We start from the raw sequence: 144,179 nt of genomic DNA on the forward strand, positions 1-144,179 counted from the left end.
TGAAAGGCAGGAAATGGGGAAAAAGAAAAGCATAAAACGAAAAGATAAATGAATGCCAAACGAAGACGAGAGACAGTCGTTTTCCATTACTGTGTGTGAGAAAGTGATTTCTGGAGCATCATTTGCTTCCGAGTGGAAAGGAGCGAGAGTAAAAGCAAAGGGTGAGACTGCGGTTATGTTTTATTTATCATCTTCCTCTCCTCATCGCCCTTATTCATTCGTTGCCCCACCCAGACAGCTGTCCCCTCACAGCAAATGACCAAACCTCTCTGACTGCCATCCTCAGCAGAACACGCCCGCACGCCCGGTCACCTTGTAGTGTCAATCGCAGTCTCAACATGACTCAACAGAGGACCCAATGGCAAATCAAAGCCTTAAGGGCTGTATCCCAGATACAGGATTACGTTCCAAAAATGTATAGTTAACCCAAAACGAAAGATAGCATTTATTGCCCCTTCATCCCGGCTAACACACACCATTGTAAGAACTTTAATAAATGTTCGCTCAAAGTTATCTAAACATTTTTGCAGTGACGTTAAAAAAGCATTTTATCAACTTTATATGTTCTGAAAGCATTACTGTTAAAACGTTATCTTACATTGTTAGTGGAATATAAAAACATTCTTAAAACATTTTTTTTTAAAAACAAATCCACATTTTACTATAAAAATAAATTTGATTTAAAATAGAATTAATTAAAAAAATTATATATTTAAAAAATTATAATAATAAAAAAAGCCTTTACAAATCATGTTTTATTAACATTATATGTTCTGGAATCATTGTAAAACATTTTTTAGTGAACATTAGAGGAACATTTTAAATTCAGGAATATCATGTTTGTGAGTAAGAAAGCAAAGCGTTCTTAAAATATATATATATTTTTTAGATATGTTAAAAAAATCCACATATTCCTTTTTAATTTAAAAGCTGCTTAAAATTAATATAAATCAATTTGCCTTACAAGTCACATGAGTTTAAATTATATTGTAATGACTCAAACAATAGCATTTCGTAGAAGTTGATATTGGTTAAATTATTTTATTGAGTTAATGGAATTTTTCCCCATTGCGTTTTAATGTGTGCTTTTGGATTCTCAAACATGGTTGAGGACAAGATGATAATAAACCATCACCATAACCTACAATGATAAACTGCGTTCACATCAAAGCATTTAAACCCATGTGCAGATCATAATTTTAATAATAATTTTAATCTGGTGCTGTTACTTTTTTATAATACGAAACATCAAAGCACAGTATTTAAAATTAAGTGATTTTAATGTACTCATTGACAGTTACAGGGGACATCCGGGGTCATACCAAAATGTATAATTATTATGTGTTAAATGGGATACCTAAAAACGCAAACGATAGAAAACCAGATAGATACATGCGCTCAACACCTCATTTTTTTAATAGATATTGAGGGCGTGAATAAGAGTCTCTGATAGCACTCTCTATAAATGATATGAGAAGTGCTCACACACTGACCCGAAACCTGTGTGAGAGTGACCGACAGCGACTACAGTGTGTTAGCGGCATTTCACACCTGTCATCCTTTATTATGGCAGGTAAAGGTTGACTGAATCTCTCGGAAGAGCCGGAGCACAAACCAAACAGCCAGTAATACTAAAATATCACAACTAATAGATTGACTGGCACAGCACAGAGAACTTAACACAGTCTTCAAAGTAGATGAGTATATTAGTGGTATGTTCAAAGAAAATATTATGGATTATTTACAAATAATATTGAATTATTATTTCTTTACGTACAGTTTTTTTATCTATCTGATGGCTAAACTGAAATATCAGATGTTATGAAATATCGATGTAATGAAAAGGGAAGTTTGGTGCATTTATCTCTCTTAGTACCTGGTCCACAGACGGTGGATTTGATCCCAGTTTGTTCCAGAGCAGGTACTCTGTTAATGGCGCCCTCAATGTGCTGCATGAAGACGTCCCAGTCCAGATCAAACAAGCTGAAGGCAAACTTATCAGACACCTGTGGGGACAGAACAAAAAAAAGGTGTCTGTACATTACTATAGTATTTGTTTACTTGCTTTCTACTGCAGCTTCTGTAACACGCATTGATGAAGATCCACTCACAAACATGTAACTCATCTGAAGAAAGCGTCATATACAGGTTTTGACCCACATTAGAGTGAATAAACGATGACAGATTTTTTGGGGGGTGAACTATCCCTTGAAAAGCTATTTGGGTAAGAAGACTTGTGCATGATGTCACTACCAGTGGGCAGGGCCTCTTCTCATGGGCAAGATTTGAGGAACACCACCAATCCCTTGTTTAATGTTAGTGAGTGTAGTCGGAGCCGATGGTCAAGTGGTTCATGCTCTGACATATGGCGCCGGTGCGTCCCGGGTGACCAGAGTTCGAATCCCGGCTCGTGGTCCTTTCCCCGACCCCAGCCCCTCTTTCTCTCATCCACTTCACTTCCTGTTCTCTCCAAAAATTTCTGTCTGTCAAATAAAAGGCAAAAACGCCAAAAATAGATCGTAAAAAAAAATATATTACTGATTTTAGCTTATGTTATCTACTGCTGGGCGGAAATCCTGTGATATTCAACCAATCAGATTACGATTTACAGCGTGCTGACGTGTTTCCAAAAAAGTGTGCCTTAGGCAATGTTCACACTTCTTTTATGAATCTTCTAGCATCTGTTTTACATGATAATAGAGTAAACAGAAGTTTAAAAAAAAAAAGTCCTAAGCGCTTTTTTAAACGCAAACGTCTTTTTCTGTGTATTTTGAGATTTAAAAAAGTCAAGCTTTTTCACAGCTAACCAATGACAGAGACCTGTAGTTTCCATGACAACATGATAGGATCATGATTGGTCGAGAAGGCTCGAGGTCGAAAAAAGGCGGCTGAGACGCCCATTGAAGCATAGTTTTGTATAAATGTAAGTTTAATTTTCACTTTCAATCACTTCTTATTGCATTTCTAGCGAGAAAATTTTATTTTTTAATATGTGATTGGTCATTGCAAAGACGATCTCTGTTTATAATTCAAATAGACTTGTTTCTCTAAGTTGCCTTCGTGCACATATGCTATCTCTGAACATTGCCAGCTGCTCTTTGTAACCATAACGCCGCAAGGGTTTTTTTGTACTGAAAAAGCGCCATTGTCAACTTTTTCTTGTAAAAAAAAGAAGTTAAGTGTGAAATCGGGCCTATTGCATCAGACGTTTAGCCAACGGTCGTGGGCTGAGACTAAGGCTGAGATGTCTGACAGATCTGAACAGACACTGTAGTATCGTCAGAGTGCTAGATTTGTAATTGTGTTGGACTAAAGACCACTCGGCATGTCACAGTCCACACACGTCGCCACAGGGGACCGTGAATGAATGAGGGTGGGCTGGAAAGAAGCAGCAGACGGTGTGAGCAATCTGACAGCTGATCACATGATTATCACAGAATGCGAGAGAATATGTGGCCGGCGCGGACTAGATCGCAGTTAAAAATAAAAAGCGTAGAGGCCGGACAGGCGAACAGTCACGCGGTCTCATTAAGAGCTTGAGAACGGAGCTATTTCTAAAAACACATTCCTCAAAAAGTTCACACGTTCCTAAGTTATTGATTGGCTGTTTCCTAGCATGACTACTCCTTTGTGTACTGAATCCCAGAGCTGACAGAGAGTAAAATTTAATGAGATAAAGTTTTGTTCGGCTCTGGAGAGTCTGCAGGACACACACACACAGACAGACAGCACTGCTGGCTACAGATAATTGTAAGGAAGGTTCAGAATGTAAATTTGGTCATATGGGAGGGAGGAAAGGTAAGCTCATTCCATTCGGGTGCACAAAGTGCAGAGATGGCAAAGACAAAACTGCTGGCGATGTGAACATACACCCACTGGAATTTAACTATGTCGAGTTTTTCACAGTTGAACATGGGAATTATGGAAAATAATTCCACTTTTATTGTGTTTATTGTAGTGGTGGGCATAGATTAATTTTTTTAATCTAGATTAATCTAGATTAATTCCAAGATTAATCTAGATTAAAATGGCTCATTTGAATTCTGCCGAAGGCATTCAGAATATGTGTGCTACCCAAATAATGACTAAAAGTAAGTCTTTGAGAACGGGTTTCTCAAGCCAGGTGGCGCATTAGACCAGGGGCTCATCTCCTGTTTCCAAAATGCATCACAAACTGCTTGAGAAAGCTGTTCTACTATGATAATTTGTGATGAAAATTAAATTATGTTCAATAAGATGTACTTCCGCAATAGCTAAGGGATGCTTTGCGTTTAGGTGGTACTTGAGACTGGAAGAGCTCCTACAGTACATTTACATTTAGTCATTTAGCAGACGCTTTTATCCAAAGCAACTTACAAAGAGTGAGGGAGCAACAAGCGATATGTCATACAGGAGCCATAATACATTAGATCTCAATACAAAGTTACTGGTTTCAACTAAACCTAGACCACTACCTGTTAAGAGAAAGTGTTTTTTTAAACCAATTCCGCATTGCACAAGGTGCAAACAACCTTAGTCTTGTCGATGTTTCTATTGGGAAGCTTCTTAAAAATTAATATTCCCTGAAGCAAACCCGGCGGCTTCATAGCTGCATCCATGTTAGCACGTCACGTTTGATGCGGTATTTCACAGTAACGTTATGTTGTTTTCAGACCAAACGCGAATGGCGTGTCAAGCGCGAGTGATTTATATGTTAATGCAAAGAGCCAACAGACCTACTTGCTGCGCGAATCGCGCGAATGAAGCCCTGGTTATGAGATGATGAGGCGGCTTCTGCTTCCGCGAATGACGCAAATCACGCGAGTTGAAAAATCTCGTTCTCGCCCCGTACAGTGCAGTTAAGCTGGTATACATCCGCGCTAAAATATCAAGGTGAAAGTCATCATAGCTTGCGTAGTATAGACCCAGCTGCCAACCCAACTTTGAGAATAGATTAAAGGCGACATATTTTTTTTCGCGCGATAATAGTCTCACTGCGTTAACGGCCCACCACTAGTTTATTGTTAGGCGTATATAGAAAGATTGACCCAAGCAAGAAATGCCTTGAATATCACAGAGGGGGAGTTTAAATTGATTTAAGACCTAAAGCATTATCATATCGCATATGGTCAATTCCACATTTACATTTATGCATTTGGCAGACGCTTTTATCCAAAGCGACTTACATTGCGTTATCCTCTACATTTATACATAGGTATTTGCAATCCCCTGGGTTCGAACCCAAAACCTTGCGTTGTTAATGCTCTTACCACTGAGCCTTATGGATGTTACATTTTCAGTCAAAACATGAAAGTAAATTCTCAGAGAAATTATTTAAAGGAGTAGTTCACTATAAATTAAAAAGCTGTCCGTGTGTTTTTTCTTTTGTTGAAAATAAATTGAAGCGTTTCATGAAAGCTTTCCAGGGTTCTTCTCCGTATAATGTTCTTAAACAGGGGGCTGTTGTTTAAGGTCAAAATTTCAGTATGAGTGAATTATCATGAAATTCATTTTTTATAGTGAAATACTCCTATAACACCGATATATTGAATCATCTGTTGATATTTTACTAAACCTCTGATGACCGAGTCCAAATGTTAGAAAAACATTCATTTATGAAGAAGTTTTCTGTTTTAAAGTGGGGATGTGACCAAAAATACATACTTTGTAGGATTTCTGTGAATTTAAAATACCCAAAAACGGAGACAGATGCTTCATCACAGACCATAAAATAGTTACATTTATTTTCATGTCTCCATTGATGATGAATGTGAGAGTTTTGTTATGGATGTGACAATTCCATGCTTAGAAACAGCTCCACGCATTACTTGTAACATCCAGAAACTACTGAGAGCCCCCATGAACCGCGATTGCTGTGCAAAACTGTTCCATTGGAGTCAACGGAGCTGACAAAACTCTCTCTCTCAAACTGCTCTGGAAACCACACGGCTAAGCCCTAGCAGCCACTCATCACCCAAGTATCATACCCGTGGATGTTAAAATCTAGTTGCTGTGAAACTTTCAGTAATTATCATGAGACTGATGACCAATGAGCACATTACGCAAGACCAACTGCATTTCTACCGCAACCTTATCGCCCTGATAAGCACCAGGGTGACATACGGTATTTTCCACACACCAGTAACACAAAGATAAATTGAATACACTGCAAAAAATGACTTTTTTTCTTGTTTTCAAGTAAAAATGTCTAAAAATTCTTGAATCAAGAAGCATTTTCTTGATGAGCATAATAATAAATCTTGTTTTTAGTAAAAATATATGAAATTTCATAGAATTTTTGTTAAAAACAAGCAAAAAAATCTGCCAATGGGGTAAGAAAAATAATCTTGAATTGAGCGACTAAGAAAAAGGCCAACCTTAATTCAAGATTATTTTTCTTACCCCATTGGCAGAATATTTTGCTTGTTTAAAGCACTAATTCACTCAAATTTCATATTTTTCCCCAAAAACAAGACTTATTTTCTTAGGTCATTTACTCATCGAGAAAATGTATCTTGATTTAAGAATTTGTAGACATTTAGAAAGTCATTTTTTGCAGTGTATGCACAAGCAAAAAAATTAGTTTAAAGAAAGGGTAGAAACTGGTATCCAGGGCACAAACTTACAAACTAAACATGAAAAACACACAAATATTCATACACAAATACTAAGAAACATTATTAAGGGACTCGCACACACTTTAACTTTGTATTAAAACAGAACACACACACACATACACACACACACGGACCATGACAGTTAATTAAGAGACTTGTGAAACTGACACTCTTGGTGTAAGACACGCACCGCAAAACACATATCAAGAGCTCCCATGAACAACTGAAACTAAAGGGATCTAACGACAACACAAACACAAACACACACATGAACACAAGGACTGAATTTCAAAGAAACATGCACCACACAAACAACTTTCGTAATACTTTTAAAACACAGAACTATAATTTATCTGTCAAACACTCAATCTGTCATCACTTACATCATCCCAGAAAATTGGGTTGTGTTCATAGCCTCCCACAGAAAGAGCGTCACCTTGGAGACGGAGGTAGACAGATGCATCATGGTCCCTGACGTTGGGCATATTCTAGCGGGGGAAAAAACACGATTGATTCATATTCTCATCTCTCATTATGTTAATGTATGATATGAACAGATAAACGGGCCGCTTTTAGGTTGTACTGTTTGTTGATTTAATAACTGAGTGTAGTGATATGTGTAGTTTAACTCTTGTTTGTGGGCTTAAAATGTGGTCTTCTCAGTGCATCGGGCTGTAACAATCCCCTCAGGTATGAATCAGTTCATCAGTTTCACTGCCCAAGTAATATTTCATCATTTCAGTTTAAATGATGACACATTGGTCTCTGTGAGGAGTAAGAAGTCTTCCATCAACCCAAAGCTTACACACATGCACACCGTTGCGTAACCCACAAGTGAAGTTATTTCACAACGTGTTGTGTTTTGCTACTGCAGTATAAAAACTCTCTGGGTGATTGAATAAAACAAGTGCCCTTTCCAGCTTCATAGCATGATCTTTAAGCACAGTCTTCCTGAAAATGAAATTCTGTCATCATTTACTCACCTTCCAGTTGCTTCAAAACTGTATACAATTTTTGGTACACAGAAAAGATATTTGGAAGAATGCTTATAACCAAAAAGAGCTTCCCCCCCATTGACTACAATAGTAGGAAAAATAACTTTATATTTTCTTTATTCTGTTGAACACAAAAGATTATTTTTCACTGAGATTTGATTGGATGTATAATAACAGTCGATGCATTTTGAAATGAAACTGGGAGCAGACTGACAGTTAAAGGGAAGGACTAAAAAGATGCTGCATCTTACATCATTTAAGATGGATAGTCACTGAAGGACGGAAGTGCATTTTTAGATTTTAATTTAAGATTATGAGGGCACACGAATTTTGAGAAGAAAATTACACACGTTGGTTAACTATTTACAATAAACGCTGCAATATTTAGTGAAAAAATTGAAATATATATTTTTAATTTCACTTGCACTTTAAACTGTTCAAATACAGACCAAACCAAGAACAGACAGACAAAATCTTAAAGAACGGCAAACACAACGCTTCAAGAATTTATTAAGAGTACGACAGGATTATGCAAAACACAAATGCAGTCACAAAATTAGCACTTAATGCGATAAGCAAGGCACAGTTTCACAGCTTGCATGTGGGTTTTGAGTAGTGATGCAGCGAAATTAAAATTATGGGCCGATACCGAAAAGTTAGGGTGCACTCGGCCAAAAAACGATTTCGAAAATTACCAACATATTTTTTAAATCGTTTTTATTTAATTGTTTTAATTAAACACACTTAACCTACAAAATCATGCAAAAATCATGCATAACATAGAGCTTGTGTTTCATTTTCTATCTGTTGGTTTTGAAATGTTTTAGTTATATTTATTAGTTTCAACCTTTGTTAATCGCGTGCTTACATGATAACAGCAACAGTGAGCGCGAGCGCTGAAGGGAGAGGCACAGGATATGTCGGCTTTCTCACTGCCTACCTTTTTATTTTGGCTGAAATCGATAATGCCATTTTCAGGAGAAAATTTCGGTGCTTCACTAGTTTTGAGTGCTACGTGAAGGAGAATATCATTAAAATATTTTTTTGTTCTAAAAAGCTTTCAAACGTTGTCTTTAATATTAAGGAGGAGTGTGATGAAAACACAGACAGTAACTACATTTTAATACAACACAGTAGCCTAGAATTTGAGAGCATAAGAGCCTGGTTAAAGTAGATGTCTATGGTTTGTGAATAAAACAGGTTTTGTCAGTAAACCTGAACTCTGGTGCACAAAGTGCAACACTGGTGAATGATTTAAAAGCAGAGAGCATTTCTGATTGGCTCAAAACGAGGGCATTTCTCCCCTTGCTCTATATTTTCTGTTTACTATGATTGCAGAGGGGCACAGGTGTGATTTCTCACAACACCTATTTTAGTAATGTCTGTCATATAATAGGGACAATTTAAGTGAATTATTTTACACAGTAAAAGATGCCTTAAAGAGCTTATGAATGCATGTGGTTTTGTGCCATTTTGAAATGAATGGTTACCTGAATCCCCTCGATTCTTTCCGTGACAACGTAAGCGTGGTGCATTGCAACCAAGGGAACATTGACTCCTGCCATTTTACCCAGTTTAGTCGCCCAAACACCTACAAAAACAAACAAACACAGATTTCAAGATCATTTCATGTAGTTCTTTACATTAACACAGACTCAGTGATGGTCTCTGCAACAGTCAAACTGTTTTGACTTTAATTTAAAGATACATCAAATATCAAATGATATCACCATCTCTGTAAAGGTCTATGAGGTGTATGATTAATAAGCAATATTACCTAACCTTGTGTGTCTGACATTTTAATTCGCTAAGAAGCACATTTTTTATTTTATTTGTCTCTTGAGGAACAGTAACCAAACAACATTGACCACCCATTGCCTTCCATGGAATGGGCACAAAACCACTGAGACATTTCCACAGAAGGTCATACAGGTTGACATGATAATAAATATACAATGACATAAGTTTTATGTTGCCTGTAGAGCAGCATATATGTTAATAGAGCATTAAAGGGACAGTTCACCCAAAAATAAATGATGACAGAATTTTCCTTTTTGGGTGAACTGTGCCTTTAACCATTGGAATTTTCCAATCATTGACTGCCCCCTTCTGGTGAAAACAGCTCAGTTTCTCACCTGCACAATTGACCACACATGGGGTTTGAATGGTCCCGTGAGCAGTTTCTACAGCCTTTACTCTCTTAACATCCATATGATCAGTTCTTACTTGAATACCAGTCACTGGACAGTTTTCAATCACCTGTAAATTAAAGAGTTATGCATAGATATTACTTAATAAAATTGGAATTTATACAAGTCACCAACCTCCTGTAATTCAAAGCAACAGTATGAAATTTTACCCCAAATGGATTTTAAAGTAATGGATTCAAAAATATACTCAGAACAGTTGCAATGAAAACTGTCAAAAGGGGCTACACAGCATTTTAAAGCATTGTGTGTGAGACGCACAATAAAAGCTATTGCAAGTAACACTGTGCATGTACCGGATGGAGATTGTTACCCGTTTATATACAGATCTTTCTCTTCGTGTTTTAGGTAATCAAATACTTTGCCTAAATTTAATTAAAGAAATAAACTGTAAATGGTAAAATGTTTATAACAACTCCTATTAAATTTATAATCCATGTCAGAGCCGATGGTTAGTGGTTTGACATATGGCGACCAGAGTTCGAGTCCCGGCTCGTGGTCCATTCCCGAACCCACCTCCTCTCTCACCCACTTTGCTTCCTGTCCTTTCTCTCCTACTGCATTGATAAATCCAAAAAGGCCAAAAATAAATAGTTTAAAAAAACTATAATCCGTAACCTTTGCCTCTTGTCATATTTGTTTGAAACATAAAATTGCAAGTTACTTTGCGTACTTCTCTTTAAATGTTGAGTGACAGCTGACGTTTCCACAAAAACAGCTCAATTTAAAAATCACTGTCATGCTTAGCATTGCGATTTCATTCTTATACAAAAGAAGTTACTTTATTCATTGAGAGCTACAGCAAGCAAATAGATTCGATTTTGCAGAATAATTCAATAATCAGTGATTAAAAAGAGAGAAATGTAGACGTACAGTGGCCCCCCGTGCGGTTGACGCTCTGGAGAGGGTTGTGCAGGTGCCCGCTGGGTCCATGGTGCCATCTTTAGGTACATAGAGTGTGCCATAAAGATCCTTGACATTCATCAGTGGGTACAGATCTTTGGTCTCGGCTGGTGACAGAACATATGACTCGATGCCATATGCCTTACCAAGCTGAAACACAAACATTACGAGTAAACACCAGACAGAAATATAGATGACCTAACATCAGACTGAATTCAAGACTTGTTTTTATTGTTCATATTGATTTTAAGGGAGTAATCTTTAAAACAGATTTAAACAGAAGGAATTTCCTTCAATTAATCTCTCTACATGTTATATAACATCCTAAATATTTGTTGAGCAATGGGTGCTCTGTGAATTCTACAAAAATCTGCTGGGTTTTCTGGTGAGTGACCGATTCAGTCACATTTCATTTGTTAAAACAAAGCCCTTTGGAATACTTCTTTCTGATTGGTCGACTCTAAATTCGGCAGTCAAGTATTTACTGTATAAAGACCACTAAACTGTATGAATCAGCAGTTGTCAGAGGCAACCAATTGTTGCTACTTCATGGTTATTTTCGTCTCACAAAATAACATTTAAATCAATATTTACTTATTTTGAATATGTACGATAATAAGCAGGATAATGTACAGTCACCCAGACATTATTTCAATGTAACCCCCTCTGTTTGTGTTCTGGTCCTGATTCCATGACTTTCAAGATTTAATAAGTGATAAATGTACAGCCAGACTGTTATCAGTTATCATCACAGCATAAACCCAGACGGGACTTATTTTGCGATAACAACCGGCTGGATGTACATTATCCCGCTTATAACACGGCTTGATCTGAAATATTTTATAAACTCAAAAATCTTCCATGAGGAAAAACATGACTTAAATTCAACCAAGAACTCAACTTGGTTTATTATATAATACAATCTCATTTATGTTGTTAATTTATATCTAATCTTATTGTAAGTAAATTATTTGTAAGGTGATGCATGTTACCTGTTTTTGTCAGTTCTGATAATCTGATAATAACATTCTTTGTAATTTTGCGACTATTCAATCAGAATAAAGTATACCAGAGCGCCGGGCAATACATTTTGTTCATTTCTAACGAAGCCAATGCAACGGCCAAGCTTTTGTAGTTTGGTTTTGCACTTGCTGCCTTTCCATCATACACTGAAGCCGCATCAAACGCAACAATGCATGTCATAAACATGGCATGTCCTTTTTCTAGAAGCACTTTGTAGGTAGAAAACAAAAACAATTCGTTATATTTATTGTGTGTTTCTTGAGGGTGTGTGTCATACCGACATGAGCCGCTTGTATTCATCCAAACGCTGCTTGTTGGAAGCAATGAACAGGCCTCCATTTTGGATCCAGCCAGTCTCGAGGCCCGTCTCCAGCTCCAGCTCTGAGCTAACCACGTTGCGAGTGTGAGCCAACAGCTCGACTTCAGTATCGCTTGGTCTTAACTGCCACAAAAGTCCTGTGAAAGGGTTATAGAGTATCTTATTCAAAAGAACGAAATGCAGGTTGGGTCACATGCCAAACACATACGAGCTAAGACTAGTTGAAGCTCATTTGTGTTTCTGCTAAGCCCAAAGGACTTTGACTCAAGACCTCACAATCTGCTCTGAAAGTATTTTGTCAATAAACTTTCAACTAAGGTTGCAAGTATTGTAGGATATAAATCCTGATTCAGAGTTTCTCTGTGCCTTCAGAGCACAAAGCTGTTTTTGTCTTGCCTTGACACAAAAAACTAAAACAAATTGAGCGCAGGAAGAATATTAACTCTTGCCACAAAGTAAACAGACCAACTCTACTTTCAAAATCACTTTCGTCTTTTCGGAATACCTGCCGTGTGCCAGGTGGTTCCAGCGGTCAATCTGTCTCTCTCCAGCAGAACCACATTGGTCAAGCCCATTTTACACAGGTGGTAAAGGGTCTGGCAACCCAGGCTTCCGCCTCCGATCACCACAACATCTGCAGACTTTGGCAGGGGTTTGGTTGGCCCACTTAGGTGGTCCTCTTGTTTCAGGGTCTTCTCATAAGGGACGCTCTTCTCCGTGGTGTGTGTGGACTGGGAGCTATAGCAACGGGCAGTGACACGGCAGAGGGGTGAGAGGGGCCGCCGGCATGCCATCGCCCACCTCGCTGCAGTTCCCATAAAGGACATGGCCCCTAAAAAACAGCATTAAAAAAAAACATAACAAAAATGTACTTTCCTTTTAGATAGAATGCAGATTTTGACGATAACGCTGAAACTAAAGTTGTTTATTGTTTAGCTTTACAATAAGATTCACTTCAACAATATTAAATAACGCACAAGGAAACTACAATTGACAATTGGTTTAGCAGCATCTGCCAGCTTATAAATATACAGTTATTGTTAGTTCTCAGTTAACCAATATATAGAATTTGGCATTTTAATATGTAGACAATAACATTTATCAAGATAAAATCACTAATGTATTGTTATTTAACATTAAGCTACTTTTAACCTAGAACATTATGCTGTCTATCTTTGCTAAGGGTGTGTATATGCATTCAATGCAAAAATACATCAACCACTTTAAACCACGTGCAGAACAGCAAACCAAGCAATATTACAATATTGTGCATTTTCTTGCAACAGCTGGCAACACTTAAAAAACATAACATAACATCAGACAAACATAAACAAGCGGTGTGAAGTAGGTCAGGAGTCCAGTAATACACTTTCACGTTATAGTACAGGTAAGTTAGACTACTTACCGAGAGAGAAAGTTTGTGCACGTCCGATATGTTTACAAAATGCTTCCTCGAGAGTGTGACGTGATTATAAATGAAGCTTTCGTGCACAAATATGGCTGTTTGCTGCTGAGCATGTGGACGAACAGCTGCGGTGAACTTCAGAACTGCAGACGCGTCGCGTGCACACGCTCAATGGACACGGACGAGCGCTGCAACGTAACTTTTGAGGAATATAACAAAACAAGTGCTTTCACGTGTTGTATTGCCAACGTGTGTTACTTTTACGATATAATCTTGTAACGATATAAAGTTACATTATTATTTTATGCATAAAAATGTATAGACACAGGTAAAACGTTCATCGTTTCAGTAGACTATACTGCATGTTATGTCTACGACATTTTCGCCACGCAATCGCTATGCTTGTCTGGTTGTTGTTGTTATTATGCTTTTAGTTTTATAAAACGTATTAGATTACAATGAAACTTCCAAAAAGTTTAGATTTTAGATTTACATGTATGCATTTGGTGCGTAAGTGCAATAAACATATGCGTTTTTGTCTAGACAGCATTTCAAACACAATCAACGCATGCATATTGCTTACCTTTAAAATGAATAAATCCACCTCGTAAACAAATACACGCGAAACTGTTTTTCAAGACCATGTGTGCAGTGTAGTGCACACTGCAGAGTCAGTGCTTGTAAGATGACAAACTCTTGTGTAAATTCTCCACCCACTAAGAGCACAGATCAGATTAAGGGTGGACCCATTCTATGCTGTGAAAATAAAATACACATTAATGTTTTTTATTTAATTACATGCAAATACAAAATCGATTTCCTACTGTAAGTTAAAGTGATTGTTCACCCAGAAGTCTTTCTTTCATCCGCAGAACACAAAAGAAGAAATGTAATACAATGTTAGTCACCAAGACAGCACTGGACCCCATTCACTTCTATTGTACGGACACAAAACCAATGCAAATGAATGGGGTCCAGTTTTATTTTTCAAAATATCTTCTTTTGTGTTCTGTGGAAGAAGGAAAATGACGAGAGTGCGAGTAAATGATGACAGAATTTGTATTTTGGGGTGAACTATCACTTCACATATGTAACTGATAGCACATAAAGGTTGTCAAGCTCCACCAATGCTGAGAATAACTGGAGCAGAAAAAATCATCTGCTCTCGGTTTAACATGGCTATGCGTGGGCTTATTTGCCTCAAGATTATATTGAAAACATGGAATATAAAGATTAAATGCACAAGGTTCTAGTTACCATAACAATAAAAAATGCAATGTCATATATTGAAGCTAACACAGCTTTTATCAATCCTTATCGTTTAATAGAGTCTAGATTTCAGGTTTTCTTTTTAACAGACAATTATCTGTTCTTGTATAATATCAGCTTTTGAAAGAAACAACTCTGTACTTTGACCATTATTGGTTAGATTGTTTTTCCCTGATACAAAAATAACACAAACACTTGCTCCCAGCCCCACACAAACATGAAGTCACTGACCTCACAGGACCTTTCCTAACTGCAACAGCCAATCAGAAAAGGACTTGAGTGCCTCACCCCCCAGAATGAGAAATGTAACAACACACTGAATGGACAGCTACAATATTTGCTTACATATATATATATATATATATATATATATATATTCACAATAAATATGAATGTAAAAATCTATGTGAATGCAAAGTGGTTGCACAACAAGACAACAGTGACATCAGATACACACAGTCCAAAAACCAAATACATTCGATTAGGTGCTGAAAAGTGCTGTTTGCTTGCAATAATCACAGCCATTGATTCTGTGTAATTTAGGAGTTGATTCCTCACATGCATGTCTAGGCTTAATAGTGTTTTCAGCAGTAGAAACAGGGGTCAAAGGTGTCATACTTGCATGAATAAACCTTCAGGCAGGACGAGATGCTTTTTTAGGAATGGACAGAGACCAAACCCTTTTCCTTAGAGTAAAGGTTGATAAATAAAGATAATACCTGACCTGCATTTACATTCTTTTATATATCATTACAGTAGGTTATCTTTCATTTTTGTCTTGCAAATTCATATTTAACCAATAGAAAGTATTGAAAGAGCAGCCAACTTTGTCAACACGGTGTTTAGTTACTGAAAAAATGCATTTGCTATAAAGTGGCAGTATTGGAGATTCAAGCTTTCAGTCCAACACCGACAAAACACAACTTGAAATCTTGAAAATTGTTTTACATGTGTACGTGTATTTTGTAAATGTTTGATTTATTAAATTCATATATAGCACTTTCTGTAATTTTGCATTGTTGCAACTAAAGCAAGGTTACATACATATTGATGTTAACAGAAGCAAAGAGATGAAATTATTGAAAATATAGAAAACATTAATACATGATATCAGAACCAAAGGTATATGGACCATTTCTCAAGATGTTAAACACTGGTCCAGCAACACCTTTCTTTCATTTTTATTTATTATTTTATTTTAAAACTGACGTATATAAATAAATTGATTCTGTTATAATGTTCTGTTGGTTGTATTTTGTTAAAACACTTTTGTAGTATTATAAAACTGAAACCTTCCAGCTTTGTTTACGTTTTGCGAAGTGGTCTACATTGTAGAAACTGAAATTGTCTATATATAACGTTTATTGTCAGACTGTTCGATTCATAGTGCTAAATTCTTCTAAATATTTATCATGTCAATGCAAAAACTTATCATGTACATTTATAAACGTATTATGTATTAATTTTATTCATATATATCATTTGAAACTTGACCAGCCGATCTTAGGTCTATTGTGTTTGTACTTTAACCAATAGAGGGAGTTAGAGATCCATCAGAATTATCAGCTTGTATCTGAAATTGCCCTTCAAAGAGTATTAAGGAAGGCTTCTCACATGACATCATTAACATTTACATATAGTCATTTAGCAGACACTTATTTTCGCGATTTATTGTAGATAAATACAACTGTGCCAAAATGTAGAATAAATATGAAATGATTAAAAAGGAGATTTGAGAAACAATTACAGTGAAACTGACATAAAGACTATTTGTGTAACATTTAATGATGTAATGTTATAATATAATCCAAAAGAAATAAAACATATTTTCTGTATAAAGCATCCCTAAATGATGATGATAAAAAATATAAAACAAGCTAAACATTGTATACTAAGAAATACAAGATTCAAACATTTCCTTTTATTTTCAAAAAACACATTCGGTTGCTATACACACTCATATGATGCCACATCATTTGGTCTTGCTGTTCACTTTAGAGGGGCAAAAAACGAATGAGACAGACAAATAAATAACAAATAAAATAATCATAAAAAAATTAACATGATAAGCAAGACTGCCCCAAAATACACCTGCAACACACACATCATTGCAAATATCCAGAAATCTGTTTGATTGTCTGAGCATGATCAGATAGTAAAACACTAGAATAAGGAAAATCCTAGAATAAAAAATCCCAATGCACCATCATTGACCGAAGTGTAAAATATATTTTTTCATAGTAAAAAGAGAAAAATAATAATGTTTACTGTGCAAATATCTCTAATAAAAAAGAAAACGGAGATTTGAATGGGGCTCAATAGTGCAATGGGCTTTCTAGAGGAAGAATCATACTTTTTCTTAAATAAGAACTTTTTAGCTAATAAAAAAAAATGGTAACACTTAGAAAAAGGCTGTATACATTAACACTAGTTAAACACAACAACCAGTACAATAACAACTTTTGTTTACTAATCTTAGTTAAAGTTTATCATCTCGTGGTATAATTTATTACTAAAATACTCAAATTAATAACGCTGTAAAAAACATTATTGACACCCGATCCATAAATGTAAAAGTATAAAACCTTATTTTAAAGTGTTGCCAAAAATGTAGAATCTCTATTTAAATGTCCATTTCCAAGATTGTTAATTTCCAGGACTTTTCCGGACTGCAGATCCCAACTCTAAAATCCCTTGATATTTTCCAGGCTGTCCATGACTGTGGGAATTCTGCAAGTTGAGTCAAATACGCCCCGAATAAGAGCCGCTCAGTCAGTCTGACTCCAAGCCTGTGCCTCACAACTCATCCTTGTAGGTGGCGCTCTGCAGACCTGCAGGTGTCTGGGAACCCTTCAGAGTTTTATGCGACCCCCTCCAATCCGTACGTACGTTGTCATCATCCCACAGTGTGGACGTTTCAGTGTCGCTCACCCACTCTTTGTCCCCGGCGTAATGGCAGGGTTGCACCAGAAGGGGTTGTGTGGAGTACGCCAACAGATTCCGATTGTCAAAATGGGATTTGTAGTCTTCACTGGTGAATGAGAAGAAAAAACATTGGCTATGGTGAGCACAGGAAAAGGTCACCTTCACTTATCTATTTCATGGCTCTTTTGGATTTAAATCTGATGCTGTATCACTTTAGTATTTGTGCTGTGCGATCACGGCCCAATAAATGAATAAAATATAAATGACTCTCAGTAAAGAGCGGTAGAGGTACTTCAAGAAATCAGTGTAAGTGTGTCTAGTGTGCCAGCTGGCAGTGAGCCGTTGGCTGTGTCAGACATGGAAGGAAAGTAAAGCAGCAAATACATGCACACATAGCTACTAATTTCGCAGGAATGCAGAACGGGCAGAGCAGGGCAGAGCGTTTAAAGGGTTCCCCAAGAGTGAGGCGAGAGCAGCACGCCGGTTTCTGTCAGAGAGCCGGGGATTGCTGGAAGTGAATAAGGTGCAGAGAATACAGCTCTGATCTGTCTCTGTGGGAATGAAGAGCTTCGGGCTGGATGTGCCAAGCAAAATGAACAAAAACCAGAGATGAAGTGGAAATTGAAGGGAGGTTGGCATCGAGCCAGCCTGAAGTGCACACACACTGTTTCTTTCTTTGGCTTGTGCCTCTATAAAAGAACTGTCTCATACAATTACACAGAAGAAACTACACATTTAGATAATATGTAGTTCCGAAACAAAACAGACCTAAAACAAGTATTAACTAAATTTATGATTAGCATAAAAACAAATGCCAAATGGAAGTAGGCCTATATAAGAAGGACATTTTTATTTGTGTTGCTATATTCACGAGTAGGCAATGATTTGGGGTTATTTTGCCCCCACAAATGTTTTAATACATGATACATTTCAAATACATTTAAACTGTTATTTGCTTTTTGCTCTTTACCAAACAATATTTTATAAATAAAACATTAATTTAATTTGAACATTTGTTCGCAGAATTAAGTTCCCGCAGAAACCACAAGAAAATGTTGATTCTTCAATAAACAAAAGCAAAACAAAAAAAAACATATAAGCCCTAGTTCCATAATGCATGGGGAATGAATATGCATAGTTGACAAATATAATGTAAATGTGTCCTTTGGTGTGAAAGCAAAAATGTAAAAAACAATATATCCTTTTACACTATTCTTATTTGTATTTATAATAAAAATACAATAAGAGAGATTTATCTTCACTGTTTTTTCATCTTCAACATTTTTGCTGTCACATAGGACACATCTATGGTTTTATTGATGCCCGTATATAAAAATAACTATTATTTCCACATATTATTATAATAATAAATGTAGTTTAAATGTATCTTTCTCCTCAAGTCTAAAGGTTTAAAAAAAATCAAAATAATTAACCTAACATCATCATCTTTACTGTCTTCCTTTTTTTAACAATTTGCTCTTTTGGTATCTGACTTTGGTATCTGACTTCTGACTTTCGAAAATAAGTAGCAGCTATGAATGCCAGGAATGAACTCAGATTTGTCCGTTAACGTGGACTAACAGATTGGATTCTTGTCAAATCAAGACATAAACAGCCACATTAACCCATTTCACATCTTGCACTTTTCCCTTCAGTATGTCAATACCCTGACAAGAACATTTGAAAACATGAGTGTAATACTCACTTGGGATGCTTGTCATACATGATGGGAAGAAACTCGTCCACTGGAAGCATCTTGGATAGTGGTTCAGCATTGAGAAGCTTCTGAGCTCCCTGCAGGCTGATGGCATAAGACAAGGTCCAGTAAGAGTAGCCGGCGTGCACCAGGTTCCTCACGTTCTCAACTGCAACTTCCTCTTCAGGGTTCACCTGCTTCCTGCCCAGGTATCTGTGAAGAAGAAATATTATACACAACACATTAAACTGGGCTAATTGAGGAGCTGCATGTGTGATGCAAACTTGAAATGATATGCGTTTTTACAATTTGCAGAATCATTTCCTAGATTTGAAGGCGCTATGAATTCAGATAATCCCGTGAAGATTCACTCTACAACACCTCATTGACTACGTTTACATGTGCAACAATAATGTGATTATTTCCAATAATAAGAGTTAGAACTTAATCGCAGTAACATGTTTACATGACACGAGTTAACCTCTCACTCAATGCCGTCCTCCGGATGTGTTTCGTTATTCGGCCCTGTGATAAATACATTAAAATGATGAAAATGACTCCGTGGCGTTTGTGTACACTGTCACCGCGTTCGTGCTGTTTCTATATGATGATAAGAAGCAGATACTGCTAACAGTGAGTTGTGTTATTGGTTAAACTGAAATGAATTTGCACTTAAGGTGCGTGACAGAAGCACATGCGCACTTTGGTCAGAGCAGCACAAATGCGATTAAGGTGTTTACTTCATGTTACTTCGATCACGCTTACTGCGATTATGAGCTTAATCGCATTATTTAGATCGAATGATTACGTTTACATGAGGTAAAGTTTAATCGCAGTATTGCACAAATCCTACATGTAATTGTAATTGCATGTAAACGTAGTCATTGTTAAAAAGTAGGTGACATATCATGTGTAAGTACTGGGAAAACTTATATAGACCAAACTAACTTCTATCTCTTTTCTAAAAAAAATTATAAAATAAAAATAAAAACCTTAGCTTTGTATACTGTGGTAGACTATATGAGACCAGTTTTACTGCGCTCGTGCTTTTTGTTGTTCTTACGTTGCTCCAATTGCTTCCATTGTCTACCTCAAGTCGTGTTGGATAGAAGAGTCTGCTAAATGACTAAATGTAAATGTAAGTCATCTGATTCACCGTGTGATAGACAGGTGTGTAACTCACATGATGTCCCAGTCCAGCTCCGCCTGCTCCACCTCCTCCATCAGTCTCATCAGACGTCGCTTGAAGTTAGCTTGGAAACGCACGTCATCCTCAAAAATCAGCGCCTTGTCTAGCTGCATGTCTACCATCTGTTGGTAATATAGGACAAACTACATTTGAATTATTATTTAAACTACCATTACACCAAAAATCTTACTTTTTTAAACTACTGAAAGTTTAAGCAGGACAAGGCTCTACCTATTTTTGTTTTCCACTTTTACTTATAATTTATTTAATTAAATGAATGTGTATATTATAGGTTGTATGCGTTTGGTTTTTAGTTACATCACAGACATAAATCATGATTTGCAACTTGCTATTTGGTTGCAGTATTAAGGGGAGGCATTTGATTGGAGAAAAATCTATCAAGTGCAGCATGAGTCATTCATATTTTTACTCTGTTTTCTATTTAACAAAGGATAAAACTACAAAAGTGTGTTATTTATTAATAGTGAATTATGTCATCGCAGTTTATCCCAGTCTGGGTTTAACCTATAGAAGCTGAAAAGTTATGGTTCATAAAAATTAACTTTGTAGAATATTGTTCTACTAATGTTTGACAACCAGAATATTGTTTTCATTACTTCTTGACAGCAAGTGAAATGTTTTGCTTTATTACATGACTTGTTGGAATGCTTCATTCTGATTGGCCAGTTGCGACATTTGCAGGTTCGTTATTCCCAGATAACAACCGCTCAATACTAATAACGCATGGTAACCCATACGTAGCATATCATTTTTAAATGTTTTTTATTTGATCTTTTAATAAAATATTTGACATTACATTTACAAATGATTAAACCAAAATGCCTGTTCGCGACATTTGAAAGTCGTTTCATATGTCGTTCAAAAATGTAAGTTTCTTAAATATTTAAATTTTTGTGTAAGAAAATGTAAGTGTTTTTTGTATAGATTTGAATTATGAACATGGCACAGCATTGTGATATTACTTTGTATCGAGATACTTCAGCTGGTATAGTATCGTAAGACATGTTCATGGTACCGTGACAACCCTAGTGGCAAGTAGCCTTGTAATAAGTGGGAAAATGTATAAGCAGCTGGCTGTTATCGCAGATAAAAACCCCGACAGTGTGATCAGGACCCGACGCGATAATGTGCCGGCTGTCTGTACATTATCATTTACCTAAAGGTGTGCTTGCGCATCTCATGTTTTAAACGAATGTTTCTTAGTTTTACAATACATTTTTAGTTTTTTCTCAAGTTTCCCAACTGTGTGTCTCTGTTTGTTGTGTATATGTCTGTGTGTGTGTGTTCGTGTGTGTGTCACTGACCTCTTTCCAGATGTAGTAGTGACTAAGGAAACAGCCCACCTCTCCCTTCGTCAGTGTTCGACCAGAGAAGGGGTCATAATAACCAGGTAAGAGATCAACACCTAGAATCTTAATTTCGCTGCTGTTCAGAGCTCTGCACAATTAAAAACATAACGTTACTGACCTCACTTTAACATCACTAGTACAAAAACTAAGATCACAGAGCAAGATTTCTTTAAAGAACAACCATTGCAACCGCCTCACACAAAAAGCAACCTCGCTTCTGGGCTCTTCAAGTAAAAAGATCTTATTTCTTCACCCCACATACTGCTTTGAAACCCAGATTACACACACATCACCTTTTCAGCAGTTTTTTATCCATATATGAACATTTCTTTAGTGCACTAACTAAACATAACTTACGCCCCATCTACAGCATCCACTACTTTAGCATCGATCTCAAGCTCATACAGCGACCACAACGTCCTCTCCCTTCGGTCTGTACGCCTGCGCAGGTTTATCAAGTAAATCTAAAGAGCACAAAATCAAAAAGTAATGATCATTGTAGCCTAAACAGTTATATAATTTGATTATGGAATTAACGAGTGAGATATCAGAAACGGCTTGTCTTTACCTCATCAAAGCCCATGAACTCTAACTGTTTGGGTGGAACATGGACATAGCGGGAGACGTACATGGGGGGCCCGAAGACTGTAGGAGAGATTCGTTCATTTAAGACAACACAACGATTAACAATGATTCAATGATTTAATGATGGTTTGCCAGTGTTACTTACTCAATGATTCCAGGTACACATGGATAAAATTGATCTGATCGTCCTCCACTGTCTGATGAGGCTTTGCAGGTATGTTTGTATACCCATAGCGCTCCTTGTTGCACAGATACATCTGAACATCTGTTAAAGCAATGAAAATGTTTATGTATTTGTTCAGCTCCAAAGCATTCCGATTTATAATTTTACAAACTTTACAGTCAACAGGTGCAAGTTTATCTTGCATAATTTACAGAGATAGTTTGGAGCCATCCAGAAGGGGGCGCCGTACCAGACACTCTGCACGAAAAGGCAAAAACGATGATGTCGTCAAAGGGCCATGAGTAGTCTTTGTGAGGAGGATGGAAAGCTAGTTTCCTGGTGCCTTCTTTACGCAGATCCAGTAGAATGGTGGAGTGGACCATCGGCACAGGGTAGCAGCCCAGTCTCTGACGCTGCTTTGTGGGAAAATATTCAGCGGTGCGACGGTAGTAGCCCTGCAATAGACAAAAATCTGACACTTAAGAGAAAAGTTTCAGAGAATAACATCCTATATTTTGGTCCATTGCACAGCTGTAAAGGTCCTGTTTATGAAATTTAGCTGCATCTAGTGGTGAGGTTGTGAATTGCAACCAATGGCTCCTTACACCCACCATTTTGAAGCACTACGGTGAGTGACACAGCACTAAGATGCATTCTCTCAATAGATCCTCCAAAAAATGACACACTGGACCTTTAAAAGACTTGGAGCATAGTGGATGTACTGTAGAGTACTTTACTGTAAAGGTGTTCATTTGTCAGGCAGCAACAAAATACACTGCATACATGCTTTTGTGTTACACTTAAAAAACAAAGTAACACATGTTTGGAACAAAATAAGTTTGTGATCATTCACTTTTGGATAGGAAACCTCCCTTTAGACAAATCTAACACCTTCAAACTTTTGAGTTTTACCTGTGGAGTGATACCGCACCAATAGTTGGAATACGCTGACTGAGAGTCCAGCATGGGGGCAATAACAGACTTATTCTCTGCCATCAGGAGATGAAGTGTGCTTGGGTTGGTCAGGATGTTATCTGTGTCTGAATACTGCATGAGAATAAGAAAATAAGTCAACAGCAACACATAAAGAAACAAATACATATTAGTTTGGTGTTTCTGTGATTTGTCTGTCAGTGTAAATTTGCGTAAAATATCTGTTAACTTTATGCAACATCACACATTTGAGTATTTTTGTAAGATGTAAATGTGTGATGTGTTTATGTTGAATCTGGGTCCTACCAGAATATAGTCGGCCCAGTGCTTCTTGGCAAAGTTAAGCGCTGCCTGTTTGAGCTTCATAACATAATCATAGCGCCCATTAGTCCAGTGCTTGGGTCCCAGCTCACCCGCATAAGACCTGTGGAGATACAAAAATGGAACCAAGCTTCACTAAACTGACTGACACCTTGGATGGGACTGGGTCTGGCCTGTTAGTTTTTACAATTGATCTGTAATTACTGTAATTCAAACTTGTGAGAGGGAGTTTCCTCACCCTACACAGAAAATCATATTATATTGTATATATAAGATATATACTGTAGGCCTTGCATTGTATAATCCAATGCATTGTCATAACCACGACTATTTCATACACTTCCTTATATAATGCCAATTAAATCATTTTAAATGAAGCAATTATAAGGCATTTAAATTGAACAGTACAGTAGCAGTATGTATCTGCGGTGTGCATGTTTTGTAATGGCCATCTCACGTTGGTTTATCCATTGGTCTCCATTCCACATGGTGATACTGTGTCTGCATGACTGTAAGCCATTCTCGAAGGACTGCAGTAGTGTTGTCAACGTTGTGATCTGTCGCAGCCCTATGAATGTAAAGATCATATTAATAAGCAAAATAATAAATACATCAACAAAAAGAAATGCTTTTTGAACATTTACACTACACTCTTCTATATTATGTGAATTAATGTCGTTTTATATGCTATATTAAAGTACAGTATACTGTATATGTATAATGCTTTATAAAGATATAAAGGATAAAATGCATTATAATTCTTCATAATGTGTGTTGTAATGCATTATATGTAGTTGTAAAGAATTTTAACCAATTTAAAATGTGTAGTGTAACAATGAATTGCTAAGAGTTAGAATGTATTAACTATAATAACAATTATTTATAAGACATTCCAATGCATTAAAAGGTGCATTGCAATGCTTTAAAACTTCTTTTATAATGCAACATGCTTCAAGAAAAGTGTTACCAAAAGTTTCACTCCCGTTCACTTTTGATGGTGGAAACACATTTCTTTGTATAACAGTTGAATCATGCATTCAGTACAGAATATTTTAGCCTATACTAATATCTGCAGAAGCGATCAAACCATCAATAATGTGCATTAAAACGACAGCAACCCAGGAAACGAGTAGTTGGGGGAAGGGGATCTGTTGCTTTTAGGAGAAAGTCTTAAGAAGTCAATGGGAGGAGTTGATGGATACAAATAAGATTGACCCTCTGACATTGACAAATAATAAGATTTGTCGATCATCAAGTTTAAAGCGCAGGGATGAAGTCACCTACCAAATAGATATGCGCTCTTTGGGATAGTTTAATCTCTCGAGAGCTCCGAGGTAGTACGGTAAAGAATGAGCGGCGTTTCGGGCGATTATAGCTATAACAACCGTGGGCGGCTGCATATTTGACTCCTCGGTGTAATTCTCCTCTGAAAAGTAACATTGTGCCACCGAAAGAATGGTCCAGATAGATATAATCCAAGAAAACATGGCTGGATTTCGACGGTCAGCGGCGTCGTTGCACGAACGGTCCCATCCGCGTCAGCAGCTGAAGGAAAGAGGGTCCTTCCCTAAACTTTACTTCACACACTCCCCCCAAACTCTCCGTTCTCCCTGAAGAAGTCAACGTGTTCTGTTCTCAAACTACTTCCGTATGCGGAGATCTTTCCTCCGAACTGGAACATTTTGAAATGTGAAGTGAAACAATGTAACATGACGTTTAGAAAAGTTACAATGTTTCAAGAAAGCATCTCGGGGAATTTGTACATTTCTTGAACGTAAAGCATTTGAGAAGGAATGTTGGATGAGGGCATTTGACGCTCTTTTGGGGGTCTTTCGTCGCCACCGAAAGAAGGGATGAAATGTTGTCTTTTTTGCTATAAACTGTCTGATGATACTATAATGAACGCGCATTTTTGGGCACCTCTGCATGTTAACTCCGAATTCCTAATCTTTTCTTGTGACTTAAAGAAAAATCGGAAATGATTTATTTAATTGCAATGATGCTTTATTTGACATTGTTTTAGCCAACATTCTGTGATTATTTTACAACACGTCGTATTCTGCTTTATTTATGCGTCGGTTCAAATAACAGCCACGGGAGGGATGTGTTGAGCTTGATTCACAAACAACACCCATAAGAGTTTTAAAGAGACAGTCCACCCAAGAATGAAAAGTATGTCATGAGTTACTCAAGACTAAGTAGTTCCTAACCTATATACATTTCTTTGTTTTGTTGAACACAAAGAAAGATATTAAGAAAATGTTGGCAACTGAGATTTCTGGGGTATTTAACAAATATGTTTGGTCAAACGTGTCCCGGAACTGTTTGTATTCCCAGATTCTTCAAAATATCTTCTTTTGTGCTTAACAGAGCAAAGAAAAATATGCTATATTCGTTCCTTCTATGGTAGTCAATGGTGCCCCAGAAAACTAAGTTCTTAACATTCTTACAAATATCTTTCTTTGTGATCAACCAAACAAAGAAATACAGGTTTGGAACAACTTGAGGGTGAGTAATTCATGACAGAATTTTCAATTTGGTTTGAATTATCCCTTTAATATGTGTATATTTACTGTTGTCTTACATATATTAAATAGAAAGTTTAAAATAATTGCAGCCTCTAGTGGACAACCTGATACTACAGTAGAATACACTCAAATGGTAAAATATTGCTTTGTGATGAAGTGTTATCTCTATACTTTCTTTTAGTGTCTCATGTTTCTGTGAATTAAATTTAACCAAAGCTCCATAAAACCACATTAATTCCATCTTAGATCTTGTACTGGTTGCTTCCTTACAAAGGAAAGTAAAATTGATCACAGGCTGTCCACTCTATTGAGTTCTTGCCTTTATGAATGCAGACACACTCATCGCAAGTGGGCAAACTTTAGACGGTGTAATCGGTAAAGAAAACAGCGTGGCCTGCAAGACACAAAACAAAGAGATGAAGGTGAAAACTACATTTAGAGGCTTTCAAGTGGCCCTCTGTCATTGGACAGTGCCGTTTTCTGTAACAATTAAATGAGCAGTATTCTCTGGCCTGGTCCGGAGACTTGGGTCAAAGGGAGTGTCGTTTCATGGTACTCACACCTACCCCTCCAACCCCTGGCCCTCCGAGGGCAAGTTCCCAGCGCCTTCAGCGCAGCCGACCCTGAGAGAGTTCACCAACGCCTAAACTAACTTTTCACTGCTAGGTCAAAGGTCTGAAGAGCAGGGCAGCAGGGTGTGGCGAAGGGTCGAGGGCACACAAGACATCTAACTGGTCCAAATATTTATACCAAGACGGTGGGGGCCATTTCCCCCCTGTCAACTTTGATTAAGCCACTTTATTCTATGCCTAGTGGGGGGTCTGCCATAAGCTTATGGATATATGAAGCCATGTGGCATACAAAGTGAATGGGGGCCGACATGTCCATTGGTCCCAGCACCACCGCAGACTCTTTACCGGGTCAGTTAAAATCCCTCAAAGGGCAGCTGCAACACTCTGGGAAAGCCTCGAACTTCATCCAGCGTGGCAATAATCAATAACCATGTTCCCATACAGACGTCTCATGGCTCATCAGCTCAATAACTGTCACCGGCAGTCCCACGGTCAGCTCAATCGTGCAAACTTACTCAGCAGTCGTGACATGACAGCCCAACACTAGATGAATGATCTTTTGGACAGTTTTTTTAAGATTTACTGAACCGGTTTTGGGAGGAAAAGATAATGGATATACTTGGAATGGAAGACGACTCGCAGAGTAAATCTGAATTATTAAAAATATATGTAGATACTAATTGTGAAATGAATAGTACATATATGCAGTAAAGTACAAAATATTTTACATGTGTATCTATTAATACATGTATCAATAACTGATGTAGGAGATTCCAAAAATATATAATATTGACTGTTTTAGTTTTTGTTATTTTTTGTATACATGTATCCATATGTGAATGAATATATTATGTTTCCTTGGATGGCCATATTTGCTGTTTTTCAGGAGATATAAAAAACACTGTACTTTAAAATGATTAAATACTGTGTTGTCAAGGTTAACAATCACTTTTAATTTTTACAATTTCATTGGTTAGATATTTACAAAACCCAGTGACAAATTTAAAGGGTGCTAATGAAAATCATTTAAAAATAATGAAATATAGAGATACAATGTTTCAGAAGGACAACAGCGTTACTATCATATTTCTGCATATAGGATACTGTAAAATGTAATCTACTGTATGTATCGTGGGCCTGTCACAATATCAGATTTTTACCATGGACAAAAAATCACCATAACAATACAGATTGTTTTATCTATTTTTTTCAATAATTAAAAAAAATAATTATGATGTTACTCAAATTCATTTTTAAATATGTTTTCTGCACGTCTTTTGGTTAATTCATTATATTTAAACTCCAAATACATGTATGGAGAGAGAGAATGTGTAACTATTGTTGCAAAATGTTTAAAGTTTCAACCACTCATAATAAAAGAAGGTGCTTCAGGATGCCATAGGATACCCTTTTTTACCTAAATGGTTCCTTAAACAACCTTAAACATCCAAAGAAATGTTCTTTGGGGTGAATAAATGTTCTTTAGATTATGAAAAGTTAAGAAAAAGATGGTTCTTTATAGAGAACATTTGCCTGAATGGTTCTTTGTGGAACCAAAAAATTGTTCTTCTATGTTATCACTGCAAGAACCTTTTAAGCATCTTTATTTTTAAGAGTAAAGCTATTGGGGCAGAATTATTGATCATATTATTATGTGTTACCACTAATTCAGACGTCACTGTTATTCATAACATGTTTTTTGTAATAACTGGTGTATTGTAACACACCACTACACAACAAAAAAGATTTGAAACTCTTAAAAAAGGTGCTTCAAACGGTTGTTTGATACCATAGAAGACCCTTTTTTGCCTAAATGGTTCCATAAAGGTTCTTTGTGGCAAAATAGGTTCTTCAGATTGTGAAAGGGTAAGAAAGAGATGGTAGAACATGGTTGTTTGTGGAAGAATTTTTTTTCTTCTATGGCATTGCTGTGAAGAACCTTTTAAGTGCCATAAAGAACACTTTACTCCAAGGTTGTTATAAGAAAGATTTCTTTCTTTCCTTTTTATAGGCTAAAGAACCTTTTTGTGAAACAGAAGTTAATTGTTTCTTATGAAAAAAATAATGTTTCCGACTATGGTAGTCCCGGAACTGAAAATGAAAATTCTTCCAAATATCTTTCTCTGTGTTCATCAGGAAAAAATACATTTATAGAGGTATGATATAACATGAGGGTGAATAAATGAGGACATCATTTTTGAGTGAACTATCATCTTAAGTTTGGTTTTGGTTCAGCCACATCTTTTCTAATACTGTATACACTCTTAAAATAAAAGGTCAATTGCATTGCATCATGGGATAGCGTACACACAGTGTTGTAGTTTTATACTACTATACTCCTGCATTTTGGCAAATGTAGTTGGTCACCTTTTCATGCACACATAATGTGGATAGGATGCAAGCTATTCAAAGCATAAATAAAAGAAATATTTTAAACATGCCCATTACCTTCTCTTTCAAAGTGGGTTCTGTGCTCTGTACATTTCTTACACTGTTCTGTCTTTGTTGTGGGTAATGTAGATAGACACATACATCTAAGAGATGGAAAGCTATTGGGAATGTATTGATAGTCAGAATGGATAAATTGACCGGCAGTCCAGCCATTGGCAGGTGATGCGTTCCCCTTTGGCCTATAAAGCAGGAAGACACGAAATTGCCTCTGTAAATCTATAGCTGTTGTAGTTCTTCTGTTGTTCCATCAGAAGACTGGAATTCTAGTTCTGTTTTACACTCTTATAATTCAGGCCTTTTCTGCAATTTAAATAATAATGTTCTCTCTCGTTTTTCTAAAGCGTTTGTAATGTCTCACTAAAGGTCTGAATATTTTAACACACTTCTGACATCAATAGGCTTTCCAAACTCAAATGCATTATTTTATACTATAGAACACATACATCCTGTGTAAGTTTATCTTTCTTTTACAGCACATGGATTCTGAAGAAGAGTTAATCTAGGAATCTAGGACTGCAAGGATATGCCTCCTGTTGAAAGAAGTCATTATTCTACAAAGTCTGATTGGACCAAATGTATTTGTCAACTTGATAGGATAGCTTGATGCACTTACCATAAGGTATGCTGAAAACCCATTTTAATTCCACCCAGAGGCTGTAAATGAACATTGGAGCTGATTTGTGGGTTCGATCCCATGGAGCACAGATACTGATAAGAAATGTATAGACCAAAAGGCAGGGTTGGTGATCCGGTCCAGAATTTTTTTTGTCATGTTGGTTGGAAATCTCTTTCCGTCTTGATAGCGATCAAGAAATATAGTGGTCAAATAATATTTTTCTATAATTAAATATCTTCTGTGAAAGGCGTAGGACCAAAAAATGTTCGTCCAATCAAAACGTTCTGGCCGAATACTGTGACTGGTCATGTGTACATTTTCAGCCAACGTATTTTGCTTTCCACTGCGCAGACATCACACGTCATCAGTGATGCAACACGCTCACGTACGCTGTGTCAATTGTGTTTTAATTGTGTTATGTTTATTTACAGTTACAGTTTTTTCCACTCTAGTACAATTTTCATTCATCAATGTCTATTTATTGCTTGTTTTTTTGTTGTATAACTAAATGTCTGATGTTTTTGGTTCTTTACATTTTTATTTTAAGGGAAACACTTGAGTCCTTATATTGAAAAAGCGTATTTTTATTTACTTAGTTTGCTAGTTAGTGCTACATCTTGAATGAGTACAGATAACTTGAAAAGTAAGATATTTCAACTAAACTTTGTCCAGATCTTTGTCTTAGGTCCAGATAACTTGAAAAATGTGTTCAACTGAACATTTCAAGTTGAACATACTTAGAAGATTAAGTAAATAATACTGAGTCAAAGCAAAAAGATAACTATAAATGTTGACAGAACAATTTTTTACACTGTTCTCTATTGCTCTCTAACAACTTAAATTGTCTCATGACCATCTAAGTCCTCTTAATAGTTGAAGCCAACTGTCTCTAAATAAACAGTCCAAAAGGTGCCATTTCAAAATAAAAGTACTTCATTGAGAACTTTTCTTTTGAAGTTCTATTTACCGTGTTTTCTGGACTTTGTGAATGGGCATTGTGAGAATGATATACTCTTAACTTACAAACTAATCAGTATACAATTCAAAAGCCTTAGCGTCTCTTGTTGTTTCAGTGTAATGTGTTGTGGTGCGGCTTTGTTAAGAGTACTATTGAAGTGTGTATTTAAGGCCCTGGGGCTCTGTGAAGCCTACAGCAGCCAATGAATTTCCCTATAGTCTCTTTAACCTAAGTCACCACTGCTTCTCTTACTGTCCGTGTTGCTTGGCAACCAGGCAGCCAAGTGAAAGAATTTGTGTGTTCTTTCAGCGGGGTGGGGGTATGAGGAGTAAACTAGAGGGTCGAGGAGAAAGTGAGAGTGCAAAAGATTGTGTAAAACATCCTCTCCCCCTCCAATCCCTAGTTTGCCAACAAACTATGGGACACCGGAAGTTCGCAAGTAGGGTCCACACACAAGAGCACATACAGTGCCACACTTTTTTGCCGTTACATTTTCTTTAATACTGTCATTAAACAATCAACACTTCAATATGTCCCCCATATTGAGGATTGCAATATGTTCAAAATGTACAAGTTTGCCTCTCTGGGAGCTTATTCAAATAAGTTGTAATAATGTAAAACTTTTAAAGCTGTATGATAAACAGTTACAGTGATATTTTTCTTAACTAAAATTTAAAAACAATCCCAAATTCTCAGCTAAAAATGAGCAGCAATAAGTGAAACGCTGCCCTTTAAATCTGATAGCATACAAAAATAAAGCTTTTCATTTAAACTGCACATACATTGTGGTATTGATGTCATAAAGATGGCCAAGGAGATATCCTGGGGCTGTTGTTCGTACTATTTTCTTCTATAATACATCCAGCTCAGGCAGATACTCCATACTATTTACAGATTGCGCTTGTGTGAAGAAAATCAATAATTCAGACGGAATAAAGCCAATGGCGAGCAGTGAAATATAATCTGTGATAATCGTGGCACGAAGAATATTGTTTTATTGAAAACAAGATTGAGTCATTATAGACACACATGACTTAAATCTGACGACGCAGATTTCAGTCACCCAGATAAAACGTGCAAGCACGCAGATACACAAAGTCAATCATTGTAATTTCCATCACAGAACTAATGTTCAGAAACAAACAAGACACAGATGATCAGATTTGAATTATGCCGTATTATGAAACCCTTCTGGATGTTCCCGGTGACAGATTTACTGCAGGTCTTCAAAGTAAATATAAAAAAGGAAAGTAAAAAATGTCAATGTATGACAAACACAAATTGATAGCAAACAAATCTGTAAGACAACAATGTTTCATTATGATAATATACAGCCGGTCACGATGCATAAACAAACGTTTAAAACCTTTGATAGCTAATAATCCCCCATAAGCATCTTCACAGATGGTCAGAGGTGAACCGATCCACCCTATCCTGCTTAAAGTGTACAGCCGGTTTGAGATGCCTTCATCTGGTGAGGTTTACTTTTAGATTTCTCCCTGGTCCATTGTTCTACCTCCCTCCTCCTTTCTTCAGAGGGGCAGTTTCATTGCCTTCCCCGTGGATCTGGGCTCCTCTCCCCCACTGCTCCTTTCAGCTCCTGGGTTAAACATTTATCTGTGAATAGGGAAAGCACAGTGCCAAAACAAATCAATGTTTCCCACTGTCCTGATGTGCATGACTTGACAATATCCTGCTCTGCTGGCCCACTGGGCAACTTGAGTTTTGTGTATTTTACACCCTGCTAGAAGTTTGTTGTATCGGAGTTTCACATTTGCAGTGTAAGATAAAGTGGATAACAACTTTAAGCATTCCTTAACATTTTCTTACATACAGAAAAAAACAGGTTGGTCGTTCATGTTATTCTGTACCTTTTGCAAATTTAATACTTAATTTTGTTTTTATTTTAGATTTTCCAGTCAGTTACCATTAGCCTATTTCTATAAAATATTTATAGTGTTTGAAGTGTCAAGCTTGGTCCCTTAATATATTTTAGAATTTCTGTATAGTAGTACTTACAGTAATAACTGACACAATGTATACCAGGGTGAATTGTTTACTTATTTTTCAATATTTGTGGAGATTTTCATGTCAAACAGAAAATGCCAAAAACATCAGTGATTTAAAAAAATGCATACTTGTATATAAAATATTAAGCTTTGGGGGTTTTTAACGAAAACATTTTGGAAGATGATGTGACTGAAAATTGGCATGCATGGGCTAAATAAAGAGATTTCAGAGATGGAAGACGTAAGAAAATCACCAAGATAAATGTTTTGTTAAACCATTTGCATTGGAGAAAAGTAAAAAAATTCTCTAGTCAACCAAAATATTTAAGATTCCTTAATAAATAAATAAAACTACTACATCTGTAATGCAAGGACACGAAAGCGGAGCATAGTAAGAATGACGCATATTTTTATAAACACGAATAAAAGGCGCAGTCTATATTTCAGGAACAGTCTGCGTATAAGAATAGAGTTTCCCTGGCTCTTTAAAATACAATAAAAACAGAAATGACATAAATTATGTCTAAACGTGGTGTGATGGGTCCCTTTAATACTTCCATTAAATGAGTATTATTATGGGTACCGGTTAACACCTTTAGGTACTCAGGATTGACGCTCGTCCTGTGAATAGGCGGCAGCGGGAAAGAATCTTTTTGCGCCAAATGAGCAATGGATTGCGCGCGGGCAAGACACCCCGCGGAACTGAAGAGGAGGTTAATTCGCTTACTTCAGACAGACAGATGAAAGGAGAAAATAGTTTCACTTTAAGAGGGAGGAGCTGTGCCCAGGAGGCGGGATTTACTCAATGATTTATTAGGAGAAAAAGGAAAGCTTGGGGATCCTTCATCCTTCAGTTCGACCTCGTGACGCTAATGGGACGCGCGCTGAAGTGGGAGATACAATACGGCTTATATCAGATGCTAGGGATTTGGACATGTTTACTAAATATTTTTTATCTATATCAATATCATTATAAGTTGTATGGTAGATCTACGGGAGAAAAACATCTTCTGATATTTCAATTTTTAATATCACTCCAAGAACACCTGCTCAGAACGACACAACACCAGCTCTCGCGAGGTGAAATGATCTCTCTTGATAATATATATTAAAATAGGTCTAGAAGGACGGACACAAACACGTGTCGGGTGAGGGTGTTAAATCAAGTATCACTCAGACACTTTACGGATTATAAGAACCCTTAAAGTAAAAAGTAAATAACTATTTCATAAAAGCAATTTTGCAACAAAATCCTGGAGGATATTCTTGACAAAAACAAGCTTCAATTTTATTTCGTACAAAAACTTATTTCCATATGGAGTGAAACCACCTTTCGAGTAAACATATAATAAAAGTAAATATATGTACATTTGTTATATACATTATATTGCGTCACATGTAATGCAAAAGCTAAAATAAATGTAGATTATTTTATACATGTAGTTTTCTTCAATACGCATAGATTAACCTATACGTGCATTTAATTGTTTAATAAAAAATACCGTCAAATAATAATAAAGCTAGAGACTCAAAAATAATAATGACGATGAAATGATGAAAAAGTTGAACTAGTCTCTCGTTATTTTTTTTTATTATAGTCTTAAAAAGATCGAATGGATATTTTACGTAGGTGCCTGGTTACAGCCTTGTACTAGCTTTCCTCACCAAAGAAAAGGTGTCCAGAAAACAAACGTCACGCAGCTTGTGTTTACAGAATAAACAGTGTATGTATTGTGATCACTTTTGAGGAGAAAATAGGGCTGTTGTGTCTTTAAGAGGCTGCTGGTCTGTCGCTCGCAGCTGCTGGCTTGCGCGCAATAGAAGACAGTGGAGATTCATTACTTCTACAGCACAATGGACATTTATCACCCCATGGTGTTATTCAAATTCAGTACCAAGCGAAGATCATCCCCACTCCCTCTCGCCGTTCGTCGTGGCAACACCGGTATTGTTACGGAAGCCTGAGAAAAGGCTTCATAGGAACGTGATAGTTCGTGCCATGCCATAAGGGCCGTCCCATCAAGGCATTACTGAGGGCGTGCTGGTTATTCAAGCATCCCTCCTTCTTGCGATTGACCATTTTCCTCAGCTTGCATTAGTAAGGATACGGCGCTCACCCGAACGCACGCACAGAACGGAGTCTTGCGTTCATTTTCATCACCGTGCCGTTGTAAGAAGAGGCTTTTCCTCTAACATCATCGTACTATTGGCAACGAAAGTATCGAATGGCTCTCCTGGACACGGCTTTTTTGTAGTTTTTTTCTTTTGCCTTTATATCAGAAGATGAAATCCCTTCGCCTGATGACGAGAGGTGGAACTACAAGGATGCGCGCCCTTACAGGTGCAGAAATGGCGAAGAGCTGGCATCTTTTACACTCGGGACTTTAAAGAAAATCGCTCTGATTTTTTTTCTTTTCAAAAGTGTTTCATGTTCTGATGTGGTGAGCTGTGGTTTTGCATTTTTCCTGGTGTGGTTCATTCAGTTTCTTTTTAGGCACGTTGAAATTGCATCAAACTTTTAATCCTATTCTACGGTTAAAAGCTTGCAAGGACAATGTTATATTTGCATACGATTGCATTGTAAACTCAGACGTTTTTATTCATTAGAGCATGTTTAGAGCCTTTTCGTTTTCTTAAATAGACTACATATTTTTTTGAGGCGAGAGACACATTGCAACTTTTAAATCAAGAAAATATGAACATTTTAATCCTATAATGTAAAATGCACGTCATAGATCAGCAACGTCAATTTAAATAAAACACGTCAAAACTTCACCTTTACAATCAAATGCAAAATACAGAGACTGGAGAAGGAGAGGGAAGAAAATGAGATACAAAAACAGACGTTGTAAAAGAAATGACATTATCTGCTAGGCCCAAGTAGCCACAAAGACAGTTTAGAACAGCATTTGTTAGCTACTTTGCTCTATACGTGCAATACATTTCAAAGAGCATTCTGTGTGATTTCACTTTTTGTGTTAAATCGAGCTTTGTCGTTTTCAAGGAGTCCCAGAGATTGATTGTCCAAACGCAATTCTTGTCAAATGTAATTCAAATCCAAGAATTGTGCATGGACATCTGTTGCTGGAGATTCACATTCTTCACTAAAGCATTGTATACTAAATATTCATTTTCATTGAAGGTAAAATGTGTTTTATATTATATGGTTGTTTTACGGATAGTTTATAGCTTTTAAATGATATACGTTTAAAATCGAATAAAATGCAATGAAATAAAACAATTGTTTACTTGTGGCTAGTTGCATCTATACTAATATTCGTTTGGGAAATATCATTGTGTTTTATAGCTTTATTTAAAAAACGTCGTTGTTTACATGAGTTACAATTTAAATAAATGGCTACATTTCCCAAACGACTTTTGTTGACTGCTTGACTGCAGAACCTAATGCAAAATGTTGTGCTATTTATGCTTTTAATAGGCTACTGTTTGATGAATATAAAGTCACGCTGATTATAAAAGCATGGTGGGAAAATGCTTGGAGCATGCTTGAGTTTTTCATTCAGTGAGACTGCCATCTTTTGCCCAAAGCTGCATGGTGAAAGACTTTACTACGACATGAAACTGATTGAACTAAAACTCCATTTATTACATACATTTTATCAGCCTGATTTATTACTTGCATCACTGCAGAAATGTTTTCGGTCGAGTCACTGCCTTTATTGCGCATTTGAGGATTGGGCTGTGCGTGTCTCAACGCACAGTGTAGGCCTGTACTGCAGGCAAAAAGAAAAAGTGCATGTGCTGGCATCTGTTTCATAAAGACCAAAACCAATTAAACATTCAAAAGTAATTAATTGGTGATCCTGGATTTTGCCAAACAATAACGGATCATTTCAGTATAGGCTAAATGTAGTTGTTTTGCCTTGATTTGATTCTATTTCAGACTGTCGATTGATTGTATTGGTGACTACGTTCCTCTTGCTGAATCAATAAATTGCTAATTACACGACAAAGTAGTTTCAGTGACGTTTTTGACAGCAAAAAGCACGAGACGAAATTGTGGAGAGAACCTTAATTTTGGAGGGAATTTTGTTTGGTGCACTTAGCCTACTAAACATCTGCACCTGCACACGTGGGTCTGAAATACATAAATAAATCATTTAAAATAAGATTTAGAACTATAGTTACGTGTCATTTACGATGACGTTGAGATTAAATAAATTGGGATTTCAATAAATCTTTGAATGCGGATTAGCGGATACGTCGGAAAATGTCGCTGATTGTTGACACATATTGGTGAAGTTATAATAAACAAATGAAAATGACGTTTAAAGGCACATTTACGAAATGTAAGTATTAAAAAAACGACAAGGCCTCCAGTGGTCCACTGGTAAGGTAATAATAAATGAATAAAAGTATGACGTTCAATGGCACATTTACGAAATCAAAAACTATTAGGCCTTGATCGGTAAACCGGTTTTAAAATGAGCGGCCCTTGATGGATTTAGCGTAAAATTAAGTCAAATTCATAATCTGCATTCAAAGTGAAGTTCAAGAATGTCACTGTTTTTATTGCCCTACAGGCTAATAGCCTAACCCAGGCTAAAAGATAAAAGTTTGACAATGAATTAAATATAAACCAAAATTCAACACACGTCTGGTAAATCAGTTGTAAGATAATTTTCTGTTAAATGACAAGCTTGTAAATGTTTTTGCCGATCCTGTCGATGGCGCACTCCTAACGTCTATCCACAGACGACCAAACGAGTTCTAGTGAATGGACGAAATTTCATAAACAACATAGAAACAGTTTAATGTGCCAAATCCAATAGAACCCTGTCATAATCCCTCTTGGCCATAGACATCAGAAATTAGTTTTTAACATTTAGTCACGGCAGCCTAAGCTTTTTTCGCATCTTCGAGTTCGAGCTTGTTATTTCAGGACTAAGCACGTAAAAGCGAAATTTTGGTGTATTAAAACAATAGAGAAAACAATACATGTAAAGAATATATAATATAAGCCAATGTAATAGAAATGATTACGATTTTGAATGAATAACAAGAAAAATGGCAAGAGGGTGAGTTGACATAAGGCATTTCAAAATGACCATTTCTAATATTTTCATAAATTAGTCTTTCCTTAGACTTTCCAAACCATTTTATATATAGTAAAAAAAACATTTGATTTATTCAAAACCATTTTATTTGTTGAAAATGCAACATAAAAAGTCAGTTTTGTATTAATAGTGTTGGATTTAATTACGTTTAGGTTAAGTAGTTTGTTTTTAGAAATCGAAGTAATATGATGTGAGATTTTATTTGTAAATGCCATTGCCTGCTTTTCAGGGTACATGAATCTTACTATTAGAATATGATGGGGTCTGGATGACAGGCTAAATGAATATCTAGACCTAAAGATCTAAATGTAGATAAACGAACGCAAACCATGTGTGTTAAACAATCTGTAGCATACAAAAAATTGCCAGAAACTATAGCAAGAAAATTATACTTAATATTAAAAGCCATATAGTGGACAATATATTTTAAAAACATCTACGCAGCCAGTCAGCAGTAGTTCATTATATATATATATATATATATATATATATATATATATATATATATATAAGTCCCGTCTGTAATGTTCCCTTTACTTAGCCTAGGGCCTGGCTATTAGAAATGGATCAAAGGAATTGTATTAATATACATGCGTAAATTATAGAGACAATTCTCCCAACTAGCTGTAAAAATACATGGATTTCGTAAATTTTTGCCCAAATATAGCTATAGTTGCTATAAAGTGTTTGCATAAAGAAATAACTATAAACGTAGTAGAACGTGCTTTTAATAATTAGATCACTCACACTTCAGGGGAACCATGTTTACCCCCCCAAACACACACAATATAAAAGCCCAGTTCGTGCCAAACACACACACCACTCGTGACATCACGTTTCCCCCCTCAAAATCATTAGCATGTGTATTAGTGTTACTATTATCATATGGGTTTCCGTTGCAGGCAGAAGAGATTTGTGCTCGACCTCCCGCAGACATGCTTCAGTTTATTCTAATGAATATTCTATAGGTGATCCCTGGGACACGGAAGTAGAACCAAATCGATGTCCAACATAAGAGGCATTACGGCATTTCACTGGAGTGACATTGTTTCTTAAAGATGCTGAACTGCACAAATTATAAATTTATAGATTTACGAAATATTCTGGTTTATTGTAGGTTTAACATATATTCACTTGTGGAAACTGTTAGAAATTACAACATGAATACGCTTAACATAAACCAAATATCAAAATACATGCTGCATCAGTGACATAACACATAACTGCAAGGTTAATTGCATGAATCTATTAAATTGTTTAGAAAACATTTTTATTTTGAACCATTGCATTTTAGCTCTAAAAAATATTTTTCGTCAACACAATGTGTTTACATTTCATATTTATTTATAACAAATAAAAAACAGTTTGCATAAAATATGCAAAAAACCCTGAAATGATGGGTCTAAAGGCATCAGACAAAAAACACTGGGGGAAATTTTATCGGAGCCATTTGACTTGGGGTAACCGGTTTATCATTTCTCAAGAGAATCCATCTGGACACTGGCTAGACAGAATGACCTTCTTAATGAGCCTGTGCTCCCATCCTAACCCCGACACCCTCCTGAACGGACCAACGAAGAGTCCTCAGTCTGATGTTTTGGATCAAAAAACAAAATAAAGCGGCGTCTGTTCATTGGGTTGGTCACAAGTCCAGGGTTAGGATTGAAATCAGCAAATGATGGCATCGTTGACAGGCCATTTGAATGTTGACCTTTTGAGAGTGGCACGGCTCCTGTACGGTTGTCGCCCATCTTTAAGAGTCAGCTAACCTCCATGAAGCGTGGAGATGAAGACAACATTATCCTGGTCCTGAAGCTGATACCCCAGTTCTCCCTGAAAGGAGCATAGATGCACACACACACTTGTTCATGAACGATGCATTTTATACATTTCCGAGCTAAAAATTGAAATATTCACCTAATGAACAGTATAGATTTAACATTTATTGTAGAAAGCACACACAGAGACTAGACTGATCTGAAAAGACACTGGACTTTAAATCAACACTTGATTTGTAGTCTTTCAGTGTCATTGACAGTTGTGGAGGCATTGACTTTTTTCCATTGATTGTGTTTCTTTAAATTACGGATTGATGCCATTACACGTTTTCCTGAAAGAACAACCCAACACAACCTTTACGCACATTAAATAAATGGTGTGTTGACACTAGACATTGTTTATGTTATGAACACACGCATACACACTTACCATCAGTTCCCAGTCTGCGTCGTTAATCAATACAAGAATACCAGGCCTACTGTGTGTAACAAAAAAAGATGAGCTCATGTAAGAACACGAAAGTAAAGCAGCACTCTGATAATATAATGTAACTTGTTTATACACAATGAAAATCGCCAGTGTTGCGTTTTTCTCGAAGAGCCTTCCATCTGAAGTTCATTATATAAATGAGCCACTCTCATACAAACACACATGTAGGCATGGACCAGTTCAATGTTTTGATGGTATGATAACCTTGGGCAGAAAAAACTGAACGGTATTGCAATTACAACACTATTATTTGTTCTTATCAATTGTCTTCATATACAAATAATAACTTTTCAAATGGAGACATTACATTTTATTTTAAAGCAAATCTTTCAGATAAGAATAAACCTCTTTCAAAAAAAACGTTGCCCAATTTTTGCTATATATATTTAGCATATAACCATCCCATGCCTACACACGTGTAACTAAAATCACGAAGAGAAAGCACAGAACATTCGTTCAAAGGGATAAAGCCGAAAAAATGTCAAAAGTCAATAGTTATCAAATAACACCACAATAAATCTACATAAATTGGCCTTGTGTGTTCACAATAAATATCTGTCTAATCAGATTATTCATCCGAAATGCGAAGAATATTTTAGAATAATCATAATGCATATTTTATTCAAATGTTTCAAGTTTTATTGAATTACAAAATGCTAATGTAGATGAATAGTTGGTCACTCATGGCTAAATAGTCCAGGGTGCGGTTGGATTTTCTTCGGTCTCAGTGACAGTTATGTTGGGTTGAGCAAAAAGCAGAAATTAGAGCCTATTACGACTGTCTCCATTAAACCAAAATTAAATGCAAAATTTTGATAAATGTTGCTATCAAAATAACAAAACATACTGAGCACAAACCATTCACATTTACAAAATTTCTTAAACCCAGGAAAGAAAAATCACACATTTAATAAACCGCAAGTATTTTATCTTGATTTAAAATACAAAGGACAAAACCTAAATGTTGCACAAGCCAATGCTGAGAGATTCCACATCCTGGAACTAACGGCGAATCTACAACAGAGCTGCATTTATTTATATTTAGTGTACATCTACGGCGCGTGTGTATGTTTGTCTGAGCATCGTCCTGCGCTGGTCACGTATTTACTGGCTGTCTGTGAGCGTGTACTTACACAGTATCGCCCTGTATAAAGAGCTCCGGGCGCTCCTTCAGCATGTTCTCTCGAATCCACGCCAGCAGCTGCTTCATGTCCCCTGTAAGAGTAGCGCAGAGGGTCAAAGGTTACAGGTCACAGTGCAGTGAGACAGCCCCACGGTCGATGTGACGCGACAGAGCCTCCAATGAAAGATGGGGGGGTTAATAAGAGGAATATAAAGAATAGACGTACCCACCATCAACGCAAAGCCCAACACTGAAAATTCTACAAATTTATAGTCGCAAACAGAGACGTGTAGCCGCACCAAACACTGACCAAGGTGAATGTGACTGCAATAGGTAGGCTTTACGATATCAAAGAACCGCATATATATCTATTAAAGAGGGACAGTGATGATGATTAATGGATACAAACCCAAGACACCCATGCTGAAATTCAAATGAAATCTAGGGTGTCTGCGTCCCCATCCCCCAGGGATATGTGATGGAAAACTGACCTTCGAAATCGTGCAGAAAACCAACAAATATCAACATCTCCAATGCTTTACGTTTTAGTTATGTGCATTGTAAGGAAACAAAAATCCCACTCAAATCAAATGGATATGTCTCAGTCATAGCTATTCGTAATTTTTCAACATAAGAACAGATCAAATGTAGATTTTAACATGCGTTTTCTCTCCAAAATGTAGCATTTGATGACGAACGATGATATGTGTGTGTCTGTGTGAGCACAGCACAACATGGCGGAGAAGTCTGTATGTCTGTGGTTCAACATCAACATTGTATCATCAAGCGTCCATGTCTGGAACATACCAGTTTTCGTCTCAAAGGGGTGGTGGAGTCAAACACTGAGACATAGTGAGAAAGAGACAGAAATACCCAACGAGAGCGAGATAAGAGAGAGAAACAGCTTTTTGTTGAGGTGGGGAGGAGTTGGAATTTGTTTGCGAGTTTGCTGCGGTTGATATAGTTCCAATAAATCATGTGCACATTTCCATATTTTGAATTCTGAAAGATCGATAGATTGTCCGTATGGAAAACTATCACGCTCGGTGGAAACAGACTGAGCTCTAAAACGCGTCGGGAAAGCTAACACATATCCATCCCGATCAAAACACGTTTGTAGGCTCACCTGCTCAAACAAAAACATTCATACTGCTGCTGGTTACGGTTCTGGAATACAATCCCGCGCCAGGCTCAGAAATAAACCAGGTGACAGGGAAAAACCCCAAAAGTGAGATTAATCACCCACATATTTATAAAATGGGGCAATATGTGGAATTCCTGTCATCTAGAATTTGATTGAAATATAATTATAGTTAAGGGTTTAAAGGGCATTCACAACAGCTCAACATCTAAATAAACAAACAAGATCTCGTTTATTTAACGTCGACCTATAACATCTGATGGGGCACTACAGAATAGCTGGCCATGTGTGCGTAGGTGTACGTTTTAATATGTGTCAGCATTATCTACATCTGTAAATCCCATTTGTATTTACAAAATGTTTTAGTTTTTAATACTAAATTTGATTTGTGTTCTTTGTGTGGATGTAGTTGTTTTAGACACATGTCAAAATCTGAGCAAATGGAGGGAGGGACATAGAAGGTCTCAGGTGGGCGATGGTGACTAACATTGGGGAACCAAAGAGCGTGTGGGGGGCAGGGAAACCTTTGATGGGTTTGAGGCGACATGATGTCCGGCAGACTTGTAGTCACCATTGAAAATGCATTATAGCTGGGGCCGATCGGAAAAGTGGGTGGACACATTATAAACCTTATCAGCCCAACTCGTGCATATTAATTTGATGACACAACGCTTGCCCAGGAGCAGCCGATAAATTGAAAAGTGAGTAGATGGGCGCCAGTTGTATTAGGGATACAGCATACGACTTGTGTGTTCGATCGCTCAACTGGTCGGTGTGGCCTTGCGAAATGATCATAAGCCGGGAGTGCTATAATGTTTTCAAACCCCTTGATTGTAGCTTACTTGCTATGCTAGCATGTATAATATAGACCAAGATCAAAAGGACGAATGATGAGGCCAAGTGGGTTCAGGAGTGAAGGTCTATACAATGCGCCCACTGGGCAAGTTTCCACCACAACTGAAGCTTTTAGAGTTGTCAGCACCAATGCGTGGAAGCGTGTGCGCGTGTGCCGTGATTCTCACTGAGAGGCAGGGGTCGAGCAACAGAGGCTGTTTCAGGTTAATTGGATCGCTGTCAGCCTCTTCAGTTGTGTAACGATCGTTGTACCTTCCAGCTCGGCGGACACACAATCCTACACCTATAAAAAAGAGTGATGCTTGGCTTAGTGCTACGCTAACGCAATGAATATTGACTAGCAGTGAAAGCAGGGGACGAAAAACAGACACAGATCGCCCTGGCCCACATAATTCCTTTGGATGCGGGGAACGTTGCGAAGGTCGCTGCTTCGTTTTTTCGCACAAAGGGAGGTTTATATGGGCCAGGGGCGAAGAGTTAGGGGTCGACTGGAAACCCCATGCCTATATCGCCCTCTTTTCTGTTAGGGTATTGGAAGAAAGCTTGACGAAATGGACCGGGGAAGTTGCGGTGATGTAGGCGGAGTAATAGGGCTAACATGACTGGGAGGGGGAATTTGCGTCACCGCAGACAGGTGCATGCTGGGATACAGCCTGCGTGGGAGGGTGAAGGCGTCTGCGTTGCATAGTTGTTGGCTGTCGTTCTCGTTTCCTTCCATATTGCATGACGATCATCATTACCTCTACTATCTGTGGGTGGGAGGGAAAGAAAGCATTTATCTTGCTCGGGATATGAGGTTTGCCGTTTCTATGACAATCCTGTATGTGTGTGTGTCCACCAGCGCGGGGGTTCGCGCTGCTCATCAATCACCCAGAGGAGTCTGGACCCATGGACAGAAAATTTAGGAGGGATTAATGTAGAGCATCGGCGTCAGCCTTAGCAATCAAAGCCAGCCATCCGTGACGTACTCGAATCAACCCCACAAACACAGAGATGGACTCTGGGCTTCAGAGGTGCTCAAGGTCATCCCTTGGGCCCCTGCGAGGTCTCAGTGGCCGCATTCCCTCCTGCAGTCCACTTTTGTGGACATGTTGTCCTGGTTACTCCAATGGCGTGGAGATTGACCCTGCTCTTGTTTGGCAAGGTTTGCAGAGGTCAGCAAGGCCACCAAAACACACACATCCCATATTCCCCACCGTCGAGCTGGGATGGGGATATAAAACCTTGCTGAGCCCCAAGTGGAGGAAAGATTGTGAAACATCAAGTCAATCTCATGTGTCTTTGACAGCAAACAAATATAAACTCAGCACATCCTAATAATTTCTTATTAACTTATTATTGTGTCTTTGATCAGTTGAGGTAAAGTAGGCAGTAGTTTTATAACCCAACGAAGTCCAATAACTATATCTATGAGAGTAAAACTCCTAACATTGAAAGTAAACTGTCAAAACTGGCCAGATTCACCCCGAACACACCCTGAATCTATATGAAGACATTCTATAGGCCATTAGTCATCGGCCATTGAAAACCCCGTACCAGTAAACATAGGTCATAATGTGTTTTCTGCTAATAACTTCTGCGTTCCAATCCAAAATGGGAATGTCACCCACTTTCTTCTCAACTACAGGGGGCAAAACCATCGCTCCCCCACAATCTTGCACCACTTTCACTCAACGTCCCACCGGCAAGCCGTAGGAATCTGAGGTAGGAGTGAGGCATTTGTACTGTCAAGTATCCCAAAAAATGACTGCACACAAAAAAGACTTCTGTGCTTTGTAACAATCATCCCTCCCTCCTTTACCGGCCCTCCATTCTCCATACCTTTCCTGTGACCCCAGCACTAGGCATAAAAGATCCATCAACAGTATCACTGGCTGCATTTACAAGTGAAAAGGGCCCAATAATGGAGCAGTTAGGAGAAGAATGGCTAGGCGCAGGGAGGCTCACAGATGTTGGTGGTGGTTGAGGGGGATGTGGGTTGTATGGAGAAGGGGCTCAGCTTCATTGTTGCCGAGGGAGGGGTGGAGGAAAAAAAACTGGATTTGTGATGGCAGACCGGCATTGGTTCGCCATTGGCCCAAAAGTAGCACTGGCTGAAAGAAAAGGTGTCCAGGGAAGCGTGTGAACCAGGGCTACGAGAGGTCAGGACGAGGGGGGAGGCGAATAAAGAAAGGACATCGGGTATAGGGACATATTTTGGTATGATTTGCGTAGCCTTTTTTTTCTTTAGAAATGGCAGAGGGAAAGGCCTCTGTTAGTTCCAGCAGGGCAAATGGCCAATGGGTGAATCCCACACCCGATTCCCTGGCATTGGGATAGAAAGGTTGGAGGTATTTGGAGCTGATTAAGTCATCAGTACTGGGAATGTTGAAGCAATGGTAATGAGAAAGGGCGTTTTTTAAGCATAAATCAATAAATATAAAAAATGTATGTTCAAAGACAGTAATAAATTAACAGTAATTCAATATTTTTTATATTTTAAAGTGATAGATCATCTGAAAAAGAAAATTCTGTCATCATTTACATTTACTCATCATTTACACACTCTCTTGTCATTTCAGGGGGTTTCTATCCATTTGACCTAGTAATCTCAGTTATATGCATGCACATTGGCAAACGGTTGGTAATGCTTGCCACAGATGACACAGTATAAACAGTACAGGTACATTTGTCTGTACTCACAGGGATCTGATTGGCCCGGGAGTGTCACATGATGATTCTTCACTCCATCAAACAGAAGTTCAGCTCCTCCTCTAAATAACGGTACAAGAACACAGTGCACATAATGCATTAATCGCCTATTAAAAGCCCAACAACCTTTAAGTGAAACTTGTGAGTAAATAATGACAGATTTTTTTGGGGAGGATGTGAACTATCACGTTTGTATGGAGTTTCTAGATTGCAGTGGCTTGTTGTCTACTGGTAGCAGTATATGAATATGCTAATATCACAGTATGATGTTGTTTAGTGCAGTAAAAAAAAGAAATAACAGTATGCACAAATATTTAGGCATTTATATAAATATTTACTTTAAGAAACATTTATCAGTTCAACATTAAAGGGATAGTTCACCAAAAAAAGGAACATTTTGTAATCTTTTACTCATCCTCAGGTTGTTCAAAACCTAAAATGTATTTGTTCTGCTAAATACAAAGAAAGACATTAATAAGAATATCGGTTACCAAACAGATCTCATACTGTACCTCATTTGCTACACAGTAGGGGAAATAAATACTATGGGAGTTAAACGGGGGTGAGATCTGTTTGGTTCCTAACATTCTTCCAAATATCTTCCTTTGTGTTTAGCATAACAAAGAAACGTATACATGTTTAGAAAAATCTTGGGGCAAGTAAATGTTGACAGAATTGTATTTTTTTCCTTTAAAGCTGCAGCTACAAGCCGTTCGTGTTTAATTTAAGTACCGTCCAGCAAACCATTTTAAAAAGATCACAACTAAATATGGCCATTTTTTGGTGTTATATGGCGAATGCCCAGCCCGCATTCATTTATATTATACTTGACAAATTCACTTTTGTAATTATGAGAAAAGCTGTGGTCTGCATGTTCTTCAAAACGTCCCCTTTTTTCATGTTTTATTTAGTGTATTTGAGATACAAACATTCAGATAAAACATAGTAGCTTAACAAAAAACGTACCCTTTAAAAAAAAATGAAAGTAAGTAGAGTTGCAACTTTTGGTTACTGCCAAACGCTGGTGTTGAATCCAAACAAAATAATACTCAATGAGCGCTTATGAACTATGTTAGATGCTGCATGTCAGAGATAAAGACAAGCTAGATCAGAATATGAAGTCAGAGTAGGACTCATGTAGCAGGTGCAGGCCCAATAATGAGTGCTCACATCTCCTACAGAATGGCCAGTTGTCCTCCAGATCTCGAGGCTTGGCGCAGCGCCTGTACTCTAGCGGTACAGAGAGAAGCCAGCCTGTGTGCCAGTCTCACAAACACACAACCTCTGTCCATAGACAGTCACATAGGACTCTGTTGAAACTTAAAAGCAGTGATGTCTTTGACCAAGAGCCAAATGCTATATTTTGGTGCACCCGACAAACTCTGACACAGATTTACTGTCTCTGTCTTTATGTCATTGTGATGCATCTCCCCTGTGCTCTTTAACTATAAGAGAAACTGAATTTTATTTCTGCAGCATGGTTATGGATGTGCGTATGAAATACTGTAATGACTTTTGCTTAAATGTAACAGCTGTATTAGACACTGCTGTATCCCACAATGCAATGGGCTTGTCTGGACCACTTTCAGTTTGAAGGATAACCTCGATTAAGACTGATATAATGTTTATTTAACACAAGAATTTGATTAAAAATGCTAAATAACTATTTGTATTTCCGAGATGATTGAAACTGGACCTTAGGGTTATTTAAACAAACAATAAATTAATCTGACAACAAATATTACTGTTTAGATTGTTATTTAAATGCTCATTAACGTGCATACGTTCAGATACTATTTACAAGTAGTTATCTGTATTAGCAGTACAAGGTACAATTATTGGACACGTGTGCAACTTCACACAAAAATATAGAACGTCATTTCGCTTTAAATGCACGAGACGCATGACTGACAGGTGCGCATCCCCAATGAAATAACACTCTTAATTTATATTACGTAATTTTACTTATTAGAAGAAGATCTGTTCTGGTATCGCTGCCAAACACCTGACGAAAGAGCAACTAGTATCGAATTAATGTTACCGTGAAAACGTCGAAGAGTGAGTTCGAAGATTTCTTATATTACGTTATAATTGTAAAAATAAAAACGCGCGGGAAAAGCAATGGTTTATGAATAAAGCGAGAAGCACAAACCCGAACTCCAGATGTAATGCCAAGGGCGCCGCCATGTTGGTGTACAACCCGGAAAAAAATCAAACAGCTTCCCCGGAAACTGCATTTTCATCCGATTATCCTATTGGACGGTTTCCGTGAAGGGGCGGGTCTATGCTTTGACCCGCAGAGAAGCCTGCGGGTCTTTGAATATTTCCATTCAAACATTTGTGCAAATAAGTGTTGTTGAAAGCTAGCTTTGCAAACATATAAATACGAAACAACATATATATATATATTGATAATAATCAAAACAATAATATATTTAGCAGTCAATATATTCTTAGTAGATTTACATTTATTAAAAATGTATACAAACGTGTAATTTTACATCCTACTTTTAATATATACCTTTATTTCATGCATAAAAAAGTGTATTCTTTTTATTTATTTTTATAATTAACAGTAGCCTATATCTTCCATTTTTCTCCGTTTCAATATGAAAGCGTAAAGGCGCAATGCTGTTATTGGGAGTGATGCAGTGGTCTTCCACCCCCTCAGCCTCTGTCACACTGGTGACAGGTCTGTCCCGACTAGAAGCAGATTGAATTGCAAATCTCCTGCCTTCTGTCGGCGTCCGAGCCTGAACTGGCCCTTTGCAGCCGGCCATTCATGTGGTAATGTGAAGTCTGAGGGGCCCAGGGTCCACAGAGAGTCACATAAACGGACACTCAGGACTGACTTCCAAAAAGACTGTTCAATGTATATATCACTGTTAATTTGGACAATCACAGTAGTACGTGGACACGTATATGCACATAGTGTCTGTGTTTATGGTCTTGTTATAAAACAAACACTGAAAACGAATTGACTTCAGTGCAAAACAACTTACAGTTACTTAATAAAATGATATATTTAGATTTCTTAGTTTCTGATTTGTCCTCAAAAGTAAAGAAAATACAGTCCTAAGTGGTGTGTATGTGAGATCTGAATGTATTTGTCTCTTTGTGTGTGTGTGTGTGTGTGTGTTTGTGTGTGTGTGTGTGCGGGTGCGGTGGATATTCTATAAGCATCAGATTCAAATGACAAAGTGTTAAAGAACCAAGACATGTAATCCAGTCTCTTCACATGTACTTAGCTGTTCGGAACATGACAGGCTGTTCCTGTGCTGTCAACAGTGAATCTGCCTGTACATAAATAAGCTTTAAAAAAGAAACTATTGTGAGCTGAAGAAAAATGTGCACATCACATATTTCTAAACTGCCCTAACACAAATTTTGAGGCAGAGCCTGAGTTTTCATAACATCAATGGCAATCCCAGAACCGTGATGTTTTGAAAAACAAATAGCCTAGAAACATAATAGCCTGTCCATGAGATTGAATAGCAAATATTAAAGTCACGTAATGTCATACTGTGGTGTAATTGTTTAAAATATTTTATTTTGCTTTCAGAAAAAAAAGCAATATAATCGAGAAGGACTTATGGCGCTGAAATAGCCTGTCACCTGACTTGGGTCATATTCATCGAAACAATCTAAAACCCCAAAAACAAATGTTTTATTTTATTTGTATGTAATTTTATCTTGAAGAAACCTTCTGCAAGCAAACCAAACAAATCAGTTTATAATATATTGTTTGAACCAGTATAAAGCTTTTGGTTTCAATGGATTAAGTTGTGTTAATGTATGATTTACATAGTTGACGGAGCACTTTCAATCAAAAGATTTGAATCTGCTTTTTCACAATATTTTAAAATAGTAATGTGTGAACTCTGCCTTTGTATTGGTCTCTTGTCTGTGTGGGCATTCAGTGCCAGTGTGCCATGAATCCCGTGTTTCTGTCCGGGTGCCCGTTTGCCAGCAGTGCCTGGTGGACCTCTCTCTGACAGACCCAATTGTGCAAGGGACAACAGGCACACACATGTGTGTGCTTGCGCGTACACAAACAAATACACACTGAAAGATTGCATCATGGTTTTGCAGCACACCCCCAAACACACACACATTCTGTGGCCACCATCTTGTCTTAGTGAACACAGCCTGACGCACTCACAACCTAAACCAAGCACACATGCTGTGCCGCACTGCACACTCTCAAATGCACATGCAATTATACAATTAAAAGCACAATGAACTTATTTTGTTATAAGTATATTTTGCATAAAATAAATCCTACAAATGCAAATTGTAACAATGGAAACATTTAAAGTCATTTAAAGTTGTCACATCAGATCTGTGGCCCAATTCTACACGAATGCGTGATATCTAAAGGTAAATTATTAAAGGTCAACAAAATTAGTATTCAGTGATAGTTTAAGTATTGAGTTTTGAATGCTGACGTCACCGCATACTGCATATCACGACTGACTGGACGTAAATGCAACGCATGGCAGACATCAGCTTGACGCTGATGCCACCTCGTGGTCATTTTGAGTAGTTACACTTTTTTTTAGAAAGCAAAGGCAAACGCTTATTGCTTATATATAACAACTGCGTAATGACAGAAGTCGTCTACAAATATGTCAATCAATAAATATTGTCATCATACTAACGTGTTTAAAACGTAATACTGGTGGGATTAGACCATATTATTCTAGTAAATTGAGGTGAAAAGACTAAACAGACACAGGCTTACTTTATTTAATTATTTATTTTTTTTAAAAAGGAGTGCAAAACATATGACATACCATTATTTACAGCACATAATAAAAGAATGCAATCACGTGAGATCGTTCACTTCGTGTATCGTCGGCCGTTCAGGGGTACCTGTTTACATATTCAAAGTCACATATTTACCTTTACGGTAGAGAAACCTTTCAAAAGACAAACCAAACACAGATTACAGTCCTAGACCAGTAGGCCATATTAAAGAAAAAGTTTGAAAAGATCCTAAACTCAGTCCTCTTTCTTATTTTTGAGCTTACTCAACGGAGCCCTCTGCTGGCTGAAAGTGGAATTGCATAAGATGCGCTTTCATCCCATCATGACGGCATCATCTACTTTTAGATGTGCCTTTATTGAGATACCTGAAAAATACCTTCAGAAAATTCCCTGGTAATATGCAGTGATAGACTGGGTGTGACGTGTAGCAGCCTGTATGCGATACGCACCAGATCGCAATAGAACAGGAGATCAACTTTACTCTATGGGCATACTGCTACCCATACTACGGGTAGAAAATGTACACTGCTGACAGAGGTATATGTATGTGGCTTTGGGTTTTGTTTGACTAAATCTTTCAAAACATGGAAACAGGGCTGAATACCTTTTGAAACCAAGTAGATGAATATGGTTCTGTCGCTTTGCTCTCATCTAAACTGCATTTCATTCTTCAAATTACGTATAAATAACATTTTCACATTTTCTTTCATTTCACATTATCAAAACTAAAATAGTGCAGAAGATTGTGATTTATGTGCAGAACGAACCTAATAGGATGTAAGAACCACTTGCAAAAAGATGTTACAAGTAGGTTGTGATATAACTTATTGCCATAATGTTAATAATAAAAGTTATGAAGAAAGCCAATGTCCACAAAATTCTGGACAAGCATGGTGTTCGACTACATTAGATTGCTTATGGTGACTCTACATTGAAGATCTTTAACCCTGAAATCATTTTGTTCAGAACAGGCCACAGGTTAGAAAATGGTCCAGAAAAATGTATGATACATGACAAATTTGTACAAGCTCGACATTGTGATAAAGTCTTCTTGAAAATATATGTGTCTAGACAGCTAAAAAAATGAAAAGATATTAAAGACCCCATGAATTGATTTTGATGACATATTTCCATAGTGCTTGTCCAGTTTAATTAAACATAAAGTTTAATTTACATAACCGTTATTTGCTATTGCTAGTCAGTGGCAGAAGGTTTCGGAGGGGTGTTTGATTCTGGTTACCATTTAATTGGACAATTTTTATATATGATCCTGTGAAGGAGGCCATATCTAGCCCATATTCCCATGTAAAATTTAAACGCATATGTCTCCTAAAGTGATCTTTGTCAACATTTAGTAGTACAATTGCATATATGGTCACAAAACTCCAAGTTTGATTTCATAGGGTCTCACTTTCAAAATTAAAGGCCCGAAACCTCGCAGTGGCTGTCTCAACCAACACATCCGTAACAGCCTCAAAAAATGCAAAAAATGCAAAGAATAAGACTCTTTGTCCAGCAGGGACAGAATTCATACGATTTGGCAACATACATTCAGATATTTGACAGGCGAGTAGTCTGTTCCAGCAGTAAATATGACAACACAATGCAGTTTCATGTCCAATACAGAGAGGCGCAACCCCTCTGAGCAAACCCCACGAAACGTCTTCAAATGTCAATCTAAATGGAAACAAAATTATGGTTCACAGAAAACGGGATATTCGAGTGAACTTGCACATTCTCTTTTCTTGAAATGAAAGTGCCCTTGATCAGAATATGCATTTGGGTTTTGTTCCTCCCGCCATTGATGAAGATGTTTTGGCTTCAGATTTGTATTTCATTCCATCGCTGCAGTTCATGTCTGTGTACTTTGGGGGGCGCTGTCATGCTCGCATAAAGCCTGTCCCCTTTTGTGCCTTGTTTTGGAGAGCGAGTCGCTCATTGTTTTTATCCATTTTTCGCTTTATGGCTCCCTCCAAAAACAATAGTCCGTGACATAAAGGAGAGGGGGATTTGTGGGTGCAGGGGGGAGGATCAGGGTGCTATAATTCACTGTGTCTCACTGGAGGTTCCAGCTTGTGGGACAGAGCAGTGAGGACCTTATCGAACTTCTCGTAGCGCTCGGCCTGGCTGCCTTCTGAGCCACGACTACCCCATAAAAGCCTCATCTGAAACTCTGTACAGAAGATTTCCAGCACCTCCTCACGCTCTTTGAAGTCTGTGAGGACAAAGAAAGATATTAGAGAAGAGAAAGTCTGTTCTTTTTTAAATTGGTGCTTGTGGTGCGATGAAATTTCAGCAGCAGTGAATGTGTACATTGTTTTATAACTCATGAACCTCCTGAACACTGCTGGCACCCGTTGGTCATGAGTAGCAGAAATCAGAAGAGATGGAGGGGTGGAGCAAGTTATTTCACTTTTGCTAAAGTGTATCACTAAGTTAACCATATTTTGACATGGTGTGCTAGTAAACTGAAAGAATCGCTTACCGTGAAGTTTGCTCTCTGCATTAGTGCGATAAAGTCCTCCGTGGTGAGCGATGGTGCGTGCTGCCTCCAGGTGGCTCATGACCACGTCCACTCCAGACTCCACACTCTCCCAGGTCTCCAGCGCCTCACCTGCCGCCACACCGCGCTCCATCAGTGACAACACTGGCACAACGTGAGGGAAGGAGGTGTTCGAGAGCACACAGGTCTCTGTGAAACACACAAAAAACACAGATGGTTTAACGTCATAAAACTACACACGATTTGTTTATTAAAAGTGATTAAATTATATATTTTACCACTCTCTCTTCTATTTAAAGATGAAATTTAGCGGCATCTAGCAGTGAGATTGCAAATTGCAACCAATGGCTTACTAATACCCCGTCCCTTTCGAGGCACTAAGGTGGCTGAAAAAGGACTAAGATGTTGTCACGTTTTCAATTCTTTGCCGAAGGAGATAATAAGGAGATAACTTTTTATGAATTAAGGTCTTGATACACCTCTGAAGACACAGTTATGTATCTTATAATGCATTTCTCTCAAAAGACAAAATGACACAAAGCACATTTAACATGTTGATGATTTAGATCTGTTAAAATCTCTGGAGTACCTCCAGTGCTGGAAATGGCTGAGTTTCACTCTATTTGGGGAAATTTTTGATATGTCTAAACCCTTAGATATGCAGCATAAATGCTTGTTTAAACATATGAAATGTGCATAGCGTCTGGAGGCTATTTCATGGATAAAAGATTCACCCCCTGGACTCCGTCCCAAACGTGACCCCCCATTTCCATCCCCGGGTAGAACGTCGGATAAACTGACTAGAAACCCCAAAAGTAACATGCTATAGCAGGGCTAGTCAACTCGGCTCCTGGAGGGCCGGTGTCCTGCAAAGTTTAGATCCAACCACAATCAGATACACCGGACCAAGCTAATCGACACATTCAGGACTACTTGAAAATGATGACCAGGTGTGTTGTATGTAGGTCGGAACATAACTATGCAGATCACTGGCCCTCCAGGACCGGAGTTGACAAGCCCTATGCTTTAGTACCACTATGTTTTACCTTTGCCATCATTCATGGCTTTGAGGAAGGGTTTCAGTTTCTTCTCATAGAGAATGGCACCTTCGGTGTGTCTCTGTCTCAGTGTAATCCATGTCTGCTCCAGCCGTGAGATCTACAACACATTAATGCTGGTTATTAAAGAGCACAGTTGTGTATCCATCCATCAATCCATCCAGACATTAGGAATTTGCACACAATAATCCACACTTAAATGTATTATTTTTAATTTACACATATAGATGCTGTGTTTGTATCAGTGCTAATAGCTTTAACTCATTCAGTTTTTGTACCTGATGCTCCTTACACAAGTCAAGGCTGGTCCAGAGATATTACAGTATTGATTTTAGTTTTATTCATATTTTAAATTAGATTTTATTTTTTGTTAATTTTAGTTAAAGTTTTAGCAATTTTGGCATGTTTTTTTGTCATTTTATAATTTATAGGTTTATTTTTTAATGTTGCTTTATAAGATTAATACATTTTTATTTTAGTTTTATTTTAGTTTTTGTTTCTTATTATAATTTTAATGGTTTACACTTGATGCAACATTTAATTTTTTTTTTTTTCGAGTTAAGTATTTCCAAAAAAAAATTGGTCAATATTTTATTTGATTTCAATGAACAGGAACGTTTTAAAAGTTGTAATTTTAGTAAACTAAAATAACCTTGAGCCGGTCCAATCTTTTCCTCCACTTTCATCTCATTCTCCTCTCACTGCCCTTCACTTCTTGTGTTTAGACTTTACAAGCGGCTGAAATAGAATGTGATTTTATTGCTGGTGCTAAATGTCAGTGTGAACGAACACAAGACCGCAGCGACCGCTCTGAGCTGCAAGCAGCATTCACCGCTGAATAATTCATCCGAATAACATGAACTGTGCGCTGATTTATACACTTCCGCACAGGATAGGTTCACTGTCTCTCACGTTCTGCTTTCCTATTTGCTTAGTTAGTGGTGTTTGCTAAAGCATTCATCACTGTTAGTTCTGCTCATATATCAGGATAAAGTTATTTTTGGGGCAAGATAATCATTCTCCTCTGTTTGTGTAGACACTTTAAAATCTAAATGAGATGTGTGGTATTACTGTTAAAAGGAAAAAAGATTGGATACGAAAATCTCTGGCTTCGTGTAATGTGGCCTTAATAACTACCAGGCCAAATAACCACAGATCACTCTATCAACTACACTTCAACATATCATCAGCTGCCTTGAAACACCATGGCAACCACCCAGAACACCCTAGCAACCACACACCAGCATGTTAAAAACAATTGGGTACCACCTAGAAAACCCTGTTGTGCACTAGCAAACATTAATCAAGTTTACTTATGAAAACTGAGTTGTTTTTATGCAGTAAAACAGTTTTTGATCTTAATGTCCACAAGCACAGATGCAATCTGATAACATACAGTGGTGATATTTTATTAAAAAACCCTTATAGGGTTTAAACCTAGAACATGTTTTTGTACTGTACTACAAATGCACAACTCCTCTCTGATAGTGTTTCCTTTTGTTCTCTTTCTATCCGTTTCTCACCTGCGGTAGCTCCAGGGCCTTCATGACCGCAGCGAACCCGTACATGTTGCCCATGTTGCTCTTCAGTTCAGCGGCCAGCTGGATGGTCTTATGCAGCAGAGCGGCTCTCTCCTCTGTGCTGCCCGTACAGCCGAGCAAATCGACCGCCATCATTATAGACATGGTGTAGAACCTATTCAAGCAGGGAGAAAATCTCACATTTAACAAGACAGAAGTGCTGTTCTACACGCAACACAGTTTGTGAAGGAGGTCAAATCTTTAACAGTCTGAAAGAGGCTCAACATTACAATAATGAACAGGAATGAATGATTAGCTCTGGAAACACATTGAGCCCCAAGAACTAGACACTTGTTCATTTATTTGTTTGTTTTTAACTGTGAATGGCATCAGGACGTGCATTGATTCATTTGATCATAACAATGGAAGTCTACCATAAGTTCTTAATGTCCCCACAATGATGGTACACACAACCCCCTAAATTTAACGTACTACTGTAAATGAAGCTTATTCAAAAATGTAAAAATGCACAAAGGTTTGTGTGAGGGTTATTTTTAGGGGATGCATTTTGTGTAAACACACCATTTTGGCAATTCGATTCATATTTATATGATTTCAATTACATTCAATATCGATTAGTTATCAGTATTAAAATCTTAGTTTTGCAGACAAGAAATTCATGTTTACATATATAGGCTCATGGCTGGTAACTGAAACCCCCCTGCTATAATTGTATAGCCCACACGATTGTTTTGAATTAATCTTCACTTTTACTTTGAGTAACCAAACATTACTGCAAAAAACAACAACATTGTACATGTGCAACAGTGAATATCTTGAAATTCGTGAACAACTTGAAACATGTTTTAAAACAGATTTCAAAATAAAACTTGAATAATGGCGCCATCCTCTGGATGAGAGGCGAAATACAGATAATATTCTCTCTGAGGAATGTGCATTAAGAATCAGGGATTTCACGAATCGATTTGGTTTTCTAAATTGCAGATCGATTAAAATCGAAGAATCAATATATTTTTTCCAAGCCCAAGTAAAAGTCATCACTGTATGTATCTCAAAAGTCTGTATAAAAAACCAAACGTGTATGTCTGTTTATATCCCCTAACCTCTCTAGTAGATCCAGCCTCAGCTGGTGTCCATGCGGAAGAGTCAGCAACTCCAGTCCTGAGCTCACTCCCATCATCCTCTGCATCTCCTTGGTAACGCCCAGTATCCTAGCAACCTGCAGATGGCCACACAGTTATAAGAGCAATTACATATAACCCCACCCCCTTTATTTCCATCCAGATATATTCACAGTGATATATATATATATATATATAATACATCTAATTAATCTTGAACTCATCCAATTATAAATGTCGTTAACAGTAGTGTGGACATCACAGCTCAGGCTTTATTGAGCTGTGGGTCCAGATGCTGTCCAGACTGTATAAATCAGCTTGTCATGGCATCTTATGTAATGTCGTCTGTTGAGAGTTTGTCATTGTCTGAACTCCAATTGTTCAGAAAACAAAGTAGTTATTTGTTTGTGTCATCATGTTAAAGTTTCCTTGTTAGTCTATCCTAAAAAAATGAATGTTTCTGCAACTATTTGTCTTTTTGTTTGTTAACCTGTGCAACCTAACTAGTGATATTGATATGGACATTGCCGTTGAGTCTTTGTTTATTTTTTAGGTGCCAGCGTGTAGCTGCGTTATTTACCGCGCAGTCTGCCATTGTGATGTGCTTGGCGGCTGTCTTTGGATCCACCTCTGCCAGCAGCTCCTTCACCTTCTTCAACACGCTCATTTCCAGCGGTTTATTTTCTGCCGGTAGAAGACTGGACTGATACTTTCCTGGCTTGAAGGAAGAGCAGGTCTCCACCAGTGGGAGAATGAAGCCTTCCATCCCGTCTTGAGATCCAGAGCCTGGACTTTGGCCCTCCTCCACTCTCAGCCTCTCCACATAACTCTTACAGGGCGAAATGGGGGCTTGTCCGGGTCTCAGCTCACAGTAGCTGCCCCCAGGCTCTGAATTCTCGGATGGGTACCCGTGGGCTGGTGTGGAGTGGGTGGGGGGCGTGTCTGAGCAGGAAACGTTGTTATTGGAGGAGGAGGATGGTGAGAGATGGGGATCACTCGAACGCCGCATCACGGGTGAGGGCGGGATTACGGCAAGGATACGTCCACCTGAGCCATGTCTGTGGCGTGAGACTGGATACATACACAAGAACCAAAATCAACCAATCAAAACATTTACAACTAAAGTTGGAAATTTCTGTTATATTTTAGTGACCCTCGTGTTTTTCCGAACCTGTGTATTTGTAATTGTGAAAACATAAAACTATTAAAAAGCTATAGCGTTCCTGTTGCTCAGTGGTAAGTGCGTGGCACTAATAACGCCAACTGTTATGGGTTCGATCCCAGAGGATTGCGCACAATTTAAGTCAAGGCATCTGCCAAATGTATTAATGTAAATATATCATAATCCGCTTGTTAAATCTGACATCACTCACAACCATATATGGAATATAGTGTTTCCCGGTCCAACCACTCAATCATAGAACAGTTAGAAAAAATCCCAATATGCAGTCATGGCGTGATGTAAAGCTGCGGAAAAAACTCCATCCCATCATTTATCTCCAACAGGAAATCACAAATCGCCACACTGCCATAATTTTCTTATGAATTATTAAAATAGTGAAGTCAGGAGACTTTAGTGTACACTGCGAGTTAAATATATAGCTTAAATGCGTGATATAACAGTGCTAAAAACAGCTATTTTAATATAATACCCTCCATTGAAATGAGTGGAGCCTTGGACCCGGAAACAGTTCTCCTTACGACACAATTTAACAAGCAAATAGTTGCTACAGACTCTTTTAAATATACTACTTTAATCGTAATATTTGTCTTTTTTAAGCTTATGATTCTCATTTTTTCTTTCTTTCTTTAACTTCCAAATAATCGAGACGAAGAAAGATTTGAAACTAGTTAGCATTAGCGTTTTTATCTAGCACTATCAGTCGGAAAAAATGTGTTTGAATATTCAAACACAGATGTGTGTCTACTTACTGGGGGTGTAGGCAGGGGATAGTGGGCTCTCCCCCACCGGGGACAGGGGGCGACGATACTCTTGGATCTGATCCATACTCATGGCACAATTCCTCATAGCATCTTTATGATGTACAGTAGAAGGGCTGGAAAAGACAAAAAAGCCTTTAGAATATAACATACATCTGAAAAAAGTTTTTTTATCCTTTCAAACATTCCATCGTGAAGCTCACGGTTACACTCTAAATAATTGCTGGATTATTTTCAACCCAGCGCTGGGTCAAAAAGGGACGGACCCAACCTCTTGGTTTTAAATAAACCCATAGTGGGTTGTTTCAACCCAAAATGCTGTTTTGTTTTAATCCATTGTTGGGTCAAATATAAACTCTGGTGGGTTAAAGCAATTTGGAGATTTTAGCGGCATCTAGTGGTGAGGTTGTAAACTGCAACCAACGGCTCACTTCACCCCTCCCTTTCAAAGCACTACGGTGGCTGACACAGGAGTAAGATGTCGTCACGTTTTCGCTTCTTTGCTAAAGGAGATAACGTTTATACGAAATGCACTCTGTAGAGCAGTTGGTCCGTTTAGGGCTACTCTAGAAACAACATGGTGAACTTCATGTAAGGGGACCCACGGTGTATGTTGATAGAAATATCTCATTCTAAAGTAATAAAAACACAACGCTTCATTATGTAAGGTCTTATACACCCCTGAAGACATAGTCAATAGGTCCTGCCAAATATTGCACACAGCACCTTTAACTTACCCCAGCGGTTGGGTTTGTCCCCTTTTGACCTAATGCTGCATGGGTTGAAAATAACCCAACATTTTTTAGAGTGTATCCTATATTAAGCATATCTCGGCTTTTGTGTGAAAAACAACAACTCACAATGTTTGGTGAGCACAACAACTCACATGACTAAAACTAGGCACTAAGCTACACACACTCAGTGCTACAGGGAGATTGTGACACTACAGAATACATGCATGGAAGCAGGTGAAGTGATGTGTTTTTATGTGACCAAATCTGTTTGGAAAGATAAATAGGTGTGGGGTGGGTGAGAGGGGGGGGGGTCTGTGCCAGCTGTGAACACACACATCACACACCAGCTGCTGCCCTCTGCAGGTTTCACTTCGGGCTCGACTGCCTGAGATTCAGCTGGCTCTGTTGGCTGGGCAGCACTGATGATACAAGACATCTTTAATGAGTAAATCACACCTGCATCGTGTCACGTGTGTATGACTGCATCAAAACAATGTGTATCCATCAGAACACCTGATCCCACACCTGACATACTTAAGGATTATCATTCCGATATATATATATATATATTATTGTTACAGTGTTGTTAAACACATGTGAGGCCCATATGAGATGCTACTTCCTTAAATTAAAGGGATGGTTCACCCGAAAATTCGATCATCATTAAAATTTTCCAAAACGGTGTACACTTCTTTGTTGTGCTTAACACAAAAAGATATTTGGAAGAATGTCAGTAGCCAGACGAATCTCATCCCCCATTGACTTCCATAGTATTTATTTTCCATACTATGGCAGTAAATGGGGAATGAGATCTGTTTGGTTACTGACATTCTTCCAAATATCTTCCTTTTTGTACATCAGATCAAACACGTGTATACGCGTGCAATCTGAGGGTAAGTAAATGATGACAGAATTTTCACTTTTGGGTGAACCATCCCTTTAAGTTCTGAAGTGATACTTCTTTGTTAGCTGGTTTGGAGGAAGATGATCTGCCAGGTCTGATCTTTGAGAACTACTTTACCAAAAACAAGTTCATGAAAGTAACATCATTCATCTTCTACCTGTGAGGTATCATTTTCTCTGTCGTGAGTCCGTCTGTCATAGTAACGCTACGTCTCTTGATGTGCGCCCCCCTCTGAAATGATGGTGAATGTGCAGCTCCTGGTCTCCCACCAGCCAATGCAAACGTTGCCTCCAGGTACCTCAGTGGCAACGTTCGGTTGACCGGACACAGCAGCTGAGCTCCGCTCCGCGGGCATACGGCGCGACCCGTGCCAGCATGGTGCCTGACCAGCGTGGGCACAGAGTCAAAGCTCTCGTTCTCCAGCATGTACTGGATTTTACTTTGCCCGCTCTTGATCAGGACTTTACTGATCCTACAGTGAACAACTTCCTGCTGCCAGCGACAGGACAGGACGTAGTCGCCCACGGTGGACAGGGAGTCCCGGACGAGGAAGTCACCGCTACGTGAGACCAAAGATTCTGAGACCTGTGTTGACACAAAATAAAGAGGGAGAATGAAACTGTGCAATTATTGCTGGAGATATCGCAGTCTGTGTTTAAAGGGAAAGTTCAAAAAATCTTTCATCATTTAAAGTTTGCTTTATGGCATATCAAAGCTGTACAATTTCTTTTGGAAAACACAAAAGAAGATATTTTGAAGAATGTTAGAAACCAGACAGCATTGGCCCCCATTCCCTTCCATTGTGAGCATAAAACAATTGAGTAATTTCTCAAAATATATTATTTGTGTACCGCAGAAAAAAGAAAGTCTCAAACATTTAGAATGACATGAGGGTAAATGATGACTAAATGTTGATTTTGGGGTGAACTATCTCTTTAAAACAGCATTGCCCACATTACCACCATGGCTCACCGTTAGAGCATTTGTGCAAGTTTATATACTCTATTTACTTAAGACGTTTATTATTATTTTTCAAACAGCTTTGAATTTTAGCATTTGTTTATAGGACAATGTAAACTTGAATCCAGTGTTGGGTAAGTTACTCTAAAAGAGTAATTTATCACCAGTTACTAATTACATATTCAATGGTGTAATCAGATTACTGTACTAATGACTCTCTCCAAAAAGTATTTCTTCACTTATTACTTATTACTTTCTATATCCTATATCAACCTTGATTAGGTAAGTGAATCAAGGATAGACATGAAACGACTCTATTAACTGAATTTTAATGTAAGACAGTAAAATGTAATGTCAATTCCACTATTGTATATAGTAAACAGTATTTAGTTCAATTGCATCCAAAGTAACTGTAATTAAATTACAGAAAAAATAAGAGTAATCCATTACTTTCCTTTTTAAAGGGAAAATTTATTAAATTGCTTGAATCTCTCTTGGACGTACAGTTTAAAGTATTTTTAAAAAATATGTTATTTTTGTATATTCAGAAAATAAACCTGTGAAACAAAATTTTGGAACATGGCTAATATTCCACGTAAACTTGCTTCAATTTGTTGACTGTGTCAATCTTGTCCACTTCGATTTTGAGCTTTTTGTAAGTGAGTAAAACTAAAGCAAACATCTAAGAAAAGGTGTCTTTGCTCTCTCCTTCAGCAGATGGCGCTAGAGCACACGTATCAGGTCAGTGGTGCAGCATGGGGGCGTATCGCCATGGTGACTGGATACAGTTTTTAATAGAGAGGGCTGGAGTTTCTCTTTACTCCAGCTCAAGAAGGAATACATTATGGTAATGCCCAGATGGCTGCTCGCATAGTAGACATAGCGTGGGCAGCCATTTGAGAAAAAAAAGACACCTACAAACATAGACAGAAAAAATACACACACAACAAACTCAAATACGTGCACACACAAAAAGCTTCATATACTGTAAATAGAGGTTAAAAAAAATGCTACAAAAAGTGCTACCATGCACTCAAGTACTCTTTCAGCCAAATAAAGTTTTGTTAAATGTGACATTAAACTGCAACATCTGTACACAGTTTCGACAGATGGTTTAGTATGCTTTAGTTTCTATAGATACGGTGCTCCTGTGAGTGACACTTCGCAACATTCTCAGTAAAGTCATAAAATAAGTGTTTGTCATATCGACACACTCTCACCTCTTGTGGAATATGGCCATGGTACCAGCCGTGGCTTCTCATGTCACTGCTACAGAGCTTCAGTTCCTCCTCCAGCTCCTTCCTCAGTTTCTCTGGGGGAGACTCCAGCAGATACTTCTCCTTGGAGAACTGCACAGAACACACAAAACCAGCACGTACCGTAAGTTACGCTTCTCCACATCACACACATACATGTGCCTGCTTGGCACTTACAATAAGTATTGATCGCTTTAGAGAAAAAAATCTTGGACAAGAATCGTAAGGTTTTATTGTCTCACTTATCAACCTGACATATCAATCCATACGAGGGATTATAAAGTCATCTGAGCCGCACAGAATTTCATTAAAGATGTCTGTTTCTTCATGTTTACACATTAAGCCTATCTTGGTTTATCATTTCTTTTATGCATCCTACTGACTACACTATAAAAAAAGTGTAAAATTACGGCAGCTGGGGTGCCTTGGAAAAATGATTTTTTGCATAGCCAAATGACATGCTTTTCATGGCACTTTTACGAGTTGTAAATTAGCTTTCTGTCATTTGATCGTAATTCAAAAATATGTGAAAATGTTGTAGATAAAAACAGTCAAATACCATAGTAAAATGTTTTTGTACAGTGTAGATTGATCACCAACATTTTGTGGTCTGATGTGCAAATGGTTCTTTCCGGTTTATGAAAAAAACTTCAAATCTGCATGTTGTTTTGCTGCTGCTTCTAACTTTTATGTCAACAGTGACTCACATAAAGTCTTTTCCACAGCTAAATTACTAAAGATACACGTTGACACAAACACAAACATTCTTTTCTTGCCCAAAGATCAACATCGCCCCAGATGTGTCTGTTTGTACAACACAGCTCTTCGTCCAGTAAAAAAAGAGAATGATTTATGAGCGTGACAGTTAAAGTCTTAGGTCTCGACCCTCGGTCAGCAAGAAAACCTAATCCAAACACAGACACAATGTAATCAAGTCAATAAAAGAGAAAACAGAGAAAGCTCAAAGCACTAATAGGGCTGCGTGAGGTCAAAGAGAATATAAGAGCAGTACTGTTTGGTGAAAATGGGAGCAATAGGATCAATTTTGCAGTCCTGGGTCACTCTGATGGTCTCTGTCTCTCGGAGGTAAATTGATTAGACATCTGCTTCCTGTTCCTCTCAAAGTTCCTTCCTCTCTTCGACTCTCTTATACCCGTGGGTACTGAAGATGTTACATTTCAGCTATTCCACATTAATTGGCCGTGTGTGTGTGCGCTTGTGCATTTGTATAATGTGAGAAAGTGAGGCTTGGTCAAGTGTATAAAGTTATTGCTTTGTCTATGCCTCCAGGGCCGAAGACACCACCTGGCTCTAACAGTCCTCTTTCATAATCTCATAGAGGTGTCCGTAATTGTTTTTCGCTGCTTGAAGATGGCCACAAGGTACGATAATCTGGTCTCATATTTTCTGGACCACAGGGAAAACTCCCTGTCTGCCGGTGATATGAGGTTCATATTGACTTATGAGACGCGGCTTTCACAGGAGATTATAACATTTTCCAATTTTTTCCTCGATGACCTGAATTTAGGAGTGAGTTGGCGAAGAATATTTCTATGAAGTTTCATCCATAGTGTGTTTTCTGTAGTACGACCAAAAGAATAAATACAAGATTTTATGAAATGGAAAACACAAAAATAAGATAAGATGAACACGAAGGAAAAAGAGACAAGATGAGCAAAGATGAGATGAGGCAAAACTTCACACGAAATTACACAAGACACCGGATTTTCTTTGGCATGCAGGTAGTGTCATTTCTGCGGTATTGAACGATCTCTGAAGACCCTAGCCAGATACCTGCCCTGTTTCAACTCCCTTGTCCCATTTGGGTTTGTACCTTGAAGGCTAAAGCGTCTTTCTAACTGTCCTCCATCCTCCGCAGAGAATCTACTTCTGGCGGTCTAATGAAAAACATGCTGCATGGGGGAAAGTGACCTGACCACATGCACGTGCACACAAGCTGATAGTGTAACCTCTACTGACGAAAAGAGAGAAAACAAGAAAGATATTTAAGACACAGGAGAAATACTGAAGCGATGGGGATAGGACCTATACAATTCACCCCAATGCTGAATCTTTGGTTGTCATGGAAACATTCTATTGGGAGTGAGCTGGCCTGGTGTTTTGATGCATATCATGGACTATTGGTTCAAGACCATACACACACATATGCAAATATTCACACAGTTTAACAAGCAAGAAGGTAATGTGTGGATATGATATTATATAATCTAAGTATATTAAAGGGATAGTTCACACAAAATGAAAATGTTCTCATAATTTACTCACGCATGGTTCCAAACCTGAAATTTCCTTGTTCTGCTAAACACAAAGAAGACATTTATAAGAATATCAGTAACCAATCTCATGACCCATTGACTGCCATGGTAGGGAAAATGGGAGTGAAAGAGGGATGAGATCTGTTTGGTTACGGACATTCTTCCAAATCTCTTCCTTTGTGTTAATCATAACATATAAGTTGATACAGGTTTGGAACAATCTGAGGGTGAGTAAATAATGAGAATTTTTTCATTTTTGGGTAAACTATCCCTTTAACACAGTTCCAGAGACAGACTACAATTCTACTAAACTTTTGAGAAAACCCAAAAGAGAGCCTTTAAATGCCGTTGATAAGATGATTTTTCGGATATCAATCCCAGTTTGGCTTCTTCACATACCTGCACTTCTTTCAATGTAAGGTAAGATAGTTTTGATGAGGTTTGTTAGCTTTCTGACTCCCTCCCATAGACAGCAATGGGACTGACATTCTGCGCTTTGAAAGTCAGTTGCATTGATGTCTATGGGTTGGAGTCCCGAACCTCATCAAAACTATCTGTATTTGCATTGCGAAGTTGAATGGATCTCCTAGGCTTGTCGATTGACTTGAGGGTCAGTAATTTATGGCATCATTTTCATTTTTTGGTGGAGAAGTGACTTCCAAACCTGCTCTGCAGATGCTGTCATCCACACAAACCAGCTCATAATTCATAGGAAAATATAAAGTATAAAAATGAATAAACATTTATATACAATTTAAATTATTGGTAAATATGAACAAATAAAAGTAAATATTTCCTAAATTTACGCATGCATATGTTTTTGTGGTTACACAAATGTAAAATGAATATGCACAGTACATGTAAACACATGCGATTAATCGCGATTCATTGTTTGACAGTTATTTTCCATAAAACAAGACAGTAAAAAGTGGCATTGTGTATTTAGTCTCCCGTTTAATCTTGTGGAAGGTGTTTGACTCAAAATCTTTGGGTAAATGTATACACAAAAACCGACTGACACATTCAGAGGTGGTTCAGACCCCCATAGTTTGTCATGAATAACATCCAAGCATGATACATCGCCCAATTTCGCTCAGCACCCCCACGCTATCCAGGCACCAATCGCATCGCTCCATCTAACAAGACCCCCAACCCTGATGCCATTTCAACCAATCAAAATAAACCTCTGCAATCAGTCAGATCCTGTGTGATTGAATGCAGCTGCTCCTCTGGGTGAAAGGAAAGCCATAGACACAAAAAAACCATTAGGCAAACACAAACCGCAGATATGGCAGATAGAGAACGACGGGTCAGCGCCTGCCATTGAGTCTGCTCTCTGGGGTAGAGCTAATCCAGTCAGTCCCTCTGAACTGACCCACTGCCTTGAGTGATAACGGGACGCTGGTGGTAAAAATCACCTGCCAAATAGATCAAGAACACCATTTAGGCCATAAATATGCTGAACGCCAGCAGATACGAAGGCTTGACCAACACATTGGAAACGTGTGGTCCTGTTGCACATACCTGGTATAGCACTTTCTCTGGTAACAGTGAGAATTGCAGCAAGTTTCTGCCATTCTGTTTTGATATGCAATGTTAAAACATGATAAATACAAAAACCATATCAAAACCAATAGACGTCTCAATTATGGACCACTTGTTTTTTTGATCACTCGGTAGTGTAGCGAATACAATATAAGGCCTAGTATTTGTTTATTGTTTACGGTTGATAAGTCACACTTGTTTTACGATTTAACAAGATTAAGTTTGGTTGTATTTAAAAGGGCCACATGACACGGCTAAAATGAATATTATAGTTTGTTTTAGATGTATTGCAATGTTTATACACGGTTTGAGGTTCAAAAACGCTGTAGTTTCCACATACCTTGAATGTTTGAATCTCCTCTTTGACCCGCCTTTCTGAAACGTGCAGATTTTGTGTATTTTTTGGATGTGCACATACATACCACGAACTGACGTAGATTTGGGGGGGTGTGGTTACACGAGGCGTTTCAGGCAGGTCTGGGTGAGCATTTGCTTTTAGATAAATGCATCTTTTGTTCGCAATTTTGCAATTTTACGTGTCTAATACATACATGGACAACTTATAACACACCAAAGACACAGAAAAACACGCATTCCCCCACATGACCCTTTGAAGACTTTTGGGTAGCCATTTGATGTCCAACATAATGGCCTGTGCTTTCATATTTTTCCTCACATTAACCTGTATTTTCCAGTGCAATCCTTATACACAGTTCTAACCAATAAAGAGATAAAATGCCACAAAATTTTACCCCAAAATACACAGAGTATGTTTTACTTCCACTTTGTCACTGTCTAACAACCCGGATACAAAAATGGTCTTCAATAAAAACAGACTACAAACTATATTTCTGGCTTCATAATATTAAACTACATTTTTCCCAGTCCACTAAATAGCACTTAGGACTGTGTTTTAGTGTTTGTCTACGCTATGACCTTTCCCTCCGCTCGACCCAGAGGTCCCTATTTCAGACGTGGTCCATCTGTCCGTGCAGTGTTATTGTGCCCTTATCCCACCATGAGCCGTCTTAAATCCCATATCATGCCCTCATCTCCCAGAAAACCGTCTATGCCTTATTCCTTTATTTTAACACCCCTCGATCCTGCTTCCTTACACCACCCAATCTGGACCAAATCCCCCTATCTGTCATCACTGGCCTACAGCCCAACACATCACATCTTAAAGCAATCACTGTTACATAGATTTGGTCTCTTATTACTCTTTTAAACACACACCCACATGCACTTTAGTTTATCAAGCACATATGCAGGTCAACAGAGTTCCCAAATTGATCTTGAATGACTCTGTTAACAACAAACTAAACTGCTGTTGATTCTTTATCTAAATCGAAAATAGATTTTTGACATATCACTGTAAATAAGCAGTGTGTATATTAAGTAAGAGCATAAGACAATTTACATCTCACATTTCCCCAATGAAGAGCTTTAACATTTTCCTGAAGAACCTTGAAAAGCGCAAAATTATTGCTCTTGCCATGGTACTTTGATTTACATCATGATATTAACATTGTACTGAGCTGTAATTCAAATAATAAGAAGGCAAATGTTTAAAGGAGTCATATGGCATGAATACGTTTTTCTGTGTCTTAGGTGTGTTATAAGTTGCCCAAGCATGTATTAGACACGTTAAATAAAAAAATGAAAGTGTCGGAACAAAGCTCGTCACAAGCTTGCAGTATTCAACCAATCACAACGCACTGGTTAACTGGCCAATCATATCACACCTCGCTTTTCAGAACGATGAGATTTGTAAAAAATCTGCTCGTTTCAGAGAGGCGGAGCAAAGAGGAGATACATGCACGGTATGTGGAAGCCTTTTTTAACCTTAAATTGTGTTTACACATTGCATTACATCTAAAACAAATGTTAATATTCGTTTTAGCCGTGTAATATATCTTTTTAATATCATTTTACTAACACAGTAAATTTCCAGGAAACAAAGGAAGTACCGTGCTAGATTGATGGTATCAGATGGTAATACCAGGATACTTGCATTATGTACTAGGAAAAAAAAACTGTATGTAATCTTGAATGTTTATTGTACTTCTCAGTATTTAAAAAAGAAATAAACATGGTGCCCCATGACATATCTTAAAACACTATGGTACATTTGGGTGCTCTTTGTAAAAACACTTGAATACAAACATCATCGGGTGATACATACACAAGCATGCCACTTGTCAACCAAAACAGCAAATGCAGAAGTTTAGAAGAGTTCAACACGACTTCAGCTCAGTACAGCGCAGGAATTAGGTCATTTTGAAGCCGCCCTGCTGTTTCTTTTATTGGCACCCATCCTTACCCATTAAAAATGTGTCAAAACACACATACAAACACACTCCTGTCAAACAAAATCAGTCAACTGCCTGCCAATGCGGCTTGTTGTTTTGCTGTGCTCACCCAAGGGTCATACAGAGAGAATGGTGTGTGTGCGTTAAAGGGCCATTGTGTCTTGCACCCGACACAGTGACCTCGGCTGTCTAAGAGCAAACACCTGGGCGTGCTGTTGTCATGGAAATCTTACTTTGCCCCCCGAAGATGTCTCAAGGGCGAGTGTAAAACGGAGGGGAAATTCAGTATGAATGCTGGAAATGTGGGTGTATGTGGACAACGCCCCATCGTCCAGCTGTTCTGTGTGCAACGTTAGGTCTCCAAGATATTTCCACTGATGCACTTCTGTCTGACATTTTACTGCGCTGTGAATTCTGGGTGTGGGAACACAAATTCCATTTTGAGCATTTGTAACCTTGAGGGCTTCCTGTGGTTTATCAAGCCCCTGGGTTTGAATGATTTCCCATGCATAGGTAATGAGTATTTCAATGAGATTGATAATTGAGCATCAATTATGAATTACTGGCACAAACCTCTCATTTGACTGAAGAACACTGAGATTTACTGGGATTTGTTGTATAATGAAGTGTCTGTTCACCTGATTGCCTGTCAACGACCATATTGGTTCAGTATTTCATTCTCGTGCATTTTTTACCAGTCCTCCCTCCCCCTGCCAGGCATGGGACGGGGTGTTGTAATAAACCCAGTTGACAGTGCATGACAAGGTGCACCTGAAGTTAATGCCCCGTCACCGCTGCACTGGCGATAAATGCTAAGCGCCTTTTCTCAAGGGACAAACGTCTCCCCTTCTATATAAAAATGCAGCTACAAGATGGGTGCGAGTAGGGAATTTCACATGAGCACTATTTAGATACAGGGCTGCTTATGTCCCCAACTTTCTGAGAGTTTACACAACGATGAAGTTGAAAATTATGTGTTATTAAAAAGATTCACATACAGACAATCCCATTGTCAAAAACTATGTATTATTTATGCCAGCCTAGTAGTTGGCGATGTCACTTTGTGAAGAAACACTGCTGGTCTTCCGTAACCTCAGATGTCCAAAATCGCTGTTTTTCATGAAATTAAGAAAAAATTAATGATTTTTTTAAATGATTGAATACTGGGTTGTTAAAGCTGAAATACACTTTTTAACGGTTGGATATTTGCGGAACCCAGTGACGAACATAAAGGGTCACTAATAATATTGATTTATGACAAAAATACGATATATTGAGATACAAGGTTTCAGAAGGATAGCGGCGATACCCAGATTTAACCCTTTGTCAACGTTTATGCGTGTTAGAATTCGGAAAATCTGCTTTTGCTGGAGAAATGTTAATAAGTATGTTGCATAGCTCAATCTGACAGTCCTGTAGGCCGCCATTGTTGCTTTGAGTACACTTTAGCATGCCCATACACTGAACACATGATATACATGATGCTACCGGATTTTTACAGTAAAAGGGGTCATATGACACGGCTAAATACTGTGGATGTTTGTATCTCCTCTTTGCCCCGCCTCTTTGAAACGGCAAGATTTTTTACAAAGCTCATCGCTCTGAAAAGCGAGGTGTGCTATGATTGGTCAGTTAACCAGTGCGTAGTGTTTGATCGAATACTGCAAGCGTATGACGGAAATGTAACATCTCTTACCATATTTGGAACATCAGGTTCCAAAGCAATTGTGCTGACAGGTAAAGTGGGTTACACGAGGCATTTCAGGCAGGTCTGGGTGAGCATTTGCTTTTAGATAGAATCCATCTTTTGTTCCCACACAATTTTACGTGTCTAATACATGCATGGGCAACTTATAACACACCAAAGACACAGAAAAACACATATTAGTGCCATATGACCCATTTAACTCGGAGACAACAACTGCCTTATTTTCAGACACCTCTCAAACCCTCAAAAACGTTCAAAAGTTATGTGCAAAAATCTCATGGTACCTCATATTTAAATTAGGTCACAGTAATTGTTTCCAATGCAAAAACGTTCTTTCTATGTATCTCACACTGTGTCACACCGGACAAAATACAATAGAACGCATTAGAACCCATTATAATTGAACATTTTGTCCTAACTTGATGCGGCGCGAGAATAGCATGTTTGTGTGTTTTCTATTGACCATGACAGCTTTAATTAATATAATGATGATCAAATGACGGAGAAGAGTGTTTTAATTGGGCATGAATCCAAATGAGTAGTAGTAGAGTGCACTTATTAGGATTTTAAAGAGCAGTCTTACAGGCGTGGATCGCAGTGGTGGAATGAGTCCAAGTAAAGTCTGCCAGAGTCTGCTGCAACCTGTGCAAGCAACAACTCACATCCTTCCTTTAGGATGAAGAACTGCTCAATGCATTTAGTCCAAACACAAAGATCCCAATCAGTCGTCTTATCTTAGACTTCTTCTTCTTTTTTTTTCCATTTTATTTCAAACAAACACCTATCCAAGACCTGACACCACACTCACTGAATCTGTCTTTCAGAATCTGTCTTTCGCAAATTCTTAATTCGCGGCACAGCCTCTACACTGTTTGCATGCTGGTGCTGGTCTTCCCTGCAGCCTAACACGAGCGAGATAAAGAGACCGCGAGAGGAATCTGGGCATATGGGGTCTACGGGTGGTGTGGGGTCTGTGTGGTAGGGAGCAGTACAGAGCAAGTGTGTCTCTGATGGGCTTGGGCATATGGTGTCATAGAGGGGGGCGAGTTTCACAGGAAAACACACATGACTTAGCTTTCATCACAGGTTTGGAGAGGATATGTCACTGCAGATAAATGCCTCAACATTCAGGGCATCCGAGTTAGCCAAATAGCAAGTCGGTGCCGTGATTCAGCAAATGTAACGTAAAGCTGAAATCACGACAACAACCTCTGTTCCTGCAATACTCAATATTCAAAAGAGACAAACTTGAGAACCCCAGACTTTTTGATGCTGAACTCCTCTTGGACACTTGACAAGCTACCTAACATATTTAGTCTTGTTTTACAAAATAAATATAATAATTAAGTATATAATTTAAGGTCCAGTGTGTGTTTTAGCGACATCTAGCGGTGAGGTTGTGAATTACAACCAATGGCTCATTCCACCGCTCCATTTCGAAGCATAACGGTGGCTGACACAAGACAAAGTTGTTGTCACATTTTCGCTTTTTTGCCAAAAGAGATAACATATTTATGAAAAATTCTATAGATTGTCTGTTTAGGGCTACTGTAGAAACAACATGGCAAACTCCATGCAAGGGGACCCGCTTTCAATAGATCCCCCTTAATCTCACCCATTGCACCTTTAAAACAAGCAAAAATTAAAAACTGGCAAAAAATAAAGATGATTTTTAGACAATTTTTAAGATTATATTTGATTTTGACAAACTTCCTATAATTAATTTTAAGAACATTCTTATATTTTGTTATAAGAAGTCTTGTGAGTTCGTCCCTATAGCCAATGAGTTAGTGTTAATAACAGCCGCATGGATATTTTAGATGACTTACAGTCAGCTGACCAACTGTGTTAATAGTCAAATTGAGCTATTGCAAATTGCACCTATGCTTCAGTTTTTCAGGGAGAGTTACCAATTAGGAGCCCTTTTACAGGCTGTGAGGGGTCACAGGGTCAAAGCACTAATGGATTGTGAGGTCACAAGACACATCAACATAACCCCTCAAACATTGTTACCAATTCACAATGCTTATCCTTGCTCATAGATGAGTCAACTGCGTGTGCATTAACTCAGTATAAGAGTATGAGGCCAGGGCGTGTTTTGTGTTCAAATAAACCGCAAACTTCACAATGCTGCACTAGGCACAGCCCCACAGAGGAAACTGCAGCAGCGGTGAGTTGGCGAACAAATATAGAGACACGTCCGATTGATTAATCAATAAATGTCAGCCGTAGATTAATTACACAGCCTGGAAGACGTACCAACTGAAATTATGAAGACACCAAATTCAATAAAAGACTTTTGGCAGCACTTCTGGGGTGCATCAGTTAAATTATCCCAGCATAAGAACTGTGAACATGGACCAGCTCGTCCGATTCAGATTTAATCAAACCTGCTAAATCCAGCTGAATTCATCTCCGTAGCTGTTTTGCGTTTCCGTGGTTTCAGATACGAATGAATAGATCACAGTGGCGTTTTGAAGTGAGAGGTTGGCTTTAAGGGTCCATGCAAGTGAATTTATGGGAATAACCTTGCAGGCATCTTCCATCACATCACCGTTCATCTCTCAGACCTTCTATCCAGAGGAAAATGTTATTGGACTTTTTAGAGCTCTGGAGATTTCTTAGTTGTGTCTTAACTTATTATCTGATGTTTCTCCTTAAATTAAAAATAAATTCTGCTGAGCCTGCAGAAAAGAACGCCAGCTGCTGCCATTTCCATTTGAAACAATTGAAAAAACACACATTACGCTTGCTGAAACGCCTTGGTGGACACAGGAGGTGTAAAATTGTATAGGTCAAATAATCGATAATAAAAATATTCCCTTTTGATTTCTGAGCTCAGTTTGTGACAAGATCCCCCTGAAACATGTGGAGAAATTTGTGGAGAGATTTCCGGGTCTTTTTCTCAGGAGAAATGTCTGAGGTCCAGGGGACTAAAGGAAAAGTTTCCGTTTGCTCTCCTTCATTGATGTCAAAATAAATTAACTGGGAAATTAATTGAATTGAGATATTTTCTAAAGAATTGAGGAGAAAGGGGTTAAAAAAATAACAGGAAGAGGAGGTGAAATCTCAGAGAACTTGGGCGTTTAACAAGCAAACAGTCCGCTGGTAATGTTTGTGCTCTGAAGAAATGTTAAAGCATCAGTCTGACATTTGTTGGTGGAATTCAATCGATACGGACGCGTGCATGACTATGTATTTGTTCACACCGCACTCAATTCTGATTGGGTTTATTAATCAAATCTTTAGGACTGACTATACTTTGCCAAACAAATGACCCAAGCATCACCTGATGCCAAAACATAATAACTGTGGAAAAAGATGGCAAATATTAAGACATTAATTGCATTTGCCGGGTTTAAAATTCTATAAAAAATATTTATAGAATTAAAAGACATTTAAGATCACAAAATGTAACATTACAACATTTTTTAAATGATATTATGATGCAGTTCTTAACTTTTGCCACTCTTTCAGAATCCCTGTTCAAAACCAAAAAATTGCAGGTTACTTCCCTTACTTTTCAAATTTATTTCTATTTACTTGTTCAGTAATTGTTCTGATTTTTGTTTATTTAAGTTGGATACTCCAAAGACAACAAAAATAGCACTTTTGCCGGCAGTAATCCTAGACATGGATCTGTTTTTCAATGAAAACAATCAACTGATCCATAAGAGAGGTGACGTGCACACATTCTCATCACCCACGTTGATCAATATACACACACGCCCACTCCGTCACACATCATCAGCGTTCAGAAAGTCATCAGGTTATATTATAGCGTATCTCATGTACTAGCTAATGAGAAGGAAAGATAGGTGTTCTGTAAAAGTATAAAAATGCATATGTATATATGTAAACATATGTAAATGCCAATTGTATCTACGCAAAGCTGATGTCATGCTGAGCATCTGGCCATGTTTTTGCGTAACTGCATGTGCATTTGCGTACAGTATTTTCCTAGAATTACACTGCAAAAAATGTAATCAACTGTTTGCTGGTTTATTGTAAGCTGCTGGTCTTAGCTGGTTTAAGCTGGTCTAGCTGGACTCCCAGTCTGACCATTTAAAAATGATCAACAAAGTACTAGCCTAACCAACTTGTTTAGGATGGTTTTTTCAGCAGGACAGAGACAGAAGGAAAGAGGTAAAGGGTCAGGTCCAGGTTTATTTCTTTTCACAAACGCATACGGAAATGTCTTTGCTCTGGTTCAGGTCATAGTGTGTTTACTGAATGCTAATAACTGCTCTTCCGTCGAAGAGCCGTCTGGTCAACAACATCAGGGCAAAGACATAGCGCCCTTGCAGGGCAACACACACACTGGGAAGAAAATCTGCCTTGTTATGTCGTCTGGCAGGTCACAGAGAGATTTCGCTGTCAGATACGCACACACACCTGCCCTTCTGTCATCTGTCACCTGCCAATGCTGATAGCAGCCAGAATGCCTTTGAGTTCAGTTCAACATCATATCTGCTGTTCACACTGAAGGGAGGCTATCACAACTCGCTTACTCTTGCATTCCTGCCCATTTCTTTCTCTATCTCACTTCCTATATCACCTCTGTGAGACTGTGTCTTTTTCTCTCTCTCTATATCTCGTTGCATTGTCGAGCCTGCAGCAGCCAACCCTGGAGCTATGCTGCGATTGGCTGGAGATGATGTCATCTCTTCCGCAGAGGTGCATGCCATTGGCGGACAGAGCAGACTGTATCAGAGTGCTGATTTCTCACTTTCATTCATGTTCGGCTGGGGCGAGGCATGCACTGGCAGGCGACTCATGACCTCTCTGCCAGGGTCGTCACATTATGGTGGATCACTGCAAAAATCATACTTTAGACACACACTACAATGAAGTGCTAATGGGAGTTTATAACAGGATGAAGGGAAATAGTGCCCTGGGCTTTGTTAATGCAGCTCAGGTGTGCACACACATGCACGCATGCAAATAAGCATGTCTACACCAGCAGGCTTAACGGTATTCACACATTCATTATCCACACATTTACCCACAGTCACATGGAGCAAGCTAATCAGTGCATCTCTGATGGGGGTTGGGATACGGGGGTGGGGTTGTCCTGGAGCGTGAGGCGGTCACCATGGTGACATCGCAGATGATGCTCTCCTCCTGGGTGGGGGGAGCCAAGTCGAAATGTGAGGGTGATGGGGAACTCCCTCATACAGATAACAGCATAGGCAGATTGGCACATTGTTGGCACTAAGAAAGTCTCCCAATGGATACCCACCGCCCCTGATCGCATGTGCTAAACCGCACTACGCACGCCAGTATTATCCCACTGCGATCGCAACTTCCCCTTTTCTGTCCTCTCACTCCCCTTCTCCACTCGTTACATGATGTCATTGTTGTTGTCTCTGTGGTTGTTGCAGAAGCGAATGTGATTCCTTCCAGCTTCTTTAATAAAAAATACAGTACATGCTCCACCCCTCTGGATCTCGCTTCTAATATATACAGTATAATCTCCATTTATACAGGCCAATAAATATGTCTGGAGCCTCTGCCATGCACACTACTAACGAAAACTGGGTTAATTCAATTTTATATACAATGGAAACCGGAGATTACATGCTCGACATGAATCTATAACTAATCCAATCCACACAACACAACGGTCCAAAGAAGCTTACAAGACTCCTGCTATCCTATTTTCAGTCGCAATTCCTATTTCCAACGTATGAATGAAACGAAATTGAATTCATTTACAGTAATTAACCATCTTATCTGCCGCTCTCATCATTTTGTCATTTAAGGCAATTCGGTTCCCAAGTGGATTGTGGTATCTCTACAATCTGAGACTGTAAACGGCGTTTCACGCTTGTTCTGAATTGTTGTGTTTTAAAGCGTGGCACAATTCTCGGTTGCCAGCAGGACTTTCCTGTACTGACTCTTCTACAGACATGGGTGCTGCACTAATATAGATGACAATGCATGCTGGTACAGGTGGGCATTCTTTGGTAACTATTGTGGAGTACTTAAATCAGCTTGAACCAAATGTCCAAAAGATAGGCACACTCCTTGCTTAAACACAAGGGCACAGCATCACCTATGACCCGAGCTATGAAAAATGTCAACAGATTTTGATATAAAACAACTTTCAACAATTCAAACAGATTACCTTACATAAAGCTATCAGGACCAAGGAACACTGTACTGAAGCATGTGTGCTGGTAAGGCAAGTCAATCCACATACCGATCCTTTCAACACTAGATAAGACCATTTACAGAACATTGGATTTTTTACACCATGTAGTTCAAAAGGACACGCTGTGTCTTGAACCACCTGTCACCAATAAAGTGTATACTACATGCATGACTGGATCCACTTGGGCAGATCAACATCTGAAGCCCCACAGATGCCTTTGAAATACTGTGGCCAAAACAAAAAAGAGTAATGACAAGGTTCCCTTTATGTCTACTAAAGGTTGAAAGAGAAGCTTTCGCATTTCTTGTGATGTCTACAGAGAAGCCCATCAAAAGGACACACATGCATGCACCAATTCAGTGAGTTTGAAAAGGGCATCCGACTGCCCATTGACCCCGAGGTCAAGATGGACTGAAGGTCAAGTGAACATACAAAAGAGGCCTGACTGCAGCGTACCCAAGCACCCGGCTACTTTCCTCAGGTCTTCACCCACCTTCTCAACGGATCCTTTGAGGCACCGAAACTATAGGACATCTATGCTCTGAAACTGGCCTTATCTGTCACTTGAGAGGAAATGAATTCCAGCAGGTGATGATAATTCACTGTCACTGAAGTCTCTGATATTGGCTGAGCCAACAACCAATTCCATTGACCCACTGGTTGGACAGTGTGACAGTCTTGGATGAGGAGGAAGAGAATGTGTAGAGGGAGGGAAGGAAGGCAGTGAAATGAGGACTGAAATGAGCTGAAAGCCTCTCTTCATCTCTGTGATCTCGCCGATCTTTACTAGAGGGACGGGAGCGCAAAGACTTCTTACAAACAGTGCAACAAAAAATAGTCTCCCTTTGATCTCTGCTCAGGTAATAGAAATGCGTCTCGTTAATTCCCTGGTATTCCATTGATTCTTCAATAATAAATACATCTAAAGTACATACTTTACAACAAACACGTACTTTAGATATATACTAGTGCACTTGATAGGTTGGAGTAAACCATTATGAGCCACTTTGATCCTTTCCCAATTCCTTTTCTTATTAACCCACCACTCTGTCTATTTATCCATACCTTAAAAAAAGGGGACAAGAAGTATGTATGTAACAGGTAAATACCAAGTTTTATAACATCCAACTTTTGCGCAGATTGTCTGCCTCTAATTCAAGATATTTGACAACCTCAGCATCTTCATTTGCGTGATAAGCAAAGCAAAACAAACACCATTAGTCTAAATTGTATACACAACACGAATGAAGATTAATCCTGACTCGGAGGGACTTCTAGTTCAGCCACATTCATCAAGGGGACGAGGCGAAATCAGTACAGGCGGTTTGGGGGGAGGCTTAAAAAACACGGCACTCCAAATCCGCGTGGCGTTCATTAGGAGATAAAACAGCTCTGTGTAATTAGGTTATCCTCACATTCAGTAACAGGCAGATTTACTCGTGAACTTTTCTTTTTAACAGCTGCTAAGCCGCGGCAGCCCTAGGGAAGAGGAAGCGGCTCCAGAGAGGATTTGGAGAGGATAGAAGGAAAACCACAAGAAAGAGAGAAGAAAGAGGATAGGAAGGGGAGGAGGGTCATATCTTGAATATTTGAATATCAAATAAATATTTTTTCGTAATCACTGGGGAAAAATGACGGGGTGAAACTACGTAACCGATTCACCCAACCAACAGCCCATCAAAGCAGACAACCACACTAGACTGAAATCTGTGGTTATGGTAGTGAGGAATTGCTTTTAGACCCTTGTATGAATGTGGTTCCTGACCCCTGGGGTTAAAACTAGCATGATCATTTTTGCAAGTAGGATCACAGATGAAGGGAATCCCAAGCCTCCATACGGCAGAGAATGGGGAATTAAGACACACTGAAACAATCAGAGTATAACTGTGAGAGGCAGATGGAGCATTTGCGTTTGACGCCATTCCCAACAAGCAGACAGCACCCTAAACCAATTAAAATGAAGACTGCACCATCTTCACTGGTAATGAGGCTGATGAATTGGCAACAAAAGCAACAGAACATCAGACTCTGTTGGGATACATTTGAGATCAATGGACTAACTGCACACATTGTATCTCTGGGTCCAAATTGGATCTCAGGACTCAAACCCTCAGTCAAAGACGAGACATCATTTAGATAAGATATGAGTTGTGCTGAGCGAGTGTTGGAGATTGTGAATAAGTGCAAAACTATAGAGCTACATCAAAGTCTACTTTGGAAAATTCAACAGACTACAACGTTAATCAAACAAACCTGAACCAACTATAAGGTTTTTCAGGATTACTGAAATGAAATGTTTCAATTAAACGTCGCAGTTACCCTTTAATAACAGAATTGAATAGCTCTTCTGTTAAGTATTTAACCCCAAGGTACAATCCAGGTCAGGATGCTTGGCTGCACTCTAAGCACAAAAAAACATCTCCGCTGTCTGAATCCGCATGTGCGTATCAAGCCAGAAAGTCCATTATCAGTCTGCAGCTGAGACACCATCATTCCTAACACTGCCTCTCTGAGCTCAGGTGGCAAACGGGACAAACACATACATCATTACTGACAGTCTATGGACATCTTTGGCCCCAACAAGGATATTGTATGTAGTTCCATTTTGCTCATAGTACATTGACAATTGACATATAAGTGTGTGCTGTGTATACATACATATGGATATACAATATTCTCTAAAAGATTTGTGCTACGCATGTGCTGGACCTATACTAGGATGACTTGTCTGAATGAAGCTGAGAACAGTAAACATGACACCACACCCTTCCCCCTAATGTTGAGCTGTCATGAAATGAAAATAGGCTATAACATATCTTAACAACAAAATGCTTAAGGTAGGGTTAGGTTTGCTAAAATGGGGATAACTTTCAACATAAAATATCATGTGCTACATCACTAAAATTCAAGTTTTATATCATGTGTTGGGCTAACCCTGGAAAGACGAAAAGTACAAAACATCATTTAATAAGCTCTAAATACTTTTTCTTTACTACTTACTTTTAGCACACTTTAAAGAACAGGCAAAAACTGATGGCAAGTTTCTAAAAAGTCAACGAAACGGTGTGGTCCACCATTCTGTGGTGTTTAGTGCACCACCCAAAACCAACAGAGCCAAAATGACATTTCTGTTTTTCATTCCCAGTTGGCTGAAATATTGCATAAATTTGACAACACCCATTCCCCATCTCCAGCTTTTCCACTAAAATCCTGTGTTGTACTGGTATCATGTATCAGGCCAAAACAGTATAATGCAATTTTTCGTCATTGTTGTTGTTGTTGTATTCTGAGCCATTCGCGAAACATGATCTCTTCACTTTCAGATATAAAAAGCATGACCTCCAAAACTACTTTAATGCATTCTCGTGTTTCCTGAGCCCCATTACAATCCACTACATAACCACGGGGTGACAACAGAGCCCTGCCTACCCGTTCATCCAACTGTGCATCATCAGCAATAGTATTACAGCTGAGCCAAGTGAGCTCAGCCCATCCGACGCACACACACACACACCCGTGAGCGCACACACATGCTGGCTGCAGTGATATCATTGCCCAGACCGGTGGAATGACACAGTTGTTGGGGCTGCACAACTGCACCAGACTAACACACAACCATGCGGGGCACCCATGGGTGGAATCACAAGAATTATTATGTGTGATTGCAAACAACATAAATGTGGACAATCTGATGTGCACATACAAAATCTGACATCCACTTCTCGTGCAGGAACTCCTGATGGCACATTCAGAGATGATGTAATCCGTATCCACACCTATTCTCACACATCACGCAATGTATGTAAGCACAGTCTCTGTACCTGCGTGCACACACACATGCATATACGCATATATGGGGGAGTTGTCCCCCTCTCACCTGCACCTGCATGAAGGAGCCCCTGTAGAAACAGCAGGCAGCGGCTGACAGGGCACTCCACAGACTGCATCTCTCCGTCATGGCTCCTGTACTCCTCTCTTCAGCTCTTCCACCCCTGGAGTCCACTAGAAGTCCCGGGTCATGCCCCTATCTCCTCGCGTACACCCGTGCACAAGCCACCCCCGCGAGTGAGCAGTGCTATCGTTGTTCCGCTGAAGTCAGTGTCATCCCAGATCCACACCGGCTGCCTCTCTCTCCCTCTCAATGTCTGGATCTCGCTCTCTCGCTCACTGACTCTAAATGTATCCCTCCCGCTCAGTTCCACAGCCTCTTACTCTCACTCTAGCGCTCGCTATGCTTCACAGCGTTGGCAGGGATTACCTCATCGCTCTTGGATGAAAGCAGTGGGTGGGGGGAGGGATTTTCGGAGGGGGAGAGGGAGGGATGTAGAAGGAGAGAGATGCTTGCAGGCACCGAGACCCCACCCACCCCCTCCTCCGGGGTTCCAAACAATGCTGGGGGGAAAGAGAGAGTGAGACCAAGAGAAAAAGAGAGGTATGTGGCACATGCATTCAGCTCCTGCTCAAAGGAATTTTCTCTTTTATTTGGGATTGAAAGAGCGCTAAAGAAATGTAGGAGGAGGGGGGCTGTCAGTTAGAAGGAGTCTTTACCAACTCTCACTCCCAAGCCACACATGTAATAAAAACAATTAAATCCTGACACACGCACGTCTGTTTATCTGTGAGTTTTTTCGCCCAAGAGTGAATGTAATATGCATGGGCATGCGTATGCTATTCAGTGTTTAAGCTGCTTGTAAAATAAAATGGTTGTCAAGGAACGTTGCAAAATGATAATTCTCAATGTTGCATATAATCACACTTGTCCTTGAATATTCTATATCACACACACTACCGAGGCATCCACACACTTCAGATAAAATGAGGTTGAGTCTAGCACACCAGTCTAGGGTGGGGCGTTTCCTCCCTGAGGACCATTGTGACATCACAATGGACGCCTCGCTATGGCAACCAACTCAAAGGTTTAAACGCAGAATGAAAGATACGAATTCTGTCTAGACGGTCTTTAATAATGCCATTTTTTGTGATAATTAATTTGGACAATATGTTACTGTGGGAAATTGTACATACCTTGAATAAGATCAAATATTAGCATCATTTCTTAAGTTTTTCTTAAATCCCAGTTTAGAAATCAAATGTTTATTTAGTTTCCTAAATGCTCAAGATTCTTTTCTTTTTATTTATTTTGTCATTATTTTTAAAGATGTAACCCAATACCGTGATAATAATGTACACCATGATAAAAAGCTAATCAATTAACATTATATGAAAATATGAAGAAAAAAAATGACTGTTAGTTAACAGATTTTTTTTTAACAGGTTTTTTTTACAGTGTAAGTCACATGATCTATTCTGTTATTGTTGATAAACATTAATGATAAATTCATCTACAATTTTATTTAAATAAGTATTTTAACATCTAGACCTTTTATGCCAGATTTGGATTTTTTAAAAATAACAAACTTCAAGATATCAAGAAGCACAAAAAGGACACCTCTGTCAGAGAGCAAAATCATCAGAGAATAACAAAAAATAAAGTTTTCATTAATTCAAAAGATTTTTTTTCTTTTAGTTCTTCATAACCCATAGTCACTGTTTGCTTTCAATGTATAGGACAGCAGTCTGGATGAGATAGTCAAGTGTTTAGAGGTATGAGAAGATGAAGATGAAATTAATTTCATTTTGAGTAAAATATTCCTTTAAACACATCATTTAAGACAGATCGGCATGTTTGTATGTGCATACATAATTTTGTATTTAACTTTACATGTGTCATCTCCGAAAGCCGCACACAAGAAAAACAAAGCTGTCTGAAACCCCTTGCGTAAAGAATCACACAGACGCTATTGTGGATGTGTAGATAATCCTGTAGGAACACATTCATTTCATGTTCAGTGCTGATCGGTCTGAGACAATAGGAGGATGAATGTCAAGTTGAAGCTCTTGAAGAGGGAACAACAGCGTATGGCGTAATCCGTTGCATGTTTATGGTAAGCATATGTCTCTCAGGTAATGATAAAAGCATACTGTGTTATTACCCCATATACTGTATGAGGACACACACGTGACATGCATCTGGTGATACGGAGGTGCAAGCTTTGAATATTAAATGCATCTTATTCATCCCTAATAATGAATACTTAGTCATGGTCTACAGTATATTTCAAAAGGGTTTTAACATGAGCCAAATTTGGATGAAGGCAAGCATATGCAGGTTGTTTTAATACAATTTCTAGAGAATAGTCTCCCATTCTGGTTATGACAGTATGGTTAATGTGTTTACACTAAATGTGATTAAAGTGCCTATCAGAACATGATGAATCTGAATATTCAATTTAGCACAAGCACAATCATTGGTCTTTGTGCTTACTTTATCATCATGCTTTTTTGTGTGTCTATGTTGATCATGGGTTTTCCTTCACAACCCCCCCTTACATCTTCATTCAAATACACACACACACTCTCTCTCTCAGTTAAATATTAATTACACAGTAAGTGTCCTGCAGGCAGGGTGCAGTAGTACAATGGAGATGAGCGGACACTCTGTGAGTGCACCGATAATGAGGCAGTGGTGGGGGTCCGTCTTTACCCCCATCTGCCTACAGGGCCCCCTTCCTATTAACAGATCTCTGCCCCTGTGGAATTCTAGGTATCGTAGTTGGCGTGTGCTATGGAGCCTTCCCTGGCCCAAGTTGGCAATGGTTTTGCTTATCAAGCAGTTTGGTCTTCCTCTTAGATCTGTTGCAGTAATACAAGACCGTGATGGGCATGTAAGCAAGTGAAGTCAAGTCGATTAACAGGCCTTATCGATGTTAAGCTGTGTACTGATTTAAGAAATAACTGATAGTTCTACTGGTACTATAAGGAAGGGAAAATAAATATTGTTCATCAGTGTTTTTCAAGGCAAAAAGGTGTTTTAATTTCAGGGGATGCTTTAAAATTTGAGGATTTTGACATTTTAGTGTGTTCAGTTTTCTTGGAAAAGCTACAGTATAGAGGACACAAAAGAATCTCCAGCGAAAGTTCTCATTTGCTTATCTTTTATTACTACATGGAGAAACTAAAATATCTCTTTTGTGTTTTGTTTTTTCCACAATTGAATTTCAGTAACACAAGCTCAGAGAGGATGCTGCTAATTGGTGTTTGTATCCTACTGGCTGACGGAAAGGTTAGGAGTTCAATTCCAATGTGCTCGAAAAGGTGCGATATGGAGACACTTCCAAGATAATGAGATCCAAACCCAGGAGCAAATAAACACCAGGTATCAACAGCTGAATGGCAAAATAGAAATAATCATCCTACAACACATCACGTTCTGGCTTCTGGGAACAATCTGTTCTAGAGAGAAGACCTCCGGTTCCTTGTTGTTTTCTGTTGAAAGCTCTGTTTTTGCCATTTCAGTGAACATTCTGTGCAGAGCCTCATTTTAACTCGGATGCCATTAAAGTTTCAGGTGGAAGGTGGAGAGGGGAGGATGGCAACCAGGAGGAGGGAGGAGTGGAGAAACGATAGGGAGGTGCATAAAAGCATCTTCAACAACTGAAACACTTCAGAATAACCCGAATCTACATGATTTGTTGATTGACATGACAGTTTACCACAAAATAAAAATTTCTGCCATTATTTACTCAACGTCATCTTTCTCTTAACAGTAAAACGTGTATTTTATGGAGAGCTTTTTCTTTCTATCGTTTGATACTGCTAATCATTTCATATTTGATCATTATTAGACGCCTTCTCCTTGTGATCATAGTTAACAAATTCCTGCCAAACACTTCGGGTGTCATGAAGGTGGCAGGTGATGGTGTACCTATGTCCTGAAGGTTAATCCCACCGCTTGTTGATAGAGTCATGGAAACTGTGCGTGTAAACACAAATGGACCTGAAACAAAGTCTCGTCATGCTTCCTCATTTTTCAAGTCTGGGTACAGAATAAGCCAATATTGCACAGTAGTGGTGTTTTTGATGCTTTGAGGGTCATGTATAAATCTGACCACACTGTTTATCTAACAGATAGGGATTAAAAATAGCGAAAGCTCCATCTAGTGTTAGCATAAAGTAACACATAAACTGTAAAAGGAAAAAACTATTATCTTAATGACAGAGCAAATAAGGCCTTGCTGAGGACATAAATTCACTTGCATCAAATCAGCACTTTCAAGAATGCTTTTAGTTAGATGAATACAGGGAATTTAACTGATGTTTTCAGCTAATTAAGCAGCAGAATAAACATATACAGCACTTCTTCAGAAGAAATTCAGATATATCTCTAAAAAATTATATCCTAGAACAGTGGTTCTCAATACCTGACTTCCAAAGGGGCCTCGTGGTGACTAACAATATAAAATGTAAAGTCTTCTTCGTGTCTCTTTATGGGCAGAACTGGTTGAATTTTCGACTCTTTGGTCATACATGCATCTGATGGTCTATCACCTGAAGGTTCTAGAAGTTAATCTGACTGTCAGGAGTCAATCATTGGTTCCTTACGGTCACCTGCTCTTCCGACAGTCCTTCCAAAGTTGGCGGAGAGGGAAGATCACGATTTTGGATGTGAGCATCTTTTGTCTCTAAAGCTGGATGGGCTTATCCAGAATTTAAAGACCCTTTCCAGAAAGCATGCTGAGAAGATTCAATCACATGGTCTCGTGTGGGTCTCATCCTCTGACTCCGGTTCAGGTTGAGCAAACAAATAAGGAACTGAAACAAAGTTTTTCATGCTTCCTCATTTTTCAAGTCCTGGTACAGAATAAGCCAATATTGCACAGAGGGTCATGTGTGGGTCTGACCACACCTTACGTTTTCTCTTACAGATAGGAATTCTAAATAGCGAAAGCCCCATCTAGTGTTAGCAAACCATAACACATAAACTGTAAAATGGAAAAGATTATCTTGATGACAAAGCAAATAAGGCCTTGCTAAGGACATAAATTCACTTGCATCAAATCAGCACTTTCAAAAATGCTTTGAGTAATAAAGTGAGGGCCTTGGAGTCAAAAAGTTTGTGGACCCTTGTCCTAGAATAAAACGCAAATGAGAAGCATAGAATTCCACCAGAAAAACAGAAAAGAGAGAAAGAAAGAAAAAAGAAGGCACACAGCTCACCTCTACATATTCTCCTTGACTGTCTTTGGTGTCCACCTGCCTGTGAAAAGACACAGAACATTTTATCAATGCTTATTAACATTGTTATTTGCTTCATTTTCTTCTATTCAGTTTTTTTTTGTTTGACTTCACAAGATGCTTATACCTTTAACTTTAACTGAATATCTAAAGGAAGTGATTTGTATGTTGCTCCCTCTCACTCACCACATGAATGACTGCTTAAACCAGAAACAGGACATGCAAATAGTGTTATTATGACTCATTAAAGAAGTAACTACGAGCACAGCTTTAGAAAGATACTGTATAACTGAGAGGTGAAAAGCATTCGGAGAATGTGAAGATTTGTGAGGGACAATTTCATCCTTTTACAGTGGACTATGTGACCGTGTTTCATACTTGGAGAGAAACCTTTGGGGTTGTTATTCTCACAAATGTTGTCTCTAGCAGTGGTTTATATGGAGACTTCATAAAGCAAAGTGAGCAGCAATAGTGGATTCTGAACACAAAACTTAAACTTCAATACTGCATATTTCAGCTTTTTGAACATAACAAATCAACACTGGCTTTCATTAAAGCAAGGTTCAACTATTCAGTGTTGTTCATATATTTGATGAATATTTAAACTGTATTAAAGCTTGATGTGCAAAATATAATCTCCCCCACCATTAGTGGCTTACATTGCATCTACATAAGAGTAATAGTTTTGCCTTAAGATAATATACTGTTGTCATTAACACAAAAAAATATGCTGTTGATTTTTTCTTAACATTCATTTTGCAAACACGGCTACGTTCATATTTCAATTAACATTGAGTGACTTTGACTGAATTTGATCATTATTTGTGGATGGAGACAATTTGCAAATTCACATTTACAGTAGTAAAAAGTTTAAACTACGTCTCTGCTTAAAGATTAAAAACTGTATTAACTTATTGTGCTCTTGATACTCATTGTTATGTTTTAAATACAAGAGTTAAAATACATGTTTGAGAATAAATGGCATCTGCAGAATCATATTTCACCACAGTTTTTGTATAAAAATAGTTTGTTCAAAAAACATAATTGAATTAAGTAAAACTGAATAGATATCAATTAGTTAAGGTTTGTACATGTCATGTTTAGAGGTAAAAAATTGTTGCACACATTAATTTGCACACAAATAAATACATTTGATAATAATACAAAGAAATCTGTGTTACATGTCCAAAATTTTTGGTTTTAAATGGAACTTGTATGTTTAAAGTCAACCCTGTTTACCTTCTTACAAACAGTACATGCACATTATTCAGAAAAAAAACACACAATATTATCAGTTCTAGCCGTTGATATTGTAGATCTATAGACACATCTCTTCCCTCAACTTTCTGACTTCTTTATCATTTATACACTATATATATATATATATATATATATATATATATAAAAAAAACAACTTAGCTCTGCACACTGTTGTAGGCTTTGTGAGACATGTTTTTTTGCACTTATGCTTTTTGTTGTCCTAATGTTGATCCAATTGCTTCAATTGTTTACCCAACTGGTAAGTTGCTTTGGATAAAAGCGTCTGCTATATGACTAAATATAAACGTAAATGTAGATCTGCCGTAAGTCCTACCGTACATTACTTCTAGAATATTTTGTTTCATTTCTTAATCAGAAGTATAGTTTCATATAAAACAGTGAAGAAGATCTTTCCTCTTTTAAACAGTAAATGCAGCTCATTCTTACCTGTAAGGCTCTTGACTGTTTTCTGTACAGCCTGATCCTATATTAGCATCTTTCCCTATTGGTTTCTTCTCTTCTACATAGTTGTTGATCTTCAGAGGCAAATTAACTGACGTACTCTCAGACTGGAGCACCAATGTGTCCTTCCTGGAGATGTCTTCTTTGTGTCTCTTTATGGGCAGAACTGGTTGAATATTCGACTCTTTGGTCAGACATGCACCTGGTGGTCTATCACCTGAAGGTTCTGGAAGTGAATCTGTCTGTGAGGAGTCAATAATCGGTTCCTTATCTCCTGTCGCCTGCTCTTTCGATGGTCCATCCAAAGTTGGTAGAGAAGGAAGATCACGATTTTGGGTGTGGGCATCTTTTGTCTCTATAGCTGGCTTGCCTTCCATGATGGTGTCATCCAGAACTTCAAGACCCTTTCCAGAGAGCATTCTGAGAAGAGGGGATTCAACCACATGGTCTCGTATGGGTTTCAAGCTCGGAGTCCGGCTCAGGTTTGTCTTGTCCTTAGACTTGCTCTTCTTCAAACTTTTTTCCTTTTTGGCATGACGTGGCATGGTACCCATGTGCGTGTACATTTCACTGGAGTTTGCATAGCTGGGGGTCCGCGGATGCATGCCCATATCGTCCTCCGACACCCCCTTGGTCTCAGGTTCATTCTTTTGGGAATCTGATTTCCGCCGAAGGTTGGTGAGACTACCAAACCACTTGAAGCCTGAGAAAGAAATAAACATGTTGTACTGTGTGTACTCAAACAAGTTATCTGTCTAAACTCCTCAACAGCTTTTAAATGCCTTATGCCGTTAACTGTGAACCCAATGGGGCCAAACAAGGGCGTAAATTTGGTCTGAACACTGCAGGAATGAGGCGTGAACAGAATATATAAAAAATGCGCTAAATATATACCATGTCATTCCAAGAGTTATTTTAACATGAGAAGAAAACAAGCAGTCTCTAGAATAAATATATAAGCCATGACCTTGTCTGTGGGAAAAAATCAATAGCCCTAAAAAGACCAAGCTGAACTTCTCAGCTTCACATCTGGCTCGTATCGGGATATCAAGCAATAATTCTAAAAGGGAGGAAATGATGACACTGTGCATTATTTTAAATGTCTCTACAAGGCCTGAATTTTTTTATATAGAACGTGAGAATGAGATAGTTCTTAAAGTTTTCTGTGTGTGTGCTGTTTTAAAATAATAACTAAGATAAGTGCAATAATAGCACACATCAAGAGGAAGTCTTCTAAAATTGGTAAGCAGAAGATACCCTTCTCACTTACTGTATGTGTTTTATTTTTACTTTTATTTCTTCTACACAACAGAAAAACGATTCTTCACTATTTAAAAACATGGTGTGTGACTTGTTTCATGGACATACTTTTGGGTCATTGTTTTGTGAGCTATTTGTTATGCCCCTGTATGCTTACAATTTAACTCATGGTATGATTTATTCTACACTTACATTTTTCATCATGAGCTTTTTTTAGTCCGGTCGATGTTCAATTCACCCCATATTGATCCATTCTGAAGAATATTCATTTGCTTTGTGCAGCAAAATTCCCAAATGCAACTGACCTCTTTCCATATCATGTCACATATCACAACTCTGTGATACTGTGTTTGACTAATGACACTTGAGTTAAGACAACAATCTGTAACAAATTACCAGTGGCCTTGTATTCTCAAATACATTAGGAGGCATTTTAGCCTTTACGGCCATTATAAAAATCAATAATGTCAACAATAACATCACTGTTATTTTTAACATCACTAATAGTTTTAAATGGGACAAGTGGCTTGAATAGGCCTTTTTGATGTTAACCGTCTTGCTCAACCAGGTCATTATACAAAATGGAAAATGGGTGCGATTTATGTTCCTTTTACACGGTACATTTGTTCTGTCCTGTGCCTGTCTCTGCGGTGTCTTTTTGCTATTTAGCAAATAGGCTCATTTTTATAAACTGAATGAAAATATACATGAGAATAAAAGCTCATTTTGCACTCATTTTCCGTGAAAAAACCTGCACAGCAATAGATATGTAAAAAAGATCAAAAATCTATAAAAAAGAAAAACTCTTGCACACTATTAAAACTGCTTTAAAAGTTTCATTTTATAGTTTCATCAAGTCATAAAATCACATAATGACAAGTTATTTTAAAGGGGTCATATGGTGCGAACACGAGTTTTTCTGTGTCTTTGGTGTGTTATAAGTTGCCCATGCATGTATTAGACACGTAAAATTGCACAAATTTAAATGTCCGAACAAAAGATGTATTCTATCTAACAGCGAACGCTCACCCAGACCTGCTTGCCCAGACCTACTGTTTGTCAGTAGGGGCCAATTTCAAAATGTCAACCCTGTTACGATGATTTTGCATAATAAACAAATAATCATTTGAAGTGACACACCTTCAAATTATTGTAGTTTCACAAACTTGAACACATTGCTTTTAATGTTGAATCCAAATTTTGAACTGTCAACCCTGTCACCGCTCTGTTACCTCTCAGTGATTACAGTATGTCCCAACATAAATAAAATGTAAACTTAACGTAATGTGTATATGGGTAAACTTTATTAAAAAATGATCTGACAGAATGTTTAAATGATTTACATAACGTAGACACCCTGAAAATGAGCGTAACAAAAGCTACCTGTTTCCATAGAATGACCCAACCGACCAAAAAGCGTGACCACAGTGGAAGCTCAATGATTTAGTTGCTTCTATATGGCTTAATTCCTAATTCCAATATACTCACTCAGTTTACGCTTGATCATGATGTCCGACTCTGTTGGACAATACGTGGATGATCTTTGCCGGGCCCGGGAGCCGCAGGTTTATCTCTGGTGGCTCTGTTACTGTAAGTGTATAAGCATGTGTATATGCAGACAGAAGTAAGCTTCCGTTGCACAGCACCGCGAAAGAAAGACTTCCTGTGGTTGCTGGGCGGATACATGTTTTTTACTTAACAGCAAGCAGCTCTTTTACCCAATACCACTATGTTGACATGCTAGATTACTTTAAGGGTCACTCTGTCAAAGGTGACTCAAGTGCATTTCGATTCATTGCAAATATTATTAAAGATCGCCAAATATCAGTGTATGAAATCTGAATAATGTTTTGAAAAAAATGTCAGATACCACAGAATAAAAACTGTCAACGTAGTGCATAAATTCAACCATTTTATGCTTGGTTTTGAAGCACCGATAACTACAAGTATAGGGTTGCTTTCAGTATTGATCTATGTACACTGGGGTCCAATGTCACACCGCATTACCAGCGGTCAATGACAGCATGCAGTCCAGCTGTATGGACCAATAGCAACAACTTTACAATTTTAGAATGATTACAAGTTTGAATAGAAGTGCAGAATGTTTTGCAAATGCGTCACCATATTTAAAGCAAGACATTTTGTTGACAAATGCGTTGCATCTCACTTCCTTTTCACGATCTGCCCTTTATGGGTGTAATTTCCTGGAAACTGAACTGTGTGTTAGGGTGTGTGTTTGTGTGTGTGTGAAAGAGAGAGCGAGAGAGAGAGAGAGAGAGAGAGAGATAGTACTCTATGCAACTTAACATACTTATTATTGCTGGCATAATCTATTGGCACGCAAATGTATGGATTTTTGCGCTTTCCTACTTTCTCAAGCATAGCGTATGATTTATAAGTGATATATACTTATTGTATATATGTGAAATACATTTCATATATTTAATAAATAACATCAAAGCACAGGAGACAGATAACATATGATAACAGGCACAAAACATATGTTTATATATTAAAATAGTAATAGTGCGAAAATGTATTATGAATTAAACATAAAATAAAGCTTAAGTCATCACATATATTCAGGTAAATTTCACCACAGTTCAAAACTGTTATCAACTTGTTATTTAAAAAAATATTATTTAGCTGACAATGGTCAGTTTTGTGTGATTTTTTTAAATCTTATATTTAATTAAGTATGTATTTCCCTGTATTTGTTATAGGCCAGCATTTCATGAAAAAATGGCGAGTTCATCAACCTTCCAAGTAGTACCACATTCCTCCACTGGGTGGCGGCACAGACTGGGTCAATGACGTCATACCAAATACTTTCTAATTCTGATTTAAACTGACTTAAACTGCATTGACTCACGGAGCAGAAATAATAAATATTAAAACTTATTAATTAATGTGAACGTGTTGATTATTTGAAATACTTGTATTATTTGGACAGTACTCTGATGGTTGAAGCTCCATATTATGTTAAATCAGTCTGGTCCGTGTACGTTTTATTCATTTGATATCCTATATTAAATAAATTAATGGAAACTGAAAGATGACTCGTTTTTTCATTTTTCGTTTAGTTCAACAAACGAAAAATTAGATTTCGCCCCGATTTTTCATTTTTCGTTTGTCGTTTAAAAAACGGATTTCGGACTCAATATGCGATTCGTACATGTGGGCGGTGCTGTAACGCCCCTTTCACCCAATTGGTCAAATCGCTCACCATCCTGTACGGCCTTAATTCTGCCAGGCAGAATAAGAGTCACCTCTAGTCCTTCATTTTTAAGTTATTGCAAGTATGTCGGCGCGAACCACTGCTTATTGTTAACAGTGCGTGATATTTAAGCAGACATATCTGTTGCAATGTACGACATTTAAGAGATGCAGTATGCTGAATACCAGGGGTCTCCAACCCTGCTCCTGGTGAGCTACTCTCCTTAAGATTTCAGCTCTAACCCCAATCAAACACACCTGGGTTGCTTGATAATTACAGAAAGGTGTGCTGAAGCAGGGTTGGAGCTGCAATTTGCAGGACGGTAGTTCACCAGGTCCAGGGTTGAAGATCCCTCTGTATACAGTAATTTATGATGATTTATGATGATATAGTATCTTTCCAACAAAAGTCACCCATTACAATAAACACTTAAAAGACACAGACAGTCAAGAATAAGAAATGTGACCTCTTCAAAGTACTACAGAAGGTCTCTGCTGACACGCAGACATAGAAAACATACATGTGTAATAGCATAAGTAAAAACATTAACAAAGATCCTTTTTCACGGGGCATTGCGGGTGTTTGACAGAGTTGCATCAGTCCAGCTACTCACTGCCTGCTGCATGCATTTCGTCAATTCAGCAATTTATGTTCCTCAATTATAAAAAAAAAATAGCAGAATAACTCTGATCCCCATCATCTGGACACTATTCCCATCACTTGTCTACCCCTTGTTTACTGTCTTATTCCTTTGGTCTTGTTATTTGTCCGCTGTTGAATGTGTTTATGGTGTTGTGCTTTTTCCTGTGTCTCTGTGGATTAAATTATACCAGTTTGGAGTATCTGCTTGTCTTGAGTGCTTGTTTCACAAACCGTGACATCTGTATGTAAGTGTCTCTGTCGACACCTAGGGTACTTTACAGACTCGACTTTCACCTGAAAATTTAGATGTGCTGGTTTTTCTCAACAAAAACTAATCTGCTTTATAAATGGGTTTTTCATTCGGTCTGCATGAGTTTATTCAGAAATTGTTACAAAATCTAAACGATAAAACTAATATTTTATTGATGGGAGAGTCTACCCGCTACGCAAAGTCTTCTTCAGCACATACCAAAGATTCTCAATAGGGTCAAGGTGTGGGCTCTGTGGTGGCCAATGAGTGAAAATGATGTATATGTTTCCTTAACCACTCTTTCACAATTTGAGCCTGATGAATCCTGGCATTGTCATGTTGAAATCTGCCCGTGCCATCAGGAAGGAAAGAACCCATTGATGGCATAACTTGATCATTCAGTCAACTGACCTCATTCTCTGGGCACATAATGTTGTTGAACCTAGACCTCAAATCCAATGGGAGGCTCTTACCTATTTGCTTAGTTGAATTCATGCTGTTGTTGACTGTTTTTGAACGGGCAGTGTATATAACTCTGCTTTATAATTGGGTTTCTCATTCGGTCTGCATGAGCTGGTTCAGAAATTGTTACAAAACCAAAATGATAGAACTATATATTTACATTAACATTTAGTCATTTAGTAGACGCTTTTATCCAAAGAGTATTACAGAGAGGTCAGGGAGCAATAAGCGACATGTCAAACAGGAGCAATCACACAATAGGTACTGATACAAATAAGCCAAAGATAATTTAGATAATATCTACAGTACACATGGATGTCCAGTTCACAGCATATCTTCAGTACTGTAAGAAAACAGAAGCCCTAGTTTAGGCACAACACGGTTAGCATATCTATAAATCTGGTCACCTACAGATAGTCATTCCACCACCAAACACACACACACACACAAACACACACACACACACACACACACACACACACACACAGACACACACACACACACACACACACAGACACACACACTTCTCCCTCAAACATTTGCAAAACATAGTGATATGTAGATTCTCACAATTAGATAAAGCTGTTATTTTAAACTGGAAACAAAGAGTCAATGCCTAAACTAAAAACTAAAACAAAAGACAAATGCTAAAACTATTGTTAATCATACATACAGTGAGGGAAATAATTATTTGATCCCCTGCTGATTTAAGTTTGCCTGCTTACAAAGAAATGAAGGGTCCATCATTTTCATGGTAGGTTTATTTAAACTGATAGAGACAGAATATCAACAACAAAAAATCAGGGGGAAATGTTATATAAAGGTTATAAATTGATTTTCATTTCAGTCAGTGAAATAAGAATTTGATCCCCAAGCAAAACATAACTTTGTACTTGGTGGAGAAACCCTTGTTGGCCAGCACAGAGTTCAGACATTTCTGATAGTTGGTCACCAGGTTTGAACATGTGTCAGGATATATTTGAGTCCACTCCTCTGTCAATCTAGATAAGATAAGATTCAACCGATTCGTCAGGTATGGTGACCCATACCCGAAATGTGACCTGTGCTTTTAACCCATCCAGTGATTAGTGAGCACACACACAGCAAGTGGTGAACACACGTACACCCGAAGCAGTGGGCAGCTATCACTGCAGCGCCCGGGGAGTATGTAGGGTTAGGTGCCTTGTTCAAGGGCACCACAATCGTTACCCGCCGGCCGTGAGGATCGAACCGGCAACCTTCTGGTAACAAGTCCAACTCTCTAACCATTAGGCCACGATTTATATCTTTAAGGTTTCTTGGCTGTCGCTCAGTAAATTGTAGTTTTAACCTCCTTCACAGATTTTCTATAGGACTAGGGTCTAGAGACTGGCTAGGACATTTAATGTGCGTCTCCTTAAGCCACTCTTTGGTTGACCATAGTGGTGGAGAGGTTGAAATGGGAGATACAGATTCTGTTGGCAGGCCTCTCTTATATACATAAGATGATTTAGGAGTACTGTCTTAAAGTGACAGGACTAATCTGTGGGCCATGTAGGCACATAACCAATCTTTGGGGCCAGAATTCTTGCTTGTTGGTAGGGGATCAAATATTTATTTCACTGACTGAAATGCAAATCAATTTATAACCTTTATTTCCACTGATTTTTTGGTTGATTTTCAGGTTTTATCAGTTAAAATAAACCTAAACATTATAGGTCCTGCATTTATTTGTAAGCAGGCAAACTTACAAAATCAGTGTTGGGATCAAATAATTATTTCCCTCACTGTACATACATACATGCATACTGTACATATAATTTACTCGGATCACAATAATTATTGGGGAGAAGAATATTGATTGAATTTTTTATTTTTGGAATATAACTGATGGGGCAACTACGGTTAGTAGTAGTCATAATGGCCTAATGGTTAGAGAGTTGGACTTACATTTACATTTAGTCATTTGGCAGACGCTTTTATCCAAAGCGACTTACAGTGCACTTATTACAGGGACAATCCCCCTGGAGCAACATGGAGTAAAGTGTCTTGCTCAAGGACACACTGGTGGTGGCTGCTGGGATCGAACCAGCAACCTTTTGATTACCAGTTCAGTGGTTTAACCCACTAGACCACCATCTCCTTGTGACTTGTGACCAGAAGGTTGCCGGTTCGATCCTCAGGCCCGGCGGGTAACGATTGCGGTGCCCTTGAACAAGGCACCTAACCCTACATGCTCCCCGGGCGCTGCAGTGATATCTGCCCACTGCTCCGGGTGTACGTGTGTTCATCACTTGCTGTGTGTGTGCTCACTAATCACTGGATGGGTAAAAAGCAGAGGTCACATTTCGGGTATGGGTCACCATACCTGACGAATCGGTCACTTTCACTTTCATGGCGTGAACTATTTCTCCTTAAACATGAATCGATGAATGTTCCCAATCATCATTACAGAATGCTGTTTTAAGTTCAGCAATGTTCATAAACTTGTACTATAAAATTGTCGCTGTTGAAAGAAAATTATTTGTGATAAATTGACTTAAATTTCTAAAACATTTCAGGTCACATTTAGTTTGGTTACATGTGATGTTGTGAGAAAAAAATAATTTTTTGCAGAATTAAATTTTGTGTTTTACAAACTAACATACACATCTGCATGCAGGCTACCAACTGTGCAGATTCATGATGTTCCTTATGTGTGATGTTTGTTCTCAGAAATACAGCTACAACATATTCATACTTTATCTGTATGGAGAGTGGATAAATTAGATTTAAAGAGGCTGACACCCCCTCTTGTGGACAGCATTAAGAATTATGGTCATCATGGAATTTTTGGAGTTTGATCTAAATGATCTGTATCAAAGTTCGTGATATAGAGCCTATTCATCCACTTTTTTATAACAATAAACATTAAAATAAGTGAAAATTGGCCCAACTTGCATCAGGAGTAGACTTTGAACTTGAGCTAGCGCATAAAGAGAGATCGCATTTAGGCCACGCCCACACCGGGGAAACAATCCAACCCACTTTCTATTGCGGGAAAATGCATCCTTGTCATTTCTGATTTATAACAAAAAACATAACAATGCCTAAACTGCTGTGAGACAAGGTGCACAGAAAACAAGAGAAAGTCCAGTGAGCACGTCCCTCTTAACCTAGCGGGTCTAAGATATGCGAGGCTGTCTGGTGGTTGAAGTAAACATATTTTAAAGTGCAAACACTTGTCAGTATCGCACTCGTACAGACTCTTAATCTGCCGGGTAGAATTAAGTCCGTACAGAATGGTGAGCGATTTGACCAATCGGGTGAAAGGGGCGTGACAGCACCGCCCACATGTACGAATCCCATATTGAGTCCGAAATCCGTTTTTTAAACGACAAACGAAAAATGAAAAATCGGGGCGAAATCTAATTTTTCGTTTGTTGAACTAAACGAAAAATGAAAAAACGAGTCATCTTTCAGTTTCCATTAATTTATTTAATATAGGATATCAAATGAATAAAACGTACACGGACCAATTTGGCTATCCCTCTGATTGTAGAGGTTACTTATGGTTAAAATGGGAATCCCAGGGGCCTGTAGGCCCTCTGTGATGACCTTAACTATTGTAAAAATAAACTTTAAAATATTATTTTCAATAAAAGTCAGATTTATGTGGCTGTATTTATTTTTTAAGGTGTGTAAATTTCGGTCGCAAATGGCCTTAATTCTGGTTCACGGAGCACTCTCAGTTCTGGGTTTCATCAAGTCGAACGCGTGCTTACGTCGCATACCGCTGACAGTACAGAAAATCAATGGGATTCATTTTGAGTTACAGTAAAACTAAACAATCAGATCATCTTTCTAAACCGCACGCTTCTTTTTTTATAACTTTCTGCCATCTCGTGGATTGTTCACCAGCAGTCTCGTAAAGCGTAAGAGACACCCAAATGTTGGTTCGCCAACCGCCAAACTTCATAAGAAGAAGAAGAAAAGCAGAAAACGTAATTCAAAACAGCATGAAAACCAAACCATGCATTGCAGAGAATGCAATATCAAAGATCACGGCGAACTGTTTTGTGAGAGCACAGAAAGGGAGGTGTTGTCATATGGTTTCTTGGGGGCGTTTCAGAATGCAAATGACCATGAACGTAAATGAGCATAGTGCTTAGAATATGTGGTCACGTTTGATGAATACCGATTTGTTTCTTACTCATGATCATTCTGAATTTCATTTGAAGGACAAAATATAGCCTAGAACCTTTTCTATGCACTTTTGATAACAGAGGCTCTAGGAAATGTTCGGGTAGTATCACATTCATCCGCTGGGTGGCAGCACAGATTGATTTGAGAAGCCTTACACCAGGGGTCTTCAACTACTTTTCGTTGAGGGCCAGATTCCAAAAGTATAAATAGAATGCGGGTCAGCTTCCATATCATATTTTCTTGTTATTTTGTATTTCCGTTATTTATTGCATTTTGTTTCTTTTATACTGGTTTTGTTGCTTTTACTTACAGGTCATAAAGCATGCACACAAATATTGCATCCAACAGACCAGCTCAGTGACGGTGAGAACACAGCCGAAAGATTCCGGAGACGGCGTAGTAGAGGTTGAGGCGAACAGTGTTCCACTCGGCCAACGTGTAGTGGGTAAGGTGTCCTCCGGTGGACTGAGACTGTCACTACCCTTGTCCGGAGATTGTAAGAGATGGCGTGGTCGACTGAGGATAAGGCGATAACATATTCATGCACTTTCCAAAACAATTTTTATTTTGCTCATATCTTGTGTATGTAACTAAAGTTATGGCTGATGTCGACTGAAGAGCTATGATGTTCAGGAACAGAATTTAGAGAAAAAACGTCTTCAAGGTTAAGTGATGAAAATAAAAGCAAAACAGTCCAGTATCACAAATAAAAGTCTCTTTACAGTGGTAAGAGACTTACTCTAATAACAATTTAATAACAAAAATCCTGGTGTTGAAGTCTATGAAAAAACTGTACAAAACCGTTTGACTAAAACGAAAGTAGGAAAATGGTGCAAGACACACTTAAAGAACGAGAGCTCTGCCATTATCACTACACAAGGAAATTAACAAACATTACGGACAACAACTAATAAACAGTGACGCAAGTTTTACGTTGTTTATCATGTCCATACACTCTAAGAAAAGGCTGGGTTAAAACAACCCAATTTGGGTTATTTGGTAACCAAACACTGGGTCAAATATGGACAAACCTAAACGACTGGTCTACATACTGATGCTAAATAAATATACCCCTTGTTAAATTGATTTTTTTCCTGTTTAGGTTCACTTTTCTAGATGCTAAAGCTGACCTTGAGTTTTTTATGGGATATGCTGATGGTTTTAAATAAATGAAAAAATGTCCAGCCTTATCCCCTTTTTTATTTCTATTCAGGACTGACCTTAAAACCATTTTAAAGCGACTTGGATAGAAAATGGACCAGACTTCATGCCCAACCAGTAATCGCATCATTATGTCCACAACATAGTGAAGAGTACACTTCAGGCCTTCAGGCGTTGATGGTTTTATTCTAAAGCAAGATAAGTGTTTTTTGTGGATATTGAACCAACATCTGAAAGTGCAGTAGATGTTGGTGGACCCGCGCAAAAGTTTTTGAGGTTGGTGTAACCCCGGCATCCTGGTCAAATTCCTCTATACATCACGCCTCCGATTCATCCACATATGTACTAATTGGCTTCGTTACTCTGTCTCCTCTCCACCAATAAACTGGTGTGTGGTGGGAGTTCTGGCGCAACATAGCTGCCATCGCATAATCCAGGTGGATGCTGCACATCGGTGGTGGTTGAGGAGATCCCCTCTCGATGTAAAGCGCTTTGTGTTCCCAGAAAAGCACTATATAAATGTAATTAATTATAAGTATATTTTGCTGTATTATAATTCATGCAACATTCAAAGTAACGATTATCAATTACTGTTTTAGATCAAAGAAGCATCAAATGTTGAAGATGAAAAAGCAGCAATTGAGGAGGCAGACGACAGTCTTGCAGTCTTGTGCGGTTTGCTGTTAACTTCTTTGTTGAGAGAAGATTAAATGTTTTATGACAAGATTTAGTATTTGATTAAGTACACATTATGAACAGAACCACAATTTTGACTCATGATGTCTCAATAACATTTGATGCGATGTATAAAGTCAATTCTGTGGAAAAAAATCCTAGAGGCCTTAAAGTGAAGTACCTTTTTGTGATTGGTATTTTGGTTTATTTTCTCTTGTTAAATTGCATTTTTGTGCAGGTTTGTTTAGGAATTCAACCACTTGGACTCTTCAATGAAATACGGGGACACCCGGATCGGTTCTGTAGCATGTTTGTGGGGGATATGAGGCCTTGAAAAGGTGCTGAGAGGACACTAGATTTCTAAGTCAGCTTTTCAGCACCAGGGATACACGCAAGAGAGCTAGAAACCCAGACAATCATCGGGAAAGCTTTTCCAGAGTTTAGGTGCTACGTATGAGAAAGCTCAACCCCCTTTGGTGGATTTCGTTATTCTAAGTGTTATCAAAAGTCCGAGTTTTGAGATCTTAAAGAGCGTGATGGGTTGTAATGTGATAGAAGCTCTGTTAAGTAGGTAGGGGCTAAACTGTTTAAGACTTTGTAAGTAATTAAAGAAAGTTTAAAATCAATATGATACTTAATGGGTAGCCAGTGAAGGGGTGATAAAATTGGGGTTATGTGATTGTATTTTCTTGACCTGGTTAGAACTCTGGCAGCTGCATTCTGAACTAACTGTAGTTTGTTTATTGATGACACAGGACAACCACTTAGTAGAGCTGTAAGGTTTTTGACAAGAGAGAACCCAAATGCAGGCAGACACGGTGGTGAAGGAGTTAAACAGATATTTATTTAAAAAAAAAACACTACAAAGGGACAAAACAAAACCCACGATGGGGAAAACAAGACTGGGTAAACTAAACAAAAACAAGAACACAGACTAGCTAAACTAGAAAATAAACACTGGTACAAACACAAAACTAGACTTACTCGAGGAAAACAGGAACTTGGCAGACAAGGTCATTTCTACACGGAACAGCATACAGGTACAGACCGTTTACAGGTACAGGCCGCTTACAGGTACAGGCCGTTTACAGGTACAGGCCGCTTACAGGTACAGGCCGCTTACAGGTACAGGCCGTTTACGGGTACAGACCGCTTACGGGTACAGGCCGCTTACGGGTACAGGCCGCTTACAGGTACAGGCCGCTTACGGGTACAGGCCGCTTACGGGTACAGGCCGCTTACGGGTACAGGCCGCTTACGGGTACAGGCCGCTTACGGGTACAGGCCGCTTACGGGTACAGGCCGCTTACGGGTACAGGCCGTTTACATGTACAGACCGTTTACACGTATAACGTACATTGTACAACGAACGAGCACAGGACAATGAACACGAGGATGTTTTAAAGGGAGACAGACAAAGGATAATTAACAAGGAACAGGTGCTGTGGATTAAGCACTAAGGGAAAGCTAACGAGGAATGAGAGGGGCGGGGCAATAGACGAGACACGAGAAAGCGCATGACAGCAAATATCTAAGCCATGCCATGTTTGGCAACATTTCAGGGCTCCAGTTTACGCTTTTCTTTTTTTTACGGGCGCAAGTGGTGCCATGGTACCATGTTGCTATGATTTTCTCATTAATTCTTTTTTACTTCATAGGTGCGACTGCTTCTAATGTATTAGAGAAAATAGTGACAAGGTCATGTCATCAAGCGATTCTGTATTTGTTGGCAAGGTTATTAGAGGAGTCAGATCTGGCAAGTTCTTTACGAAACTATCTTTGGTAGTTGAGGTGATTGTTCTACCCTTTCGATAACGGGTTATACGACTGATTTCTGCAGTGCGCAGTGTACATGTGATAAGATGGTGATCGGTGACATCGTCGCTTTGAGGTTTATTATCGATATTGGTTAGATCGGCTCTGTGAGATATAATCAAGTCTAATGTATGATTAAGTCGATGAGTGGGTCTATTGATGTATTGTGTTACACCAAAAGAGTGTAGTAGCTCTTTAAACACCACTGCTAATGCACAGTTAACACTATCTACGTGGATATTAAAATCTCCAACAATCAGAACTTTATCGACGTTAACCAATAGGTCCGATAAGAAATGTGCGAATTCTTTCAGAAAATTGGAGTAGGGCCCAGGAGGTCTATATACAGGAGCCAATGTAAGAGAAAGCAATAGTTCTTTACTTTTGTTTGGAACAATTATGTTCAACGCAAGCACTTCAAATGATTTAAATTTATGCTCTGTTCTCCGAGTTGCGGTAAGAAAGTCTCTAAAGATTGTTGCGACGCCACCACCTCGACCAACAGGAGTCGGCTCGTGCATATAACCGTAGCTTGGTGGAGTAGACTCATTTATACCGAAATAATCATTTGGTTTAAGCCTGGTTTCAGTAAGGCATAGTATTTCAAAACTGTTGTTTGTGATCATTTCATTTAAAATAGCTGCCTTTGGATTTAGTGATCTAATATTAAATAGCCCAAACTTTAGCCGTTGTTTTCGCTCATTAAATATATTGTCTTTAGGTTTAATCACGATAAGGTTTTTTCTCTGACTTTTACAAAAATTATTATTTAGTTGTATTATTCGGAGGACAGACACAGTCTCTATGCATTTAGAAGCAGTAACATTTTTAACAGTTGAGTGAGAGGAACAAAGACTTTGGTTAAGGTTTGTACTTACTAGTCAAATGGTTTATTTGTGTCTTTAGACTCCTTCAGTCAAGATATGTGTTTACCTTGATAGTTTCATTTTTGTTTCCAATTACAATGACTTCTGTTTTTCTTTGTTTAACTGGAGGAAATTTTCTGTAAAGTTTTATTGTTTAATTGTGGAGAGAGCATTTCAACCAAAGTTCAAGTATTACAATCTATAAGAATAAAGCACATAACAATAATAATTCAAAACAATTTATTCAGGCAATATCTCATTGCATGTTGCTGACAAAGGAAAAACATGTTCAAACATTTAATTCTAAATGGTTATAAATCACAAACAGGGTTATCATAATTTTAACATTGAATGAAATTATTAAACTAAATTCAGAAAGATTACACCGATCTAATCTACCTGTAATATTCAGAAAAGAAATGTAGCCTCTAACTGATTCTCAACATCAGTGCTTTCGAGATCCCTCATGCACCATTTCTCCTGCTTTTACCTATAGAATTATCAATAGTAGTCTTTTGGAGTTCATAGGGTATCTGCTCAGAGTCCCTTTGTAGCGGACAGCAAGCCAAATCTGTTTACCACATTACCATGCTAAGACAATATTGAGTATACATGAGCTCATGACTGTTAATGTTCAGTGTCAATAAAGTTAATGAAAATTTAGCATAACAAAGCTAACTTGTATTCCTTAAGACTAATAAATATAACAAGGTTCTTAAAATGTGTGTCAAGAAAGAAATTTTAAAAGCCAATTCTGGCAGGATGACAAATGTAAAAAGTAAATGTTTAGCTAACAAAAAGAATGTTAAATTCAGTCAAATACAACATGCAGCAACCTTTTTGTAGCAAGTTACTTTAGGTTACATTTTTGTTTAAGTGGAAGAAATATTCTTTATATGGCATTAGAAGTGCATGGAAAATTACATCTGTACATCTAATGTTATTTTGTTTAGGCTGCACGTCACTGTTCTCTTATACATTAACTACAACATGCAACTTTTGAGAGTCTGATTTGCAATCAAACATGTTTTAGTTTTTTCTATGTTCTGTTCTTATAGTTGATGATTATTTCTATCTAGATGTTAAGTGGTCAAAATGTCCTCCTTGTCATCGTGAACTAAACTGTTTTGTGTAGATGCCAGAGGTGCAAGCTCCGATTTACTTTAAACTTTCCTCTGCTTGAGCTTTAGTAATGCTTTTCCAGGCTGAGGGTATGTCTGCAGGCTCTGCATTGTACCTTTCAGCCAACTGCTCATTAAACTGTGTCATCACATATTTCCAGTATGTAGAGGCTTCCATGCTTTTGTCTGGATCAATTCTCCAGTCTGGATAGATTTCACTGTATTTACTATATAGATGCCACTTCCCATTGGTTTTATGGCACCTGAATGATTGGCAGCTCTGCACCGATGACGTACAGATTTCAGTCACCAATTGTCTTGAATCAAAATCACGGTAGTGTCCAAGGCCCTCTGGTCTGTGAATTGAGAGGAAGTGTTTAAAGTGGGTTCTCCTCCAGCCTCACATGGCGCTTTACAGAATGGACAGTGTTTCCCACAGCCGTGAACTCGCTTGAACAGCACATCCTGTGGTTTTTCTTGAAGATGCTTCAATATCCCTTAATATCTCCCTGAAACCTTGCTTTCATTGACGTAATCATCTCATTCACAGAGTATTTTAGACACTCTGCAATGTTCTTCGTATTCACATTGTTCAGTGAACTGATTCTGTCCACAGCATCCTTGGGTAAATCAAACCTGTGTTTAAGATTCGTGCAAATGTTTTGGATGAATCCTTTCATGTCTTGATTCTCTGTGTCCTCAATGACTTGGTTTATTTCAATGATGACTTCATCCATGTGCTCTTTCTCCAGTTTGAACATTCTGTCCTTCACTGAAAAGTGCTTTAGGACTTTGCCAAGAATAAAGTCTTTTACAAACACATCAAAAGACTCAATAAAATCCACATATCTGTTAAAACTGAATTCGTCAATGAGACTTTGTAAGACCGAATTCTGAAATGGAATACGTGTTCCGAAAACCTGGGAATTTTCACCTAGTAACATTTTATCTGCCATTTTTCTGCCCAGGACCTTAGACCTATATTTTTCTATGGCAGGTTTTAGGCAAGTTTTAGTGAATTCCTCCGCTTTCTTCTGACACTGGTCTCTTTCATGAAAAAGATCTATGAATTCACTACGGTAGGTTTCTTTGTGCTTTTCCAAGGCTTTTAGTGGGTCGTTGTCCAGGATGAATTGATTGTGAATCTCTTGAAAATCTCTGCTTGCAAAGCCGCATATATGAAGTTTAAGGGACACTTCAAATTCTTCATGCTGCTTAAGATCTTCATGAGCCTTCAGTTTGTCATCAATCATGTTAAGAAGTTCCCTGATGTATGTGTCATCATAATCATCCCTAGTTTCTCTCTTTTTTTGAGAATATTGCCTGCAATCGAGGTTGTCTGCCATGTGTTGAGCTCTCTTGACTTACCATGTTGGCCCATCAAGGATTTAAAGAAAGCAAGCAGATTGTTGCCTTTGGAGAAAACAAATGTCTCAGGGCCATATGTATTCAAATCATTAACTGTGGCTAATCGCTGTGCCACTGAACTTCCTCTATCATTAAGATTTTTTCTCAATTGTTGTAAAACTCTCGACATTATAGTTTGTGTTTGTTGATGCTGAATTGGCAGTGTCATGACTGTCTCATGCCACATTTTGTCAAACGCTTTGTCCAGTTCAGTATCTGACATCTGTGACTTAGTTTTGCGGCAATGCTTAAGCAAGTCTAGCAATTTCCCCTCCATTCTATCCATGTAGGTCTTTTGAATCCCCTCCACCTTGATCATTCCATTTCGACGAGAAAGAGCTGCATTCAGTTTTCTTGCGATCAAACTTTAATGCTCCCTCTTCAGAGACGTGGCAGAATTGATAAAATCTTGGCGATAACGTTCCACAAGTTCGACATTACCCTCTTTTTGTTCATAGTATGACGTGATATTGTCAACAATTTCCTTTTCTCCTTTTGTAAGCTCAGCATCTGCTTCTGTTTCCAAACAACACTTCCGATCTTCAACAGTGAGATCCTCGGTTCCATGGTTCAGGATCTTGGTTTCAGCTTCTAATGCCCATGTGTGCACTTGCTTTCTTAATGCCCACTCCCATTAGTTGTGCTCTATGCACAGTTTTATGTATGCGTCAGCCACCAGGCTATTTCTGAAGCTAAAGATGAATTTCTCAAATTTCACAGCATTCCACAAGCTTGTGGTCCATTCAAGAAATTCACTAATGTTGCCGGGCTTGATGTTACAAGATCTCAAAGATTTAAAGATCTCCGTTATGTCTTTTTTAAGCGCATACACTGATTCAATATAGCAGGTATTCACTGGTGCCATTGGAGGGTTTCCATGCCACAGTCCTGGAATATAGTGGTTACAACACTCTCAGAAAAAAATGTACACTACCTTTAAGGAACAAAAGCTTGTCACTGGGGTGGTACCCTCAAAGGTACATTATTGTACCTTGAGTCAGGGGAGCAAATTTGTACCTTACTTGTTTGTGCCTTCTAAGGGCCAATACTGTACCTTTGAGGATCAATAATGTACCTTAGACAAAGGTACAATAAAGTACTTCTGGAAAAAGGTACAATTTTGTCCCATTAAGGTACCGCCCCAGTTACAAAGCCATTTTGTACCTTTAGGTGGCAAAAAAGTTCATTTTTATTCCTTAAGGAGTGAAAGAAAATATAGGCAAACAACAACTAACTGAATTTTAGACATTTATTTAAGTCCATATATGGAAAACAGTTTAATTCATAGATTCAATAATAATTAATCTCACAACCATACAATGTAACATCCCAAAATAAAATGCCACAATGTTTAGGATGTCATGTCTGATATAAAAAAAAACATTTAAAAAAAATTAAATACATTTTTTAAGAAGCATTTCATTGACCAACTGACAACTTCATACTGCCACTCCAAAAACAAAACAGCGATATAAGAGAATAGATACAGGGAATAACATAACCATTGCCTTCTTTGTCCTTTAAGAAAGGGTATTTCAAAATCACGGCCTTACACACTTTCACGTAGTCATCATTGGTCGGAAACCTGAAACAGCGATGCAAAAGAAGGTGAGGAATGTAACATCAGACATAGTATTAATAATTCAAATGCCGTGATCCAGTTGGGTTACAAAACTTACATTTTGATCAGGGCCATGGTTTCATGCAATGTTCTTATGATTTTGTTGTGATCGGATCTCTCCATTTGCATGGCGGTTTTTGGTCCAACTTTGTCTGAACATCCCTGGGAAATTTAGGAATGATGAAAGCTGCTGGGAAGGCTGATGATGGGATGGCATGACTATGATGAAATAAAACAATTTCATCTTAAAATGTTGGCAAATTAACCACACAGTAACAATACAAGTTAAAGTCCTTCAGAGTAAACGTTACTTCATTAAAAGTGTGCAAGTATCATCAGGAAAATGTAGTTAAACATTAAACTACCAGAGTCAGGTGAATTCAGATCCAGATAAAAAACTTGCCACTTTTACCTAACACTTACCTAAGTGGTAACCTTAAAGCTATATTATATTGCTATGAGATATAGAGTTATTTTCCATGGTTCTACTAAGGCCTAACGTTATAACAATGACATAACATTACTGTTACCGGTACCTTGATTCCGGTGTAGCCTTCTCTGAATGTACCGGTACAGGCTTGAGGGTTAGTTTCACAGTTTCTTTCCACTGCTGAACAAATAGGTTGAATTTTTCTTGCTTCTTAAACAATCCTTCAAAGAGGGATGAAACCAGTCCACTGCTTCTCCGTCAACTTCATTATCTAGACAATAGAGAAAAGAAAAACAGCAATGTTAACAACCATAGTGGTAACAGCATACAACAATTTAAAAAGGCACATTATGTCAAAAAGGCACATTATGTCAGAATGTAACGTTAATGTAAGTCAATGGGGAAAAATAGTTTTGATCGTTTGATTCATGGTGTATTTTCCCTCATTTGAAACACATTGAAAGTATTTGGGCGTAGCTAACGTTACCTCATTAGAGACGCTAGAAATGCGTCTCTCTCTCACACACACAGCCATGAATATTAATATAATGTAACGTTAGGACTATTTTATTTTTTTCCAGGACAGCGGGGAAAGTATTGAAATAAGTTAAAACCAATTATGAAAGTAATCGGTTTAGTTTTTAGCGTTAACGTTATTGCTACTCGAAAGGGAGGTTAACCGTTGGTCGGTTCTGTCCGTTAACCTGATGTTGGAATTTAACGTTAGTCTTACATGGTTTTACGAAGATGGTCTAAAGACAGTTTGCCGAGAAAATAAAGACTTTAAAAAAAAAATGAATTTCAGAACAAAACTGTTGGGCGGCAAAAACTTTTTTTTATCCATCGTTCTCCTTTGACGCAGTCCAGCTAGCTAACGTTAAATCAGAACAAAATACTTTTCGGCGGCAAAAACGCTTCACATCCAACTCAGACGCAGTCGTTTTATAGCTAACGTTGACGTTAGCTCGATGGTGAACTGTTGCTATAATAGTACTTATAATAATAGTATGTGGAATGGCAATATGAGACATAATACTGCTAATGTTTTAACTAACTAGTTAACGTTAATAATGGCAATCGTCAATGTCGAGTCTAGCAAGCTAATGTTGACAGAGTATGAACTTAGCTAGCTATGGAAGCAAATAAGAGACATAATGTTTCGAAATTTAACAGCCTATGAATACTTGATTTTGAATTATTTTACTTTGGAAACCATGTATCTGAATTTATTTGTTTCGAATTTACCTCTATGAAATTTAAATATGAAAATTCTTGATTTCCAATTTAAAAACCTGAATTTAATGCTCACAAATTCAGATACCAAAAAATCAACTTACTGAATTTCAGATAAAATACATTCAGATTGATCAAATTTGATTGCTCTTATTCAGATCTCAAATTTCAAGTTAATACTTTTCAAAGAAAACATCTGTCTTATTCGACTGCTCAAATTCAGATCGAAAAATTCAAGTTAAATATTCACATGGTAACATCCGGGCTACCCAGGATAGGAAAAACAGTTGAGCCCAGAGCCCGTCTGAAATTGAACCGAACCATTGAACCAAACCATTGAACCGAACCAATGAACTGACGTCGGGCGGCCTATCAGAGCACGACAACCTGACTGTCTGTCATGATCCAAGAAGAGGCCAAGGCACGGATATTAAACCTGTTAAGAAGATGACTTCTAGGGAAAACGAAGGTGCTCCGGTAAGTTTGCTGTTTATGTACAATCAGACTCTACAGAACAAAAGTATGTCGTTGCTAATTATTTTTTGGAACTATTATTATTATAATTGGTTCGGTTCAATAGTTCGGTTCAATGGTTCGTTTCAATTACAGACGGGCTCTGGGCTCAACTGTTTTTCCTATCCTGGGTAGCCCGGATGTTACCATGTGAATATTTAACTTGAATTTTTCGATCTGAATTTGAGCAGTCGAATAAGACAGATGTTTTCTTTGAAAAGTATTAATTTGAAATTTGAGATCTGAATAAGAGCAATCAAATTTGATCAATCTGAATGTATTTTATCTGAAATTCTGTAAGTTGATTTTTTGGTATCTGAATTTGTGAGCATTAAATTCAGGTTTTTAAATTGGAAATCAAGAATTTTCATATTTAAATTTCATAGAGGTAAATTTGAAACAAATAAATTCAGATACATGGTTTCCAAAGTAAAATAATTCAAAATCAAGTATTCATCGGCTGTTAAATTTCAAAACATTATTTCTCTTATTTGCTTCCATAGCTAGCGTTTAACAGTAAAAGTTAACTTCCAACTTGAATTAACAGCACAAACACTGATTAAAAATTAAAATACTTTACCTTTGAATTTACTTCTCTCCTCTTCAGTGACCTCTATCCCAAAATGAAATAACTCCGTGATTAAATCCTCCGTGGATAAATGTCGAAGCGCCATCCTCCCGAATTTGATCGACACTGACAGAGACTGACATTTGGAATCACTGTCGATTTACTCAAGTATCCTTCCGCGCGGCAATATTTATGCTTCCGCCGAGTCGAGCTCTGGCCTGTAGCTAGATCATTTCAATAGAACAATTATTTGTCTGTTTCATTCTAATATAAATAGGGTAAAGGGTTTAAAAATCAAATTCTTCAATACTGTTTGTGAATATAAATAATTACATAATCCTCATTAACATGATTAAAAATGATTCAAAGGGACACTACACACACACACACACAAAAGAAAAAAACATTCTGATTTATTTTGCCCATATCTCAAAACTTTTGGTTTAACAATTATTGAGTTTGAAAGTATAGGTTAACTTGTGTTTCTATATTAAGAGATTACATTTTCAGCATCCACTAATTCCTGCCATTTTACATTTAAAAATTAAGGTACAAATATGTAAGGGACAAATATGTACCTCACACCTCGGAAAGCCCACAATGTACAATGGAAGGTGCACAATTGTACCTTAAAGGTGCACAATTGTACCTTAAAGATACATTTTTGTACCTTTGAGGGTACATATGCAAAATTTGTACCTTAGGGAACAAAAATGGACCTGTTTGTACCTCTTTTTCTAACAGTGAAGTGTGAGTGTCATACTCCATCAAATTGGTAAATTTATTGAATTCCAACTTGTTCTCCATTTTGGCAGCAGTTTGTGTCATGTCATTAAGGTCATCCAGCATTAATTTACGATCTCTTATGTTTGAATCATGGGCTGAGATATCTGCAACATTCTGGTGTACAAACAAACACTTGTGTTTTTTACCGATTTCCTTCATCCTGAGGAAGGCATGAACAACGATCTGTAAGATGTCTTTCATTTCATTGGAGTTCTCCATGGCAATGTTGACTATTGTTACATCACTTAGTCCAACAACAAGAGTTGCTAACTCATTGTCAAGCTCAAAGCTTTTGTCTAGTTGTGCAAGCTCAGAGAACTTCAGTCCCTCAGTATCAATAATCAGTATATAGTCACAGATGTTGAGTTCTGCTTTGAAATCATTGGTTACTCTAATAAGCTGCATTAAAGCACCCCTGGTACATCTTCCACTGCTAACAGCAAACTGAACTCCAACATGGTGTTCAGAAGGGTGGACTTTCCTGAACTCTGGACTGCCGTATCGGTGACAACAACAATTTTGTTGTTGGGCATCACCAGTGTGTTTAATTCAGAGAGCACACTTGCCAACCATCTTACAGGGACAATTGAAGCATCGCCATCTACAAGTTCAAATGGAACTCCATCCAACAGTAGTCAAGCACAGACTCTAGGTAAGTTGTCCATTTGTTTTTGGTAAGGACTGCCTTCTGAGAGCATGACTGCGGCTTCATAAAGCTGGCTTATTTCACGAATGAAGTGTTCCACTCACAAAGAACTGTTTGAAATAATTTTGTCAAGATCGGCAATCTCCTTCTTGTTCCCAATGACATCTTTACATTTCTGTTTGTACCTTTCTCTGAGAAGAGAAAGAACTTTGTGCGAGAGATTCTCCAAAAGGATTCTTAACAATTTAATGAAATAAGCTCTAACAGGTCTTGATATTGCACTAATAAAGCATCTCATCGTCTTTGACATGCCTGTTGTGTATTGCTTTTTTCTAAATTCCTTAATTTTCATAGAAAGGTCACTTTTGTAGTTCTCAATACTCTGATCTCCTGCGTTCTTCAATCTGCATTGCTCCTTCTCTAACTTGGCTAAATTTAGCAAGATCTCGTTATGAAGGGGGAGCTCGGTTTTCTTGAACTGTACTATCCTCTATTTTTGATGTGATTTCATCCGCAAATGCTTTGGTGCTCTGACATTCTTCAGCATCCTCATCATCCAATATTCCAAATTCTCTTGCAATTTCAGCTAAATGAACAACTGACATTTTGTGATTGTTCTTCTCAACTGCTTCTTGCAACTTGGTCCGAATTTTGCTAACAAAGTCCGCATCATTCTGTTTGGCTTTAAAGATGAAATTGCTTTTGTTCAGATTGAGCTTTTTGACTGTAGCTTTTGTTCTTTCATTGTTTGAATCTCCCACATAAAACAACTTAAGTGCAGAAGTCTGACTGGGGACTAAAATATTCTCTGTATCTAAACTGTTGTGGTCAAAGAACACAAACACTGCGGTGGAGGCCTTGCAGAGAAAAGAGTACTGTGTTTCAAAGTCCTGTATGTCACCCCTCAAGTTTGCAACAGCTACAGGCTCAGGAAAGACATCAATGTTCCTATTACCACAGGGAAGATACAAGCTGATCTCAATCAAGCCATTTGATATTTTCTTTTGGACATTACCACAATCCATGTTGAAGTGTACAAAGGTGTCAATGTACTGTTGTGGATTGCTGAGTAACTTATTCAGAATTTCTGATTTGGAAATGTGGCATCTTCCAAGCCTAACAAAAGACACTAACGGTAGCTCTGACAGAACAATATTCTCTTCCACAAATGCACTCTGATCTTCTAAGGAATGTGGTCTGTACTTTTTCACAACATCTCTCATTGCCCAAAGCATAAGTGTGATTTGGTTCTCATCGCTGTTTGGAAGCAGAAGAGGTACAGAAAACTGAAACATGGACATTTCCCGTTGAAGAAAACTGTCAGAACAAAGGAACAGAGCAGTCAAAATGTCTAAAGCGTTTACTGACTGAAGATTGTCTGATTCATCACTCTCCTGACCATCATTCCACTCTGAATCATCTGTCTGTGCTTCATTTGATGAGGAAAACTTAACACTTCTTGCTGTCCTTTTTAGCATCATCAGTCTCTTCATAAAGAGCCATGGGAGATCATACAGGGACTCGACAGGCACTTCCAAGACACTGTTTCTGCCAATCTGCAGCACAGTGCTGAAAGTTATCTTTTTTTATAATGCTCTGCCAACCCCAGGTTCTCCAAAAGTTTCTTCATCATGGTACCTGTAAATTAAAGCACAATGAGTTGGAGAGTGGATGTAACCAAACAAATGCAGAGTTCATCAGTTTGTGTTCAATGTATTGTGCCCTTTGTAAACGCAATTACACAATATTGAAGGACCTGTATAAAGAATCCAACTAAAAACACTTGTTGATAATATTTACCATTTTTTATGGAATTTATTCTGTAAATGTGTATCAAAAGTCACTTTTCTACTGTTGGGCCGAGCAGTTCTAAGTATCTAATTATGACGGGCTAAACCAGCATACAGATTACATTTCATTCCATGATTTCATCATGGTTCTCTAAGCATATTTGATAAAAAAAATGGCAAAAATCAGGGCACGCATAAAACATTTTTAGATAAGAGAGCGAGAAACAGCATTAACGTTTCACAAAACAAAGTACAAGTCAAACCACAATAATTCAACAAGAACAGAACACTAAGAAATGCAGTCCTACCACTCATAAGACTTTGCACTGATTGAGTGAGATGACAGGGTTTAATGGAACAGAGATAACAGGATAATTAGACGCATGTGAGAGTGATTAAGTCTAATGAGTCTGTAAAAGACCACTGGCCCAATGACGGAATCCAATGGTGTGGTTTAAGGGATCTCGTGTTCTTCTTCTCCTCAGCAATTTCTACATGAAGTTATTTAAGAACTGTAACAAATTTAGTTCAATTGATCTGACTCAAATTTTAATATAATATAAAATAACTTGTATGACATTTCAAATGTATCTGTTGATCAAAGTTAACTTATCTATAATTCTCCATACTTTAATATTTAATATTTATTATTTATAGTTATTCTTTCGATTGGGACCTGCAGTCGCACAGTCTAATGCCCGCCGGGTTCATGGATCTCACGGACACAAAACAGTCAGTTCTGATCTAGTCAGAGGTTGCCAGATAAACTAATATCATTAAGTTTGGCCGCGATATGCTTGCTCAGAAACATAACAATTAGAGGTGCTCCGATTGATCGGTCACCGATCATAATCGGCCGATAATCACTTTGGGAAGTATGATCGGCGGTCTCTAAAAGGCCCATCCAGAAAAGCCGATCAGATGACGCAAAAATGACGAGAAATTTATTTTACGCGATATGAAAATGGCTTCACCGGTCTGGCAATTCTACAAGGTGTGTGAAATAGACAATGCTTTATCAATCTGATGCGTGTGTACTATGTGAATTCCACGATGCGGGAAGCACCCAAAACATTTTTACACCAACAACCTCTTTAGACGTTTGAGGGTTAGTCACTTAAAGGAGTGCGAGTAGTTTTCAAAGTTAGCCTCGCGCAAAGTGAGCGGGCAGTTCAGCAGCTCGAGCGCAACTCTGCTGCAGAGATCGCGTCAACCGAAGATTCATTTGTTCTACCAGTGATAGAAATATCTGAAGTCAATCGTCATTTTGACGCACTACAATAAAGGCGATTTGTAATTCCCCTTTTTATCATTTCGTGTCATTAGAACGTGATCGTGAAGAACGTGATTGTGAGCGGAAGGAGGTAGACTATCGCGAAGGGACGTGTGTTTCTATTCATGATCTTACTCTCAAATGTCTATTCTGTCATGATTCCGCTATCATATTATCTTTATTCTTATTCTTGCAGCGGAGTCATGACTAAGTCTAGGGTTTTGTGTGAGAAGGACATGGCATGGCTTAGATATTGGCTGTCATGCGCCTTCTCGTGTCTCGTCTATGGCCCCGCCCCTCTCGTCTCCTCGTTAGCTTCCCTTGAGTGTTTTATTACCCACACCTGCCTATTGTAATTATCCTTTGTTCGCAGAGGCGGTCTTAACATAGAGGCATAGGTAGGCGGCTGCTTGGGGCCCCCTACCAGCGGTCATAATAGGTGGGCCCCGAACCAACCTTATTTTTTATTTTTATAAAATTTAAAATAAAAAATAAACAAAACCCTTATCATCATGAACACTTCAAAGCATGGTAAATTATATTAATATTCTTAAGAAATACGTTGAAACTTTGAAGTAGTAGTTAAAATGTTTCATGTTTATCTGTCACTACACACATACACCCCCTTCTATCACAATGAAATGGACTCGTCCGTAACCGTGCGCGCTGCGCGGCGCGAAAGATAAACACAGAGTGACAGGACTGGGTTTGTACACAAACAGAGACGAATCACGACAAAAATAAACGCGAAAATGAAACGGTCTTACCCAAGCGGCTCAGATAAAAGAAAAAAGCGAAAAGACATCGATAAATACTTGGCAACGCTGCCAAAGATGACAATTTTTTTTAGTGCTGTTGTTGAGGGCACTGACAGGAACAACAACGGCGTCCAAACTGTACAGGCCTGTACAGCAGCAGCAGCAGCTAGCAGTGAAGTGGCGCTAAATAACGTGAACCAAGATGAAATTGAAGAGGACTTCACGTTGTTGCCGCCCGCTGTCACCGGCGACAGTGTCAATGACGTGGAAGAGTTGTCCAGTGGTGGCCACTTTGACACTGATGATGACCATGATGGGGCTTTGGTGAGTCAACCGCCTAGTTTAGCTAGTAATAGCCACAGCCCTACACTGATAAAAAATATTTTGTGGTGACGTAAATAACGTTACTACAGAAAAACCGAATTTAACCCTTATGTAATGTAATCCAGGGGTCAGCTGTGGCCTGGTGGTTAGAGAGTTGGGCTTGTGATCAGAAGGTTGCTGGTTCAAATCTCAGTGCCAGCAGGTCATTACTGAAGTGCCCTTGAGCAAGACACCTTACCCCTGATTGATCTGCAGTGATGTGTCACTGTATACAAACTACTTGTAAGTCGCTTTGGACAAAAGCGTCTGCCAAATGAATAAATGTAAATGTTATGTTGGGGATGTTTTCGTCCACTATGTGTTGACCTGATAGAAGACATCACATAGGACTCTCTGTGTCCTATGTGGTGTCAGAAGCATGTGATGTGGAGAACAATCTCTCTCTCTCTCTCGCTCTCTTTCACACACATGCACGCACACACACCATATCATGTACATAGGTTTGTTTCTAGAATGTTAGAAATGTTCAATCTAAAATGTAATGTCAATTCATCTTGTACACAGGGTTGTTTGTAGATTTTTTGAAATGTTATATTGATTTGATCTTAAAAAAATAATAAACAGTGCTAGTTTTCCTGGCATTTTGGCAAAGACGTGTTAAACCTTATTCTCTATTGGGATCCATCGTGACTATTAGTTTGTGTGGTGGTACACTTTGTGTGTTCTCTGCTGTCCATCTTCATTTTGAAGTAAATATTTTTCTTTTAAAGATCGGATAGTGAGGCCCCATACACACCTTCGCCTTGGGCCCCCAATTTGCTAAATCCGCCACTGTTTGTTCGTCTCCCCATTTAATGCCCTGGTATTCTCTGTCTTGTGTTCGTTGGTTACTTGTAACTTTGCTCGTCTGTACTGCTGTACCCAGGATTTATACATACGCTGTGTCCCAGCGTTTCTGCTCCAGCACTCTGTTCCTGAGAGTTTTTGTTACAGTTTGTTACCCTACGTGAGTTTTTCGTTCCTGTTTGGCTGTCTTTGTTTATCCCCTGTATTTTACCCCATTGTGGGTTTTTGTTTTGTGTTTATTAAAATCTTTTGTTACCCCGTACCGCTGCCTGCATTTGGGTTCTTCTATCACTTCCATTTCGTGACCGAACCAACGAGCCACAAATGAACCCAGCAGGCAGCAGCTCGTCCCAGACTTGGTGGCAGTCAACCACCAATGAGGTCAAGAAAGGCAACGGCCCTTTTCCTCCCCAGGGTGATCGGACCCTGGAGGATTATGCACGAGGATCTGTGGCTAGGCGGGGCTTTCTCCCAGAGGTCCTGTTGAACTCTTATTTCCTTGCTGGCCTCGTCAGTCCTCCTCCGCCGGAGGAACGGGAGAGGATGATCCGGGGGTCTTTCCAGGATCTGGTAAAGGATCTCGCTTTCAGCGGCCCCCAGGACTCCTCCCATTCACACCTGGATTCTATCCCGGAGGACCGGGTTCTCACCACTGGGATGGTAAGGCTGACTAGTCCCCCTATCACCTCTTTGCAGCCGCCCACACGCCCTGTGGTCCGATCAAGGAAGAAGCAAAGGAGGGGGTTGCTTCCTCCACCGCAGGCACCAGCCACGGCTCCGGTTCAGTCCACGGTCCAGGTCCAGCCGGCACCCGGCCCAGCAGCCGGCACCCAGCCCGGCCCAGCAGCCGGCACCCAGCCCGGCCCAGCAGCCGGCACCCAGCCCGGCCCAGCAGCCGGCACCCAGCCCGGCCCAGCAGCCGGCGTCTAGCCCTATCCAGTCAGTGTTCCAGCCGGCCTTCCAGCCGGAAACCAAGCCTGCCCCTGTTCCCCACTGGACTTCCCCAGTCAATCCCCCCGGGGCTTCACGCTCCAGAGCGCCACTCCGGACCGTGACTCCCCCTAAGACTGTCCCACCCTATCCATACCCTTTTGGACTGCCCCCTAGGAACTCTTGTTTTGCCCCACCACCCCTCCCATGTCTGTTGTTTATATTATGCCACCCTAACCCAAGTGTGATATTTGCCTGTCTGCCCCTGATCATGTTTTCAATGTTCTGTTGGTTTTTGTCTGTTACCCAGTCTGTCTTGTCTTGTTAGTTACCCCTTGGTGAACACCTGGAGGTGTTCATTTGAGGGGGGGCTTATGTCATGATTCCGCTATCATATTATCTTTATTCTTATTCTTGCAGCGGAGTCATGACTAAGTCTAGGGTTTTGTGTGAGAAGGACATGGCATGGCTTAGATATTGGCTGTCATGCGCCTTCTCGTGTCTCGTCTATGGCCCCGCCCCTCTTGTCTCCTCGTCAGCTTCCCTTGAGTGTTTTATTACCCACACCTGCCTATTGTTAATTATCCTTTGTTCGACTCCCCATTTAATGCCCTGGTATTCTCTGTCTTGTGCTCGTTGGTTACTTTGCTCGTCTGTACTGCTGTACCCAGGATTTATACATACGCTGTGTCCCAGCGTTTCTGCTCCAGCACTCTGTTCCTGAGAGTTTTTGTTACCCTACGTGAGTTTTTCGTTCCTGTTTGGCTGTCTTTGTTTATCCCCTGTATTTTACCCCATTGTGGGTTTTTGTTTTGTGTTTATTAAAATCTTTTGTTACCCCGTACCGCTGCCTGCATTTGGGTTCTTCTATCACTTCCATTTCGTGACATATTCACTTTTGCTAAACGCGCATGTGGTCAACAGAGACTCGAGATGCATCCATCACTCCCCGCATACACACAGGCGCGCTGTGGTGCCGTCTTTACAAAGTTTTTACTTCATAAAATAGCGTCTTTTTGTATTAATAATAGCTTTCAGGGAGTGGAAAAATATCTCTAACTGAGTTTTCTCTGTTCAGTGAAGCAGCACATATATGTGCAACCGGACAACAAAAGAAGTCTTATGGGTACATTTTTGGAAAATAAGATTTTTACATAATTTATACATAAAGCTGAATAATTAAGCTTTCTATTGATGTATAAGTTGTCATGATATGATCATATCTGGCGGAGATATACCCGTTTACAACTCTGGAATCTGAGGGTGCAAAATATTCAAAATATTGAGAAAATTGCCTTTGAAGTTGTTAATAAAAGGCCCTGTTAATGGCCATGCACTCACAAAAAGTAAAGTTTTGATATATTTAGTATATTGAATTTACAAAATATCTTCATGGAACATGAGAAAATTCGATCATTTTGACCCATACAATGTATTTTTGACTCTATCTAAAAATATTCCCGTGATCCAGGGTCACATATGACCAAACCACAGCTTTCTTGTGAGTACAAAACACCTTTTACAGGCACCTGTCATTGTTATTGTATGGACATAAGAACATAAACATTTGCTTGTAATTAAATTATTATTTTATGTCCGACAACAGAAACATTGAAAATAAATGAAAAGTCTAAGTCTAGCGCAACCTCTCCTCAGCTGTCAGAAACAGAGACAGTTTTTAAAGCATCAACCCTACTGCAAGGACAGTAAGAAGCATAAAGAAATATCAGATAAAATAATGTAATAAATTTGCTTTCATCATGGCCACTTTATATTGTGGAAGACAAAGGGTGTCTGGGACTCATGTCGCATGCTGCTATGTTTTATGAAAATATGTGGTAACACTTTCCTTGAAGCATGTATGTTTAATTTATTGTAAAAGTAGTTTTCAAGCAGTGTAATGCACATTTTAATGCATTGTAATATCTAATAGATAGTTGTTATTACAGTTAATACATTATAACACTAAGCAATTCATTGTAACACGACACATTTTAAATTAGTTATATTTATTTACAACTACATATAATGCATTACAACACACATTATGAATATTAATAATGCATTTTACCCTTTAATAATTCTTTATAATGCATTATACATAAATGCTTCAAGGAAAGTGTTACCAAATATGTTACTTACTAATATTCATTAGTTAATTCATGACACTTTCTCTTCTGGTACTGAGAAAGCTTCAAATAGCTCCTATAATCGGTGATCGGTATCGGCCGATACAGCTTTCAGTGATCGAGGATCGGTGATCGGCTAAAAAAACCCTGATCGGAGCACCCCTAATAACAATAGTTATTTTAGTCACGATCATCCAACGTGCTAAGCCAGATGATATATGGTGGAAATCTGTTACATGTGAGCTTTAGTAATGCTCCATTCATAATTTAAAGTCTAGTATAAACTAGTCCATCCTATCCTGACACATCGATTTTGCGGTAACAGAACAGGCTCCTTTCAATCGACTGGTAATAACAGACTTTGAAGAATTCAGATAATATCAACAATAACAATTTATTATGCCAGGCAGGTACAACATCAATTAAAATCATAGAATGTGCATACAAATAAATTCTGCACTAGAGTAATATAAACACAGTATAAGAATAAATATAAAACCACAAAGTTTATCATACTTGTTAAAATAAGACACACAGTTGCAGTGTGGGAAGTTCTGGTTACAGAAGCTTCTTAAGTCTTTTGCCAATGGACCTTATATACCCAAATGTAACAAAGAATCATGAATTCAATGGTCATTGTGAAATTTAGTTTAACTCGTGGCTGACGAGATCATCAAATGGGATGCCAATCTATCCGTGAACAGGATTCCCGATAAAACCAATCCTCTTAGAGGAGTGAAGGTACTGTCCTAAAGTTAAAAAAAATCTAATACAGTCTTTGTTAGGTTTAAAAGAACTAGTCCCTTTCACCCATCGCACCAAGACCTTTAAAATAATACCAAACAGGATGTTCAAATCTTCAAAACATGACAAAACATTATAAACACAATATGGAATGTGTAAGCACTTTTCCAATGATCAACGCCTGAAGAGATGAGGGGGAGGAGAGAGGTGTGATAAGAAGAGCGGTTCAGTTCATGGACATCAACCCCTGATGGGAGGAAAGGATATTATTCATCAGGTTCTAGCAACAAATGGGGTTTGATTGTTTTGTGTCCTAGCATCACAAACAACCTTAGTTCTTAGCACATTTCCAGCTGCCTTACAAGTCCAGGCAATGGTTTATGGGTATTGTAGTGTATGGTGATTGTCCAAAAAAGAGCAAAAGAGCACGCCCATTAATGCTACTTCACTCGGCTGACTGAATTCAGTTGTTTTTGTTTGTTCTCTGCATTTCGGCGACGAATGTTATATAAACGGAAGATATAACGCTGGATTTGGAGATTGTTGAAACTGACATATGTAGTGGTCCCAGCGCTAAAGACATGCAGGACTTCAACCGCACGTGGAAAGTCAAACTGAGTCATAGGGTTTGTGTTTTGTTGGCAATCGGCACGTACGTGCACAATGTACACAACAGGAAGGGATATTGCGATGATGCATTGTGTGATCGTGCTGTAGTTCCGTCTCCCCAGCCTCCGTCCAGCAGCTCGTATTTATACAAATGATAAAACAAAATATTCCTCGAAGATATGCGATCTAATGAGATTTCGAATGAAACCTTTCCATTTTCTCAAGGTCTATGTGATGTTTATTCAGCGCCAATCATTTTTATGTCAATGTATTCTATAATCTTTGACTGATCAAAGCCCTCATTCTAAGCAATGCATCACACATAGTTGAACCTACGGGTGATTACACCACACATTACATTTACATTACAGTTACATTTAGGCATTTGGCAGACGCTTTTATCCAAAGCGACTTACATTGCTTTTATCCTATACATTTTACATAGGTATTTGCTATCCCCTGGGATCGAACCCACAACCTTGGATTGTTAACGCAATGCTCTCACCACTGAGCATTAACATATGCCTTTATTCGTCTTTTATTGTTCTAGTTAAGATTCCAGGGTTGCCAGATTTGCATAAAAAATCAGCCAAATGGTGATTCAAAGCTAGCTGGAAAACAACAAGCTTAGAAAAACTGAAATACTTGGCAACAGTGAAAGGTCCTGGCAGATTGCAAGCCAGAAAAATTGCGCGCACATGAAAACCCGCTACATATGAACGACTTTCTACTTTTGAATCTTTTTATAAATGTAGTGGAGTAAAAAGGATGATATGTGTCTTTCAAAAGTAGTGAAGTTAAAGTCACAAGTACACAGAAAATACTCAAGTAAAGTACAGACACTCAAAAATTGTACTTAAGTACAGGACAGGTACATTTACTTCGTTACTGTCCACCTCTGCATCTGCTAAATTTAACTATCATCTCATTTTTCCATTCCTCCCTCCTTTAAGTCTCCCCAACTGGAAACTGCCCAGGGTTCTTCCAGTGACACGCTGAAGTCTCTGGAAGTCCCGCATGCATTCACAGTTTTGACCTTGGTCCATAGTATCACACAACCCGACACCAAGGACACACATAGCACATACCTAAACACATACCACTCTCACTGTTGACTTCAAACTGCACCTTATACTGCACATAAAAACGGAACCATACCCTGTTTAAATTGCACAAAAAAAGTATTTTCCTTTGATATTCTTTAAAAGTCTATATTGATTGAAATAGCTAAATTATGTTGTATATTTGTGAAGCAATTATTATTGTTTGTCTTATTAAATCACTTGATGTTCCAATTAATTAATCTAATTAATTGCAAATTATTCAAACATCAAATTTGGCACCAAAATATAACCTAAAGCCATTATTGCAGCGACATTACAGCAAGTAGCTTCAGAAAGGAATATTTTATTTAAATGTTTAATCTAAATTGCCATAATTTTGTTTTTCAGAAGCTGAATTAGTATTTGTATATAATTATAGAACAAAACAGTTTGGTTGTCAAAATTTACTGGAAATATCTTCGTCCAAACCAAAAGATCATTCAGGTTTGAAATGGCGCTGTGATATTTTGGAAGAAAATATCTAATTGTGATTTGTCTGACAGAAATTTTGATTTCGATTCGTGATTTAACTTTGTAAAGTCAATTCTCAGCTAAATATTCTCTTAAGTGTGCAGTAAACACTCTAAATAGAATAAGTACAACATGCCTTTAACAAGAGCCGTTGAAAAACAGAGTTACGACTAGGGCTGGCCAAAAAATCGATTAATCGGTTTTTAAAAATGCGGTCGATTCGTTATCGATTCTAAAAGCTGTGAATAGATTTTTTTAATATTTCCAAAGGCACTGAACATTCATTAATGTGAATGTTATTGCCATTACTATCCACTAAATGACACTTTTCTTTTAATAACGGTTGGATGTTACAACAGGAGCATATCGTTCATTCATTGCTTTATTAACATGGCGGATGCGGGTGTGTCATCGAATTTAACAATTAAATGAGAAGTCAGTTTTAAAAATGTTCAAAATCATGTTTTTTATGATGTTATACCGTTTGCTATTGTGTTTTATTGTGGAAGTTAGCTGTATTTTTTTATTATACCTTAAAACAAAACTAACCAAGAGCAGTTTGGTTGATATTAATTGAAATGCACAATAAAAAAACATGATTTTTCAAAACATTATTAAACTGAGTTATCTCATTTTGGAACCAAACTCTTCACATTTTAATGAGTTGGCGTACATATCTTGTATTCATAGATCTTATATTCATAAGATAGACAAAATAGACAAAATGCTGCTATAGATGTAGTCAATGAAGTATTCAGTGTAGCCTACACAATGTGCTAATATATTTAGAAAATTTTAGAGTTTGATTCCCTTCTTATGCGGTCCTTTGCCTATACCTCTTCCCTGTCTCTACCCCAGTGGTGGATCTATGATTTTTTTAAAAGCAGGGACCCCATTGGGGCAACAATTTACAGAGGGGGGCCAAGTATGGAGAATGATGCAAGTTTTGGATGATAAACAGAGATTTAGGGTGGGTTGCACCACCAAGGATTTGTTTTAAATCTAGATTAAATCAAGATTTATTAAAAAATTATATTGTACCAGACTGTTAACCTTGTTTAAAAATAATCATGTTTATATTTAATCTATCATTTGATCCAGGTTTTAATTTTACAGTAAATCTAAATTTACTTTAATCCTTTTGCTCCATTATTTTAAACTCAGATTTATATATCAGTTTTGATGCTGCTCGAATGCCTTCAACTGCATGGTCTACACTCAAGTTTCAAGTTTAATTCAATTCAATTTTATTTATATAGCGCCTTTCACAATGTGTATTGTTTCAAAGCAGCTTTACAGGTGCAAACAGGAAAAACAGAAAAGTTAAAACACAGCACAGTGCATGGTATTTATACAACGAGTAAGATCATTCTAATAAATGATATCTAATTTTTAAATAAATAAATAAATGAATGCAGTCTCCCGGTGATCAGGCCAACACTACACACCAAACACAATTCTGTCAAATGAGTTTTAAACTTCTTCTTGAAGTGGCAGAAAGTCGACAAGCTCAAAAGTTTAATACCATGTTTACACCTGTAGTTATTGGGGTTATTTGGGGGCCAATAAGATTTCAACAGGGGCCGGTGCCCCTCTGCCCCCGCCCTATCTGCAGTGCTGTACCCAGCACTTTCCTGTCACCTCTCCAGTGTCCTATCATGATAAAGGCAAAAAGCCCATTTATAAAACTTAAAAATATACAGTGTTGCACCTCATATGAGATTGTGCAAAGAACATTAATATATTTAATATTTTACATATCTTATTACAATATAGCAGCACATTTTAAAATTCTCAAATGCTAAGTTACTCCTCGACTCCTTTACCCAGTGGGCAATTGATGTTAAATAGACATCAAATTGACGTCAAACATCGGCATCAAAGAATTGGTCAAAAATGCAAATCAAATCGATGTCAAAATTTGACATCAAATTGACATCAAGTTTTGACGTTAATTTGATTAGCAATTTCTTTTACATTTTTTAACAAATTGATGTCCTATTCTAGACCAATAAATAATGAAACAACAGTACTTAATGTAAGACATGTTTTATTAAATACAATCAGCTACAATTCCAGAAATTTAAAATGTTCTTAAACCACTAATAAATATAAAATCCTCCTTGAATTACTTTTTAATTAAATATTAACATTTAAATTGATATATAAATATTAAGTGATCAGGAAAAAGCCATCACATGACAAAATTGTACATATTACAGGTTTTGATATCATATGAAAGCTCTCAAGCCCTTTCCATTTGTTAAAAACATTTACATTTACGTGTAGTTATTTAGCAGACGCTTTTATCCAAAGCGACTTACAGTGCACTTATTACAGGGACAATCCCCCTGGAGCAACGGGGAGTAAAGTGTCTTGCTCAAGGACACACTGGTGGTGGCTACTAGGATAGAACCAGCAACCTTTTGATTTACCAGTTCAGTGGTTTAATCCACTAGACCACCCACTCCATAAAAACAATTTGTAAATTAAATAAAAACAGTTTTGGAAAGGGCTTAATAGCTTTCATATGATCCTAAAACCAGTATTTTTTATTTCACCATGTGATGGGTTTTCCCAGATCATATCCCAAATGAACAAAAATAATTTTGATAAACAATTGGCTTAAGGCCTACTTATTCAGAATCTGAACACACATCAATCGCCGATTTCCCCTTTTGTCGTCCCATACCCCCACATCTATCGGGAGCAGACCGGAGATTTTTTAGCTGTATTTTTTTATTTCAGCCTCTGATAATGAAGGTTTGGACTGCTGTAGTGCACCTAAATGAAGATGAAACCACAATTAGCACACCTTTTAAGACATTAAAATATACCTAACATTTTTCGGCAACCATCACTTGTACATAGAAGTTAATGCAAGTTGCTGCTCTTAAATGTTTATTAACACTAAGATGTTCCCAGGTTTAAATAAGTATCTGTTAAATTTAGAAATGTGCACTACTTGCAAATATTTAAGAGTTGTTAAATGTTTTAAATGTGTCAGTTTACTAAGATAAGATTGTAATTTAAGCATTACATGTTTAATTTACTTAAAATGTAGCATATGTTGATAGACACTACATCCTCTAATCATACAAGAAAAGTAATGTAGTACCTATTATAACACGACATAGCCGTGTTTTCCAAAGGCCTTCTTCATTCCTGAGCCATCCATATTCATTGTTGACATCAATTTGTTTGTAAGAATTCTGAAAAAAAAGACAACCATATCAGTATTCAATGATTGTTAAGATTGTTGAACAATACAACTAAGTGACCAGAACAGCTGAGAAGTTTTCCTTTGAGCACAGTAACACAAAAGGTCATTGAACCAGCTTTTGGTACCTTTAGTAGTGTGGGCTGGTCCTGCTTGACACAGTGGACCTTCTACCAGGACATTTTAGAACACTTCATCAGTGTGTATCAAATTATGAATTATAATTATGGGTATGTTTCGCTTTGTCGCATAGCATCGGTAAAGAGATTCAAATGAGGGCATTTTTATTTTATCCGAATATTAATTGCAAAACTAACATTACTCACTGACATTTCTAAATCGTTAACTCAACGTTACACGCTTAATGGATCGCACATTAACATTACCTCAGAAATCTTCACGGTACTTCTGGCGGGATATTTCAACTCACCAGATTCTAATATATCGCCAAGTCATATATTTCATCAAAACACAATCTTCTAGGTTTTCAAAGTTACCCAATATATATCGTATTTTTTATTTCATGAGATGTTTATTACTCACCTGATAAAAAGCGACAACCTTGTCCAATGCTTCGACCGCATAGCAAACACTGGCCTCTACGCAAGACGTGATGACGTACGTTTCAACGGTCAACGTAGTAAATCCTCCAAATATTTTTATAAATTTTATATTTTTACGTGTATGTATAAAATAATATGTTATACTACATTTGCATCAAATTTCACACAAAAAATAAATTAATTGTTGTAGTCCATTCACTAACTTCAGCTGCTGAGAAACCCGGAAATGTGAAATAGGCCATGGCGCCGTCTACAGGTGGTATTAAGAAATACATAAGACAGATAATAAATGGGCATTAAAACTACAGAGAATGAATGGGCATTGTAGGCCCAACATTTTTCATAATAAAATTAATGATTAATTAATGATTATTAATAAAAATTAAGGAAAAATAAAAATTTATAAAAAATTTATAAGAGTTTTTTGACTAAAATGAACATGAAGTTGTAATACTGTAAAAATGGTACATACATTATAAGGTATTACAATTTTATGAGTATTTTCAATTACAGCAATGTTTTTCTAATTTTACAGTAATATAATATCACTATAAATAACAAAAATAAGGATACATAATACTTTATGTGGGGTTACAGCAAAAATGCTGCTTTTGTTTTTAATATTTTAAATTGTAATTACATCTGAATGTATTATTGGCAAATCAGTATATTTTCTTGTAAAATTTAACAATCACTGTTTCCTTTTATTTCAGCATGAGTATTTACATACTTTTAAAAAAAGTGTTTTTTACCACAGAAGTTACAGCAGTCCACTTTCATGTACAAATCCAAGAACTGCTTCAAAAGATGTGACAAATAGATGCATTTTGAGGGGCCAGTTAGAAGAAAAATGCTATTTCAACTGGATTTACATTGATGTCAATATGATGTCAATACAACATCAAATGAATGCCTATAATGCAACGTTGATTTGACGTCATTTCAATGTCAAACATATTGGGCTATACTTACATTAACCAATTTCAGTATGGGATAAACCTCATATTTTCACCTCATTAAAAACCTTGAAGAATTTAATGTATGATTTGAATTTGAAATGATGTGGTGCACCATCTTGATCAAATCTTGTCTGAAATTTGACGTCAAATTGACATCGAGGTGCCCGCTGGGTAGTAATACTTGGTCAAGATACTACAGCTTGTTGCGATTCATCACCTGCTTCGACTGTATTCTGGAAATGTCCCACGTTTACTGTTGTACAGACAGCAACTTTGCACAGTGCGATACGTTAGAACAGCTGTCAGCCCTTAAAATAGTACACATTCTATGCAACATAGCCATGAAAATGGTTGTGTCTTTATCTCAGCAGAGACCCAGAAAAATAATAAGCAAATATGACATAAAAGTATATATAAGCAGCACACAAGCTCTAGAGTCTAGATAAACAATAACCCTTTAAAACTGCTCCGTTACAACAGCTAATATTACAACAGAAGCAGACGCTCCGTTGGTACGGGGACCAGTAGTTTTGAAAAGACAGTAATCAACCCCCTGAACGTGGTTGGAATTGTCGTCATCCAGCGAATCAGCAGAGCCACCGACCGGCGTTGATGGCCACCGAGACTGAACGAGAGGGTGAGTGCAATTCCCCTAATCTGTTCTCTGATCTGTTTCAGCAGGTGACGGTGGGGGGATCCTTCGGACGAGAGCAAAGGGAAGATGAACGACTGCGGAATGGCTGGTCCCAAGTACGGCAAGTGGACAAGGAAGTCCGCCAGCCAGCGCCTCACTCTCTCCCGTATTTTATCGTCAGAAACCGGTTGCTCTACTGTGTCGCCCAACGGCGGGGGGGAGGAAAAAGAGCTGCTGATCGTGCCGGAAGGGAAGACGGATCTGATACTGGACTTGGCACACACCCACCCTATGGCTGGACATTTGGGGGTGGCTAACACCATGCAGTGCATTCGGGACCTTTTCCATTGGCCGGGGATTGAGGCTGATGTCAAGCATTATTGTCAGAGCTGCTCGACGTGCCAGCGGCATCACCTAAACGTCCTTCCCCCAGCCCACTAATACCGCTTCCGTTCATCGAGGTGCCCCTTGGATCTGGTAGGGCCGCTGCCCAAGTCCACCCGGGGTCACGAGCACATTCTGGTCATCCTCGACTATGCAACCTGGTACCCGGAGGCCATCCCTCTCCGCAAGGCGACCGCCAAAGCCATCACCAAGGAGCTCTTCATGTTTAACAGCCGTATATGGGCATACCATATACGGTCCTGCCCTTCGGTCTTCATGCCGCGCCAGCGACGTTCCATCACATGATGGATATCCTCTTGCGACCCCATCATGACTACACGGCCGCCTCTATCGACGACCATCCACTCGGAACATCTGGAGAGGTTGCGGGGAGTGCTCATGGAGCTACGGAGGGCGAGGCTGACAGCGAATCCGAGAAAATGCCATCTTGGACTGAAAGAAGCACAGTACCTGGGCTACTGGGTTGGAAAAGGCCTCATCCAGACCCAACAAAAGAAGGTAGAGCCCATCAGGGAGGCCCCGAGGCCTCTAAATAAGACCCAGGTACGTGCCTTTATGGGGCTAGCTAGATATTATCTCTGTTTCATCCCCAGTTTCTCTTCCATAGCCAGCTCCCTGAACGAGCTGACCAGAAAGGGGCAGAGAGAGAAAGTGAATTGGACCAAGGTTACCGAAGCAGCTTTCCAATCCCTCAAGGAAGCCCTGTCCTCGTCTCCGGTACTACACGCCCCGGATTTTGGCTGCCCCTTTATCCTCCAGACCGACGCATCTGGTGTTGGCTTGGGAGCCGTGTTGTCCCAGATGAGGAACGGAGAAGAGTATCCCGTCTCACAATATATATATATATATATATATATATTAGTGGTGGGCCGTTATCGGCGTTAACGTGCTGCGTTAACGTGAGACTCTTATCGGGCGATAAAAAAAATGTCGCTGTTAATCTATTCTCAAAGTTGGGTTAGGAGCTGGGTCTATACTACGCAAGCTATGATGACTTTCACCTTGATATTTTAGCGTGGATGTATACCTATCTTAATTGCACTGTAGCGGAAGAGAACGAGTTTAATGAACTTGCGTGATTCGCGCCGCCTCATTCGCGCAATTCGCGTCATTCGTGCGCAAGTAGGTCTATCGCGTCTTTGCATTGACTTAACATGTAAATCACTCGCGCTTGAGGCGCCATTCGCGTTTGGTCTGAACACAACATAACGTTACTGTGAAATTACCACATCAAACGTGACGTGCTAACATGGATGCAGCTATGAAGCCGCCGGGTTTGCTTCAGGGAAAAATTATTTTTAAGAAGCTTCCCAATGGAAACCTCGACAAGACTGACGTTGTTTGCACCTTGTGCAATGCGAAATGGTTTACTGTAGGAGTTCTTCCAGTCTCAAGTACCACCTAAACGCAAAGCATCCCTTAGCTAATGCGGAAGTAAACACAAGTAGATCTTATTGAACATAATTTATTTTCATCACCGATTATCATAGTAGAACAGCTTTCTCAAGCAGTTTGTGATGCATTTTGGAAACAGGAGATGAGCCCCTGGTCTAATGCGTCACCTTGCTTGAGAAACCCGTTCTCAAAGACTTACTTTTAGTCATTATTTGGGTAGCACACATATTCTGAATGCCTTCGGCAGAATTCAAATGACCCATGTTAATTTAGATTAATCTAGATTAAAAAAAAAGTATCTATGGCCACCACTAATATATATACAGTATAAGGGTGACCATGGCTGACCCGACAATACATTAAAAAATGCTCTTTAAACAGAAAGGGTGGTGCGGTTTGTGAAGCCTGTTGTGATGACGCAAGAGTTGAACTATGGCAGCTGAGAAGGCCATTCTTTGTGTTCTTTATGAATAATTTTGAAGCCTAAAAAAATCAGTCTAAATACATGATGAACACTGCAAAATACACGTCTTCTTAACCTGACAAGAGACGACAAACAGTAATTTGTGCGGGAGATCTGACTACAGATTCCCTGATGTTTTTGCCAAACATCCTTAAATACCTAACCAGAACAAAGCATTATGGATCTATTCTTTAGAATTAGGAATTTGTCTGTGATTGGGTATTGTGATCCCAGGGGATGTACTTAATCTACATACAGTAGGTGATTGATAAAAGTTACCAAATGTGTGAAAAAAGTTCCAGCACTGAGGAAAGTTTGCTAAATTCTTGCAAAACATTGTACTTACATTCTGTTGTTATGGGATTGAGACCAATGTAACAGTTGCACTGAGAACTTTTGGATGATACATGTGTATCAGCAGGTTGTCCTTTGATTTAGCTAATGGTGCTGCGGCATGGCCAGTTAATTTACATGCCACATCTGAAGATCCTGAGGAAGTTTCTATCTCCCTTGGGAGGAGCATTAGGTTGAGAGAAAAGGAGAGAGAAAGCAAGATCCTGTGTAAGACTGAGTTCATGCTAATGTTAATTTAGTTTAAACATACATAATAAATCCACAGCATTACACAGCAAATTGCATATCGATTATCTCAAGTCCTTGGACAGCATTTCACTTTCTTTTTTCTAATTCCCTTAAATCACATGACTGAAAAGCAACGGTAAATACATTTGCATACCCCTGTAGTCTGGCGCAGGGATTTTTATATAAAAGAGAGAGATGCTGGGGCTCTTTCCCCTGTGGACATCAGATCAGAGAGGCAAGTCATGTGAAAAGTAAGTATCCATTATCTCCAAGTACTTTATCATCTGTTTTATAAATATATTTTTATGAATCATTAAACCGCTAAATGTCTGTAGTGGATACCATTTTGCTGATATCATTTACCCAATAAGGTTTACTAGCAATGACCTAACCAAATATAAAGAACAGGTTAGGTATATTTATCTGAAATAATTTATTTTTGGAATGTTTTTATACAAGAATTTATCTGCCTTTAAATGCTTTTTAATTATTACTTTTATTAATATGTAATTTTGTGCATGTAATGTTTGTTTATATCAAAATTAATTTGTCATTTTATTTTAAATGTTTTCTCCAGTCTGTTAAAATATACAAGTGTGCATAAAATGGTGGCAGGAGAATCAACTACAACAAGGACCAACCGTTCTCTGTAGAAGAGTAAGTCAAATTTAAACTAATTAAAAACTCAACTTTAAAATTAAAGGCTAAAATTATTTACATAATATGTATTAATTTTGTGATTAAATGTATAAGCATAAATTATTTTCTTACAAAGATAAAATAAATTGTTAAGTATAAGATAGTACCTTAAACTGCTTTTACTATGGAATTGATATTCTGTTTTATATAGGTTGATATTGTAAACTGTCGATAGTTATTTGCTCAGTTCACAAGTAGACTTTGGTAATCAGCATATGATGTAAGGTTTGGGGAGTGGTCATATGACTTATGCTACATAACACCGCTTCCGTATGAAGAATATGTGAAGCCCCCGTATAGTTCTTCAGCTGTTCTTTATAGCACCTCAGTCATCCTAATGAACCACTGAAGAACCAAGATATGGTTCTATATAGCACTTAAAGTGGTTCCCCTATGATTATGAGCCAAGAATCACCTTTAGTGATATAAAGCACAATTTTTTTGTGTATATTCACTGACTCTAGAACTGTCCCAGTAGTTTTGGTCTTCCCTCCAGAATAACCCTAACCAAGGTCGTAGTGTCTTTGAACCAGCAGAGGTCCCTGTTTCTCTTAAAGATGATTCAAATTATGTCACTATAAAATGTAAACATGACAGTAAATCTTTTTTGGAAGTTTATATTCAGAGATAAATTTAGTACAGTCATGGATATGTATTTTTGATGCTGATATAATACTTTTAGGGTCTGACCGGGGTGTTGCTTACTGGCTATGGCTTCCAAACACATGAATATTGAGAAAAAGCATCAAGAACCCGAAGCAAATGAGCAAGGTATGTTTTTAAAAATGAAATATGTAAAATATTGAACTGTTTAAATGTTGGTTTTGTAGTAATAATCAATATTACTTTATTAATTATCAATTATCAAGTTTAAAATAATGAAAGTTGTCTGACAGGGTTGCAAAATTGCAAAATCTGATTTTACTATTTGGGCTTTTGCTCACAGTTTGATCCCCCCAACATTGAAAATGTCTCCTGCCCCTTGAACAACAGCATGTCTTAATTCTGTAAAACAGCAATGGAACTCAAATACTGTCTTGAATCAAAGCAACCTCAGTATCAATTTTTAGACAATCTTACTATACAAGTCTCCAAAGCTGGAAATCCTATTACGCAGGTCCTATCGCATATCTGCTGGAAATTCTTCCCCATAGTATGATAAAGTATAGGCCTATCTCCGTTGATCGGCAGGTCTTAGCTCTGGATCGTTTTATGTTCTTGTTTTTCTACACTTGTAATCCTCTGACCTTTTGCTTTGGCTAATATATCAGCATATTAATATATTGTAATATAATCAGTATAAAATATTGGTTATTTTGCCTTCTTCCACAGTCTTTCTACAACCTCTTGGTAATTCTCTCTTGCACCAACATGAGTGTTTACTCATAGCCTTCTGCTGATTGGCTATATATGAGAGTGTTATTATTTTAAGGTGGACCATTGTCAGCACCAGGGCGATTCTAGGTTTTCAATATTAGGGGGGCTCAGCCTCCAGTGTGGATATATATATATTAGGGTGACCATATGAGCCCTTTCTCTCATTTGTCAACCGCATAAGTCATCGAGGTTCTCACATTTCAGTAAAAAAAGAAATGTAAAATTAACATTTAACATCGCTTAAGACGTATAATCATTGTAGTTCTTTGTAGCCATTCTTACCTTGAAATATAACAATGAACAACACGTTTCCTGGAAACGGTTTGCCACGGTGTGCAACACGGTTTGAGATGCGTTTTCTCTTGTTTGGTGGGCGAGCCAAGAATGTCAGCCCAATCAGCAGCAACATATATATATACATATATAACCCACGCGGTATTGAAGAGACCGCTCGCATACTGAGTCCAAGTAAAGTCAATAAAATGTGACTGCTGCAGCTCAGTAGACGAAACAATGGAAGATATAAGAAGACGTGTATTTTGCAGTATTCATCACGTATTTATACTGATTTCATCAGGCTCCAAAATTATTCATAAAGAACGTAAAGAATGGCCTTCTCAGCTGCCATAGTTCAACTCTTGCGTCATCACAACAGGCTTCACAAACCTGAATATATATATATATTGTGAGACGGGGTGCTCTTCTCCATTCCTCATCTGGGACAGCACGGCACCCAAGCCAACACCCGATTCGTCGGTCTGGAGGATAAAGGGGCAGCCAAAATCCGGGACATGTAGCACAGGAGACGAGAACAGGGCTTCCTTGAGGGATTGGAAAGCTGCTTCGGTATCTTGGTCCAATTCACTTTCTCTGGCTGCCCCTTTTTGGTCAGCTCGGTCAGGGGGCTGGCTATGGAAGAGAAATTGGGGCTTAGACAGCGATAATATCCAGCTAGGCCCATAAAGGCACGTACCTGGGTCTTATTGAGAGGCGTCGGGGCTTCCCTGATGGCCTCTACCTTCTTTTGTAAGGTCTGGATGAGGCCTCTTCCAGCCCGGTAGCCCAGGTACCGTGCTTCCTTCAGTCCAAGATGGCATTTTCTCGGATTCGCTGTCAGCCATGCCCTTCGTAGCTCCATGAGCACACGGAAAGTGCCATCCGACTTGTGGACCATCACGATGGGGCTGGACCATGGGCTACGGGAGGGCTCGATGACACCCCTCTCCTTCATCCGGGAGATCTCTTCCTTTATAGCAAACCGACGAGCCAGGGGGATCCGGTAGGGTCGCTGTCTTACCAGAACACCTGGAGGCGTGAGGATCTCATGCTGGATGATGTTGGTCCGCCCTGGGGTCTCGCAGAACACATTGCGAAACTGACTGACCAGGGACTGCAGTCCGGTCTTCTGAGCGGTTGACAACTCTACCGCCATATGGATGACTGGGGAATCCTGGGCCGCATAGGCGGCTACCTGCTCCTGAGAGGCCCTCCACTTCTTCAGTAAATTGATGTGGTAGAGTTGTTTAGGTTTCGTCTGTCTGGCTGGCGGACCCGGTAGTTGACCGCCCCCACCTTCTCCACTATCGTGTACGGTCCCTTCCCAGATGCCAGGACCTTTGATGTGGCAGTCAGCGTCAGAACTAGCACCCGTCACCCGACTGAAATTCCCGGGGTTGGGCAGGGCGGTCATACAACCTGCGCTGTGCGTGCCGGGTCTCTGCCTGGTGTTCCTTAACGATGGGCATCACTCTATCGATCCGGTTCTTCATGAGCTGGACGTGCTGGATTGCACTCCGGTGCGGGGTTGGCTGATGTTCCCAGGGGGAGTGTATCGACCACAGAAATACTATGCATACGTCCAACTAGTTCTTAAATATCTTGACAATGTTAAGCATGAGAAGCCAGCATGTTTAATAGTGTAAAATAGCCAGAACGTTATAAGAGGTTAATTTACCACTGTGGGACTGATAATTGTTACACCTGTCAGCTGGAGTCCCCTCGTGCTCCACCAGAGAGCACTCCCCATCACCTGGACTATCACCATACACTACAATAACCATAAACCATTGCCTGGACTCAGTAGACTTAATCACTCTCACATGTGTCTAATTATCCTGTTATCTCTGTTCCATTAAACCCTGTCATCTCACTCAATACGCTTAAATAATAATAATAATGCATTTTATTTCATGGCGCCTTTCAGAACACCCAAGGTCACCTCACAAGCAATATACAGGTCACTACATAGAACGAAACACAACAAGCAAACAGTATGTACATATAAAATGCAATAAAGTCTCAATAGATCATATTAAAAGGTTAAGAAAAAGCCTGTTGAAAAAGATATGTCTTAAGACGCGTTTTAAAAGTCAATAAGCATTCACTATTGCGAACATCAAGAGGAAGAGAGTTCCATAGGCGGGAAGCAGCATAACTAAAAGATCTGGCACCCATAGTAGTAAGTCGAATTCGAGGTACCACAAGAGAAATTGAGGATGAAGATCTGAGTGCACGTAAAGGAGTGTATACATGAAGAAGTTGAGTAAGATATTTTGGTGCAAGATTATGAAGTGCCTTGTAAGTGAGTAGCAAGATTTTGAATTCGACTCTATGCTTAACCGGAAGCCAGTGCAGTTGCTGGAGAACTGTAGAAATGTGTTCAGTATAAGGTGTTCTAGAGAGAACACGAGCTGCAGAATTCTGAACCATCCATCCATCCATTTTCTACCGCTTATCCGGGGCCGGGTCGCGGGGGCAGCAGTCTAAGCAGGGATGCCCAGACTTCCCTCTCCCTAGCCACTTCCTCCAGCTCTTCCGGGGGGACACCGAGGCGTTCCCAGGCCAGCCGGGAGACATAGTCCCTCCAGCGTGTCCTAGGTCTTCCCCGGGGTCGTCTCCCGGTGGGACATGCCCGGAACACCTTACCGGGAAGGCGTCCAGGGGGCATCCGGAAAAGATGCCCGAGCCACCTCAGCTGGCCCCTCTCGATGTCGAGGAGCAGCGGATCTACTCTGAGCTCCTCTCGAGTGACCGAGCTTCTCACCCTATCTCTAAGGGATCGCCCGGCCACCCTGCGGAGAAAGCTCATTTCGGCCGCCTGTATCCGGGATCTTGTCCTTTCGGTCATGACCCACAGCTCATGACCATAGGTGAGAGTAGGAACGTAGATTGACCGGTAAATCGAGAGCTTCGCTTTGCGGCTCAGCTCCTTCTTCACCACGACAGACCGGTACAGCGACTGCATTACTGCAGAAGCTGCACCGATCCGTCTGTCAATCTCCCGCTCCATCCTTCCCTCACTCGTGAACAAGACCCCCAGATACTTGAACTCCTCCACTTGAGGCAGGAACTCTCCACCTACCTGAAGTGAGCAAACCACCATTTTCCGGCTGAGAACCATGGCCTCAGATTTGGAGGTGCTGATTCTCATCCCAGCCGCTTCACACTCGGCTGCAAACCGTCCCAGTGCATGCTGAAGGTCCTGGTCTGATGGGGCCAGCACGATGACATCATCCGCAAAGAGCAGAGATGCAATCGTGTGGTCACCAAACCCGACGCCCTCCGGCCCCTGGCTGCGCCTAGAAATTCTGTCCATAAAAATTATGAACAGAACCGGCGACAAAGGGCAGCCCTGCCGGAGTCCAACATGCACCGGAAACAAGTCTGACTTACTGCCGGCAATGCGAACCAAGCTCCTGCTCCGGTCGTACAGGGACCGGATGGCCCTTAGCAAAGGGTCCCGAATCCCATACTCCCGGAGCACCCTCCACAAGATGCTGCGAGGGACACAGTCGAATGCCTTCTCCAAATCCACAAAACACATGTGGATTGGTTGGGCAAACTCCCATGAACCCTCCAGCACCCTGAAGAGGGTATAGAGCTGGTCCAGTGTTCCACGACCGGGACGGAAACCACACTGTTCCTCCTGAATCCGAGGTTCTACTATCGGCCGGATTCTCCTCTCCAGTACCCTGGCATAGACTTTCCCGGGGAGGCTGAGAAGTGTGATCCCCCGGTAATTGGAGCACACCCTCCGGTCCCCCTTCTTAAAAAGGGGGACCACCACCCCGGTCTGCCAGTCCAAGGGCACTGTCCCCGACCGCCACGCGATGCTGCAGAGGCGTGTCAGCCAAGACAGCCCCACAACATCCAGAGACTTGAGGTACTCAGGACGGATCTCATCCACCCCCGGTGCCCTGCCACCGAGGAGTTTCTTGACTACCTCGGTGACTTCATCCCGGGTGATGGGCGAGTCCGCCTCTGAGCCCTCGGCCTCTGCTTCCTCAATGGAAGACGTGACGGCGGGATTGAGGAGAGCCTCGAAGTATTCCTTCCACCGCCCGATGATATCCCCGGTCGAGGTCAACAGCTGCCCCCCTCCACTGTAAACAGCGTTGGTGGGGCATTGCTTCCCCCTCCTGAGGCGTCGGACGGTTTGCCAGAATCTCTTCGAGGCCGACCGATAGTCCTTCTCCATGGCCTCGCCGAACTCCTCCCAGGCCCGAGTTTTTGCCTCCCCAACCACCCGGGCTGCAGTCCGCTTGGCCTGTCGGTACCTGTCAGCTGCCTCGGGAGTCCCACAAGCCAGCCAGGCCCGATAGGACTCCTTCTTCAGCTTGACGGCATCCCTTACTTCCGGTGTCCACCACCGGGTTCGGGGATTGCCGCCTCGACAGGCACCGGAGACCTTACGGCCACAGCTCCGAGTGGCTGCGTTGACAATGGAGGTGGAGAACATGGTCCACTCGGACTCAATATCTCCAGACTCTCTCGGGATCTGGTCGAAGCTCTGCCGGAGGTGGAAGTTGAAGATCTCTCTGACAGGCGATTCGGCCAAACGTTCCCAACAGACCCTCACAGTACGTTTGGGTCTGCCGAGTCTGTCCAGCTTCCTCCCCCGCCATCGGATCCAACTCACCACCAGGTGGTGATCGGTTGACAGCTCCGCCCCTCTCTTCACCCGAGTGTCCAAGACATACGGCCGTAGGTCAGATGAAACAACAACAAAGTCGATCATTGACCTCCGGCCAAGGGTGTCCTGGTGCCATGTGCACTGATGGACACCCTTATGCTTGAACATGGTGTTCGTTATGGCCAAACTGTAACTTGCACAGAAGTCCAATAACAGAACACCACTCGGGTTCAGATCAGGGGGGCCGTTCCTCCCAATCACGCCCCTCCAGGTGTCACTGTCGCTGCCCACGTGAGCGTTGAAGTCACCCAGCAGAACGACGGAGTCCCCAGTCGGGGCGCTTTCCAGCACCCCTCCCAGAGACTCCAAGAAGGCCGGGTACTCTACACTGCCATTTGGCCCATAGGCGCAAACGACAGTGAGAGACCTATCCCCGACCCGGAGGCGCAGGGAAGCGACCCTCTCGTTCACCGGGGTAAACTCCAACACATGGCGGCTGAGCTGGGGGGCTATAAGCAAACCCACACCTGCCCGCCGCCTCTCACCCTTGGCAACTCCAGAGTGCTAAAGAGTCCATCCTCCCTCGAGGAGTGTGGTTCCAGAGCCCAAGCTGTGCGTAGAGGTGATCCCGACTATCTCTAGTCGGAATCTCTGAACCTCACGCACAAGCTCCGGCTCCTTCCCCGTCAGAGAGGTGACGTTCCATGTCCCTAGAGCTAGATTCCGCGTCCAGGGATCGGGTTGTCGAGGCCCCCGCCTTCGACTACCACCCGTTCCACTTTGCACCGGCCCCTTACGGTCCCTCCTGTAGGTGGTGAATCCACGGGAGGGTGGCCCCACGTCGCTCCTTCGGGCTGAGCCCGGCCGGACCCCATGGGGGGAGGTCCGACCACCAGGCGCTCGCATACGAGCCCCAACCCCGGGCCTGGCTCCAGGGTGGGGCCCCGGCTGCGCCATACCGGGCGACGTCACGGTCCTCGAAATTGTGGTCATCATATGGGTTTTTTTTTGAACCGCTCTTGGTCTGACCCGTCGCCTAGGACCTGTTTGCCTTGGGAGACCCTACCAGGGGCATATAGCCCCGGACAACATAGCTCCTAGGGTCTTTCGGGTACTCAAACCCCTCCACCACGGTAAGGTGGCAGTTCAAGGAGGGGATTCTGAACCAATTGAAGCTTATTTAGCAATTTGGAGGGAATACCTGTGAGAAGAGCATTGCAGTAGTTGATACGTGAAGTGACCCGTTCATGGATAAGAACTGCATTACTACTATTTGAAAGAAAGGGACGGAGACGGTTAATATTGCGCAGATGGAACTATGCAGTCCGCGTGATATTGTTAATTTGAGCTTCAAAAGATAAAGTGCCATGCCATCCATGATGACACCCAAACTTTTAACCTGAGAGGACGGACAGATTGCAGTATTGTCAAGGTATAGAGAAAAGCAATTAGATTTAGACACAACAGATCTATTGCCAACAAGTAGAGCCTCAGTTTTATTGCCATTTACCTTCAAGAAGTTTGCTGAGAGCCAATCTTTAATCTCAGCTAAACAGCTTGACAAAGATGGCGGAGGAAAAGAACCAGTAGGTTTAGAAGACAGGTAAAGTTGGGTGTCATCCGCATAACAGTGAAAATGAATGTTATATTTCCTTATAATGTGGCCAAGAGGGAGCATATAAATAATGAAAAGAAGCGGGCCCAACACAGAACCCTGGGGAACACATGTGGTGACTGTTGATATTCTTGAATAAAATTAAAAAAATTATTTTTATTGAATATGCTGGCTGCGTCTAGATAGATATGACCTAAACCAAGACAGAGCAGTGCCAGTAATACCAATGGAAGCTAACCTGTCAAAAAGTATCTTATGTGAGACAGTATCAAAGGCAGCGCTCAAGTCAAGAAGGACAAGTATGGTTAGAAGCCGGAGTCTGCTGCCAGCAATAGATCATTGGTTATTCTGACAAGAGCAGTCTCAGTACTATGGTGGGGACGAAAACCAGATTGGAATTGTTCATACAAGTTATTATTGGAGAAGTATTCATGAAATTGAATGGCAACACACTTTTCTATTACCTTAGAAATAAATGGTAAATTTGAAATTGGACGAAAATTGTCAAAATTCAACGGATCACCCCCAGGTTTCTTGAGTATGGGTGTAATAATAGCAGATTTAAGAGATGGAGATACAAAACCAGAACCAAGTGAAGCGTGAGCAATTTTAGTAATCAACGGCAAGAGGGCTGGTAAACAAGCTTTCATTAAAGAAGTCGGTAGAGGGTCTAACTGACAAGTCGAAGATTTAGATTTACCTATCAGACCCATTATCTCTGAAGTGGTTGGAAGTGTAAAAGTAGAAAAAACTGAGTTTGAAGGTGCATGAGTGATAGACTGACAGGAGTCAGTGTGGGGAGTATCCTTAAGTAGTTGCTGATGTACATTTCCAACCTTAGATGCAAAAAAAGTCGAAAATCGATCACATAAATCAGGGGAATACATATCAGATGGCAAATAATCAGACGGTTTCAGAATATTGTTTACCACCGAAAAAAGAGACCTGGAGTTCCCATTGCTAACTCCAATTATGGTGGAGTAGTAATCGGATTTTGCTTTAGTCAGTGCACTTTTATAATTTTGAATATGTTCAACATACACTTCTTTATGAACAAAAAGGCCAGACCTGAGATACAGCCGCTCTAACCTACGGCCTTTAGTTTTTAGTTCACGCAGTTCAGATGTAAACCAAGGTGCTGAATGTACAAATGAAACAGTTCGAGTTTTCATAGGTGCGAATTCATCTAAAATCATGTTCAGTCCATCATCATAATATTTTACCAGTTCATCAACAGTAGAAAAATCTGATTTACTGGAGAGGATGGCAAGTTCATCAGAAAAAGTAGGCACATCGGTGTTCTTAATATTCCGGAATGTAATCTGGCGACACAAGTTTACCTTAAAGATGGCCAGTTTGGCACAAAATGACACAAGAAAGTGATCTGATATGGATAGATCAGAAACAGTACAATTAAAAGGTGTTATACCAGAGCAGCAAACAAGATCAAGAATATGCCCCTTAGTATGAGTGGGCAAAGTGTTAAATTGTTGTATACTGTAGTAGAGTAGGCGGGGCGAGACCGTGGTTCGAGTCCAGTGAGTACTTCTGAATTAGCGCCAGCTGTGCGCACACCGGGCTCGAATCACGTAGGAGATGGGAGCATAAAAGGAACGAGCGACCGGACTGTCGAGGAGAGAGGACCGGGCCCGAACTTGTGTTTGTATTTATGTTTATGTTATTTCGCCGGCGGTCGTCCGTGAGGGGCCGCCGGCTGTTTTTATTTCTGTTAATAAATGTTTAATGTCTGCCGGTTCCCGACTCCTTCCTTCCTGGTCCAACCAGCTCCGGAACGCCTCGCGGTCTTCTTGCTGGGCCTGGACGAGTGCTTGAAAGCGTCGTTCCTGGTCTTCACGGAGACCCAGCAGCGCCTGGTGGTGTTGGCTGTGAAGACCGGCGAGGGACTGGATAACGTCCGCAAACGGCGATCCTGGCTGAGACATGGCGGCGGCTCTGGAAAGTAACAAATTCTCCATAAAAATGGAAGGAAGGAGTCGGGAACCGGCAGACATTAAACATTTATTAACAGAAATAAAAACAGCCGGCGGCCCCTCACGGACGACCGCCGGCGAAATAACATAAACATAAATACAAACACAAGTTCGGGCCCGGTCCTCTCTCCTCGACGGTCCGGTCGCTCGTTCCTTTTATGCTCCCATCTCCTACGTGATTCGAGCCCGTAGTGCGCACAGCTGGCGCTAATTCACAATTACTCACCGGACTCGAACCACGGTCTCGCCCCGCCTACTCTACTACATATACCAAAGCAATCCAAACATGATACAAATTCACTTGTAAATGCATTGCTGACATTATCTGTATTAATGTTTAAATCACCCAGAAGGATAACATTTGAAGATATGGAACATAAGTAAGTCAAGAGTTCAGATTTTTCTGTTAAAAAGGCATTATTGCTCTTAGGAGGGCGGTAGATTTATGAGGATGGTAGGAATCGCACCATTAATTTTTAAGGCAATTGATTCAAAAGAGGAGTATGGAGACAAAGTTAACTGAGATGCTTTCAATTTCTCTTTGTAAAGAATTGCTAGCCCCCCTCCCCTTCCTGTATCACGAGATTTACAAACATAACTATATCCTGGGGGAACAGACTGGTTTAGATGAAAAAAGTAATCTGGTTTCAGCCCGTCATAATTAGGTGCTTGAACTGTTCGGCCCAACAGTAGAAAAGTGACTTTTGATACACATTTACAGAATAAATTCCATAAAGAAATGGTAAATATTATCAACAAGTGTTTTTAGTTGGATTCTTTATACAGGTCCTTCAATATTGTGTAATTGCGTTTACAAAGGGCACAATACATTGAACACAAACTGATGAACTGTGGTTTTGTTCGGTTACTTCCACTCTCCAACTCATTGTGTTTTAATTTACAGGTACCATGATGAAGAAACTTTTGGAGAACCTGGGGTTGGCAGAGCATTACAATAAAAAGCTAACTCTCAGCACAGTGCTGCAGCTTGGAAGAAATAGTGTCTCGGAAGTGCCTGTCGAGTCCCTGTCTGATCTCCCATGGCTCTTAATGAAGAGACTGATGATGCTAAAAAGGACAGCAAGAAGTGTTAAGTGTTCCTCATCAAATGAAGCACAGACAGATGATTCAGAGTGGAATGATGATCAGGAGAGTGATGAATCAGACAATCTTCAGTCAGTAAACGCTTTAGACATTTTGACTGCTCTGTTCCTTTGTTCTGACAGTTTTCTTCAACAGGAAATGATCTTAAAAATGTCCATGTGTCAGTTTTCTGTACCTCTTCTGCTTCCAAACAGCGATGAGAACAAAATCACACTTATGCTTTGGGCAATGAGAGATGTTGTGAAAAAGTACAGACCACATTCCTTAAAGGATCAAAGTGCATTTGTGGAAGAAAGGATTGTTCTGTCAGAGCTACCGTTAGTGTCTTTTGTTAGGCTTGGAAGATGCAGCATTTCAAAATCAGAAATTCTGAATAAGTTACTCAGCAACCCACAACAGTACATTGACACCTTTGTACACTTCAACATGGATTGTGGTAATATTCAAAAGAAAATATCAAATGGCTTGGTTGAGATCAGCTGGTATCTTCCTTGTGGTAATAGGAACATTGATGTCTTTCCTGAGCCTGTAGCTATTGCAAACTTGAGGGGTGACATACAGGACTTTGAAACACAGTACTCTTTTCTCTGCAAGGCCTCCACCGCAGTGTTTGTGTTCTTTGACCACAACAGTTTAGATACAGAGAATATTTTAGTCCCCAGTCAGACTTCTGCACTTAAGTTGTTTTATGTGGGAGATTCAAACAATGAAGGTATAAAATCCACAGTGAAAAAGCTCAATCTGAACAAAAGCAATTTCATCTTTAAAGCCAAACAGAATGATGCAGACTTTGTTGGCAAAATTCGGACCAAGTTGCAAGAAGCAGTTGTGAAGAACAATAGAAAAATGTCAGGTGTTCATTTAGCTGAAGTTGCAAAAGAATTGGGAATCTTGGTGGATGAGGATGCTGAAGAATGTCAGAGTGCCAAAGCATGTGCAGAGGAAATCACATCAAAAATAGAGGATATAGTGCAGTTCAAGAAAACTGAGCTGCCCTTACAGGGTGAAATCTTGTTAGAATTAGCCAAGCTAGAGAAGGAGCAATGCAGATTGAAGAAAGCAGGAGATCAGAGTATTGAGAACTACAAAAGTGACCTTCAGATGAAAATAAAGGAACTGAGAAAAAAGCAAAACACAACAGAAATGTCTGATACGATGAGCTGCTTTATCAGTGCAATATCAAGACCAGATAGAGCTTATTTCATTAAATGGTTAAGAATCTTTTTGGAGAATCTCTCGCACAAAGTGCTTCCTGGTCTCAGAGAGATGTACAAACAGAAATGTCAAGATGTTGTTGGCAACAAGGAGGAAATTGCTGAGCTTGACAAAAGGATTTCAAACAGTTCTTTGGGAATCGAACACTTTATGCGTGAGATGAGCCAGCTTTATGAAGCCTCAGTCTTGCACTTAGAAGGCAGTCCTTACCAAAAACAACTGGAAAAATTACCTAGACTATGTGCTGGACTACTGTTTGATGGATTTCCACTTGAACTTGTAGATGGCGATGCTTCAAATGTTCCTGTAACATGGTTGACAAGTGTGCTCTCTGAATTAAACACACTGGTGATGCCCAACAATAAGATTGTTGTTGTCACAGTTTTGGGAGTCCAGAGTTCAGGAAAGTCCACCCTTCTGAACACCATGTTTGGACTTCAGTTTGCAGTTAGCAGTGGAAGATGTACCAGGGGTGCTTTTATGCAGCTTATTAGAGTAAAAGATGATTTCAAAGCAGAACTCAACAACTGTGACTATATACTGATTATTGATACTGAGGGACTAAAATCCCCTGAGCTTGCACAACTAGACAACAGCTATGAGCATGACAATGAGTTAGCAACCCTTGTTGTTGGACTAAGTGATGTAACAATAGTCAACATTGCCATGGAGAACTCCACTGAAATGAAAGACATCTTACAGATCGTTGTTCATGCCTTCCTCAGGATGAAAGAAATCGGTAAAAAACACAAGTGTTTGTTCGTACACCAAAATGTTGCAGATGTCTCAGCCCATGATTCAAACATGAGAGATCGTAAATTTCTGCTGGATCAGCTGAATGAAATGACACAAGCTGCTGCCAAAATGGAGAACAAGTTGGAATTCAATCAATTTACAGATTTGATGGAGTACGACACTGGCACTGGTGACCACTATATTCCAGGATTGTGGCATGGAAACCCTCCAATGGCACCAGTGAATACTGGCTATAGTGAATCAGTGTATGATCTAAAAAAACATATAATGGAGATCTTTAAACTTAACAACAAGCCCGGCAACATTAATGAATTTCTAACATGGACCAAAAGCTTCTGGAATGCTGTGAAATTTGAGAAATTCATCTTTAGCTTCAGAAATAGCCTGGTGGCTGATGCGTACATGAAACTGTGCATGGTGTACAACAAATGGGAGTGGGCATTAAGAAAGCAAATGCACACATGGGCATTAGAAGGTGAAACCAAGATCCTGAACCATGGAAAATTTGACACATCTGAGAAGTTCAACATTGAAGATGTGAAGTGTAAATTGCAATCAGAAGCAGATGCTAAGCTTAAAAAGGGAGAAAAGGAAATGATTGACAAGATCACGTCATACTATGAACAAGGAGAGGGTCATGTCGAACTTGTTGAACGTTACCGCCAAGATTTTATCAATTCTGCCACATCTCTGAAGAAAGAGC

At 39.1% G+C, this 144,179-nt stretch overlaps 5 protein-coding genes, 1 long non-coding RNA gene and 1 pseudogene across 12 annotated transcripts in view; 1 reads left to right on the plus strand and 6 right to left on the minus strand.

Moving 5' to 3' along the window:
* Positions 1 to 14,153, minus strand: part of sardh (sarcosine dehydrogenase) — a 45,711-nt gene extending 31,558 nt beyond the window's left edge. For 2 of the 3 annotated variants that reach the window (XM_056736311.1, XM_056736313.1), the window contains exons 1-8: positions 14,032 to 14,153; positions 12,549 to 12,875; positions 12,002 to 12,180; positions 10,672 to 10,851; positions 9,727 to 9,850; positions 9,082 to 9,182; positions 6,980 to 7,084; positions 1,877 to 2,006 (exon numbers count right to left, since the gene is read on the minus strand). In XM_056736311.1, coding sequence (XP_056592289.1) covers positions 1,877 to 2,006; positions 6,980 to 7,084; positions 9,082 to 9,182; positions 9,727 to 9,850; positions 10,672 to 10,851; positions 12,002 to 12,180; positions 12,549 to 12,875; positions 14,032 to 14,092 — 1,207 coding nt within the window. In that variant the 5' untranslated portion in view covers positions 14,093 to 14,153. Of the gene's footprint in view, positions 1 to 1,876; positions 2,007 to 6,979; positions 7,085 to 9,081; positions 9,183 to 9,726; positions 9,851 to 10,671; positions 10,852 to 12,001; positions 12,181 to 12,548; positions 12,876 to 13,448; positions 13,648 to 14,031 lie in introns of all 3 variants that reach the window. The other variant, XM_056736312.1, reaches the window with a different exon arrangement.
* A 2,324-nt stretch (positions 14,154 to 16,477) lies between these two features.
* On the minus strand, positions 16,478 to 25,555 carry cercam (cerebral endothelial cell adhesion molecule). The gene is made up of 12 exons (XM_056737403.1): positions 25,184 to 25,555; positions 24,357 to 24,467; positions 23,885 to 24,002; positions 23,558 to 23,692; positions 22,896 to 23,100; positions 22,628 to 22,747; positions 22,466 to 22,542; positions 22,255 to 22,361; positions 21,853 to 21,985; positions 20,522 to 20,649; positions 19,348 to 19,551; positions 16,478 to 17,748 (listed from the first exon to the last, which is right to left on the minus strand). The coding sequence occupies exons 1-12, from the start codon at positions 25,384 to 25,386 to the stop codon at positions 17,514 to 17,516; spliced, it is 1,776 nt and encodes a 591-aa protein (XP_056593381.1). The 5' UTR covers positions 25,387 to 25,555; the 3' UTR covers positions 16,478 to 17,513.
* Positions 25,556 to 39,435: 13,880 nt separating this feature from the next.
* urm1 (ubiquitin related modifier 1) lies at positions 39,436 to 48,395 on the minus strand. Of its 3 annotated transcripts, XM_056737137.1 has the most exons (5): positions 48,342 to 48,395; positions 46,181 to 46,251; positions 41,513 to 41,594; positions 40,320 to 40,368; positions 39,436 to 39,944 (listed from the first exon to the last, which is right to left on the minus strand). In XM_056737137.1, the coding sequence occupies exons 1-5, from the start codon at positions 48,374 to 48,376 to the stop codon at positions 39,876 to 39,878; spliced, it is 306 nt and encodes a 101-aa protein (XP_056593115.1). In that variant the 5' UTR covers positions 48,377 to 48,395; the 3' UTR covers positions 39,436 to 39,875. The 3 variants fall into 3 exon arrangements, with proteins under 3 accessions (XP_056593115.1, XP_056593113.1, XP_056593114.1); XM_056737135.1 differs by lacking the exons at positions 39,436 to 39,944; positions 40,320 to 40,368; positions 41,513 to 41,594 and adding exons at positions 41,601 to 41,870; positions 43,666 to 43,781 and having other exon boundaries at positions 48,342 to 48,386; XM_056737136.1 differs by lacking the exons at positions 39,436 to 39,944; positions 40,320 to 40,368; positions 41,513 to 41,594 and adding an exon at positions 41,601 to 43,781 and having other exon boundaries at positions 48,342 to 48,386.
* Positions 48,396 to 50,929: 2,534 nt separating this feature from the next.
* On the minus strand, positions 50,930 to 90,684 carry sh2d3ca (SH2 domain containing 3Ca). 3 transcript variants are annotated; one of them, XM_056736443.1, is made up of 12 exons: positions 90,521 to 90,684; positions 87,758 to 88,475; positions 86,033 to 86,072; positions 62,942 to 63,070; positions 60,919 to 61,346; positions 59,115 to 59,239; positions 57,763 to 58,253; positions 57,165 to 57,280; positions 56,044 to 56,215; positions 54,509 to 54,620; positions 53,445 to 53,651; positions 50,930 to 53,174 (listed from the first exon to the last, which is right to left on the minus strand). In XM_056736443.1, exons 1-12 carry the CDS (start codon positions 90,537 to 90,539, stop codon positions 52,999 to 53,001), a joined length of 2,733 nt encoding a protein of 910 aa, XP_056592421.1. In that variant the 5' UTR covers positions 90,540 to 90,684; the 3' UTR covers positions 50,930 to 52,998. The 3 variants fall into 3 exon arrangements, with proteins under 3 accessions (XP_056592421.1, XP_056592424.1, XP_056592423.1); XM_056736446.1 differs by lacking the exons at positions 86,033 to 86,072; positions 87,758 to 88,475; positions 90,521 to 90,684 and adding an exon at positions 80,859 to 81,177; XM_056736445.1 differs by lacking the exons at positions 86,033 to 86,072; positions 87,758 to 88,475; positions 90,521 to 90,684 and adding an exon at positions 80,853 to 81,177.
* A 12,758-nt stretch (positions 90,685 to 103,442) lies between these two features.
* On the minus strand, positions 103,443 to 114,742 carry LOC130411417 (up-regulator of cell proliferation-like; annotated as a pseudogene).
* An 8,877-nt stretch (positions 114,743 to 123,619) lies between these two features.
* Positions 123,620 to 125,718, minus strand: LOC130411902 (uncharacterized). Its single transcript, XR_008905129.1, has 3 exons — positions 125,350 to 125,718; positions 124,705 to 124,798; positions 123,620 to 124,370 (listed from the first exon to the last, which is right to left on the minus strand). It is a non-coding gene; the product is annotated as an uncharacterized LOC130411902 (long non-coding RNA).
* Positions 125,719 to 131,201: 5,483 nt separating this feature from the next.
* LOC130411827 (up-regulator of cell proliferation-like) overlaps positions 131,202 to 144,179 on the plus strand; it is a 15,464-nt gene continuing 2,486 nt past the window's right edge. The window contains exons 1-2 of the mRNA XM_056736727.1: positions 131,202 to 131,277; positions 141,306 to 144,179. The exon at positions 141,306 to 144,179 is cut by the window's right edge and continues 2,486 nt beyond it. Coding sequence (XP_056592705.1) covers positions 131,217 to 131,277; positions 141,306 to 144,179 — 2,935 coding nt within the window. The 5' untranslated portion in view covers positions 131,202 to 131,216. The remainder of the gene's footprint in view (positions 131,278 to 141,305) is intronic.

This window comes from Triplophysa dalaica, chromosome 22, assembly GCF_015846415.1.
Source record: "Triplophysa dalaica isolate WHDGS20190420 chromosome 22, ASM1584641v1, whole genome shotgun sequence".
Taxonomy (NCBI): Eukaryota; Metazoa; Chordata; class Actinopteri; order Cypriniformes; family Nemacheilidae; genus Triplophysa; species Triplophysa dalaica.

What these genes read in the sequence shown, in the direction of transcription:
- cercam (XM_056737403.1), bottom strand. Translation starts at nt 25,386, where the DNA reads ATGTTTTCTTGGATTATATCTATCTGGACCATTCTTTCGGTGGCACAA. An exon ending in AGACCAATGGATAAACCAAC is followed by an intron (nt 24,003 to 24,356) that starts GTGAGATGGCCA and finishes GTATCTCCACAG; the next exon opens with GTCTTATGCGGGTGAGCTGG. An exon ending in ACTGGGCCGACTATATTCTG is followed by an intron (nt 23,693 to 23,884) that starts GTAGGACCCAGA and finishes ATTCTCATGCAG; the next exon opens with TATTCAGACACAGATAACAT.
- urm1 (XM_056737135.1), bottom strand. Translation starts at nt 48,376, where the DNA reads ATGGCGGCGCCCTTGGCATTACATCTGGAGTTCGG. An exon ending in GCATTACATCTGGAGTTCGG is followed by an intron (nt 46,252 to 48,341) that starts GTTTGTGCTTCT and finishes ACCGTTATTTAG; the next exon opens with AGGAGGAGCTGAACTTCTGT. An exon ending in TGCTCGACCCCTGCCTCTCA is followed by an intron (nt 41,871 to 43,665) that starts GTGAGAATCACG and finishes CCTCTTTAATAG; the next exon opens with ATATATATGCGGTTCTTTGA.
- sh2d3ca (XM_056736443.1), bottom strand. An exon ending in AACAGTCAAGAGCCTTACAG is followed by an intron (nt 86,073 to 87,757) that starts GTAAGAATGAGC and finishes GTCTTTTCACAG; the next exon opens with GCAGGTGGACACCAAAGACA. An exon ending in ATGGCCATATTCCACAAGAG is followed by an intron (nt 61,347 to 62,941) that starts GTGAGAGTGTGT and finishes GTGTCAACACAG; the next exon opens with GTCTCAGAATCTTTGGTCTC.